This window comes from Pistacia vera, unplaced genomic scaffold (assembly GCF_008641045.1).
Source record: "Pistacia vera cultivar Batoury unplaced genomic scaffold, PisVer_v2 Contig364, whole genome shotgun sequence".
NCBI classification, from domain to species: domain Eukaryota; kingdom Viridiplantae; phylum Streptophyta; class Magnoliopsida; order Sapindales; family Anacardiaceae; genus Pistacia; species Pistacia vera.
Genome location: NW_022196184.1, coordinates 166,347 through 308,690, shown reverse-complemented (window position 1 = coordinate 308,690; position 142,344 = coordinate 166,347). Strand labels below are relative to the sequence as shown.

General features: G+C 35.3%; 12 protein-coding genes and 1 pseudogene across 26 annotated transcripts; 6 read left to right on the top strand and 7 right to left on the bottom strand.

Moving 5' to 3' along the window:
• LOC116140145 overlaps positions 1-27,887 on the top strand; it is a 32,763-nt pseudogene extending 4,876 nt beyond the window's left edge.
• LOC116140159 (amino acid permease 3-like) lies at positions 16,905-19,741 on the bottom strand. Of its 2 annotated transcripts, none has more exons than XM_031425782.1 (7): positions 19,653-19,741; positions 19,238-19,341; positions 18,909-19,154; positions 18,651-18,747; positions 18,268-18,488; positions 18,006-18,148; positions 16,905-17,631 (listed from the first exon to the last, which is right to left on the bottom strand). In XM_031425782.1, the coding sequence occupies exons 2-7, from the start codon at positions 19,332-19,334 to the stop codon at positions 17,008-17,010; spliced, it is 1,428 nt and encodes a 475-aa protein (XP_031281642.1). In that variant the 5' UTR covers positions 19,335-19,341; positions 19,653-19,741; the 3' UTR covers positions 16,905-17,007. The 2 variants fall into 2 exon arrangements, with proteins under 2 accessions (XP_031281642.1, XP_031281643.1); XM_031425783.1 differs by having other exon boundaries at positions 18,006-18,145.
• LOC116140155 (protein translocase subunit SECA2, chloroplastic) lies at positions 27,888-39,492 on the top strand. 3 transcript variants are annotated; one of them, XM_031425779.1, is made up of 32 exons: positions 27,888-28,655; positions 28,757-28,891; positions 28,977-29,046; positions 29,148-29,212; positions 29,417-29,537; positions 30,179-30,270; positions 30,467-30,532; positions 30,687-30,751; positions 30,829-30,916; positions 31,095-31,160; positions 31,304-31,419; positions 31,691-31,781; positions 32,332-32,415; positions 32,529-32,621; positions 32,726-32,821; positions 32,923-33,008; positions 33,860-33,938; positions 34,069-34,182; positions 34,384-34,479; positions 34,548-34,611; positions 34,713-35,002; positions 35,882-35,937; positions 36,248-36,365; positions 36,490-36,570; positions 36,960-37,039; positions 37,388-37,442; positions 37,563-37,632; positions 37,723-37,909; positions 37,983-38,091; positions 38,456-38,530; positions 38,610-38,799; positions 39,011-39,492. In XM_031425779.1, exons 1-31 carry the CDS (start codon positions 28,458-28,460, stop codon positions 38,772-38,774), a joined length of 3,171 nt encoding a protein of 1,056 aa, XP_031281639.1. In that variant the 5' UTR covers positions 27,888-28,457; the 3' UTR covers positions 38,775-38,799; positions 39,011-39,492. The 3 variants fall into 3 exon arrangements, with proteins under 3 accessions (XP_031281639.1, XP_031281637.1, XP_031281638.1); XM_031425777.1 differs by having other exon boundaries at positions 37,983-38,106; XM_031425778.1 differs by having other exon boundaries at positions 37,983-38,106; positions 38,925-39,492.
• A 541-nt stretch (positions 39,493-40,033) lies between these two features.
• LOC116140177 (amino-acid permease BAT1 homolog) lies at positions 40,034-42,428 on the bottom strand. The gene is made up of 7 exons (XM_031425812.1): positions 42,205-42,428; positions 41,919-42,098; positions 41,704-41,823; positions 41,407-41,598; positions 40,966-41,271; positions 40,682-40,864; positions 40,034-40,597 (listed from the first exon to the last, which is right to left on the bottom strand). The coding sequence occupies exons 1-7, from the start codon at positions 42,304-42,306 to the stop codon at positions 40,103-40,105; spliced, it is 1,578 nt and encodes a 525-aa protein (XP_031281672.1). The 5' UTR covers positions 42,307-42,428; the 3' UTR covers positions 40,034-40,102.
• Positions 42,429-56,232: 13,804 nt separating this feature from the next.
• Positions 56,233-57,979, top strand: LOC116140175 (1-aminocyclopropane-1-carboxylate oxidase 5). The gene is made up of 3 exons (XM_031425810.1): positions 56,233-56,415; positions 56,580-56,806; positions 57,040-57,979. The coding sequence occupies exons 1-3, from the start codon at positions 56,314-56,316 to the stop codon at positions 57,635-57,637; spliced, it is 927 nt and encodes a 308-aa protein (XP_031281670.1). The 5' UTR covers positions 56,233-56,313; the 3' UTR covers positions 57,638-57,979.
• Positions 57,980-59,201: 1,222 nt separating this feature from the next.
• LOC116140163 (NAD kinase 2, chloroplastic) lies at positions 59,202-66,372 on the bottom strand. Of its 2 annotated transcripts, none has more exons than XM_031425787.1 (8): positions 66,023-66,372; positions 63,251-65,170; positions 62,428-62,549; positions 62,195-62,336; positions 61,852-62,076; positions 61,564-61,638; positions 60,569-60,670; positions 59,202-59,674 (listed from the first exon to the last, which is right to left on the bottom strand). In XM_031425787.1, the coding sequence occupies exons 1-8, from the start codon at positions 66,221-66,223 to the stop codon at positions 59,471-59,473; spliced, it is 2,991 nt and encodes a 996-aa protein (XP_031281647.1). In that variant the 5' UTR covers positions 66,224-66,372; the 3' UTR covers positions 59,202-59,470. The 2 variants fall into 2 exon arrangements, with proteins under 2 accessions (XP_031281647.1, XP_031281648.1); XM_031425788.1 differs by having other exon boundaries at positions 63,251-65,167.
• A 2,771-nt stretch (positions 66,373-69,143) lies between these two features.
• LOC116140167 (NAD kinase 2, chloroplastic-like) lies at positions 69,144-74,457 on the bottom strand. Of its 2 annotated transcripts, none has more exons than XM_031425791.1 (6): positions 74,108-74,457; positions 71,336-73,255; positions 70,513-70,634; positions 70,280-70,421; positions 69,937-70,161; positions 69,144-69,723 (listed from the first exon to the last, which is right to left on the bottom strand). In XM_031425791.1, exons 1-6 carry the CDS (start codon positions 74,306-74,308, stop codon positions 69,610-69,612), a joined length of 2,724 nt encoding a protein of 907 aa, XP_031281651.1. In that variant the 5' UTR covers positions 74,309-74,457; the 3' UTR covers positions 69,144-69,609. The 2 variants fall into 2 exon arrangements, with proteins under 2 accessions (XP_031281651.1, XP_031281652.1); XM_031425792.1 differs by having other exon boundaries at positions 71,336-73,252.
• A 3,261-nt stretch (positions 74,458-77,718) lies between these two features.
• LOC116140170 (DNA topoisomerase 2-binding protein 1-A) lies at positions 77,719-87,550 on the bottom strand. 5 transcript variants are annotated; one of them, XM_031425801.1, is made up of 18 exons: positions 87,454-87,524; positions 85,070-85,309; positions 84,950-84,992; positions 84,501-84,622; positions 83,755-83,862; positions 83,412-83,556; positions 83,176-83,267; positions 82,527-82,620; positions 81,922-82,414; positions 81,561-81,703; positions 81,018-81,385; positions 80,249-80,416; positions 79,711-80,001; positions 79,161-79,592; positions 79,032-79,076; positions 78,852-78,937; positions 78,530-78,620; positions 77,719-78,131 (listed from the first exon to the last, which is right to left on the bottom strand). In XM_031425801.1, the coding sequence occupies exons 2-18, from the start codon at positions 85,247-85,249 to the stop codon at positions 78,054-78,056; spliced, it is 2,979 nt and encodes a 992-aa protein (XP_031281661.1). In that variant the 5' UTR covers positions 85,250-85,309; positions 87,454-87,524; the 3' UTR covers positions 77,719-78,053. The 5 variants fall into 5 exon arrangements, with proteins under 5 accessions (XP_031281661.1, XP_031281659.1, XP_031281662.1 ...); XM_031425799.1 differs by having other exon boundaries at positions 79,161-79,595; positions 87,454-87,523; XM_031425802.1 differs by having other exon boundaries at positions 79,161-79,595; positions 79,711-79,899; positions 87,454-87,523.
• A 514-nt stretch (positions 87,551-88,064) lies between these two features.
• On the bottom strand, positions 88,065-95,796 carry LOC116140173 (ubinuclein-1-like). 3 transcript variants are annotated; one of them, XM_031425805.1, is made up of 13 exons: positions 95,350-95,796; positions 94,761-94,847; positions 94,526-94,615; positions 94,326-94,402; positions 92,633-93,224; positions 91,916-92,015; positions 91,709-91,818; positions 91,465-91,551; positions 91,008-91,133; positions 90,526-90,660; positions 90,356-90,403; positions 89,506-89,607; positions 88,065-88,763 (listed from the first exon to the last, which is right to left on the bottom strand). In XM_031425805.1, exons 1-13 carry the CDS (start codon positions 95,602-95,604, stop codon positions 88,299-88,301), a joined length of 2,274 nt encoding a protein of 757 aa, XP_031281665.1. In that variant the 5' UTR covers positions 95,605-95,796; the 3' UTR covers positions 88,065-88,298. The 3 variants fall into 3 exon arrangements, with proteins under 3 accessions (XP_031281665.1, XP_031281666.1, XP_031281668.1); XM_031425806.1 differs by having other exon boundaries at positions 88,065-88,757; XM_031425808.1 differs by lacking the exon at positions 88,065-88,763 and adding an exon at positions 88,827-89,432.
• A 2,053-nt stretch (positions 95,797-97,849) lies between these two features.
• On the top strand, positions 97,850-112,401 carry LOC116140139. Of its 4 annotated transcripts, XR_004129565.1 has the most exons (8): positions 97,850-98,428; positions 98,622-98,690; positions 99,417-99,521; positions 99,994-100,113; positions 100,430-100,513; positions 100,600-100,776; positions 103,610-103,701; positions 112,367-112,401. XR_004129565.1 is itself a non-coding variant. In XM_031425761.1 (6 exons), the coding sequence occupies exons 1-6, from the start codon at positions 97,949-97,951 to the stop codon at positions 100,714-100,716; spliced, it is 975 nt and encodes a 324-aa protein (XP_031281621.1). In that variant the 5' UTR covers positions 97,850-97,948; the 3' UTR covers positions 100,717-100,985. The 4 variants fall into 4 exon arrangements, 1 of the variants encoding a protein (XP_031281621.1); XR_004129564.1 differs by lacking the exon at positions 112,367-112,401 and having other exon boundaries at positions 103,610-103,873; XR_004129566.1 differs by lacking the exon at positions 112,367-112,401 and having other exon boundaries at positions 100,600-100,783; positions 103,617-103,873.
• On the top strand, positions 102,077-103,589 carry LOC116140140. The gene is made up of 4 exons (XM_031425762.1): positions 102,077-102,375; positions 102,848-102,967; positions 103,284-103,367; positions 103,454-103,589. The coding sequence occupies exons 1-4, from the start codon at positions 102,346-102,348 to the stop codon at positions 103,568-103,570; spliced, it is 351 nt and encodes a 116-aa protein (XP_031281622.1). The 5' UTR covers positions 102,077-102,345; the 3' UTR covers positions 103,571-103,589.
• Positions 112,402-116,699: 4,298 nt separating the features above from the next.
• On the top strand, positions 116,700-122,524 carry LOC116140166 (agamous-like MADS-box protein MADS9). The gene is made up of 8 exons (XM_031425790.1): positions 116,700-117,077; positions 117,185-117,251; positions 118,646-118,707; positions 118,811-118,919; positions 119,058-119,078; positions 119,187-119,231; positions 119,485-119,739; positions 122,151-122,524. Exons 1-7 carry the CDS (start codon positions 116,890-116,892, stop codon positions 119,626-119,628), a joined length of 636 nt encoding a protein of 211 aa, XP_031281650.1. The 5' UTR covers positions 116,700-116,889; the 3' UTR covers positions 119,629-119,739; positions 122,151-122,524.
• LOC116140144 (B3 domain-containing protein At2g36080-like) lies at positions 121,253-122,314 on the bottom strand. Its single transcript, XM_031425767.1, is given in 3 exon segments — positions 121,253-121,449; positions 121,589-121,948; positions 121,951-122,314. Coding segments are annotated over 3 exon segments (921 nt in total).
• Positions 122,525-142,344: the final 19,820 nt, after the last annotated feature.

Here is a 142,344-nt window from a genome sequence, read left to right as displayed (position 1 = left end):
TGCATTGTAAGATGCAACTGCATGTGTGGGAAGTCAGCTAATTAAATTGTGTGGAATGAATTGGAAGGTTGTGGGTTAGTTATAAAATTGACTTGATTAGAAACATGAATATGGGAGGATACTAAATGAATTTTGAATTTTATATTTGAATGTTGTTAAGCTTTGTGATGAGTGGACGGCTGGAAAATTTGGGAAATAATGGGCATGAGACTGTTGGCCTATATTGTATAGAATGTGAACGTTTACTTTGCCTAGGTTAGAGATTGGCTGGATTTTTTTTTGGGTGGTAATGGGTATGAAATCATGACCTGGAGGTTTACTTAAAGTATATATATTATATATTTTTGCTGTATTGTTGTTGCATTGTTGGCTAGGTATTTTTGGAGTCATCAGTGTAGTAATTGCTGCATTTTCATAAACTGCGGACTTGATTAAACGTGATTGTTGAGTGGGAATGAGTGTTGGAAGTTGGTAAAAAGGTAGAATTGATATTAAGGTAGAATGGATATGAAGTTAATGAGATATTAAATACTATAAATGGTCCATTTTATTTTGGAAATTGCAGAAAGAGTGTTGAATAAAAATGTTGGATTTTTTTCTTATGGGCAGTAGGCTCTTGGCAGCAGGGGGTTAATTGTCATGTTTAGAAGTTTTGGGACCTTAAAAATTGATGATAAATATAGGGTGTAAATAGAATTTTACATGCTTTTGTATTTTGACGTGGTGAGCATTGCATTCATGATTACATGCCTTTTATTGGAATTTTATATCATATTATACTTTATATATGCATAAGGCATGCATGATGCATATTTGGAATGAAATTGTAGATGCATGATTATTGTTATGTTTGACTCCCGAATTGGAAACCATACCCATCCCCCCTTCAGACATCAGCTAGTATTTGACATTTATCCTCATGCGCGCATTGAGATGGTCCATCCTATCGAACCATTGGGATATCCTACTAGAACAAGACGGACGCCTGACGAGCTCTAGGCGGGATTACACTAGGCGGTTATTGGCCGGTGTGGGATTTTGGACTCCCTGAGGGTAGACTGTGGGTCGAGCATGGTTATCCAATGATGTTCGTACCATCCCGAGGGTAGACTGTGGGTGGTGTAGCTTCATGTCTGAGTTAGAGACTGGTTTAGATAGTTATGATCCAGGCCTCTAAGTGCTAGTAGGGTGGTGATAATTGATTTATTTTATATGATAGTGGTGTGTGATTTCATGGCATCCGAGAATAATATATATATACTGTTGTTGCCTTGTCATGTAAGTGCATTAGTGTTGTGTGGCATACAATTATTCTTGCATGTTTTCAAAGTTAAAGTTATTTTCGTATAAAATATATTATCCGCTCATTGGGCTTCCCAACTCACTGTTTTATGTTTTCTCCCCCAGAACCGTAGATCGGGTTCATGTGAAGCATACTCTACGCTCTAGGTTGGCCTTGACGCATGATGATTTGCATCTTTTACAAACTTTAGTGGACTCTGATACTACGTTTCTTTTGTAACTGGATTTCAGTTCCTGTTTTTAGAATAATTATTTGTGTATTTCTACCTTCTAAACCTCAAACATGCAAATGCACTACTTTTCACTTTCGTCTATAGATGGAATTGTTTTTATGAATGTTTTTTTTTTTAAAGAGTATTCACCTTCCTTTCGGGATCTTGAGTCTCTTGAAGTGCCCGGATCCAGTGGGATAGGGATACTCGGGAGGGGGCGTAACAAGTTTATTCGTGAGGTTAATGGTTTATGCTTTCTGGTTGGCAAGCTCATCTCATATAAGCCTATACTCAACTGTGCAAAAGAACGAAGTGGCATAAATAAATAATATCCAACTGATATAATAATAAGACATATTTCTCAAATTAATTATTTCTCACTCTTTTTCAAGATTTAAATCCAAGCGCCGCCTAGCAGTGACCTTGTCAATCTCATACCTGCCAAAAGAAAGGATTATTATTATTATTTTTTAGAATAATACTATGTGCACTAACTATTTTATACTAATTCAAGTACTAACATTGAAAATTTGAAATTCCCTCCAAAAAAAAAAAAATTCAAAGTTTCAATGTTAGTACTTGAATTAGTACAAATTGATTAGTGTACATAACATTACTCTAGTTTTTAACTTAATACTCTAGATCAATTGAAATATACCCAAAACCGGGGACGAGGGCGAGGGTGGGAGGTGGAAACCCGACTTGTCCCCGCCCTTGCTAAAACTATATAATATATTAATATATATTTAATTATAATTAATATTATATTTAAAAATCAAATAAGCTAAAAAAAGAATTCTGAGGATTTACGAGCACGAGGATATGGTGGGTATTTCATTCCCCCCTCGCGGATACCCATCCCTAGGGGTGTTCAAAAGAGTCGATTGGAACCGGAACCGGTGGGTACTCGGGGTTTGGTTTCGGTTCCTACCCCGAACCGATCATCAATGAGTAGGTTCCAGTTTTAAAACCAAAACCAAGAATTGGGACTAATGTGAAATAACATTAAAAAGTGGGGGGTTTTTAAATTTTGCTTTCATATATAAAAACTTTAAGATTTTAGGGCAAACGAATTTACCCCTACTTCAATAATTCTCATCGTCTCTGACTCTCTGTCACTCTCTTCAAGATTTTAGTCCCTATCCATCCCAAATCCCACAGTTTTCTCAAATGTTCTTTTCGTTGGGTTTGAAAGGTATATCACTTTGTGTTTCTCACTTTCCATTTTTCCTTGTGTAAAAGAATAAAGATTAAATATTGCAAGGAATAAATGAAATCATTAGACATAGCACTTCCTTATTCCATTTTTTGTGAAAGGAAGAAAAACTTGTTTATACTAATTGGTTCTTTAATATATTCTTAGTGTTTCATGAGGATAAAATTGTTTGTATTTACTGGATTTGTGAATGAATTCCTAGAAATTGAGTGCTCGATACTTACATGTAAAGTGTGAGATTTGTGCTTTGGCATTTGGGTTTATGCGTAATCAATTGGCCCCTTCTTTTACTGCATTTTTCTAGTTTCTTATGAGCATTGTCTTGGATTTTTTGTAGTACTAGTGTATTAAGGATGCTGGAACAAATTATGAATTTCTTTTGTTTACTTTAGTTTGCATTTCGATTTTTTGTTTACTTCAATTTTCCTGGGTACCCGAAACCAGAACCGTTGTTACAAGTTCCGGTTTTGGGTACCCAAGAACCAGAACTGTCGATCAATTCCGATTCTAGTTCCAGTTCCTTCAAAAAATATAGGGTACCCAAAATCAAACACGCCTACCCGTCCCCATCCCCACTTTCGAAAATCAGGGCTGGGGATGGGGCCAGGTAACCTTCAAATCGGAGGGAGCAATTTCTTAGCGGGGATGGGGTTAGATTTGAAGGTTACCTGGCCCCATCCCCAGAAATTGCCAACCCTATGCAGGCCAGCCTATGCTCCGCCCTTACTTGCAAGATTATTTGAATATTAATTTAATACATTCTTAATTAATAATTCGGTGAATTTTGTGATATTTATTTACTTCAATTATCTTAATTAAATAGATAATATAAAACTTAAGAATTTAAATTTACTTAGATATTTATTGATTTAAAACTATAATGGTAAAAATTAAAAAATTTCAAGACTTAATGAGCTCCCTTCCACTTTGTGTTTGTCTTTCACGCAATAAGTAACTTCATTTCCTTTAGCAAGCTAAAGCTGCATGTCGAGGGTTTTTAGTTGAAGAAGAACCATAGGGTCACTATAACTTTTGATCTTTAAGCCGCGCAAGAGCTTTCTCTGTGCCACCTTTGTAGGTAAGTTGCTTTGGCTTTTGGGTTTTCTTTACTTTTTTCTGGGTATTTGCTATTATGACTAATAGTTTTGTTAATCTTTGATTAATTTATCTTCATTCTTGCTTGTTTCTTCATGTTTTGCTGTCTCTTCTTGAACTTTGAGGTTACAACTAGTATTGTGATTAACTTGTACCTTGGAAATATGATTCTTTATTTTCTTCCATATAAATCAAGGTTGAGTAAAGACTCTAGGTTTCCAAATATTTTTAGCTTTTTCCCCGTTCCCAAAAGTAAAGTTATTCTCCATAGAGTTACTGCTCCATCCATTTAATTGAAAACTTATTTTTGTCTCTCTAAATGCTGGTGCAGAAGGACTTGCAGGGTTATGGTAGGAAAAAAATCTTTTAGGTGTTGTGAGATATCTTATGTCAGTATACACGCAACAGCTAGTTTTGAAAATTTGATAGACACTAGAGTTTCCTTAAATTGGGTTTTGCACTGTCCTGATATATTCTCTTGTTATGTAGACTTTTTGTTGGCTTTTGATGGACAATAATGATATTTATTTAGGTAGCTTAGTATAGTGTTTTTTGGGCTACATTCAATAACTATTCTGGGCTACTAAGTGCAGTTTTTTTGGGCTACAAAGTGTAATTTTTCGGATTGTGTAATGATAGAAATACATAATTTTTTTGGGCTTAATTGTGTAGTTTTAACTTTTATAGTGAAAAAATAGGCATTTATTTTTTTTTTTCTATTAGTATTTAGTAATACTAGATGTACAAACAAATCTTAAAAAATTTATATATAAATTGATGTGATAGTCTGACAGAAAATAAATAGAAGAGTGAATATACTCATGTTTGACGTGACAGGAATATATATAAACCCTAAGCACAGACCTAGAAAATTGGGCTCGGGTTCTGCCATTAAAGCCTAAGCTCGGATACATTATATAAGATTTGTAAAATTACATAATAACCCTTTATGTATAAATATTAAACCCCCCTCAGAAGTTACAAAGGCCTTCTAAAATTTAAAAAAAAAACCCCCCACTTCCTCCAGCTACCTTCTTCAATGTAAAAGATCCAATAACCCCTTATAAAATCACTCCAGGCCCCATTTATAAAGTCAAATTTAAAAAAAATACAGGTCTGTCCTTTTTTCCATGCCCGGGTTTGGAATTAAAAAAAATGGGGCCCAGGGTTTTAACAACCCTATGTAGTGCAAAACTTTTTATTCCTAGATATACATATTTTTTGGGGTGTCATATGCAGTTTTTAAAGACTACAAAATACATTTTTGCTTAGCAATGTAGACTATGCAGGACAGGATTTTTTACTTTTAGATGTGCAAATTTTTTTGGGCTATTTTATACAGTATTTAAAGACTGTAAAATGCATTTTTTAGCAGTGTAGTGTAAAATATTTTACTCATAGATGTGTAGGTTTTTTGGGATGGTTATTTGCAGTTTTTAATGACTACAAAATGCAGTTTTGAACACTATAGTGTAGAATTATTATTTTTTTTTTTTTTTGGTAAACTTGGTAAATTTATAAAGAATAAAGAATAAGATACACAATCCTAACTCTTGGAGAGGGACAAGAGATGAGCTGTACAAACGAAAAAGCAAAAGGAAAGAACACTAATCCTTATGCCCAAAAAGCAACCTGACATTTACCCAAAAACCCACCCAGGCTGCTGCAAAGTAAGGCAACCAGACCCTATATTAGAATAGTAAAAAACAAAAGAAGCAAAACGAGCTGCTAGCCACAACCACTTCAATATCAGCAGTTGCCGACTAAAAAACCTGCAACACCTCATGAGCAGATCACCAAAGAAAACACTTAACAGATCCCCACACCAAGAGTAAATGAACATCCAAAACATCATTTGCCTGAGTCACCAACTCCAGGGGAAAGCTTAAATAATGCACTAGTAGAGGGGAAGAAAACAAAGCACATGCTGGTGGGCAAACAACAAAGCCAAGACAGATCTGACCTATTAAAAAAACCAGCAAAGGACAATAGGCTGCCAACCATCATGACCATATATGTCATCAAAATCCTTATCCAGTCATCAACTAGATCCCCTTTTATCCTCAACAACCTAGCATTCCCACACCACCAATCTTTAAAATATCTGAAGAAGCACAACCAGCAAGGAAACATTATAAACCTGCAAGTAAAAAAAATCTGACATATACACAAAAGATATTCAAATTGGATAAGGAAAATTAAGAGCATCTTTAGCCCAAAAATAAACAAAAAGTCCAAAGGAGTCAGCTAGAGTGTCCTGAATCAGCCTACTATCTGAAGGCTCTCATCAAAATTATCCACTTCATAACACTAGTAATCTGCAATGTCATCACCAGCTAGCTTTAGCATGACACAAAAGTCACCTCCTGGTACCATCTGCCTTTTTTCTTCCAAATATGCATCAGCAAATCAGTGAGATCTATGAACTCTTTCATAAACACATTCCTTAGGTAGATTCCATTCCTCCACCACTCTTCGAGTTCTTCCTATATTTTTAAAATGCAGGCTGCACAATCAAAATCTAACAACCTTTATGACTTGTCACTTCACAAACTCAAGGCTCTTGGCTTTTCCTTGAAAAAGGCGTAGATTCCTCTCTTGCCATACTAGGCACACTATCACCGCAAGCAGGAGCCGACCTATAACAACTCTGATTTTTTTCCTTTTGAAATTGTTTGCAGACCAAGTAATAATATTATCCCAACAAGTCACCAGAGAGAAAAATTTACCTTTGGTCTAGGCATTCCTCCAAATGACCTGGGAAAATGGGCAATCGAAAAAAAGATGGTATTGGGAATCCATGACATAGCCACATAATACGCAAGCAAGATCCTCAGATCTACTCCAAGTTTGCATCAATAATTTCTTTCTAATGGCAAGCCATAAAATAAAAGAGTGACACGGGATACAAGTGCTATTCCATACAATAGAACATCAGGGCGTCGTAATATTCCCTATTGACAAATCCCTCCATGTCTGGCATGAGGAAAATCTAGTTTTTCTTCCATCCACGGTCTTTCAAAAGATTTCATCCGATCGTAAGGCCCCCAAAATAAAAGGGACTTGGTCCACAATAAGTGGAAATCTTTCCCAAAAAAAATCAGGCAATCTCCACTACCCATGCTCAAGCACGTCGTCGACAATGGCCCCGTGTCCCAGTCCCGACTCATAGAATATCCTTTGAGGGACAATGAGATTTAAAGGGCCTAAAGGGTGCCAAGAGTCAAACCATAGGGAAGTTGTCCACCCATCGGCTATATTAACCCCAATATGCCTTTGTAGTATATCCCTCATTTCATGAAGTTTGCGCCCGCTCCAGCTAGCATCCCAAGGAGTTTTAACACTCTAGAAGCTGCAACCACGAAACCTATAAGTGTGGATCCATTTGACCCATAGGATGTCCTTCTGAGACACCACATTCTAAACATGATACATCATTAGGGACACATTCCATGTAGCCAAAGGTCGAATGCCCAAACCTTCAGCTGATTTTAGAGAACATAATTCCTTCCAAACCACCTTAGCTTTACCTTTCCCCAAATTAGAACCTGATCACAGAAAATTTCTGAGGATCTTCTCTAGAGCCTTTGAAATAGAGGAAGGAAGAATGAAGACTGAAGCCTAATACACCTGCATGAAGGATAAAATAAAGATAACCAGCTGAAGTTTGCCAACATATGAAAGGTACTTTTTCTTCTAGGAGGACACCTTTTTCTCCACCTTTTCAATAAGAGGAATACAATCTTTATGGTACAGGGGAATAGTGACCAAAGGAACCCTTAAGTATCTCACAGCCAACGGGCCCATTTCAAAACCTATAATTTCTTTGTATATGAGAACTGTCTTGCTGACTAATGTTACGCATGAATGTGGAGCTTTTGGCATGGTTAGGGTAGAGCCCCGATATGGCCGAGAACTCTCTCAAAGCATCCTTAAGAGTCGCAATCGATAATGGGTCACATGACAAAAAAGGAATAAGTCATTGGCAAAACATAGATAAGTAATTTCCTGAGTTGCACATCTAAAATGATATTTAAAACCTGCTTCTTCATGCACTCGCCTACGAATAATCAAGGAGAGTACTTGCATCACCAACGGAAGAGATAAGGGGACAGTGGATCTCCTTGCCTCAATCCCCTTTTCCTTGAGAAGAACCCATAGAGATCACTATTAACAAAAACAGAGAAAGAAGTTGTTGTAATACACTCTCAAATCCACCTAATTATTTGTGGAGGTGGCAGCGTGCCGAATGCACCAAATTAATTAACCTTACTGACCTAACTATTGAATTGTATAAAGGGCAAGCAAGGGTCGATCCCACAGGGAATGACTCGATTAATTTCTATATTCTAAAACAATAAAAACAACAGAAACGCAAATTAAACTCTAAACAGTAAACCTGACAACAGTAATGAAAGGGGGTTTGTAATCAAGGCAAACTAAAGTAAAACAGAGAAATAAAATATCAGGTTAAACAATCAGTTCTCGGTTCAATATCCACCTAAACATGCATTGGACATAAAGTAACCGTAACATTGTTCTATCTCGTCATTATGGAACTACTGACCCTAGGAAACAACAAGCTCTGTTACCCGAATTCTCCCTTAGTTTGTCACTACTGAAACAAGCTCTTCGAGTAGATACTAACCCTTGAACAACCTAGAACAAGCTCTCTAAATTTAATTCAATGGCAGCCTTAAGAATTAGGAGAATAGATCAATCTAAGCAACAATCACGCAAGCTCAGATTATTTAACTTAGGTTATGTTATTCAAGACAATAGACCGAAAACTTGTCCATAATCAGCTATCATCATGCGTCACTCGTTGAATAGAAAAAGGACGATTACGTATCACAATTCCTAATTCTAACAGGTAAATTCTGATTAAACAATTTAGCAGGCCAAAACTAAATCACTCAAACAGGAATCACAAACAATTAAATCAGAATAACATAAACAATTCTAATAAAAACGAGATTGAGAACAACGTTACTGAAGTTAAGTTACACCAATGACATGAAATTAGGCTTCAAAATCCCCTTGAACTGAAGAAGGAAATTAGCCGCACATCTTGATCTAGAAAGCAAAAACTCTGAAAAATAAAACTCTACTGTCCTCCCCCCGTTTCACCTACCAACCTCTAATTAAATAACATGTGTTTTCCTTAATTCTTCCCCAAGAATCACAGAATTTCTTTCCTAGACATTTCCTAGAAGATAGACTTCCAGATTTGACAAAATCTGATCAGATATGGATTCCAGAATTCGTCTCCAGCTTGCACCAGGATTCTCGCAATGTAAAAGATCTTTTCTGGGCTCCATCACTTCATAAAAATAGTAGTCCAGGATGTGTAGATGAATCTGGGCTTTTGAATCACCCGTTTTCGATATCTGACGCTCCAGTTAGGCCCATTCGAAGATTCAATATTCAGCTAAGGAATCCTTCTGCGACTAGGATTCCAGATCCGGTTTTGCAACAACTACTGAGAACCCAAAAAAACTCGGATTCTCGCCCATAATACCTTCCTGAAAAGCTTGATTCGTCTACTGTAATTTCTCTGAAGAACACTTTTGCAATCGAGGAATCTAGCTCCCTGAAAAACATAGCACTGGTCAGAATAATGAAAAATCTGGAAAATCTGGAATTTCCTAATCTTTTCTCAATTATTTCCTAAAGTCTATCCAAATATGCCAAACTTACAAAATAAGCTCTAATCACCTCAACTAGGCATAAAACATAACAAAAAACATAATATGGAAGGAATAAAAATATCTAAATTACACTCTTATCGGGAGGAAAACCAAACATATGAAGAGTTTGAACTGTAAATCCCCAATCCACACAATCATATGCTTTTTAGATATCCACCTTGAAAGCACACTTTGGAACTCCATTATTTTTATGATAATTCCTAAAAAGCTCCTATGCCAATAACACATTATCACTAATCCATCTTCTCGGCATAAAAGCAGTCTGAGATTCATCCACCAGGTCAACCAAACAGCCTACTATTCTATTAGCAATGATTTTTGAAATGCACTTGTAAAGGACATTGCAACATGATATAGGCTTGAAATCACTTACTCTTAATGGCACCTCCACTTTCGAAACAAGAGCGATAACTGTCGCATTCACTTTTTTAAGCAGCCTGCCATTGTTAAAAAAATCAATAATAGCTTTAAAAGTCTCCTCCCCAATAATACCCTTGGATTCTTTGAAGAATTTGGCCAAGTAGCCATCAGGCCCTGGAGCTTTATCATCCCCAATATCAAATCTGGCCTTTCTAACCTCATCCATAGTCACTAGATGTGTCATATAAACGAATTGATGCTCTGGGACTTTCTTGGTAAACATATCTTCTAAACCTTGCATAGAAACCACTAGAGGGGCCAATCCAAGCAAACTCTGGTAAAAGGAAACGAAAGCACTCCTCAATTGGGGAATGTCATGCTTTGGTCTCCCACACTTAACCGTTGGATCTTAGATTTCTACTTTAGGAATCTCTCCTCATCTAATAGTGCTTCCCTGAAAGCTTCATAAAAAATAGCCTCATAGTCTTTTAGCTCTTGGTTATGAGGATCCATATCTAAAGCCCTCTGAATGACCTCCACTTCTTTACGTAAAATTGAGACTTTCTGACTGAGATTCCTTTGTTGTCGATTGAGAGCCCGAAAGTGCGGTTTGAGAGCCTTCAATTTTTTAACAATCGAGAACATGGGCACACCAACACTTTCCATGGACCAAATCCTTTGCACTAAAAGTAGAAATTCTTCTTTATAGGTTAGGTAATTAAAAAACTTGAAGGGTTTCGGTTTCAACTCACCATGCATGGGAAAGGCTATGACTGAAGGGCCGTGATCGCTAATTCCAAGAGGCCAAAAAAAAGAGTTGACTCTCAAGAACCAAGTGAGGAAATGAGCATTGCCCATAACTCTATCTAGTTTTATAAGGACTCTGTTAGTACCATGGGGCTTTCCATTCCAAGTATATATCATACCTGCTTTACTAATAATTTCTATTTCTAGAGTCTCCACACAGGCTCAAAAATCTTCCATTGCTGTAGTTATCGTTGAGAGAGCCCCCACACTTTCATTAGGATTTAAGGTAACATTCAAATCACCCTAAATCAACCATGGTCGATTTTATATAACAACATTATGATGGCAAAGATCCTACCACAACGCCCTTCTCCCCATATAATCATTAACAGCATAGATGAAAGAGTACTGAAATTTATCTCCACTACTTAACATTCTAACTGTGCAGTGAATGACTTGATCAGTCATCCCTTGAACAAACACATTAAAAACAATAGGGTTTTAGCCAATAACAATTCTAAATCATAGATTCCCTTGGTCGACATTAGAAACCCATTGCCAGTTTCTGAAAACACGATCAAAAAATTTATTTACATTGTGGCAAGCCACCCTGGTTTCCAAGAGAGCGCATAACGCAATCCGCTTTTCCCAAATAAACACTCATATTTCTTCCTATTTGAAGGCATGGTTGAGGCCCCTTATAGTCCAGCATGTTAAACTAGTCATGGGAGGGGTTGGTGGATGGGGAAATAACTAACCCTCCCCCATGGTCTCGCCCCAGCTCATTGATGCTATTACTAAGCCTTGATTTCATAAAACCTGCTACTGAAACAACATCTGATTCCACATCTGTTCCTTCTGTAGTTGGTTCGCAATCAACCTCCATGCCTAACCCTTCCTCCGTATCAATATGTTTGGGTTCTATCTCAATCCCCATTCTCCTATCTTCTGGATCTGCAGATGTTGAAGCTAAGCTTTGAAAAGTGTTACTTAACCTGAGGGCTTGTTGATGAGCCTTGGATTGACTTGGCTGATTCTTTACTGGAACATTTTTAATAACCTGTTTCCTTGGAACCTTTTCCATCGGGCTAATCTTCCTATGATTATCCAACTTCATCGAGGGGGGAGCTTTCGATTATGCTTTTTGCTTGTTCTCCATTTTTCCTTTACCCTTGCATTGCACAAATTGAAAACCATCATTTTCATTCTCCCTAACGTAGATCTGTTGCTCTTTAATTGCTTGGATCTCAACCCGAGCAATTTTAGACAAACTGCTTCTCCATGGCCAAACACACTACAATGAATACACTGGGAAGGTTTCCATTGGTACTCCACTCGGACAAGCATTTCCTTAGAAACTTTATTTTCCTTATAAGGCATCAAAATTGTTACAACTTCTGGTAATTTACAGCAAGCCTCTACCTCAAAAAGAATTTGAGCGTATCCTACACGACCAGCGCCAAGACGATAAGTGTCTTCAGTAATACGATCCATTCCTAAGGGCTTACCTACCCCAATTGCAATATAGCTCAACCCCTTATGAGTCCACAACTCCAAAGGAACATCATACAATTTAACCCACAAAGGGACTGTGCAGGGAGATTCTTTGTTTAACTCCATCTGAGGTTGCCATTTTTTAAGTAAGATGGGCCTATTTTGGAGCAACCAGCAGCCATCTTCAAGGCATTGCAACATGGTTGTCTCCTTTGCAAACTTGAAAAAGAAAAATCCTTTTTCATTCATCATAATTTCCTTAATTCCGTATTTCTTCCACAACCTCATTGCCAACGATTGAACGGAATGGAAAGAAGGTTTTTTCTAAACGAAGGATCCTACTACACAAATTTCCCACCTTTTTCTTCCCTCCAAGGCAATCTCAAGGGGCGGATGGAAAAATTTACCAACCTCAAAGTGTCCATGTAATTAGTGTACTTTTTTTCAAGAGAGGCAAGTTTCCCAGAAGGGTGACAAGCTGCATCGGCGAAAAGAGTAAAAGGGTAGCAAGTGACAAGAGAGAACAAGAGCATGACAATTGGTCTAAAAATCCATCCAAGCTGAGCTGTAGCGCACGCCAAACACAAAACTCCAGACCCTGAAAACAAAGCCATCGAAAATATATATATATATATATATGTGTGTGTGTGTGTGTCAAAAAGTTTCACTTCGCCAATGATGTAGATCATGAGTAGATCTCTGATTGCCACACCAACCTTGGGTTCTATCGATATTAAAAAGTCTCAAGGCTTTCGAGTACCACAAAGCACCATTATAGCCTTGTAAGCAGCCCTTTAGTTTCTAGTACTGTGTATTTTATCGATCAGCCGTTCGTAACTTAGCCCAAAGACGTTGTCCATTAATGAATTCGATTGCTCACTTTTAAATGCATGATAATAAACTCAATTCCTATATGTGCATTAATGGAAGTAGAAGCTTTATGTAATAAACCATTTAACCTTCAATTATTAAACTAATTCTTTCATGTGTGGATCGAAAAAGAAGTTATTTAATTTCATCCTGTACATGCAAATTCCCCGAATGTTCATAAACTTGTTAATTATAGTACGTTTCTTTCAATAATTTTCTCCATTTTTATTCCTACCGTACTCAATATGCCTCTGGTATATATTTTCTCATTTCCCGATTAAGGCAAAGTAGATGCTTCAAATATTCTGGCCAAATGTGAAATTCTCTCAAAGTTATAGAAAAGGCCATTTAATCCACTGCATGATTTTCTCAAAGATAAGATACCATATATAAGCCTTAATTAATCACAACTTGCTGGGGCATTCACTGATGCTTTTTCACACACGAAAACCTATCGCTGTAAAGGAAATCTAGAGTCAAATGCTTTGGGTTGGGTAAAAGCTTCTTCCTTTTCTCAGCTATTGGGTGCCAATTAAAGATAAGAATTAGATGATGTTTTGAGTATAAGAATTACATACTCAATTTATAGGGAACCAAATATAAGAATTACATACTGTTTCCACACACCTATGATCAATTAATGGTGCGCAATACAAATTTTTTCTGATATACGTATTGGTTGCCTTAATTTTTCAAGAGAAAATTAACCATTAACCAGTCAACTAGGAAAACTATTTAGACAAGAAACCAAACACATTTATATTATTATTCGATGTGCCTTCTTCGAAGAAAGAAGAAAGGAAAGTCAATCAGAGCTATCATTAATTAGGTCAAAGGCTTTTACAGGGGTGGCAACAAGAAAGAATTCATACCATGTACAATAAGAGAGATGCTATTCTACTCTTCTTATTTCTTGTTACCTTTCTGGAGATCCTCTCTCCGGAACTAGAAACTACACTTACATGGACGATCCAACGTTGGTAATTTTTTTATCAAATCGACACAACTGGGTTTTACTAAAATAACTAACTTAATTGCTAAATTTTTCTCAGCTAGTTAATCTCTATCTTAGACATAAGGGCTTATTCAGTACCTGAATTTATTTGGTGTTAATTAACTCATTGGATCACAATCACATCGATCTCCAGCAATCATTAATCAGCATCTAAAAGGGAACCAAAATGGATAGAGAAGCAAAAACATGCATAACCTAATTATTCACATCTATAATTACTGTGCGGATCTCTGTCATCTACAATTAGCATGGTCAGTACCATTAGAATCACCTTAAACGAGAAGATGAATCTAACAACCACTTCCTCTTTACTCTCACCGTTATTTTCCTCTCCCAAGAACTTCAACTGATACATAGAGTCAGATAACCTTTAGTACGTACTCCCATTCAACTCGGCCACAAACAACTCACTCTACAAATTATTTAAAAAAAAAATGAAAGATTTGATTTTGGTTGGGAAAACAAAAGGAAATATATTTAGGTAAAATTAATCATTGGGATTATATATTTCTTGTATTTCAGAGAGTATATACACAAGTAAAGTTTTTTGTTATGTGTGTGTGTGCGTGTATATATATATATATATATAAGTTTCTTTTTTTCTCATTTTCTCAGGCAGGACTGAATTCAAGATTTGTGGAATTTTTTTATTACATGAACCTTTTTGGAGGTACATCGGCTACAGTATAACATCATCCACAAGCATGAAGTGAGTTCCATTTCTCTCTCTCTCTCTCTTCTTAATTTGAAATGAATTTACAACTAAGAATTTGATAAACTTTAGTTTCAGCTTTAATTCTTTGGGCTAATGAGAGGTTTCTGGTTTTTTGCACGTCTATTAGTGCTACCCGAAGATCAAAGTGCTTTCGATACAAGAATCCATGCCAGAAGAATCGCATTTCAGAGATGATTGTTTTTGGAATCATACAAATTATTTTTTTTCTCAAATTTCTGACTTAAATCAGTTATGGTACAATGTCCTTTATTTATTCATCAATTGGTATTGGTCTCGGAGTAGCTAAAGTTGCAGGCATGAGGCAACTTATAGTTATATTTATATTATATGTTCCATTGAATGTTATACTAATGTTTGAATTATTTTTTATGGCAAGTTTTAGCTTTAGCTAGCAATGCCGATATAAGCCCTGTTGCTTTGGTTAATCACCAGAAACTAGGAAATTAATGAGAAGTTTAACTGGTACCGTTAGTACTGTGACCAAATCCCGGAAGATATGGAGGAGCTTCCAGGTACTTGGTGACATAGTGTTGGGCTATTCTTACTCCAACGTCCTTATTGAAATTCAGGTAAACTACCATGCAGAAATTCAGAAAGTTGCACATCTACAGCGTATAATTGCTAAAAATGTAACAGGACACAATCAAATCTCCACCATCTGAAGCCAAGATGATGAATAAGGCATCTCAGATAAGTGTTGGAGTAAAAACCCTATTCGACGTGCTCTTTGGCTGCTTTGGATATGCTACTTTTGGAGGCTTAGTACCTGAGAAGCTCCTCACTATTGGCTAATTGACATAGCCAATGCAGCCATTGTTATCAATCTTATTGGTGCATACCAAGTTTACTGCCAGCCCCTGTTTGCATTACTTGAAAAACAAACTGCGGAAAGATTCCCAAATAGCAAATTTATCTCCAAAGAGATCAAAATACCAATCCCAGGTTTTCAGACCAACGATCTGTATATATAGTATGATATTGTCCTAGCTTTTGAAGCAGTATTGTGTGTCTGTGCTGTAAAAATAATCAACTTATAAACAAATAATAATCTAGGGTTAAGTATGCTTGTAAAATGAACTATTTTGTTGTAGAATAAAAATAAAACGCGATAAATATTTGGTTTTGGCTTGAGATTTTGATCGTTCACTTTAATTAATTACCTTCACCTCTATATAATTCCCCCCATCATCATCATCATCATGGAGGTGGACATTCTTGTTTAATGAAATTTTCTTGGTAAAGTAGAAACCACCAAATCGTTTTCTTTTTGGGTAAGAAATTAATAAAAGTAGGAATGTAAAATTCTGACCATATACAGATTTTTGTAGTCTTGACATCTTCTACGTGGTCCCTACCTTCCGAGTTCCGATCAAAATCTAGATGTTTCCTTTGATCTCACACCCACAAGATTATTCTCTCATTCAAAATAACACACACTTTGTTAAAAGTTTCAAAAGTGATTATTTAGATAATCTCACCTATTCTGATAATAATTTAAACACGTGAGGGGTTACTTTAGAAACCGTTCATACTACATGCATGTAATGAATTCTTTAAATTATCTATTATATCCTTATTGAATTAAGGGAGATATGTTTATATCCTTTAGGAATTAATGAAGTTTTTAAGGTTATTTATTATATATATATTTAATAAAAATATTATTGTTGTAATTTTTTACATTTAATGAATAGTTGTAAAAATAGTTAATATTATGTTAGTTATATCTATTTTGGTAATAATAGAAAATTAAAATATTTGATAATAAAATTTATCAAATACATCTATATTGCTTTCAAGACATATAGCATTTTTAAAAGAAAGACCGTCTATGAAGCACAGCAATATAGGAGTGATTATTTTTGTTGGTTTTAAAAAACGTATGAACAAAAGATAAGTACTAAAACTGAAAGTGCTCTCAATGAGTAAGACCATCAAAACAATCGTATGATCTTCCATTAATTATTGAATTAAAAATACATGCTACATTTATAGGAATATTATATTCCTAACTTTATTTAGAGTAAACAAAACAACTACTTCCTATAAAATAGCAGAAAGAATTGGTCAAACAAACAACTACAACTTAACCAGTCATATTTGTTAAAGACCAAGCTATAGCCACTTCTTTGCGAAAGACCAGGTAGATAACAGTCCTGGTTTGTTATTCCAACAATTTTAAGAGTTCCACAAGTATTTTAACAGTCCTGGTTTGTTATTTCAACCTAACAGTCCGTGATGAATGGCCATCAGCTGGTACCGAACTTGAAAGGCTTAAAAGACTTGAGGTCAAGAACAAATCCTGCAATAGAGCCCGTAGCAGCAGCAATGCTTATAATGAAGCAAGCAAAACTTAGGATTTGGAGGCAAATCCATTCTGTTTTCCACTTCGTTATCTTCTTTTCCCTTATATACATCTCAACTGGAAAGTAGACTGTGAATGGCCAAAACCCCAGGGCTCCTAGGAGACCAACCCCGTCGTTAAAGAATGGAAGGAGCATTGACATCACACTGGTTAATGTCACGACAGTTGTCCTCCAAACCAAGCCAAACTTTAATTTGTAGCTCCTAAATCCCGGGATTGAGATTTCAATCTCTTTGTTGAATCTATCTTTTCCAATTTCGAAGAGGGGCCGGCAGTAAATTTGGTATGCTCCAACAAGGTGGATAAATATGGCTACTTTGGCGATCTCTAGTATCCAAAATGGTTTATCAAATCCTAAACCAGTGAGGAGGTTTTCAGGTGATAAGTCTCCAAAAGCAGCATACCCAAAGCAGCCACAGAGCATGTAGAATAGAGTTATTACTCCAACACTTATTACTGATGCGTTCTTCATCTTCTTGACTTCTAATGGTGGAGACTCCATCGAGTCCTGTAATCACACAAGTTTTTTAAGTTAGTCCATCGCATTAGTTGTTAAAGCCTTAAAGGAAGAAGTTTTCCAGTGAGATGCTTCTAACACAACTTTTTCTTAATTACAATATTTAAATTGAAAAACTAAATATCAAGAATACTTGAAAAAAAATTCCAATTGGATACATTCAGAAATTAGAATAAATTAAAATTTTTAAATGGGATTAATTAAGAAGTGGGGTTTAATTGATAAACCATTGAGTCTTGATAACATCATTTAATTATCATTTTCTTTTTCTTAAAGTGCGGAATATATATATATATATATACTTTTTTTTTTTTTTTTTGGGTAATAAATATTAAAAAAGAACAGATAAGAGACATAGTACGTACCTGAATTTCTATCAAGATGATAAAGTAAGAATACGCATACGCGATAACTCCAACAGCGTGGAAGGTCCTCCATATCTTTTGGGTTTCAGTAACAGTGCCAATGCTTATACCAGTCAAACTTCCCCGGAAATTCCCAGTTTCTGCTGATAATTGAAGCAATATTAAAATAAAAACATACGTCAGCTTTGCTTGAACAAAAATTGAATTTGAATTTAGTTGAAATCAATGACAACATATAAAGATGTATTGGTGTATGTATTACCTGCTACTTTAGCCACGCTAAGACAAAGACCAATCAATGAGTAAGTAAAGGATGTGACGCCGGTTACCAGAACGGAGACCCATCTTAACTTTCCAAAGTCATAAATTTGAGAGAAAAAAATTTGTATGACACAAAAAATAATCACACATAGGTTGCGATTCATATGGTATTGACCATTGTTGTCACCACCACTGTGAAACCACTTTGACCATTGGATTGCACTGATTCACAATACACTTACGAGATTCAGCCATTAATTACAAAAGAACTAAAATAATTACTAAGAAATATGTATCTATAATAAAAACCCATGTTCAAATTCGTATCCGATCGAAGTTCTTTCCGAAGAATATATATAGAAAAAATTAAATTATAAAACTCACTTTAAGCTTGCAGATGATTCTGTGGTGCAGCCACTGGCAACTCCGAAAAGGCTTATGTAATAAACACCTAGACTTATCAGCTTGAACATACTCTCATCTGAGAAAAGTAAGAACTCAAAAAATAAGATATCAATTAATAATTTTAAGAATGTCTGATTTAAAAAAAAAAAAATAAAAAAAAAATTGTCTAGAGTTTACTTAACATTAACAAAAAAAGACGTCAAATTGTTAATATATATACTGAAGTGAAAATTGTACCAAGCTCCTTTAGGAAAGTGTCCATGTAATTAGTGTACTTTTTTTCATCAGAGGCAAGTTTCCCGGAAGAGTGAAAAACTGCATCGGCAAAAAGAGTAAAAGTGTAGCAAGTGACAAGAGAGAACAAAAGCATGACAATTGGTCCAAAAATCCATCCAAGCTGAGCCGTAGCCCAAGCCAAAGACAAAACTCCAGACCCTATAAGAGCCGTTATTATGTGAGCACTGGCAGCCCACACAGTAGTTCCTGTTTAAGAAACATAGAATTATTAACAGAAAAAAAAAATTATATATATATTTCTTTTGAGAAAGTTTAAGAAAGAAAGTTACTTGTTGTCTTGAGGCGGCCATCATAAGAGGAATTGGAGCCGCCTTGAGGATGCGAGTCATTGGAAACTTGGTTCTGTTCAGCAGTCTGGTCACCCATCTTTGTTCTTAAAAAGAAAAACACAAATAAGCCTTTTTGAGCAACGACGCTAGCGCCAAATTATATTATCTCAAGGTCTGTTCACTAGAAAATGAAATCAAAGACAAGATTTAAGAAGAGTACTAATTAGAACAGATATAAGCATGCATGTGACTCTTTTCTGGTGATCTAAGTCTAGTTATGTCCGTGTTAAACTCTCACAGCTATTACTAGACACAGATTGACACACACCTTTCAAGAGTCACAAAAACCCAGGCCATATGAGTTATTAGCTTGATTTTAAAAATAAAAACTTTCTCAAGACTCTTAATTAATTACCTTTGGTGTTTGTGTAAAATTTCCTCTCCTCAGCTTTCGAAACTCGGCTTTGAAGGAAGCAAATTAAAACTTAGCTGAATAACAGCTCTATAAAGCAGGGGGGATTATGAGTTCATTTAGATGAGTGGATCAGGTTCTTATAGGCTGAAGAGTATTCGTCGTTCTACACGCTGAAGGGAAGCTTCAACTCAACTTCATTGAAACCTGTAAAAGCTTCCAATTTAATCCCTTCAGAGATTTTAAAGCAGTATGAAAGGCACTATCTTGTATGGCCATCCCGCGGAAAATTTAATATTAATTTGTAATCTTATTCATCAAGTAATTGAGATTCTTTTTCTTTTCTTTTTCGAAGGTGACCCTCTGGTGTTCGGAAGGGGATAAAATTAATATTTCGGTAGGTTTTTACATTTTTCCAGGCTATATAGACATTAAACTTCTCTTTCTGGTATTTTATTATGAAGTAATATAATAAAGATATCGTCTCCCAGTTTATATCAATTGGTATAAGATTTTTATAAAACAATGTGTAAACAATTCTATTCGGGCAGAAATAAAACAGAAAAATTCTGAAAAAACTCACAAATAATTAGAAAGTGGAGCATTTAGCTTTTGAATTAAAACAATTCTGAAAAAGTGACCAATAGTTAGAAATCGGAACATTTTAGGTTTTGAATTGTTTTAACGTACTAATAATCAAGTGCCGAGCACCATATTAATGAAAGAATGCACCCTTGTTGTCAAATGGGTTTTGGTAATTGCTTCATAATATTTTGCATCTTCTGACAACAGTTTTAAGTACTGATGTTAGCATCAGTTGAAGATAAAAGTTGTTCTGGGGCAGATCCTGAAAACAAAGCCATCGAAAATATATATATGTGTGTGTGTGTCAAAAAGATTCACTTCGCCAATGATGTAGATCATGAGTAGATCTCTGATTGACACTTTTCCAAAGAAACAAGAGATAATAAAATGAACTATCTACAACTTTGATCGATAATGTATGCAAAGTGATCATGCATGGCATGCAAATGAATAACGGTAGTTTCATTAGGATAAAAATCTTTATAACTAATTACATGGATAATTTCCATTAAATTATTTGACAGCATTAGGGACGGATGGTGTGAGGATTTAATTCGGATGTTGGCAAATCCTAAATCTCTATAAAAGTAAAAATAAAGTGAACAAGTGATAAATAATCAACTACACATAAACACAAGATTTATAATGGTTTATTTTCTATAAAAGAGCTATATCTATTTTATTATTGTGAAATTTCACTATAAAGAAAAAAAATTATAAAAGGCTCTCACAAATTGGCTCTCTTACTGAACCTCTCTTTAGTGGGTCTCATTATTCTTTAACTGTGGTCTTATAAATTATATAAAGTCAGAAATAGATAGTAGGATAATTATTGAAAAGAAAATGTTTTTAGTAGGGTCAGCAGGATCATAACTCTTTTTTATTGAACCACACCAACCTTGGGTTCTATCGATATTAAAAAGTCTCAAGGCTTACGAGTATCATAAAGCACCATTATAGCCTTGTAGGCAGCCCTTGAGTTTCTAGTGATGTGCATTTTATCAGTCAGCCGTTCGTAACTTAGCCCAATAACGTTGTCCATTAATGAATTCGATTGCTAACTTTCTTAAATGCATGCTAATAAGCTCAATTCTTGTATCTGCATTAATGGAAGTAGAAGCTTTATGTAATAAACCATTTAACCTTCAATTTTTTAAAATAATTCTTTCATGTGTGGATCGAAAAAGAAGTTATAATTAATTTCATCCTGTACATGCAAATTCCTTGAAAGTTCATAAACTTGTTAAGTATAGTATGTTTCTTTCAATAATTTTCTCCATTTTGATTCCCGCCATACTCAATACGCATCTGGTATTTTCTCATTTCCCGGTTAAGGCAAAGAAGGTGCTTCAAATATTCTGACCATGTAATCGATTGCATGCTTTTCTCAAAGATAAGATACCATATATATTTACGCCTTAATTAATCACAACTTGCTAGGGCATTCACTGATGCTTTCTCACACGCGAAAACTTATCGCTGTAAAGGAACAGTTCTAGAGTCAAATGCTCATACACGTTGCCTTAATTTTTCGAGAGGAAAGTAACCATTAACCAGTCAACTAGTAAAACTACTTAGACAAGAAACCAAACACAATTAATATTATTATTCGATGTGCCTTCTTCGAAGAAAGAAGAAAAGAAAGTCAACCAGAGCTATCATTAATTAGGTCAAAGGCTTTTACGGCGGTGGCAACAAGAAAGAATTCATACCATATACAATAGGAGAGATGCTATTCACTCTCACATTTTATTAAACCTCTTTTATCTTTTTTTTTTTTTTTCTTAATTCTAGTTTTATAATTAAATCGGACAAATTAGAAATAACAAATACAGTCGAGACATACAATTATTAAAAAAATCTCTAATTTCCAGCCAATGTCTTCCATGATGATAGTCAATAGAAAATTCAAATGCAAACCCACATTTTACGACGGATGAAAACTGAAAAACAAAAAATGAGTTCATAAATGAAGAGGGGCTAAAACTTCTTCATCTTCTGGAATATGTTCATAATAAGAACCTGTAGGTGAAATGTTGCCGGATGAGATGTATGCCCAAGAATACCTTATATATGCATTTGAATTACAAATCAAGAACTAAGAACACCATAAATTTGCGCTTGCCCATATCTTCCATCGGCATTTCATGCATATCCCAATCCCTTTATAAAATTAACTCAGTTAATTTAATGCTCTCTAAACATACATACATACATACATACATTCATATGTGATTGTCGCTTGGAATTGNCCAATGTCTTCCATGATGATAGTCAATAGAAAATTCAAATGCAAACCCACATTTTACGACGGATGAAAACTGAAAAACAAAAAATGAGTTCATAAATGAAGAGGGGCTAAAACTTCTTCATCTTCTGGAATATGTTCATAATAAGAACCTGTAGGTGAAATGTTGCCGGATGAGATGTATGCCCAAGAATACCTTATATATGCATTTGAATTACAAATCAAGAGCTAAGAACACCATAAATTTGCGCTCGCCCATATCTTCCATCAGCATTTCATGCATATCCCAATCCCTTTATAAAATTAACTCAGTTAATTTAATGCTCTCTATACATACATACATACATACATACATACATTCATATGTGATTGTCGCTTGGAATTGTTATTCTTTCAGTCCATGCCTTTGGTAATCTATTAATATATATTATTGTCTTCTTGATTTACAAGCAAAGTATAAAATCTTTAGAAGTGTTTGAAATTTTAGAGAGCGTCGTTCCTCCAACAAATTGATTATCATATATTCACAATCACAAATCTACTATATAGTTCACAATAAGAGATTGGAGACTAAGAAAATCTAACAACAAAGAAATTCTTTGGAGCACTATAGGAACAGGAGTCTTCTGGTTCATATAATTCATTAGTTTTCATTTCGTAGTTATTGATTGACTTTATTACAAAAATTAATTGTTTTTTATTTTCTTAACATATATAATTACATATTAATTATAAGTACAAACTGATGATCATAGGATGAAAAATTTTACTTCGTACACTTATAGATTTTATCAAGGTAAAAAATAAATATTAGTTGAAGTCATGATTTATGATTTTATAATCATAAACTCCTACTTCATTCAAGAGTAACCTCTTTAATTGTTGGGCAGTGCATGCTGTAAGTTTTCTTTTCCAGTTGACATGAACAGTTATTTAAAGTACATAATATATTAGTTGAGATGTGTGTAAACTAACTAGGATACCCTGATTACTAAAAAAAATGTACATAATTCATAATAATTAAAGGAAGGATCGTTTGTTTGTAAATGGCATGGTTTAAGGATGGAATATAACTGGGCAATGGGCATAATGTGGAAGTATAGATGCCACTACATTAATTCTTGATTCCTTCTATTTTCTTTAAAAATTTTATATATTCTGTAGTAGATGCCGTCTCTTTATTGGAGCCTCAAATTGTACCCACATGGTAGGATTGTTGGTTAGGCTGCGGAGGTGGTTTCCTGATCTCCTTCACTTACCCTTTTAAGTGAAGGAGACACAAATATATAATATGGAAAGAATCAATTGACTACAAATTTTCTATTTCGTTTTCACATTTTGTACCTTTTAAGATATATAAAATTACGTCTCTAGTGAAAGAAGACTAATATTGGTTTTAATTTTGGAAGGATCTGTCCACAAATTAAAAGAGTTATAATAACTCATAAATAAATTGTTATTTTACAAACTTAACTATTACTCCCCCCGCCCCTCTCTCTCTCTCTCTCTCTCTCTTAAAAAAAAAAAAAAAAAAATTTGCCTATTGTTATATTCACCATGGAACTTTTTGAGCATGTTCCAATTGGAAAGAATATTACCTCATTTTCGGTCTTCATTCATCAAGCTTGACTTACACCTGTCACTCACCGGTTATTAGTTCAGTCATGTTGGATTTTTCAACCTAATTATTATTGATTTACAAGCAAAGTTAAATCCTTGGAGATGCCAGGAACGCTTCAAAGAGACGGTCCTTCTTGCTAAAGCCCTCCAATCAGAACTACTATACATAGTGCACAAACAGATTCTTGTAGCACTATAGGAGTCTTCTCCTTCATATAATTAATTACTTTTCATTCTATATATATAATAACTCTATATTTAATTTGTCATATTAATTAGTAATACTTGCAAGTCAAAACTTGTTCTCCAAGAATGTATTTCAACCAAAGAACTAACATTTTTTTTTCTTTTTGTATTAAAGAAACTATTTTTGTAAATTCGCTATGATAAATTACGAGGGTACTTGTTGAACAAAGATGGTTGAGTTGTGTATTCAAAAGAAAACGATTATTATGCTACCAAATAACTGATCCTCTCTATAAATAGATGGAGTTTGATTTAACTGGACACATCTTAATTGAAATCACTTGTTTCTTCTTATACAGTTACGTTGTTGTTCTGCTTCTTACAGCCAGTTTCACAAATATCAGGGAGGATATACAAGGTAGAGTCTGATGACTTAATTATGTTTTTGTTTATTTTTAAAATAAATTTCATCAAGGTAGAGTGTAAGTTGCTTCAAAAGGCTTAATATATTTGTGTTTTTTTCCTTTTAAAGGCAAAGATGGGTGACAAGACTGCTAACCAGATTCAGTTTCCATTGACTTGCATCCTCAAGGCGGCTCCAACTCTAATTCCTCCAATGATATGGCCGCCGCAAGCCAACAGGTAACTTTCTTTTTACCTTTCTCAAAGGATGCATGTAATAACAATATTAATCGTTTAATTTTTCCGTTCAATTTCTTTTCCTGAAAGTATGTTAATTGTGTTTTCAATCATCAGGAACTACTGTGTGGGCTGCAGTGCTCATATATAACGGCACTTATGGGGTCTGGAGTTTTGTCCTTGGCTTGGGCCACCGCTCACTTGGATGGCTTTTTGGACCAATTGTCATGCTCTGTTCTCTCTTGTCACTTGCTACTTTCCCTCTTTTTGCTGCTGCTGTTTGCTGCCCTTCTGGGGACCTAGTCACTGGCAACACAAACGACACTTACATGGACATTATTCGATCCAAACTTGGTAAATTTCACTTTACGTTAGTGAAAGTATTGATCAAAGTTACAAATTTTTTATGGAACTTTTTGTTTTAAAACTTAAATATCTTACCCGTTAGGTTTTTACTTTTCTCAGGTGGGATTACGTTCGAGATATGCAGAGTTGTTTATTACATGAGCCTTTTCGGTGTTGCCAGTGGCTACACTGCGAATTCTGCAAGCTTAAAGTGAATTCTATTTTCTTTCTTCATTCTTCACTATTCTTCCGAGAAAGAACTTCAAATAAGATTTTTTTTTTTTTTTTTTTTGGTCAATCAGTGCTACCAATGGTCAAGGTGGTTTGACTATGGTGTGACAAGAATCCATTCCATATGAATCAGAAGCAATGGATGATTATTTTCGGTTGTATACAAATTTTTCTGTCTCAAATTTGTGGCTTTGGAAGTTACGGCGGCTCTCCATTTTTGTCACCGCCGTCACGTCCTTCACTTACTCAATGATTGGTTTTTGGTCTTAGCATAGCTATAGGTTCAGGTAACTCAATAGATATAACCAAGTTTGAATTATTCCATTTGATGGAAAGTTTGCTTCAAGAAATCTGACTTTTTGCATGATTTAATTAACAGAAACGGGAAAATTCAGGGGAAGTTTAACTGGTATAAGTTTTGGAGTGTTACTGAAACCCAGAAGATATGGAGGACATTCCAAGCACCTGGAGTTGTTGCGTTTGCCTATTCTTACTTTACCATCTCATTGAAATTCATGTATTTTTTCGTTTCTTTCTCTTTTTCTTTTTTTATTACCTTAAACAACAAAAAAAAAAAAAAAAAGAGAGAGAGAGAGAGAGAGAGACAAAGAGTATATACCTCTATAATCAAGAAAATAAAAATCTAGTTCCATTCTAAAGTACATTTTGGGCCCCAAAATATGCAAAAATTCTTAATTTGTTTACATATTTATTTGACCCATGTATTTTTTACTTTTCATATACCAACCCCGAATTGCCAAATTTTGGAACGGCCGCTGATCAAGTGCATTAGCCAACGTAAATTGAGCCAGAGTAATCTTGGTTCACATGATTATGATAATCTAAATTTGAAGATAGAGATAGTGATTTATTTAATTTCTAAATATACCCCAATTCACTCTATATATATATATATATATATATATAAACTCCCTCTGTTTTTAAAAAAATGATGTTTTAAGGGTTTAAATTTTTTTCAAATTAAGTGTCGTCGTCTTGTCTATGACATATCCTCTCCTCTCATCTCCTCTCTCTCTCTTTCAAACGTCATTTAACATCATTACTTTTTCTTCATTGCATTTCCCACCACATTTTTAAGAGAGAAGCAAATAAGAGATGGAGTAGGAGAGAGAAAAAAATTTTACATTAAAAAATTAATTTATTAAAAACTATGCAATTGGTTAAAACTACTTTTATTTCAGAACGGATGGAGTATTATTTATTTATTTATTCTTTTACAAAAGGGTTGGTGAACAACTTGTATACATGATGATTAAGAAAATGAATCTAGTGGCATTATGTATATAAAGTGAAGTGATCCACCTTTTTTATTATCACTTTATATCAATTGACATTTAGCGGGTTGATTTTGTATACAAATTCACCTATTTATTTTCTGTCACATCATATGTAAGAAAGAGTTTGTATAAAGAATTCATACATTTAATATTATTATTTTTTATCTTGGTTTTTCAGTATTTACCATTGAAGCAGGATTATCTCTTACTAGTAGAGGTTTCCGTGATTCATGACAAATAATCTTAACCAAAAAAATTTATGAACCAAAAGCTTGAGTGATTCATATATATATATATGTTTCAAATTATTAGAAGGAATATTAATTTGAAACTTGATATATATTAATTATGAAGAGGAGGTTTCTTTAACGAAATTAGTGAGGGTAAATTGCATCGTTAATTGCTTCTGAAACTAATACGAGCAATTTGTACATGATCACAGGACGCGATCAAGTCTTCCCCCACAGAAGCCAAAACAATGGAGAAGGCATCAGTAATAAGCGTTGGAATAACAACTCTTCTTTACATGCTCTGTGGCTGCTTCGGCTATGCTGCTTTCGGTGACTCATCGCCTGAAAACCTCCTCAGCGATTCAGGATTGCATCAACCTCTTTGGCTACTTCAGATAGCCAATGTCGCCATAGTTATCCACCTTCTTGGAGCCTACCAAGTACCCCTCTTCGCCTTCATCGAAAAACAAGCTTCTAAAAGATCCCCAAATTCTACGTTTATCGACAGAGAGATTAAAATCCCAATCCTGGGATTTGGGCCATGTAATCAGACCTTGTTCCGGTTGGTTTCGAGGACAGTTTTTGTGAGTATAACCACTGTGATATCAATGCTCCTTCCGTTCTTCAACGACGGGGTTGGTCTCCTGGGAGCCCTGGGATTTTGGCCATTCACAGTCTACTTTCCTGTTGAGATGTATATAGTGCAAAAGAAGATAAAAAAACGGAGTGCAAATTGGATTGGCCTCCAAATCCTAAGTTTTGGTTGCTTCATTATCAGCATCGCTGCTGCTACTGGCTCCATTGCAGGACTTGTCTCGATCTCAAGTCTTTTCAACCTTTCAATTCCGCAACCTGACTGATCCTCATTCATCAACATTTTCAAAGAGATTTAATTAATCTTAGGAACTCTATTTGTGGATTCATACACATATACAAAGAATAAAGTGGCCATATTAATAGCATCAAGATCATGCTGTTAGTGTTACTGGGCATGTAGCAATGTGCGCGTGTAATGAAGCACCAGCATGTCGCCGGCCTCTTATGTAATTTTGCAAAATATTTTACATAAGCAATGCTTGTTTTTTTATTTGTACTTGATGGGTTTTTATTCTTCATATACACATACTATCATCTAATAAAATTCTGAGCTTCGGGGGAGCTTTAATACAATGTTTCGGAGCCACTTGCCTTTCTTTTCAAGGTTGTTGGATTGCAATATATTCATTATCAATAATTAATCTAAATAAAAATTTTAAGAACATTTCTACAAGAAAAAAAGAAAAATAATTCGTGACCCCCAGAGTCTGACGACACTCTACGCGGGGAGTTTTGAAAAGCAAATCCTCACAAACAACTTCTCCCTTCGCTCCCGCATGCATAAACTGCCATTAACAACCAAACTACAAACATAGCATAAGCCCTCAACATGGGCACAACTCCAGCTCTTCTCTGTGTAAACCCCGCCTTCTTTTTAACCCTAAAACCACAACCTCCTTCTCAACGCACAGCTCTTCTCTCTACCAAACCACTTACCTCCGTGTTCCGCTTCTATTCATCTCCCTCTTTTTATTCACTCCAACGGTGCCGTTTCTGTCATATTACACCTGTTGCTGCATCTGTTAAGGTGCGCTGATTTGTCTTTTAGTTTCTTTTATTAATTGTTGTTTGCCCATCGCGTGTTTGATGATATGCTTGTGTGTTGTGTATTATCTATTATTGTTTTAGGAGAATTTGGGTGTTGTTCAAAAGACTTTGAGTGAGTTTACGAGTTTGAACAATTGGGTTGTGAGGGATTATTATCGTCTTGTTAGAGATGTTAATGCGTTCGAGCCACGGATTCAGAATCTCCCAGATGAGCAGGTTTTTATTTTGACATTCGTTTTCAGTTAGTTTTAGTACTTCTATTCCAGTTATTATAATAATGGGCTGTGTTTGTTCTTTATAGTTGACTGCAAAAACTGCCGAGTTTAAGAGAAGGTTGAGACGGGGAGAGACACTAGCAGATATTCAAGCGGGTCAGGACCTGTAAAGTTCAATTTAAAAGTTTTGGATTTTTATATGAAGGTTATTCTTCTGTTTTTATTTTATTAAATTACTTTTTCAATTTCTTTTATAGAGGCTTTTGCTGTTGTTCGAGAAGCTGCTAGAAGGAAGCTTGGTATGCGCCATTTTGATGTGCAGGTCTCTCTTTCTCTGTCTATGCATATGCGTATTTATGTGCATGTGAACATGCAATCCCCATATATTTTGTTTAGAATTTACATGTGCATACGTTTGATCACATACATACACATATTATAAATATGTCTTACTGTCGGACTGGGAGTTTGTTGTTATCTAAAAGTAGGTTTCAGTGTTCCTTATGCTTGTAAATTTTAATTTTAGATTATTGGTGGAGCTGTGCTTCATGATGGGTCCATTGCTGAGATGAAAACCGGTGAGGGAAAAACATTGGTGTCTACATTAGCTGCATATCTTAATGCCCTGACTGGTGAGGGTGTTCATGGTATGTTGTCTATCCTGGACTCTTAGAAGGTGGCTGCTTTCCTGCAAACAGCTAAGATTGGTTATTTTCTGCCAAAAAAAAAAAAAAAAATGTTAATGCTTTTGAAGTTATAAAACATTTTTGCAAAGTTATCTGTGTACAATTGAGATATTTTGGCTGATTAGATTGTTATGATCGGAAAACTGAAACTTATGTTGTAGTCGTAATGATTTTGAGGTATGCAAGTTTATAAGATATTTATACTCAAGTTTCATATCATGACCAAAAGTCAATCTTAAGTTTTTTTCCTCTTTAAACAAGCTGATTGAATGAGTTTGCTGGATCTTGAAGGCACATTTAATGTTAATATGAAATGACAAACTATTATAGGGTTGGCATGTGAGTTAGCAGATAAGCTTTTAATGGATATAAAGGGTATGGTGATTAAAAGAATACTAAGGGACAACATTTGTAGGTACTTTTAGGCTCTCTTAATACTGATAATCAAATTCTTGGTAGGTCACTTGAATGCCTTTGTTGTTGGAAGCCTAGTAGAGGTGATCTTGTTAGTTTACATTACAATTGCATGAGAATTGAAGTTCAGTATGCTGCTCTGTATCATTTTAAGTTAAGTCTGATGGCACTACATTCTCTTTTGACAGTGGTAACTGTTAATGATTACCTGGCGCAGCGTGATGCTGAATGGATGGGTCGAGTTCATCGCTTCCTAGGTCTTTCAGTTGGTCTTATTCAGGTATATAAATTCATTGGAAAGTGAGATATGCTAAAAATTGTTTTCCCATAACAATTAGCTAGGAATATAAGTGCCGGAGGCTGATTTCCCAGAATCTTCTTGTTTGTGCAGAAGTTGTAGGTTTTAACCACGTTATAAACACATAAGTACCCTGCAAATTATCATAACTTATAACTGTTACTGCTTGCATATGTAGCGAGGGATGACAGCTAAAGAGAGGAGATCCAACTACCAATGTGATATAACATACACGAATAATTCTGTAAGTCATTCCTAATCGTGTTGTGCTTCAGTGCATTTTACTGCTAGGTACTCAGGGGTTTCTTTTTGGGTTTAATGCTGGGCACTTGGTGCCTTGTTAACTTTAGCTTGCTGCACATATTGTTGATCCTAAATATTGTTCTGAATGTCCTCAGGAACTTGGCTTTGATTATTTACGAGATAATCTTGCTGCAAACAGTGAAGAACTTGTGATGCGATGGTATGTGTTAAGAAACTGTTCAGAATTTGTTCTTATTTTCTTTATTGGACTACTAGTGATGCACATTGAAAAAACAGGCCGAAGCCATTTCACTTTGCAATAGTTGATGAAGTTGACTCTGTACTTATTGATGAAGGAAGAAATCCACTGTTAATAAGTGGCGAGGTAAATTGTGGTTGCTCGTTGGGTGGCTATTCTTTATTTAATGATTTAAAATTTATATGGCCACTATTTCTAGAATCTACTAATAATCAGCAGCACTGAAATAGCTTGGAATCTTTTGGAGGAAAACTGAAGTTGGAATTAACTCGCTAGTAATCTCTCTTCTCTTTCTGTATACCAGGCTAGTGAAGATGCTGCACGATATCCTGTAGCTGCTAAAGTAGCTGAGCTGCTAGTCCGGGACATCGTAAGTCCAGTCAATTGTATTCATGTTCAGTTAAACTATAAGATTTGCTGCCCTTTAGCTGACTTATAGACTAACAGAGTTACTATATATAGAGCATTTATATGATTTTTGATAATATGTTCTATTAATCAATTGGGTGACAGCATTACAAGGTCGAGCTTAAGGATAATTCAGTGGAGTTGACTGAGGAAGGAATAGCACTTGCTGAGATGGCACTTGAAACAGATGATCTATGGGATGAAAATGATCCCTGGGCAAGGTGAATACGTTTCTCTTAGTTTTGCTGTCAATCTGTTAATTTGTTGTTATAGTGGTCTTAATGTAGGAAGAGCTTCTACATATCCTTTTTAAATTCTTTCAAATGTTTTTTCCTTGATATTGTAATTTTTGATGCATCATGTGTTAATGTTGGAAACATAACGTGGTTGACTTAATGTGGGAAGAGCTTCAACATGTGTCCAAAACCGACTTAAGTTGCACCCATAATTATTTCAATTCTCAGCTATATGGTTATCATTGATGCATTGCAGATTTGTAATGAATGCACTGAAAGCTAAAGAGTTTTATCGGCAGGATGTACAGTACATAGTTAGAAATGGGAAGGCTCTGATAATAAATGAGGTAATAAGAAACCTTGTACCATCTGTTATTCACAATGTTCATTATGTTCTCTTGTCATTTCTTTTCACCCTTTTTTATTTTATTTTATCTATACATTTTTTGTACTTCAATAAGCAATATTATTCCTATTTCAAAACATGTACGTGTTATGATTTACATGTTGTTTGTCTTCACTTTTGATTGTTGATATTCCATTGTAAATGATAATACGCTTTTGGCTTAGATTAACATTTGCTTGCTCAGGCATTAAAAAGAATGGTTATGTTTCATATCTATATTAGATTGAGAGGTTTTGGGACTGGAGAAAGAGGCATTCCCTCCCTGGCCTCATGAATAATATCCCATTATTTGGCTATTTGGCTTTTAATATGACAGTTTGTTCCAGAATCGGTCAAGGATTGAATTGTAAAACCCAACTTTCAATGATGAGAAATCATGAGACTGGGATAAAAATATAGCTATTTAGATATGAATCATTTATGTAAAAGCATGCACATTATGAGGTATTATATTATATTCTCATGATAGTATGGTTGTGATATTTCTGCAGCTGACAGGCAGAGTTGAAGAGAAAAGGAGGTGGTCAGACGGAATTCACCAGGCTGTAGAGGCTAAAGAAGGCTTGAAGATTCAGGTATATTTAGTTGTTTGGGAACTGGTTCATTTAGTTTATTCCCTACAATTGCACCGAATGTAAATCTTGCTTCTCTAGTTCAGATAAGTTCAAAAATGTTGTTCTCTGGTTAGGCCGATTCAATTGTTGTGGCGCAAATCACTTATCAATCATTGTTTAAGCTCTACCCAAAGCTGTCAGGGATGACTGGGACTGCAAAAACTGAAGTAAGGACAATGGAATAAAATCTCACATTCTCTAAATATTTCTGCTAAATGGTCGCTTAACAAATAATTATGCTGCTGTTCTTTTTTGCTTTATGTGATTCCAGGAGAAGGAGTTCTTGAAAATGTTTCAGATGCCAGTTATTGAAGTGCCCACAAATCTGCCAAATATTCGTATAGATTTACCCATACAAGCTTTTGCTGTAAGATACAATATTTGTTGTTCGTTTTTGGAAGAAATTATCTTCTGATAATTTGTCTCCTAATGAATGTGACTTCAGCTTTGCATTCTGCATTTTCTCAGACTGCCCGTGGAAAATGGGAATATGTTCGTCAAGAAGTTGAATACATGTTCAGATTGGGTCGCCCTGTTTTGGTTGGGACCACTAGGTAATCTGTAGGCCCTGATTTTAAAATCTTATGCTAGGTATGGGAAATACTTCATGTGGGCATATTATCACATCCTTACATCTAGGAGATAATAAATTTTCTAGGGTTTTGCACCGTCTAATACGTAAATCCAGAACATTTATATGTTGTTATTTTTTCTTTTTTCCCTTATGTCTATGTTTAAATGATCTAGAAGTCGTCGATTTGGCGGCTGATTTTGTATCTTTTTCCATCATATGAACACCCCAGCGGCTCTAAATTTTAGTAAGTCTATGCATTTAGGAGGTGCAAAATCAATGGCTATCCCATATTTTTGGGTCAGTTGTCTTGTCAGATTCATTGTGCTGAAAAATGTGAATTTGTGTTGATCCTTCGGCCGATGAAAAGGAGTATAAGTTTGATAGTATTTTATTAAGGAATTTATATTGTAATGGAAAAAACTACTCCATGGTGCTTCTCCCCAGTTCAAAATTTATAGAAATCATAGCATACAATGGAGAGAGCCAAAGTATGGTCGCATGTCTCTTTTCTGCATTTTAATAGTTCAGAATACAAACAGCATTGCCATGCTAAACAGTGCAACTTTTACTATTACCCTTAGAAGGGATGATATTTCAATATATGTGCAATCATTTTACAAGACCTTTTATCCTTGTCATTTGTCCCATTTAGGTAACACAGTTCATTGTTTCTTATCATTCAATGCTAAGTATTAAGGTTTTAAGTATGACTCATTCAATTTCTTTTTTCCATAAACCTGTTGAGAAAGTCACTCTAATAGCTAATTTGTATTGTTGAGTTTTCATAATTAAGCAGGTTAATTACTACAATGTCTACTCTTCTTGATGCAGTGTTGAGAATTCTGAATATTTGTCGCACCTGCTAAAGCAACGGAGAATCCCCCACAATGTCCTAAATGCGAGACCCAAGGTTTTTTAACTTTAAGTCTTGAAGCAAAATTTGCCTATTGGGCTGTTATATTTATTCAAAATCATATTTATTTTCGAAAGAATTCATTAATGTTATGTTTTTCAGTTTTTTTCCATTCTTGTTTCCTCAGTATGCTGCAAGGGAAGCTGAAATTGTTGCCCAAGCAGGGCGAAAATATGCTATTACAATTTCTACAAATATGGCTGGTAGAGGAACTGACATAATACTGGGAGGAAATCCAAAGGTAGGTGTTCATGTTAGATGATCTATTTCATTCTTTATCTCACTAAGGAAATATGTGTCCTACCATTGTTTCTGGAAAAGGACACCATGGTAATTTGTGTTTGTGCATAATTCTCATCCATTTTAAATTTGTACTATCTTTTGGAATATTCCTTTGATGTTCAGTAGGATTGACTCCGTACTCTGGTTGTTATATATCAAGATGCTCGCAAAAGAAATTATAGAGGATAGCTTGCTTTCGTTTCTCACACGAGAAGCTCCTGATTTCGAAGTTGATGACAAGGCAATCTCACAGAAGGTAGTTAGTTGGATTACTGTTAGCTGCCAAATAGTTAAATTGTGATTCTAATTTATCTATTTGTGTAGGTTTTGTCAAAGATAAAGGTTGGATCATCATCATTAGCTTTGCTAGCTAAGGCAGCATTGATGGGTTTGTAATCTTTAAAAGCGCTATTCTAGTTTAATAATTAGAGTGAATGATTTTATGGTAATCTAGATGTTCCTCTTATCTTTCTCACGTGAATCACTCAGCTAAATATGTTGGTAAAAGTGAGGGTAAGAACTGGACATATCAGAAGGCAAAATCAATGATCTCAGAGTCTGTGGAAATGAGTCAGTCAAAGGATTTGGAAGAGTTACAGAGGCTTATTGACGAACAGTCTGAAATGTACCCACTTGGCCCTACCATAGCACTGACTTATCTCTCAGTTCTAAAGGACTGTGAAGTTCACTGTTTCAATGAAGGGTCTGAAGTTAAAAAGCTTGGGGGGCTTCATGTGATTGGAACATCTTTGCATGAGTCTCGAAGAATAGATAACCAGGTGAGTCTTTGAATGCAGTAACAATTTAGTGAGATCAAATTTCAAATCTAATTATGCATTTAATTAGTTTATTGAAAGTATCTTTCTCAGTTTAATGATGAAAGTGTTATAAACTTAGTTATCAAAATGAAGAAAAATCCTTTTCTGACTTATCAATGTAGAACTGCCAAAGTTTCTGTGTTTTTAAGCATTGATTTCTCCATTTTTTTAGCTTTCAAGCATGAGTCAATTCTTATCTATCAAACATTATATCATATAAATTGTTATATATTATTATTTACATGATATACTGAAAATATAAATGTATTTTGATGAAATAATTTTCTGGAAAAAATATAATGTCTGTCAATCAATCAGGTAATTAGTTGCTTATTCAAGAGGCTTTGAATCCATTCATGGTCATACGGACTCATTTTGTTTAAGTTCAAATAGGCTAAATTTTTTTTCTCCATCACGGCTTTTCATGTTGGTTTGGCTAATAGTTAGTTTCAATTTTCTTTCAATTTACTCTCATATGACAAAACAACCAAATGCTTGTGTGAGAAAGTTAAAAAAGGAACAAGTGTTTATTGAAGTGTTATTAAATTAACTAGAATTTGATAATCGGAGAATGAAAGAAATGATATTTTGCTCTTTTATACTTCCTATTGATTGAGTTTTTTTTTTTTTTTTTCAATTTTTTTGGTAAGATCTTTTTTCTGTCAGTTTCACATCTTATTTGGTTTGAGATTAATGGAACTACTGGTTCCTTGCACCTTTGACAGCCAATTTGCACTCTCGAAGCTCCACTGTTAATTAAGTATTATATTTCTTCCTTTCATATTTTGCTTTAAAGCTCAGACATAGTTCTAATTATTTTGTGACAATGACCCTTCATAGCTTCGTGGTAGAGCTGGAAGGCAAGGTGATCCTGGATCAACACGGTTTATGGTGAGGTATTGTGCTTGATGATTTATTTCTCCTGATTAAAAATTGAGAATACTTGCTAGATCAGTGTAGCTAAGTTTTAAAGAGTAGGGAGACACGGCCTGTTAAAATTAAAATACATGTTGCACTTCCCATTATCTTAAGTTTTTGGTTGAGTTGTAATTTTGCATAGTAAACTAGTTCTACTACCAGTAGATAACCACTAAACTTCAAAACTTAGACTAATTGGTGACTGGAAAGGGTCCAACAATAGCACTTAAGCTCTAGCATACATCTCACTCTTTCATGGAAATAATTGCTGAAGTGTTTATGTGACAGCTTGCAAGATGAGATGTTTCAAAAGTTTAATTTTGATACTGAATGGGCTGTGAAACTTATATCAAAGATTACCGATGATGAGGATACACCAATTGAGGGTGATGTGATTTTAAAGCAGGTAATGATGTAGCTCATGTTCATGATGTTTCAAGTTTTTCTCTCTCTCTCTTTTTTTTTTTTTTTTGGGTAATTCTAAACCATTGTTGGTAAAAATTACTAATTTGAAGCATCATGGATTTTAGCTTTTGGCCCTGCAAATCAATGCAGAGAAGTACTTCTTTGGCATAAGAAAGAGCTTGGTTGAGTTTGATGAAGTCTTAGAGGTATGTGTTTAAATATGATAATGCTTCATTTGAACAACCTACCAGAATTATTTAGAAGAAATGGGTCATAAATGAACTTATTAGTAGTTGCTTGCTACCTTTGTTAACTTCTGATCTGAAGTTTCTACAGTGAAGAACCGGGAAGTAGATTGCACCACATATTTTAGATGAGAGAAAATGATGACATTATAAATTCCCCAACTTATGCTTCAACTTTCTTTTTTCATATATGAAACTAGAATGAGTTGAACTCTCCATTTTGTTCATTGTTTTTATCTATTATTTCATTGAGCAACTAAGAAAAGGCATACGTTTTAATCTGAAATTGAATCCTTTGATTACAAATCATTGATCATCAGCACAATCATTTTTTTAATTTCTCGTGTTAGGTTCAAAGGAAGCATGTCTATGACCTTAGGCAATTGATTTTGACGGGTGATAATGAGAGTTGTTCCCAACACATCCTCCAGTGAGTTCCTAAGTTCTGTTTCCTGAATTTGGTTGCTACTGCCTTGGTGAATGCATGAATTTTTCCTCAGTGTTTCTTCGTACATGAAAGTCTGTAACTTCCTCAGCAATATAACAGCAAATTTATTGCAGCGTTGTGCTTACACACACACACACACACACACAAAAGGTATATAGTTGAAAACATTGTGTTATAAGACTTTGTGCTGTTTTCTTTCTTATTGCTTCCTTTTCTTCTTTTTTTGTGCCAGGTGAATGAACAATTTTACATTTATTTGTGAATGTTTCTTTTTTAATAAGAGACATAGTTACAAATTTTTATTTCTATTAAAAGAAAGCTGCTTGATAGGTACATGCAAGCAGTGGTAGACGAAATTGTCTTCGGAAATGTTGATCCACTGAAGGTCAAATTTATTTCACTTTCCATTTACCCAAAAAAAAAAAAAAAAAAAATTATTTCACTTTAGAATGATGTAGATTATTCACCAATTCGTACTAATTGCCCCGAATAATTCTCCTTATAGCATCCGAGACACTGGAGTTTGGATAAGCTTCTGAAGGAGTTTATCACAATTGGAGGGAAGCTATTGCATGGTGAGCTGATTTTATATTTTTAATTAACCATTGAATATGTTTGATGGCATATATGACTGATGCAATTCCTCATTGATTGAATTTTCCCAGGCTCATTTTCAGGGATCAGCGAGGAAGCCTTACTGAAATCTCTTGCACAGCCACATGAATTGACCATAGATATAAACAACTTTTACTTTCCAAATTTGCCAAAGCCTCCAAATTCCTTTAGAGGAATACGTAAGAAGAGCTCTTCATTGAAACGCTGGCTTGCTATTTGCTCTGATGATTTGACCAAGTGAGTGCAATCTTGATGATGCATATATATTTGGGCATTGCGTTTTTTTACTGAATTCCTGACATTGCTACAGGGAGGGAAGGTACAAGGCAAACATTAATCTTCTGCGCAAATACCTTGGAGATTTTTTGATAGCTTCATATTTGGATGTTGTACAAGAATCTGGTTATGATGATGTATATGTAAGAGAAATTGAGGTGATATTTTAGTTTGACTGCTCTCAGTTTTATACACCACAAACTTCATTGCTGACTCAATTTATGGATAGAAGAATATCTTCTTAGCCTCTATATACCAAAAACATTGTAACTGCTCAAAATCACTATAAAAATTTGAGGCAAACAAAATCATCCCAAGGTCTGTTCCTAACAAAACTGATGAACAGAAAAGTGCCTCGAAAATTTAGAAAAAGAGAATAATGAGGTTTTTTTTTTTTTTTTTCTTTTTTAGTATTGATTAGTCCTTGGAATAATTGTCGATTGTTGTTTAGCTTGCTTTTCAGAAGTTTTGCTTTCTTGCTTTATAAATTTCCTTTTGCAAATACAGAGGGCAGTTCTTGTCAAGACTCTAGATTGTTTCTGGCGAGATCATCTTGTAAATATGAACAGACTTAGCTCAGCGGTATGTTTTGTCATATTATCTTGTGTATGTGACATGATTTGGCTTTATTAGGCATGTAATTATGAGGAATGTCTATCAGGTAAATGTAAGAAGTTTTGGGCACAGAAATCCTCTTGAAGAATACAAGATTGACGGGTGTCGATTTTTCATCTCGATGCTCAGTGCAACCAGGAGGCTTACTGTAGAAACACTCTTGCTGTATTGGTCATCCCCGATGGAGTCCCAAGAACTATTCACATCATAATAGCTGATTGTTTGTCACACTAAAGGTTAGTAATTTTTCAGCCCAAGTGTCTAGTCCATATCAGATATGGATTCTTTTGAGCTTGTTTCGGTGTTTGTTCTCATAGCATCCAAACTAGCGAGTTTGACATTTCTTGATTTTTATTGTCAGAAATTGGAAAAGAAAATTTCTTCCCTTTATCAGTTTGGTTATGGTTTCATGTCATATCCATGATAAGAGCCGTTTTTGGTAAGCAGGATTTTATTGGAATTCATTGAGTCTTCATCCACTGGATATGTAACTTTGCATTCAGATTGAATGAAGTCATCACCCAAAGAAACTTGGTTTCAGTCTTCGTAGCACTCTGTGCAGTAAACTATAAAAGTTCAAGCCAAGTTTCCTCCGATAAGTACATGACTTCAAGCATTCAATCATATGATAATTTTTGTAAGGCTACTTGTTCTTTGGCTGACATGGGTGATTAAGGGAGTTCAGAATATATATACCAACACTGTATATATCAACTTCGAATTGGATAACTTCATTACTTCAAGGAAACATAATCTGCATACTGGTGGTACTGTATAGAGGTAGAGCAACAACTATGCAAGTGACCTAAATTGACTCATCCCATTTTAATATCATATAGATTTCTTGACATTTATATATGCCCATCTTGTATTTTCACACAATTGAAAGTCATTTTACTGCAATTGATTATATTATGCAGTCAATTTTATCTGAGTTACTCTTATTCAAACTTCTTGTCTAATTTTCAGAGTTTTGATGTTGATGTTATGAGATTTCAATATTCTAAAGGATACGAGATACTGAAATATGGAATAATTCTAATCATTCAGAACGACCAAAGCTCAGCTATTGCTTTATGTAGCCGTGTCTATTATTATTTTATCCTCACAAAATTTTAATTTTGGCCGGCCAATTTCAGACTAGGCAATGTGCGTTCGCTTCAGAGTTTTTCGGTTTTCACACCAAATTGTTCATGATAAAGACTATTCAATAAATTTATAACAGGACTCAATTTTTCTCACATTCGTAACTCTCTTAAAAGAAATTTAATAAATGAAATCTATGCATATATAAGAGAACGAAAACACTGAATAATCAGGCCAAGAGGGGACCAGAGTATGCCATTTTTAGTTATAACTAGAATTAATAATTCTCCTTCCGAAGGATTCAAAACCCAGATTTCCATCTCATTATTGTAGAAAGGTTGGAGATTTGAGCTGTTTCTCCATATATTCAGAAGAATTTATAGATAAGAAACAACGTTAGTACAGTTCCATTATTCTTTTCATGTATGAAGGCATGTTAATTAAAGAGAAAATCTATGAACTATTTCCATTTTGCAAATCAATATTCCTGACAGGTCCCTTGAACCATTTCCTCGCATCCAAGAACCACCATAGCATCACCAGCGTCAAAAGAAGGCCAAGGGCAACTGGTGCATAGTTAAAAGTACTCCAAGTGATGGGATAAAGCGTTGGCAACAGGAAGGCGGAACAAGTATAGCATATCCACAAGAAAGCCACCAAAGATATTGGCCTTCTTGCTCTGCCCAAGTAGAAGGGCCCTGGTTTGAAGTTCTTCTCAGCCATCACCAGCCTCGCAAATATTGGCACGGCGTAGCCACCCACCCACCCTATGGTACTGATGGATATTATGGCTGTAAAGATCACGTCAAGTTTCAAGATGGGCAGGCCGAGAATCATGCTTATTGCTGCACACAGCCACACTGCGTTTCTTGGAACCTTGTGCTTGGGGTGAAGTCTTCTCCAAATTGGCGAAAATGGAATCCCGTTGTCCCTTGATAACGCATAGACCTATAAGCAATGGAAGGAATCATTTTACGCCATGCATGTTCCTTCTCAAAGAAAGATGGAGAGAAGAGAAAGTTTTCTCCTAACCACTCTAGCTGCACTTGCAGTGACTGAAAGTCCACAAAAGAAAAAAGAACCCCAGATGATGCAAAGAAAAATCACAGCACCAGTAGAATTTTGAAACCTGCCATAGAAGGCATCATAGATTATCTGAGCAGGTACAAGTGCGCCACCTGTCTCATTGTTCTCATCATATAGATAAGCCGGATCCTGTATATTGCATCAACACACTCCATTTAAACAAAACTATCAGATACGGTTAAAGAATTGCAAGGCAAATTTCCCTATTTAAGTAACTCTTTGGAGCGTACCCGGATGCTGAAAGTAAGAGCCAAGTTATAAGCCCATCCGAACACTGAAATGATCCCAATGCTAGAAAGAATGGCAATAGGACCAGTTCTGTCAGCAGCTTTAGTTTCTTCAGTGAGATGAGCTGCAGCATCATAGCCGTAGAGACAGTAATTGCTTAGAAGAACTGACAGGATTACTGCATAAGGTCTGCTACTTATTCCAGTCGATTCAGGAGATGTTTCGAAATGAGTGAACACGTATGAAGTCGGTTGTGTTGTTTGCGCCACCAGGGGCAGCATTATAATCACCACCAAACCGCCAATAATCTACAGTTTGTGCTAGTCAAATACTTTAAACATGCTAAAATGCTTTTATGGTGTGAAGCATATTAACTGTGAAATTCATGCAATTAGCGTATAATTACAGTACAAAATTTGTGTACATGGGAGCAAGAATCTAACCTGCCACCAAATGGAAATTATATCGAGAAAAGCAACGACTTGTAAAGAGAAGGTGTTGAGAAATGCCCAGATGAGAGTTAAGCCCATGTACATAGCTAGAAACACACTTCTTGGAGCAAAGTATCCTCCACCTTTGTTTGTTCCAGTTGATAATAGAATGATCATTTGCAATGCCTGTGATCCTGAATACGCCTGACGAACCCCAGAACAACACAAATTAGTTAATGAATGAATCACAGTTTTGATTATGTTTACAACAGAATATGCAAGTAATTCATGTAGATATAGTGCAAGTACCTGTGCGCCAATACCAGAAATTAAACCGATGGTCTCAAGCCAAGCGCAGCACCATGAAGCAAAAGGCCCCCACCTGGGTCCGGCCAAATGTGCAGCCCAAAAGTAAAGGGATCCAGTGGTCTGTTATTACATTTCCAGTATTTACATACATCAAGATGGTGACAATAAGTTACATGGAATCAAAAGAAGTAAAAAATTGAAAGAAATATATATACTGGGAAAGAGGCGCAAATCTCAGCCATGGCAATTCCAACAAACCACGTGAAAAATGTAACCACAACCCATCCCCATATCATACTTGCAGGGCCTGCATACCGCAAACTTGGCCCATACAGAGGTGTTCCGGTAAAAACTGCCATGCTTGAAAATGTAATTGCTAGCGTTTTAAATATACTCTGCAAAACAAATTAATTATAATAAGTTCTTTAGCTCTTGAGCCTGGAAAAGAAAGTACGAACCTATATTAATTTCCTTAAAAAGGAAAGGGAAAGAAAGTTTAACCATTTCTCTTCTCAACTCTTGCTTGTATCCAAGCTCATTGAGACGTTTTTCTCCAGAATCTATTTCCAGAACTTCATGGGCTGCTCCAACTCTTGAACCCATGTTGAAAGCTAGCTCAACACTTACCAAAGTTCGTTAAGTTCACAGAAAAATGAAGTATTAACATGTACTATATGTAATGTAATTTATATATAACGAGTAGCCGGGAAGTGGTAAGACTAAACAATCAGAGGCTGGTTGGTTTGAATAAGTCCCTATATATATATATATATATATATATATACATATACACACACATCTCAAGTCAAGGAGCGACCAAATCGGTCCAATTAAAGCGAGAAGAAAGATAGTGGATGAATGATGATGAGTTGAACTTGACTTGCTCCTGGGAATTCTAAGATGAGATTGAAGTCTTTAATTTTTACAAGTTAATGAATATTATAGTCGTAGAGGTTGCAATAAGATACTAGTAAAGAGTAAACTTTTCTGGGCATTTGCTTTCGTCTCGGCCGGTTGTTGAAGTCCAAGTAGTGAGCGCGAAAACAGCAAAAGCAGTTGACATCTTGGACTTTAGTTACTTAAAAAAAAAAAAAAAAAAAAAATGAGAAACAACTTCAGTTTGAATTTCAACTCCTTGTGATACCCGCAGTCTATTATTATACTCATAAAAACGATCCTATAAATCTTCTATCTAATTAAATAATTTATTCGTCCTATCGATGTTAATTTGTTCTTTTAGTTAAGGAGAGACTATAATCATTTTGGAGGATCTTTCTTTCGTCTTATTATCTCTTTTAACAGTTGATGTTCTTAAAAAGTTTCGACCAGGGAGAGACAAAACAGGTTGAAATATCGAGATAACAAGGTGTTGCTTTCTTTAAGAGTAGTGTTATAAATCTCCTGTCTGTGTTCCAAGTTTTATATAGAAAAAATATTGGAATATCACAAGGCCAAATCATTCATATTACTTTATAGTGAATTTAGCACATTTCAATTTTATACCATTTTTCCATCATCCATGTGATTTATCGAATAATAATTATTTGAGATGTATACATTAATTTGTGGTATCATATCGACAATATAATTGCGGTCTACTAAATATATATAAAAAATGAAAAACTTAAGTTACGTAGCATTACTCTTAACTTAATTATACTTTGTTTTTCGCTTAACACCCTTGGAGTTGGACGGTGGTCAACTATTAGACATCTATTCAAGCGTTTAAATTGGCTAGTAACATTACTTAGTTATAGTAAAAGATAAAGATGTAATAATATATAATGAGAAAAGAAATTATGAAGTGAATCTTGTTTTAAGTTTTATTTATAAGTGTTATGCCATAAAATTCCTGATGTCTGGATTCATGTCACATGTCCTTGCCATAATAGATAAACTTGAATGTTGCGCTGTCACTCAGCTGACTCTCATAAAAATCAAGCTGTCATCAACAAAGGGCCAATTGTCACAACCCCAAGAGGTAATCAGAATTTGACGAAGAACCAATTGCTACACGTTGCAATTTCTTTAAGCCAGCAAGCAGATGATCATTTCATTAAAAAAATAGCAGTATATAAATTGACGGAAAATAGTACAGCAATTGATGACAGTACATCGAATTTGTGTATCGAATACCATAATAAAATTTTGATTGTTGATTAATATTAAATTAAAATTAATCAACAATTAAGATTTTACTACGTCATTCAGTATACAAATACGATACACTACTATAAATGACTGTAACATTACTCATAAATTAACTATTAATACACATAAAAGTAGGGTTAAATAGATAAGAGTGGGATATACAGTCAATCTTGAGTCATTATTTTTCTCCATAAACAAGCATTAACTCTATCTTTATTTACCTTATAATAATATTAGAAAAATAATCAAAGAATAATAAAATAACAGTAAACATAAAACGTACTTATAACATTCTAACAATTCTAAAAATCTCTCATATTAATCTTTTATTTATATTTCTTCAAACACAGGTTATCATCGCATCACAAAGACTACATAATCAACTCACTTATAGATTCGTATAGTTTACATCTGCTTATTCCTTCGTGTCAAAATCACGCGAGAAAAAAAAAAAGTCAGACAAATTTGTAAAAGTCGAAGAACTCATGATTTAAGTTTTAGGCATGTCAGAGTTTATAGCCTTATAGAGTTTGGGATAGCATAACCGGGTTCCTATGGGCCAAGTCCTGCCCAAATATGATGGGCCTACAGATCCACAGTCAAGAGAGAGGCATGATTCATGTAAATTTAGAGGACTATGACACTAATATAAGGACTATTCCTTATCGAAATTCTATTGAGGACAAATTTTTGTTTCACAATTATAAGAATCATATTGAGTACTGTTTTTGAGAAACAGAAATTTCAAAAACATGAAACTCATTGATCAAAAGATAGCATAAAGAATACTTTTCATGAATAACACTCAAAACAATTGTTTTCCTTCTTAAAATTTCTTTAAAACAATTTTTTTTTTTTTTTCGGTGACCGAAGGTATCCAGACTAGCTTATGCGCACCTCAACAAATCTCCTGAGACCCTGAAGTTGACAACCAGATAAACCCCTCAATGACTACCCCTATTAGGGCTTGTAGAGACTCGAACTTAAGAGGTTATAGAACCTCTTTTTGCTCTTTTTTATTATATAATCCATTCTCAACTTAGAAAGTCAAATGTGGAATTTATTGTTTATGTTTCACAAAACCATTTATTGAACAGCCCTAAGTTTGGTCAAAAACAAGAAAAGTAGTTGTACAAAGTTGGGTACTAAATCACCTATGATGCAAGTTTGCATAACTATAAATTTATTGTTAGATTTTGATTATTTAAACTAATGGTCATTAATTAATTTATGAATGGGATTGAAATCAGATAAGTTGTAAACAATCATATACTAATTGTAATTAGCAAATCAAATTGGGGACGACATTCATTCAACAACTATATTTTATAAATAATGTAGTAATAATAAGAAGGTCCATATCCAAATATTTGTCATGACATAACCGAAAATATTATAATCTTTAAACAATTAAAGGGATTGAAATTAATGTTCACAACTTGCAAGAAAGCAGTTGAGCTACTGCTGATGGGATTACTTGTAATTATATATTAGATTAAAATTAATGAGACAAATAGAATTATTGTCACTATCTTTGATGCAATTGAGAAGCAAATCAATGTTTTAATTGTGAAAAGAACTTGCTGACTTTATCAATTAATTTGTTTCTTTCAATTATTAAGTTTAGAGTAAACTACATGTTAACACCAACGTTTGATGAAATAGCAAGTTTCCACCCTTAGTTTTATAAATTTTAGATTCTTACTCTTAAACCAACACCATTAGCGATTTACAAGTTTTGACATAGGTGTAAAGGGTGTTATTACTATACTGCCCTTGACAAATAAATTAATAAATTACTTTTTAACCTCCAAATTAATAGAATTAGAAAAATAATCATCTTATTTTCAAATTTATTTCAATAACACCCTCTCCTTCAACTTTCACATCATCCTCGTCTCCAACCACCCAACCACTGTCACTGCCATCACCACCTAGTCATTGTCGCCAGAAACTTTATCAACTATCACCCAAGCCGCCATGATCAACATCTAACCCATATCCGAACTTTATACCCCAAAATCAAAACACCCTAAATCCAAAAACTAAAACAATTCAAGAATCGAACTGCTCCTACGCATGTTTTCCTATCTCTTTGGCCTAATTCTAGTCAATTTTGACACCAAAAACTACTCCTGTCACCAACACTTGAACCCTCATCCTCTCCTCATCAAAACCTATACCCCTACCAGCTATCCCTAGTCATCGTTTACCGTTTGCGACCTACACCTGCCGCCACGCAATAGTCGCGTTTTGCGACCCCAATCCACTTGAAAACCCCTTATCCTCCTCCACCTTTGGCTATGTTGTTGTGTTTGTTGTGTGAAACGTCGCTAAAAAACCCCCATCAACACAACCTCTCCTCTCTAGAGCACACCCACCACCTGTTTGAAGAAACGCCTCACCAAGCCCTCTCTAGCTAGAACATAACACATTGCATGCAAGCCTAACGTCCAACACATCACATGCATACCCAGTGCCCAGTAGATTCGCCCGCGTGCACAAGCAGGCACACTCGTGCGCATGTTTGTGTGCCTCGCGTTGTCACAGCTTACCACAAGATTGAGTTACGAGAGTCGACAAAGCTGAGGAGGTCAAAGACTGTGAGAGGGTTGGCAACTGTGGGTTATGGAGGGAGATAGGAGTTTGGCTACTGGTTAGGGAGAGAAATGGGAGGTTATGGTTGAGGCAAGGAGAGAGAAGCGGCAAAAGAGAGGTGATTTTAAAGAGAGTGTGCTTATGAGAGAAATTTGATCGAGATATGGAGGGTTATTTTGAAATTTTTATTTCTATTTCAGATGTAACGTCATGCAAATGACCACTTTACCGTTTGATCATTAAATTAAACAATTTTTGTTAACTTAGAAGTGGAAATTTAGAATTTATAAAACCAATGGTGGAAACCTGTCATTTCGTGAAACCTTGGGTGGGAACACGTCGTTTACTCTCAAGTTTATTACAAAAGGTAGCTTATCGGTAAAAGATATGAATGATGAAGGATAAGTTTGTTTAAATTAATTACATTTCGATATCACATACATTGAATCCTATTTTTTTTATTTTGATCATTTGAATCAACTAATATTTATTTATACCAAGAATTGTTAAAATTAAAATTTACATTTATGTTCGTTGAACTTACCAACATTTTGTCTTTTAACATTGCTTTACAAAAAGAATATTTGTTATCAATTGATGGGAATAATATTTTCTTATATAAAGTATTTTTGGGTCCATTTGTTTATCATATAGAGATTAAAGCAAACAAATCTTTATATTATACATAATCTTAACCCATTTTCGGAATATATAGTTATTTATTAGTTGATTAAATAAGAGCAAGTTTCTAGAAATATCGTTCTTCCATAACCTCTAATTAAATAACACCATTAATGTAGCATTCCAATTACGGAATGGTTACGAAACCCTAATACGGTTACATAAGGTAGTTAATTATGCAACTAATTAAGCATTAAATATTCAATTAGCCAACAGTATTGACTACACATAAACACTTCCGTTAATACATTTAAAATTATGATAGTTTTATATATACATAGAACCTCTCTATAATAATACTTTATATAGGAATAATCTTCATATAGTCATAAAAAATTATTGTTCTAATTTGGGTCAGCTATAAATAAAAATAAATTTCACATTGTAATAAGTTACAATTTTTCTAGATCCGTCTTAAAGAACTTGTCTCTACATAGTAATAATTATATGTACATTGCAAAACATATATGCTATGTTACATTAAAGGTTTAAGATAAAATAAATTATTTATCTAAAGTTGTTTAGGATAATTATTTATGCTTTAAAGCTGTTACCACAATTTTTATCGTGCCGGTACGTAATAAGTCACTAGCATAGACACCTTCTTGTTAAAGTCAAAATATTTCTAGATCTCAAGCATGTTTAAAGCTTCTTAGCACGAAATTTTTGGTATTTTCGCACTATCATCCTCAGGATTATCTCTTTCCTCTTCTTGTCTAAGTCCAGTAATGATTTCTTCTTCAGTAATTAAAACATACACGACTTGTTACTCTTTTATATAATTGAGAAAGACATTAATATCTATTTTATTAGTGTAGTAAAGTTATCGAATCTAATCATACAATTTTGTACTGACTCTTTGATATCCATTTTAGTACTATCATAACGTTATTAAAACAATGAATTGAAATCTTAATACTACTAAAACATGAAATATAAAATAATAAATCAAAACAATAATTCTTATAGCAAAACCTCTATTAAATTATAACATCCTCACAGTAATAAATTTAGTTGGTCTTAATATATGACTATAGAGGGGTTTTATTATAATTATCTAGCCATCTTGCATTGTTAATTGTTTAATTAATTAGAAAAAGTGATTAATCAATAATTAATCCAGCCAGAAGTCAGTCACATTCTTTGATTTCCCAACGGAAATTGGTCCAACAAAATTTGGACCGACCATGTCAATGACTTTGCTGGCATAAATATTATTTAATATATAGTTGATTAAATTAAAAATTCCATATTGGGATTGATTAAATTAATTAATGAAAGACAGTGACCATAAACCAAATCTATGTACAGAGAGCCTAGACAAAATTTTCCTGTGTCAGCTCCATGAATGGCTTGGGAGAGACATCATTAGTCAGCAGCATGTGAGAGTGAGAGGGTTATAATCAATTAGAATTCTTGGATTGTAAGAAACAGAAGTATTGATTTTTAATGTAATTTCTAAGTATTGAATTCAATTCTAATGCATGAATATTACTCAATTTGACTCTTATTCCAAGGCAAAAAAAATCTTATTCAAACACTGTCTCGGGGGAATGAATTTGATGAACTTCTCTCATTGCTGGCTTATGATAATTATTATTAAGAATAATGCCAATCATGTAGCATATGATCTTTAATTTTGGTTGCATGATAGATTTATAATGTTATCCAGGATGATTATTATAAAGATTATACGTGGATGAACCAGGTTGAATTCAGTCTCTTGTAGTTCCATGTACACTTAAATAAAAAATTACAATAATGTTTAAGATTCGATTAAACTCAACCTCTGATTAAGTTAAGCTTAAGCTTAATTAATGAAGGTCGATTTCTCAGCTTCTTCGATAATCAAACTCTAGTAATGAAATAAATAATTAAAGAATGGATTTTCCACAAGTAGAAAAAGAATTATAACCCATAAATAAAATAGATTAATGCAAACATGACAATAATTATATCAACTTATTGACCAACAGGCTGCTATAACATTACACAATTTAATTATTATTCAGTCATGAAGTCTTGGCTTAGACTGATAGCCAGTTCAAACTCTAAATAAAAGATTAATCCAACACCTTATTATATAAAATTAAAACAAAGTTCCAAGTCAAATGAAGCAACGTGGCACTAGGTTTATTCATCATTTGTAAAAATTTATAATATTTACACATTGTTGATGGGATCTTGAACATGCCAGTGATACAAATATTAATCCAATTCCAACCCCTCTCATCAGTCATCACAACAAAATTTCCCAAGTACTACTAAGTACAGCAATTAATGAATTAATTAAAATTTCTAACTCTTGATCCCACGGCCAAAATCGTCTGTCCCTTGTCAATTGTACCCTAACAATTGGGACAAGTGGAATCCGTGATCAGAAGGCCAACCATATATTCATACAACAACACAGCTGGTCCATTTACAGATCATTTATTCTCTTGTATTATGCTTTGCCTCCTTCATAACGTTTCTATACACTGACAAAACCATTTATTGAACAGCCGTAATTAAGTTTGGTATAAAACAAGAAAAGTAGTTGTACAAAGTTGGGTACTAAATCACCTATGATGCAAGTTTGCATAACTATAAATTTATTGTTAGATTTTGGTTACTTAAACTAAAGGTCATTAATTAATTTATGAATAGGATTGAAATCAGATAAGTTGTAAACAATCATATACTAATTGTGATTAGCAAATCAAATTGAGGACGACATTCATTCAACAACTATATTTTATAAATAATGTAGCAATAATAAGAAGGTCCATATCCAAATATTTGTCATGACATAACCGAAAATATTATAATCTTTAAACAATTAAAGGGATTTTAAATTAATGTTCACAACTTGCAAGAAAGCAGTTGAGCTACTGCTGATGAGATTACTTGTAATTATATATTAGATTAAAATTAATGAGACAAATAGAATTATTGTCACCATCTTTGATGCAATTGACAAGCAAATCAATGTTTTAGTGTGAAAAGATCTTGCTGACTTTATCAATTAATTTGTTTCTTTCAATTATTAAGTTTAGAGTAAACGATATGTTCCACCTTTGGTGAAATAGTAAGTTTCCATTAGTTTCATAAATTTTAGATTCTCACTCTTAAACCAACACTATTAACGATTTACAAGTTTTACTAGGTGTAAAGGGTATTATTACTATACTGTCCTTGACAAATAAATTAATAAATTATTTTTTAATCTCCAAATTAATAGAATTAGAAAAATAATCATCTTATTTTCAAATTTATTTCAATAACACCCTCTTCTTCAACCTTCCCATCATCCTCGTCTCCAACCACCCAAACATTGCCACTGCCATCACCACCTAGCCACTGTCGCCATAAACTCTATCAACTATCAACCAAGCCGCCATGACCAACATCAAACCCATATCCAAACTTTATACCCCAAAATCAGAACACCCTAAACCCAAAAACTAAAACAATTCGAGAATCCAACTGCTCCTACGCACGTTTTCCTATCTCTTTAGCCTAATTCTAGTCAATTTTGACACCAAAAACAACTCCTGTCACCAACACTTGAACCCCCATCCTCTCCTCATCAAAACCTATACCCCTACCAGCTATCCCTAGTCATCGTTTACCGATTGTGAACTACACCTGCTGCCACGCAATAGTCGCGTTTTGTGACCCTAATCCACTTGAAAACCCCTTTTCCTCCTCCACCTTTGGCTATGTTGTTGTGTTTGTTGTGTGAAACGTCGCTAAAAAACCCCCATCAACACAACCTCTCCTCTCTAGAACACACCGACCATCTGTTTGAAGAAACGCCTCACCAAGCCCTCTCTAGCTAGAACATAACACATTGCATGCACGCCTAACGCCCAACACATCACATGCATACCCAGTGCCCAATAGATTCGCCCGCACGCACAGGTAGGCACACTCGTGCGCACGTTTGTGTGCCTCGCATTGTCACAGCTTACCACAAGATTGAGTTACAGGAGTCGACAAAGCTGAGGAGGTCAAAGACTGTGAGAGGGTTGGCAACTGTGGGTTATGGAGGGAGAGAGGATTTTGGCTACTGGTTAGGGAGAGAAATGGGAGGTTATGGTTGAGGCAAGGAGAGAGAAGCGGCAAAAGAGAGGTGATTTTAAAGAGAGTGTGCTTATGAGAGAAATTTGATCGAGATATGGAGGGTTATTTTGAAATTTTTATTTCTATTTCAGATGTAACGTCATGCAAATGACCACTTTACCGTTTGATCATTAAATTAAACAATTTTTGTTAACTTAGAAGTGGAAATTTAGAATTTATAAAACCAATGGTGGAAACCTGTCATTTCGTGAAACCTTGGGTGGGAACACGTCGTTTACTCTCAAGTTTATTACAAAAGGTAGCTTATCGGTAAAAGATATGAATGATGAAGGATAAGTTTGTTTAAATTAATTACATTTCGATATCACATACATTGAATCCTATTTTTTTTATTTTGATCATTTGAATCAAATAATATTTATTTATACCAAGAATTGTTAAAATTAAAATTTACATTTATGTTCGTTGAACTTACCAACATTTTGTCTTTTAACATTGCTTTACAAAAAGAATATTTGTTATCAATTGATGGGAATAATATTTTCTTATATAAAGTATTTTTGGGTCCATTTGTTTATCATATAGAGATTAAAGCAAACAAATCTTTATATTATACATAATCTTAACCCATTTTCGGAATATATAGTTATTTATTAGTTGATTAAATAAGAGCAAGTTTCTAGAAATATCGTTCTTCCATAACCTCTAATTAAATAACACCATTAATGTAGCATTCCAATTACGGAATGGTTACGAAACCCTGATACAGTTACATAAGGTAGTTAATTATGCAACTAATTAAGCATTAAATATCCAATTAGCCAACGGTATTGACTGACACACAAACACTTCCGTTAAGACATTTAAAATTCTGGGTAGTTTTATATATACATACCTCTCTATAATAATACTCTCTATAAGAATAATCTCCATATAATTATAAAAAATTATTGTCTTAATTTAAACCAGTTATAAATAAAAATAAATTTCACATTGTAGTAAGTTATAATTTTTTTAGGTCCCGTCTTAAGGAACTTGTCTGTACATTGTAAAACATATATGTTATGTTACATTAAAGGTTTAAGATGAAATAAATTATTTATCTAAAGTTGTTTGGGACAATGATTTATGTTTTAAAACTGTTACCATAACTTTTATCATACGGGTACGTAATAAGTCGCCAGTATTGACACCTTCTTGTTAAAGCCAAAATATTTCTAGATCTCAAGCTAGTTAGAGCTTCTTGGCACGAAATTTTTGGTATTTTCGTACTATCATCCTCAGGATTATCTCTTTCCTCTTCTTGTCTAATTCCAGTAATGATTTCTTCTTCAGTAATTAAAAGGTATATGACTTGTTGCTCATTTGTATAATTAAGAAATACATTAATATCTATTTGATTAATATAATAAAGTTGTCGAATCTATCACAAAATTTTGTAATTACTTTTTGATATCCATTTTCGTACTATCATAATATTACTAAAATAATGAATTGAAATCCTAATATTATTAAAACATGAATTATAAAATAATAAATCAAAACAATAATTTTTATAACTAAACCTCTATTAAATTATAACCTCCTCATAATAATAAATTTAGTTGGTCTCAATATTATGACTATAAAGAGAATCTAATATAATTATCCAGCCATCTTGCATTGTTAATTGTTTAATTAATTAGAAAAAGTGATTAATCAATAATTAATCCAGCCAGAAGTCACTCGCATTCTTTGATTTCCCAATGGAAATTGGTCCAACAAAATTTGGACCGACCATGTCAATGACTTTGCTGGCATAAATATTATTTAATATATAGTTGATTAAATTAAAAATTCCATATTGGGATTGATTAAATTAATTAATGAAAGACAGTGACCATAAACCAAATCTATGTACAGAGAGCCTAGACAAAATTTTCCTGTGTCAGCTCCATGAATGGCTTGGGAGAGACATCATTAGTCAGCAGCATGTGAGAGTGAGAGGGTTATAATCAATTAGAATTCTTGGACTGTAAGAAACAGAATTATTGATTTTTAATGTAATTTCTAAGTATTGAATTCAATTCTAATGCATGAATATTACTCAATTTGACTCTTATTCCAAGGCAAAAAAAATCTTATTCAAACACTGTCTCGGGGGAATGAACTTGATGAACTTCTCTCATTGCTGGCTTATGATAATTATTATTAAGAATAATGCCAATCATGTAGCATATGATCTTTAATTTTGGTTGCATGATAGATTTATAATGTTATCCAGGATGATTATTATAAAGATTATACGTGGATGAACCAGGTTGAATTCAGTCTCTTGTAGTTCCATGTACACTTAAATAAAAAATTACAATAATGTTTAAGATTCGATTAAACTCAGCCTCTGATTAAGTTAAGCTTAAGCTTAATTAATGAAGGTCGATTTCTCAGCTTCTTCGATAATCAAACTCTAGTAATGAAATAAATAATTAAAGAATGGATTTTCCACAAGTAGAAAAAGAATTATAACCCATAAATAAAATAGATTAATGCAAACATGACAATAATTATATCAACTTATTGACCAACAGGCTGCTATAACATTACACAATTTAATTATTATTCAGTCATGAAGTCTTGGCTTAGACTGATAGCCAGTTCAAACTCTAAATAAAAGATTAATCCAACACCTTATTATATAAAATTAAAACAAAGTTCCAAGTCAAATGAAGCAACGTGGCACTAGGTTTATTCATCATTTGTAAAAATTTATAATATTTACACATTGTTGATGGGATCTTGAACATGCCAGTGATACAAATATTAATCCAATTCCAACCCCACTCATCAGTCATCACCACAAAATTTCCCAAGTACTACTAGGTACAGCAATTAATGAATTAATTAAACTCGGCTGTCCCTTGTCAATTGTATCCTAACAATTCGGCCAAGTGGAATCCGTGATCAGAAGGCCAACCATATATTCACACAACAACACAGCTGGTCCATTCACAGATCATTTATTCTCTTGTATTATGCTTTGCCTCCTTCATAACGTTTCTATACACTGTAATTTAAGGAATTATTAAGGGTCGGTTTAGTTTATTATTTCATATCATATTATCAATCTTACTCCCAAAATAAATGTTTGTTTAATTATTTAGGAAGTACTATTATATTTTTTAATTATTTTTAGACTCCTTAAATTTATTAATTTATTTAAACACCCCCAGAAAAAGTTTAAAAATTAACAAAAACACTCTCACCCATCCATAGTTGCCAGATTTCGGAAACTACCATTGGTGGTAGCCAAAATCTGTCACAACGGCCTACAAACAACTGGAACTGGCCAGTAATTCGCAGATCTAGCTGTCAACGACAGCCAACTTCTTGCCGTCATTGACCGACAACGATGCCTATATCTTTGGCCGTCGCTGACGGCCTAATCTAGCTGAAAAATGTCATATTGACGCACTTTCGGTCAAATCCGATCGGTCTGCGTCGTAACGCCAGACTCTGACCAGATTCCGGCAGTGGTGGCCAGAATCTGGTATTGTGGGTGAGTGGGGGTGTTTTTGTCATTTTACAAAAATTTTATATATTGGGGTGTTTAGTTAAATTAGCAATCTAGGGGTTTTTTTTTTTTTTTTTTTTTTTTAATTTTTAAAATTTACCTCGTAATAATCACCCTATTCAACTATCCAATATTATTTCTAAAATCATATCTAAAATAACAAATCAAACAGACCCTAAGATTTTGAATCGATAATGGTTTATTAGTTCGGTAGATATCATCCAATGCAGAATATTGAGTTGGCCAAGTCAATCAAATATCCTTATCGTTCACATCAGATTTTAGATATAATAACGTTAATCTTTTATATGATTATAAATGTTTAATTATAATGTATTGTTTTAGATCGTTAAACTCAAGTATTATGTTTTGCCTCATAAATAAGGAATCATTAGTAGATTTGTCCAATGAAAAATATTGTATTGGTCAAATGAATCGATAACTTATCGTTACCATTAAGGTTAAAATATCAAATAATGTCGAATTTTAGATACAATATTGACAATTTTAATATAATGATAAGCGTTTAATTATAATGTATTGTGTTAGATCATTAAACTCTTGTATTTATAACATTTCTGTATATTGTGCAATATAAGAATTATTAAGATACTGAATGGATAAAATGTTGATGAGAAGAGTTTAATTATAATGTTATGTATAAGGATGAATGAAATGAAATGAAATGAAATGGGGTGAGGAGGGGAGGGGAGAGGTTTGTTTAAGGGTGAAAAAGTATTGACCTGGAGTTACTTAACCCTCAAACAGTGGCTAGAAATGAGTTAATTAATTAGTTTAATAATTAACAAATTAATCACATGATGACTTGACAAAGAAGAGCATGTTATATGTATAAATGTCAAAAGGGTACAAGATCATCGGAGTCGTCAACAGGATCAACGGTGGTCGATTAGTCGGCAGAGATTTCAGTTACAAGTAAGATGATGTGTTGAAAAGATCGATGAACAAAATTATAATTAAGGTAGTTAATTTTATTATTTAATTAATTTGTAGTTATTTATGAGCAAGCGGAGTGGGGGACTCAAAGCTAGCACATGAGAGCCATGCCATCTTGCCACTTGTCTTCAATCTCAACTCCAATTATCCGGCAGATTAAGTTAATCTCAACCGTTAGATCATTAGGATGAAACTCATAGACAGTTGAGAACTAACTAGCCCGCCATGACTTCCACGTGGCAGAAGAATTAAGACTAATTAGTTGGTTAATTATAGGTAATTAATGAGGTAATCACCTGAAAAAGTATGCTTGTGTTGTGAATTACTGGTATTGACTTCAATTTATAAATAAAATAATAAAATGTCACCGTCCCATACCATACCCTAACGGCTACTTTATTAAAAAGAAAAGAAAAAATAATTAAATTAATAAAGAGTTGACAATCCGGTAATATATGGCGGGAACCTCTCTTATAAATAACCCTACTCCTGCATGTTCCTCTTCACAATTACTTACACGAAAAACCAAACGAAACCTACCCAGTTCTCACTCTCTCTCTTTCTCTTTGTGCTAGTTGGTTGATTCGATATTCTTGACTGAAGTAATGGCGATTCCGGTTATCGATTTCTCGAAGCTCAACGGTGAGGAGAGGGCCAAGACGATGGCTGAGATAGCCACTGTTTGCGAGGAATGGGGATTCTTTCAGGTATATTTTTTATGTTTTTAGTTGATAACATGCAAAAATGTTTATCTATTCGGTGGGGAAATTTCCTTTCAACAAAATTCATTCAATCTTTTGCGGAGGCCTTTTTCTTTTTTTTTTTTAAAAAAAATATGAAAGTATTAACTCTAGATTATTGGCTGGTGTAGCTGGAGAACCATGGGATTTCGGAGGAGCTTATGGAGAAGGTGAAGATGGTGGCCGCTGAGTGCTTTAAGCTGGAGAGGGAAGAGGGATTCAAGAACTCGGCTGAAGTGAAGAAGTTGAATGAGTTGGCGGAGAAGAAGAGTGGTGAAAAGTTGGAGAATTTTGATTGGGAAGATGTCTTCCTTCTCACTGATGATAACGAATGGCCATCAGCAACCCCTGGATTCAAGTAAGCTTAAAGTTTCAACCTTTTCTTTAGTGTTCATTCTTTGACCAGTACCATAAATATACATAATTTGTGTTTTACACTTTAAAATTTCACGAAAAAGCACTCTCGTTTTCATATTTAAAGACTTTAATTTCTTGTAGTTCAATTGAAGTAGATATTGTACAGAATTTAGCTTTGCTTCATTTTGACATCTCATTATAATTAAGTAATCTAACTTGTGATATTGTTGACAGGGAAACCATGGCGGAGTACCGATCTGAGTTGAAGAAACTTGCCGAGAGAGTGATGGAAGTAATGGATGAGAATTTGGGGTTGCCAAAGGGCTACATCAAGAGGGCATTCAACAATGGCGATGGAGATAATGCCTTCTTCGGAACCAAGGTGAGCCACTACCCGCCATGCCCTCATCCTGAGCTCGTTAATGGTCTTCGAGCTCACACCGATGCCGGGGGAGTCATATTACTCTTCCAAGATGACAAGGTGGGCGGCCTTCAAGTCCTGAAAGATGGCGAATGGATCGATGTCCAGCCAATGAGAAACACTATTGTGATTAACACAGGTGATCAGATTGAAGTCCTGAGCAATGGTAAGTACAAGAGTGTGTGGCACCGAGTCAATGCTAAACCTGATGGGAATAGGAGATCCATTGCTTCGTTTTACAATCCATCACTCAAGGCCACCATAGCTCCTGCACCAGAACTCATGGAAAAAGCTAACCAAGAAGTGGAACAAATTTATCCCAAGTTTGTGTTTGGGGACTACATGTCAGTTTATGCTGAGCAGAAGTTCCTCCCTAAAGAACCAAGGTTCCAAGCAGTGAAAGCCACGTAATTTTATAATTACAAAAACTTCATATCGAAAAGATTATTACACCTTAATATCTCTTTTATTTTTTTGGGTTTTCCCAAGGTCTATGGGCAAAAGGCTTCTTCCTTTTAACTACATGTGTAAGAGAGGAAAGAAAGCTGCTCAAGTGAAGTGAGTAAATTATTTAGTGTGATTTTAATTTTATTTTCTTCGATTTCTAAGATGATCTCTTTCTTGCTTGTTATGTAAACATGCACGGGGTCGAAGTTTTTAAGTGTTGTTAAGGTTTGGTTTGTAAAATAGAAATGTACTAAAAATTGTACCATTCAGTAGTACTGAAACTATATTTTTTCTTTCCAAGAAGACTCCACAGCTGGATATTACGTGCAGTCATGTTCTTGCATGCATGCCTCAAAGTCAACAGTAATATACAAATATTTACCCATTTTGCCTCACAGTTCAATGCATATTCTTCTATAAATGTTTGATATGAAGCATTATGTATAGCTGGGTCAAATTATGCCTGAGAGATAATGGTCTATATTTAAACATGTGGGTTAAGGAATTTCTCCTTGCATTGACATTTCCATATAATTAACGAAAGAGGGTGCACCTAAATTCAAAACGTGAAAAGATGCTTAGTTTTGCTTTAATTCATTCTATTTAGACATGGTTCATTTATTTAAACGAACTATGAGATAACAGTTTTAGAAGCAAACTGTACTATATAAAAGAAAGAAACCATAAGTTTTAATGGCATAGATCATCAAGATCTTAATCCTGCTTAATTTTAAGGCCTGGTTTGCTTGTCTCCGACGGATTAAGGACTTGCAAAACACATATTTGGTTGATATATAAAAAAAAACAATAACTTTTGACTGTAAACCCTTTAGCTACTAAAGTTAGTTATACTCAAGGTCTTATATTCTACTAGCAAGAGAAATATCTATCACATTTGTATAATTATCATGATTTATTGGATTTGTAGGATGTTACGTGACCCTGAGAATTAGACAGGCTCTAATGGATCTGGATACCTTAGTTACCTAAAAAAAAAACTAATAACTTTTGGTAGTATAGACCAAAAGATTCCAATGCAATATTGCATCAACAGAGATACTGTCTACTGATGCCCTATCAAACCTTCAATTTAGTTCACGAACTAAAGTGCCTCTCATTATTTAAGGAATTGAATTCCAGCCCAGTGAAGAATCATATTACACTGAAAGAAGTATGATCAGATACTTTCTAGCCCAGATAGGGATATAACATTAGCACATGAAATGTATATATATATATATATATATTCAAAGACATTGATCTGGCAGTAATCTTGTTATCTGAATGTTAATTCATAGTATTCCCCCTTGTCATTGGACAAATCCAGTGACAGATAGTTCAACAGAGATTTTTATAGCTTTAGCCGACTCCTAGCATTTTTTTTTTTTTTTTTTTTTAATTTGATTAAGAACCTTCCTCTCTCCTATACATTCCCACATAAAACTGAAACAACATGTCTCAAAGAAATAAAATAAATAAGAAACGGTACACCTAATCAAGCAAGCATCTATGAATCATATTTTCAGATCCAGAAAGGGGCTGTAAGACTAGATTTCTATTATCATAACGTAAATGACAGTATACAATTATTGTTTTTAGTACTGAAAGGAAGAAAAGAATTTTAAATGTATGTGGCCAACCCAATCTTCATGTGGGAGCCAATGCTGGTAATTATAGTATTTACTCTTTGTAATTTCAATTTTTCTCTAGTCTATCACATTTACAGTCTGTACAATGATTTACACAAACCCCGTTCCTGATCAAGGAAGGAGTTGCTTCTCATCCGTTTCGAAGGCTTCAAAGGGCCTTCTGATCAAGCCTCTCATTCCAATTCAAACAGCGAATCAAGCTGTGAAACCAGTCACAAGTTTGATCAGATTTGTTAACTGTTGGGAGCGGGTGTTGGCTCATAAATATCCTGACAGAATCTCCTCTCGAGAGTTGCTGCCTTCTCTTTCCATCAAAAGAAACCCATGCACTGCTCCGTGCATCATCAGGAATCTGTTCATTTACAACACTGGTTAGATCCTCCAAATTGAAGAATGTCATTTACATGAAATGTAAACTGATTAGATCTAAGATATATGTCTCCAAGTTAAAAATTTAATCAGATCTACTGGAACGCAACCAGGAAGGTATGCAATTAAGAGTAACTTGGAAGATGTACTGAACATTCATCCATAATGACGTGATTAAGTGGCCAATTAGTTATCTTATAACAGTCTAAAGAAATTTTCTTTTTCCTCCAATCTTTCATATATACATGCTTGTGTGCCTGCACAAATGTCAGAACTCTGATCAACTCTGGATTCAAGCATAACAATCCCCGATTCTTGTGACTTAGTTGCATACCATCTTTGCCCATGATAAATTTTCAAGTAACTAAATGATAAGAATTATAAGCTTCTTTAAACTAATAAGGGGACGATGAGGTTGAAAAACATGAACCTAGATTCTGATTCCTAAGCCCAAAATTCATACAACACAGCATAGTGATGAAGATGCTGACATGTAATAAGCAAACTGACAGCCAGCAAGCAATGTAAATAAAACCAATTAGCTCCACCCTGATTTCTTCTAACAACTAACAAGTGTCTGAGGCACAAATTAGTCCAACACCACTATATTCTTCTTTTGTGGTATGCTGTCTATGAACTCCACAACTCAAAACTAATGTTTCAACCTAGGACAACTAATAAGCTATAACTAGAGTGAACTAGATTCCAAAACTTATAGATTTTTTTTTTTCTTTGGAGATACTTAGCCACAATTTGTATAGATCTTTTTGCTTTCCGAGGCTACTGCTTGTTCAGTTTAGGGAGTCCCTTTTTATTAATACAATTCTTGTCAACAAATTTAAAAATAATAAGTGCTGAGATACATTTATAAATTTACCTTCAATTCAAGCCTTGCAGAGTCTGGAAGTATTACAGGTCTAAATGAGAGGGAGTGTGGACAGATTGGTGTAAAAAGCATACATGAGACGTTTGGGTGTACCTGCATTCAAAAATTATATAACGTGACATACATATGAGGCGTGCAGAAAAAGAAATGGCAACAACCAGTCACAACGCTTGGATTTGAACATAAACATATATGTAATGTAGTGATAACAGTAAGTATATATGACAAATAACTACAGATTATTGGGAAATTATAAATTCCCTCCTAAAATAGGTTCTCTTACTCAACAAAAATGTCCCCAACTTGTCTGAAATATCCTTACTTTATTATCATCATGACACTGAATAATTATCATATGTTCAGAACATTTTGTCAATTCATATAGAGAAGATCCATGGGGAGAGAATTTATCACTTCCCTTGAAAATATTCATTGGAATATCTAAGTAAACGGGATTCAGTCATACAATGAATTTGTTGCCAAAGCAAGGCTCATAAAATGTATGTAGTGCCAAAGCAAGATTTTTCTCCATGAAATCTACTTTATAGAGAATTCAAGATAATCTTAAGTAAAGAACTAGGTAATACTTTTTCAGAGGCATCCAATTCCTGCTTCCATACCGAAAAAAGTCATCATAAAAATGTTTCACTGGAAATATGACCTTAATTTAAATTTGTGTAGTGTCATCTTTTCAAATTAAATTTTTTCTTTTTTCAACTGTAAACAACAGAAAATTTAGATCTTGATAAGCCAAGCCAATCATTCCATAATCAAACACTCCATCAATCTCATAGCAACTGCAAGTAAATAAAATCAAGGGTCCTTACATTAGAAACCAGGAACATTAACAGTTTCTCTCAAGTGAATTTACAATTTTCTTTTGAAGCAACGAAATTGGGGAAGAATTCCCTACCATAAAAATCATCTTAACAGATGGATTCTGCATATCATAAATTTGTAACTCCACAACTCAAAAGAAAGCTTACCATGGAACCTCCTGCAGCTGTAGAGTAAGCAGTACTTCCTGTAGGTGTGGCTACTATGACTCCATCACCTTGCACCTAAATTGAGACATTGACAATAAGAGCATACCATTATAATTAAAGAACCAAAGGTTTAGATCCATGGAATATACATAGATGATGATTGTCAAGATGGACTAAATAGAACTTGAATTTTGCATGTGTTAGTTAAGCAAGCAGACTCTGCTCAAATGAAAGTTGAGGCATGATTGAACAATTTTTCTTATTTAGAGAGTTAGATTGATACCTCACCTTGGTTATCAGTCGGTCATGTTCATAACATTCAATCTTAGAAAGGTATGGATTAGAACCACGGTCAACAACTATCTCATTTAGGACATCAAAAACTTTCCCAGGCATTGCTTTACCATTGCGAAAAATTTCACAGCGTAGCCGCATTCTAAGAGTTATATAAACACCATCCAGTGAGTTATTCCCATGAATGACCTGCCTTAAGTCCTGCCTGTAGTCTTCAAACTATGTCATAAACAAAAATCAAAATTAAAAATTCAAACACATAAGCTGTCAAATAAATGACCAAATTTATAAAACAAAGTAGTAACAGTAAAAAGAAAGAGTTGAGCTGCAAACTTACAGTATGGGAAGTGAGAAATCCTAGAGATCCGAGATTAAACGATACAACAGGTGGTACAGCATCTCTGAATAAATTTGATGCATGGAGTATGACACCATCACCCCCCAAGCATGCCACAAAATCAACCCTCTCATGAAGATCACTGTATTAATGGCATGCAACAGGGCAATGAGGCAAGAAGAGCATTACATTATACAATAGAATCGCTGTGCATTAGATGACGTTATCTTTACCTGGTATCTTGAGTATAAAAGGTCTGAACAAATCCAAACCCTGGAATTCTAGCAAATATGTCATGGACATCTGGTTCAACAAGAACATTCATCTTCTCTTGGTAACATAGGAAAGAGGCAACCTGCACATCAGATACAAAAAATTAAATAAGAATGGCTACATAATTTTAAAATTTAATGCAGAAATAAAGACTGTTGTCATAGAAAGAATTTTTCTGATATTCTCTAGTATGGAAGCAGGTAAAGAGGAATACATGTCATGTTAAATACCAAATTTCTTGACAAGATACCTTTCTCTAGATATACAGTGTAAGAAAAAACATGTTACAAATTCTTAAGTTCACTAACAAAACACCAGAAGCAAATTAAAAGCTAATAAAGAATTAAAACTCCATTGCTTGATTTTAAAACTGATTTTTACATGGGACTGGTTGCATGTTGACATCAGTTCACAAATTTACGAATACATAAATTTGTAGCAAGCATCAGCAGGCATGGCAACCATTTCTTACTCCAATGGATAAAGAACCCCTATGTAGGGTCAAGGAAGTGTGATTAGCTTAAACTCATAGGTAAAAGATCAACAAAATTATTTATATTCTAACATGATTAATATGTTTCCAGCCAGCAATACTCTTTGCCATAATTATAAAAGGTTAATGGAGGTATGCATGCACATATATATCATGCTAACAAAAAAAAAAAAAAAAAAAAAAATTAGAAACTTTCACAATCAACATAGCTACTGTTTTAGATAGTCATAATTTCAAAGTACATTTAGGGAAACATTGTAATATTAACTAGTAAGATTTTATATGGGTACCTCTTTTGCTTCTTCCATGAGCACTGGCCCTGGCTTCTTCAACAATAATACTGTCTTTGGTGTAGATTTCCACATAAGCATCTGCTGCTGTGTACTAGGATGAGTGAAAGCCAAGGAAGATTCAGTCACCTTCTCTCGCGTACATGAGAATCCATCTGTTCGCACTAAAAACATCTCAGCTTTCTTTCTTGACTGCACCCTCACAACACCAGTTGCAGAAGCACACATATTCCCTTCAATTTGTTCCGAGTCTTCATCACCAGAAGTTGAGGCTTTTCTGTTGCTCCTCCGATCCTCCTTAACAGGTTTAGATATGACATGCCCATTTAAGTTGTTACTCACAGAGGTAGAGGCAACAGTTTCAGTCATGCAATCCCTGTCCCCTTTACCAAACCCATTCACACTTGAATCAACCGAAGCATAACTATCACCATCCAAATACTTCAGTCTTTCAGCAGGTGAGCTCTGATGCTCTGCAGATAGATTTTGATCGCTAACTGAACCATTGGGATTTCTTGTCTCTGCAGGTCCTGAAACGGGACTAGAATAAACAAGCTCACCTGGCAACATTTCCAACCTCTTCACTGGATAATTAAAATATCTCGGAGGTGATATCTTTTTACTCCTGAAAAACCTGGACATCTCTTTTTTGGAGAAAAAATTACAAGGAGGGACCTGAGCCTTTAGAGGATCAGTTTCCCTGCAGAATTGCCCAACAGATTCCACCCCATTTCCAACTGTTTTCAACGATTCTACACCTTTAATAGAATTAAGGCTTTCATATGCCCCATTACTCTGATTTTCTTCATCCTTGGCTGATGTAACTTCTTTGTGAAATGATCCATTTGTAGTGTGCACCTCAACCAACTTCTCTTGTGTCACTTTGTATTCCTTCTCCAGGACAGACCTATTTTCTTCAATGGTAGATGCAGTTAGTCCTACCCTTCCGTCTGTATCTAATAATGAGACATCATTTGAAGTTACTGTCTGATTAGTTATGATTTGTGATGCACAGCGAGTCATGTACTGACGCCATCTGGAGACCATGGCAGAGGTTCTCCACACCCCTTCCTTACTGTGAAGATACAGAGGCTTTTTGCTGCAATCTGAAACCAGAGATGCAAATTTCTCAACCTGCTCCATTGACGGAGCAGTCCCAACTTCAACTGGAATTTTAACCAAGTCAACTTTCCCTGACAAAACAGCATCATCTATAGCTGCTTCATAAATGTTATCTTTTACCATCTCCGCCCTCATATCTACAATTGTTTTAAATCCTCTCTCCATTAACCACTTCAAACCTTCTTCTGTTACCTGACCACCTCGCCAAAAAGCAATCTCAGAATCTTTGGATCCTGTATCTTCTTTAGAGGTGGATAAATAAACAGGAATCCAATTTGCAAATAAAGTATGGCAGGGATAATCATCTCCACGGGGAAATCCAGAATCGTAGCAGACATTCTTCAGCCTCTGCAATTTTCTCCACACATCCAAGCTTCGAACATCTTCAGATGTCAAATAATTTTCAAGAGCAATGTGCAAGCTCTCGCAACACCTTTTCATCTCACCCCGGAAGATGGCGAGTGGTGGAAGCTTGTCCTCCATCATGCTTACATCTGCTATACGAAAGGCATTTGAAGATCTTCCTGAAAGAACATCCTCTCTTCCTTTACTTAAAAGAGATAGCATGCAGCCAAGCACAGAAACTATTTTGTCTTCCAACAATGGTTTTTCCTCTGGTGTGAAATCATATGAAACACTACATTCGCCAGTCAACGGATTGCATAATGTATCCATCAGAGCAGCATGAAGCCGTTCAGCTGCCCTGAAAATTCTACAATATGCCTCAACTTCTGCAATCTCCCCAGGAACAGGACCAATCCAAGGCAACTGTGTTGGATCATTAGACTGGACAGCCTTCTATTTAAACCAAAAAAGTGTCAGTCAGCAGTACAAAACTTTTATATGAAAACTGCTTACTCAATTTCACAAAAGGAATGAACTGAAACCATAAACTAAACCCAGTGAGGGGAAAAATATAGCATTACAACTCGGATACAAATGCCAGCACCAGCATATTAAGGCAGTGAGGTCACATAAGTATGTAAGGCCACAAAAGTGTAGAAACTGAAAGCATTTAAAGAAGTTTTGCTATTTTTGTTGCAATACAGTGAGAGGGGAAAGTACCCAGATGATCAAAGGATGAACTTTAATAATTCTTGTGAATGGCTATTTCAGGTTTTATTTTGGACTGTAAATAAAGAAAAATATTATAAAAGCTACTAATCAACCAAGCAGATACCTTTCTTTTCCCTCACACAAGAACCAAATGAAGAATAGGCAATGTGAGAAGTCTTCCATAGAACACCACATCCTCAAGTGCATGGAGCTACTGAAACCATGTCCAGAGCTCCAACTATTACACAGTGCTCAATCAGAAAGAATTTTAAACAAACGGAAAGTGACCCATCAGCTTATTTACTCGTATCTAAAGTATCAACAAGTTTCACAGTGTGAACAGAACCAACTTTCTAGATCAAAAAAGACACCCCATATTTTATTCAGTTGCCACCAAAATGAACCCCATCATCTAAACGTCATAACCCAATTGCAATTCACAAAACAGCATTCAGAAAACAACCCTATCAGTCATTTCATCAAACACCATTACATTAAACCGAGAAAAAAAAAATTCACAAAAAAGCCAGAAAACAAAAAATAAATAAATAAATAAAAACCAACCAATTCAAGAAACAGCAAAACCAAACTGACCTGAGAGTCCAAACCCAAATTCTGAGAAAACGAATTGGATAACTCCGCACTCACTACAAACTTAATCTTCTTTTTGAACCCATCTTTCCTATGTAACTTAAACCCGAAACCAAAGAACTTGGTCTCGTTAGGGAGCTTAGAGGGGCATAAAATTCCGGTGAGCGGAGGGGAGAGGCGTTGCATGTCTACTAAGAGCCACATGGCGCAAGAAGAGACATGCCAACACAAGTTGTTGTGGATAATATCGAATTGGATCGATTTGAGATTAAGCAGAGTAGTATTATTGGTGGTTGAAGAGTTTTTTCAGTTCCTTTGGTGTCATTTGAGTTTTGTGTTGTGCTGGTGTTTGATTTGATTTTGGTGTTGTGTGCTTTTGATGTGATGCTTTGTGCTTCTAGTCCTGGATCAATCAGCTTTGGGTCCTACCCCTACGCCCGTTTATATATTTATGATTTATCCGCTTTTTAACATGTAAATTCTGCGGCCACTACATTTATGTGATTTAACATAATTCAAGCCAATGGAATCTTTCTCAATGCATGTGAGGAATTTTATCGAAGAAAAAAATGATAAAAATTAGAATCGCTTAAAACCTCCGTCCTGTAAGAGAAGTAAGCAGATTTTTTAAATAAAAATCGACAAAATCAAATTGATAATCAAAATTTTGAAACTCCTTGATGGTTGACAAGTGGCAGTGGCAGAATCATATTTGTATTGAAAATTGAAATATATAGCGGTGCTAAATGCTAATTATGCAACGCCAACTAGAAAGCTAGCTACAGCTACAACAGTTAGGTTTCTTCTTAATATAGTATTTTTCGATTAATTAAAAAAGATTAACTAAATTCACTTTTTCTTATTACAAGACTATGTTAATATTTAAATTTTTGTTGAAAATCGTTTCTTTTGCATTAACCAACTCAAAAGATGTGATTACGAAATCTTTTACTAAAATATAAGATTAAAAAAATAATTTATTATTTTTAATATATATAAGGGTTAATGACTTTTTTCCACCCAAATAATAGCTAATGACATTTTTCTACTCACAGGCTTTTAAAATATCATTCTATTATCCAAATTTATATTCCAACAACAAACAGAAAAAAACTTGATCCAAACTATTAGGATTTTTTTAAGAGAGGAGGCCGATAAGTCTTTTGGTGGTAAAAGATTAGATTTTAATGGTTATGATTAAATAAAATTTTGGCTTAAGATAGACGGTTGCACAAACTCTAATCGCTCGATTATTAACAATTGACGAGATCGACAAGAGTAGGGTTTGAGAAGTTTTAGTAAGTGATGATTTGGGAAGAGAATGATGATAGTATGAAATTGCAATAATGTCGAAATCGAAAATAGAATATAAATTTGATTAGTAAAATGGTATTTTAAAAAAATTTGGAGGGAAAAGTGTCATTCAATCATTATTTGATGGAGAAACTATCATTAAGTTATTATTTGATAAAAAAAAGTGTCATTAAACCATAATTTGAGTAGAAAAAAATCATTTACTTTATATATATAATTAAAGAAATTACGAGGTCCTTGAGGATAATTCGCTGCAACAGAAGTTGAGGCTTTTCTGTGCTCCCGATCCTCCTTAACAGGTTTAGATATGACATGCCCATTTAAGTTGTTACTCACAGAGGTAGAGGCAACAGTTTCAGTCCTGCAATCCCTGTCCCTTTACAAAACCATTCACACTTGAATCAACCGAAGCATAACTATCACCATCCAAATACTTCAGTCTTTCAGCAGGTGGCTCTGATGCTCTGCAGATAGATTTGATCGCTAACTGAACCATTGGGATTTCTTGTCTGCAGGTCCTGAAACGGGACTAGATAAACAAGCTCACCTGGCAACATTTCCAACCTCTTCACTGGATAATTAAAATATTCTAGGTGATATCTTTTTACTCCTGAAAAACCTGGACATCTCTTTTTTGGAGAAAAAATTACAAGGGGGACCTGAGCCTTAGAGGATCAGTTTCCCTGCAGAATTGCCCAACAGATTCCACCCATTTCCAACTGTTTCAACGATTCTACACCTTTAATAGAATAAGGCTTCATATGCCCCATTACTCTGATTTTCTTCATCCTTGGCTGATGTAACTTCTTTGTGAAATGATCCATTTGTAGTGTGGCACCTCAACCAACTTCTCTTGTGTCACTTTGTATTCCTTCTCCAGGACAGACCTATTTTTCTAATGGTAGATGCAGTTAGTCCTACCCTTCCGTCTGTATCTAATAATGAGACATCATTTGAAGTTACTGTCTGATTAGTTATGTTGTGATGCACAGCGAGTCATATACTGACGCATCTGGAGACCATGGCAGAGGTTCCACACCCCTTCCTTACTGTGAAGAACAGAGGCTTTTTGCTGCAATCTGAAACCAGAGATGCAAATTTCTAACCTGCTCCATTGACGGAGCAGTCCCAACTTAACTGGAATTTTAACCAATTCAACTTTCCCAGACAAAACAGCATCATCTATAGCTGCTTTATAAATGTATCTTTTACCATCTCCGCCCTCATATCTACAATTGTTTTAAATCCACTCTCCATTAACCACTTCAAAACTTCTTCTGTTACTGACCACCTCGCCAAAAAGCAATTTCAGAATCTTTGGATCCTGTATCTTCTTTAAGGTGGATAAATAAACAGGAATCCAATTTGCAAATAAGGTATGGCAGGGATAATCCATCCACGGGGAAATCCAGAATCATAGCAGACATTTCAGCCTCTGCAATTTTCTCCACACATCAAGCTTCGAGCATCTTCAGATGTCAATAATTTTCAAGAGCAATGTGCAAGCTCTCGCAAACACTTTTATCTCACCCGGAAGATGGCGGTGGGGGGAAGCTTGTCCTCCATCATGCTTACATCTGTATACGAAAGGCATTTGAAGATCTTCTGAAGAACATCCTCTCTTCCTTTACTTAAAAGAGATAGCATGCAGCCAAGCACGGAAACTATTTTGTCTTCCAACAATGGTTTTCCTCTGGGGTGAAATCATATGAAACATACATTCGCCAGTCAACGGATTGCATAATGTATCCATCAGAGCAGCATGAAGCGTTCAGCTGCCTGAAAATTCTACTACAATGAATTTGTTGCCAAAGCAAGGCTCATAAAATGTATGTAGTGCCAAAGCAAGATTTTTCTCCATGAAATCTACTTTGTAGAGAATTCAAGATAATCTTAAGTAAAGAACTAGGTAATACTTTTTCAGAGGCATCCAATTCCTGCTTCCATACCGAAAAAAGTCATCATAAAAGTGTTTCACTGGAAATATGACCTTAATTTAAATTTGTGTAGTGTCATCTTTTCAAATTAAATTTTTTCTTTTTTCAACTGTAAACAACAGAAAATTTAGATCTTGATAAGCCAAGCCAATCATTCCATAATCAAACACTCCATCAATCTCATAGCAACTGCAAGTAAATAAAATCAAGGGTCCTTACATTAGAAACCAGGAACATTAACAGTTTCTCTCAAGTGAATTTACAATTTTCTTTTGAAGCAACGAAATTGGGGAAGAATTCCCTACCATAAAAATCATCTTAACAGATGGATTCTGCATATCATAAATTTGTAACTCCACAACTCAAAAGAAAGCTTACCATGGAACCTCCTGCAGCTGTAGAGTAAGCAGTACTTCCTGTAGGTGTGGCTACTATGACTCCATCACCTTGCACCTAAATTGAGACATTGACAATAAGAGCATACCATTATAATTAAAGAACCAAAGGTTTAGATCCATGGAATATACATAGATGATGATTGTCAAGATGGACTAAATAGAACTTGAATTTTGCATGTGTTAGTTAAGCAAGCAGACTCTGCTCAAATGAAAGTTGAGGCATGATTGAACAATTTTTCTTATTTAGAGAGTTAGATTGATACCTCACCTTGGTTATCAGTCGGTCATGTTCATAACATTCAATCTTAGAAAGGTATGGATTAGAACCACGGTCAACAACTATCTCATTTAGGACATCAAAAACTTTCCCAGGCATTGCTTTACCATTGCGAAAAATTTCACAGCGTAGCCGCATTCTAAGAGTTATATAAACACCATCCAGTGAGTTATTCCCATGAATGACCTGCCTTAAGTCCTGCCTGTAGTCTTCAAACTATGTCATAAACAAAAATCAAAATTAAAAATTCAAACACATAAGCTGTCAAATAAATGACCAAATTTATAAAACAAAGTAGTAACAGTAAAAAGAAAGAGTTGAGCTGCAAACTTACAGTATGGGAAGTGAGAAATCCTAGAGATCCGAGATTAAACGATACAACAGGTGGTACAGCATCTCTGAATAAATTTGATGCATGGAGTATGACACCATCACCCCCCAAGCATGCCACAAAATCAACCCTCTCATGAAGATCACTGTATTAATGGCATGCAACAGGGCAATGAGGCAAGAAGAGCATTACATTATACAATAGAATCGCTGTGCATTAGATGACGTTATCTTTACCTGGTATCTTGAGTATAAAAGGTCTGAACAAATCCAAACCCTGGAATTCTAGCAAATATGTCATGGACATCTGGTTCAACAAGAACATTCATCTTCTCTTGGTAACATAGGAAAGAGGCAACCTGCACATCAGATACAAAAAATTAAATAAGAATGGCTACATAATTTTAAAATTTAATGCAGAAATAAAGACTGTTGTCATAGAAAGAATTTTTCTGATATTCTCTAGTATGGAAGCAGGTAAAGAGGAATACATGTCATGTTAAATACCAAATTTCTTGACAAGATACCTTTCTCTAGATATACAGTGTAAGAAAAAACATGTTACAAATTCTTAAGTTCACTAACAAAACACCAGAAGCAAATTAAAAGCTAATAAAGAATTAAAACTCCATTGCTTGATTTTAAAACTGATTTTTACATGGGACTGGTTGCATGTTGACATCAGTTCACAAATTTACGAATACATAAATTTGTAGCAAGCATCAGCAGGCATGGCAACCATTTCTTACTCCAATGGATAAAGAACCCCTATGTAGGGTCAAGGAAGTGTGATTAGCTTAAACTCATAGGTAAAAGATCAACAAAATTATTTATATTCTAACATGATTAATATGTTTCCAGCCAGCAATACTCTTTGCCATAATTATAAAAGGTTAATGGAGGTATGCATGCACATATATATCATGCTAACAAAAAAAAAAAAAAAAAAAAAAATTAGAAACTTTCACAATCAACATAGCTACTGTTTTAGATAGTCATAATTTCAAAGTACATTTAGGGAAACATTGTAATATTAACTAGTAAGATTTTATATGGGTACCTCTTTTGCTTCTTCCATGAGCACTGGCCCTGGCTTCTTCAACAATAATACTGTCTTTGGTGTAGATTTCCACATAAGCATCTGCTGCTGTGTACTAGGATGAGTGAAAGCCAAGGAAGATTCAGTCACCTTCTCTCGCGTACATGAGAATCCATCTGTTCGCACTAAAAACATCTCAGCTTTCTTTCTTGACTGCACCCTCACAACACCAGTTGCAGAAGCACACATATTCCCTTCAATTTGTTCCGAGTCTTCATCACCAGAAGTTGAGGCTTTTCTGTTGCTCCTCCGATCCTCCTTAACAGGTTTAGATATGACATGCCCATTTAAGTTGTTACTCACAGAGGTAGAGGCAACAGTTTCAGTCATGCAATCCCTGTCCCCTTTACCAAACCCATTCACACTTGAATCAACCGAAGCATAACTATCACCATCCAAATACTTCAGTCTTTCAGCAGGTGAGCTCTGATGCTCTGCAGATAGATTTTGATCGCTAACTGAACCATTGGGATTTCTTGTCTCTGCAGGTCCTGAAACGGGACTAGAATAAACAAGCTCACCTGGCAACATTTCCAACCTCTTCACTGGATAATTAAAATATCTCGGAGGTGATATCTTTTTACTCCTGAAAAACCTGGACATCTCTTTTTTGGAGAAAAAATTACAAGGAGGGACCTGAGCCTTTAGAGGATCAGTTTCCCTGCAGAATTGCCCAACAGATTCCACCCCATTTCCAACTGTTTTCAACGATTCTACACCTTTAATAGAATTAAGGCTTTCATATGCCCCATTACTCTGATTTTCTTCATCCTTGGCTGATGTAACTTCTTTGTGAAATGATCCATTTGTAGTGTGCACCTCAACCAACTTCTCTTGTGTCACTTTGTATTCCTTCTCCAGGACAGACCTATTTTCTTCAATGGTAGATGCAGTTAGTCCTACCCTTCCGTCTGTATCTAATAATGAGACATCATTTGAAGTTACTGTCTGATTAGTTATGATTTGTGATGCACAGCGAGTCATGTACTGACGCCATCTGGAGACCATGGCAGAGGTTCTCCACACCCCTTCCTTACTGTGAAGATACAGAGGCTTTTTGCTGCAATCTGAAACCAGAGATGCAAATTTCTCAACCTGCTCCATTGACGGAGCAGTCCCAACTTCAACTGGAATTTTAACCAAGTCAACTTTCCCTGACAAAACAGCATCATCTATAGCTGCTTCATAAATGTTATCTTTTACCATCTCCGCCCTCATATCTACAATTGTTTTAAATCCTCTCTCCATTAACCACTTCAAACCTTCTTCTGTTACCTGACCACCTCGCCAAAAAGCAATTTCAGAATCTTTGGATCCTGTATCTTCTTTAGAGGTGGATAAATAAACAGGAATCCAATTTGCAAATAAGGTATGGCAGGGATAATCATCTCCACGGGGAAATCCAGAATCATAGCAGACATTCTTCAGCCTCTGCAATTTTCTCCACACATCCAAGCTTCGAGCATCTTCAGATGTCAAATAATTTTCAAGAGCAATGTGCAAGCTCTCGCAACACCTTTTCATCTCACCCCGGAAGATGGCGAGTGGTGGAAGCTTGTCCTCCATCATGCTTACATCTGCTATACGAAAGGCATTTGAAGATCTTCCTGAAAGAACATCCTCTCTTCCTTTACTTAAAAGAGATAGCATGCAGCCAAGCACGGAAACTATTTTGTCTTCCAACAATGGTTTTTCCTCTGGTGTGAAATCATATGAAACACTACATTCGCCAGTCAACGGATTGCATAATGTATCCATCAGAGCAGCATGAAGCCGTTCAGCTGCCCTGAAAATTCTACAATATGCCTCAACTTCTGCAATCTCCCCAGGAACAGGACCAATCCAAGGCAACTGTGTTGGATCATTAGACTGGACAGCCTTCTATTTAAACCAAAAAAGTGTCAGTCAGCAGTACAAAACTTTTATATGAAAACTGCTTACTCAATTTCACAAAAGGAATGAACTGAAACCATAAACTAAACCCAGTGAGGGGAAAAATATAGCATTACAACTCGGATACAAATGCCAGCACCAGCATATTAAGGCAGTGAGGTCACATAAGTATGTAAGGCCACAAAAGTGTAGAAACTGAAAGCATTTAAAGAAGTTTTGCTATTTTTGTTGCAATACAGTGAGAGGGGAAAGTACCCAGATGATCAAAGGATGAACTTTAATAATTCTTGTGAATGGCTATTTCAGGTTTTATTTTGGACTGTAAATAAAGAAAAATATTATAAAAGCTACTAATCAACCAAGCAGATACCTTTCTTTTCCCTCACACAAGAACCAAATGAAGAATAGGCAATGTGAGAAGTCTTCCATAGAACACCACATCCTCAAGTGCATGGAGCTACTGAAACCATGTCCAGAGCTCCAACTATTACACAGTGCTCAATCAGAAAGAATTTTAAACAAACGGAAAGTGACCCATCAGCTTATTTACTCGTATCTAAAGTATCAACAAGTTTCACAGTGTGAACAGAACCAACTTTCTAGATCAAAAAAGACACCCCATATTTTATTCAGTTGCCACCAAAATGAACCCCATCATCTAAACGTCATAACCCAATTGCAATTCACAAAACAGCATTCAGAAAACAACCCTATCAGTCATTTCATCAAACACCATTACATTAAACCGAGAAAAAAAAAATTCACAAAAAAGCCAGAAAACAAAAAATAAATAAATAAATAAAAACCAACCAATTCAAGAAACAGCAAAACCAAACTGACCTGAGAGTCCAAACCCAAATTCTGAGAAAACGAATTGGATAACTCCGCACTCACTACAAACTTAATCTTCTTTTTGAACCCATCTTTCCTATGTAACTTAAACCCGAAACCAAAGAACTTGGTCTCGTTAGGGAGCTTAGAGGGGCATAAAATTCCGGTGAGCGGAGGGGAGAGGCGTTGCATGTCTACTAAGAGCCACATGGCGCAAGAAGAGACATGCCAACACAAGTTGTTGTGGATAATATCGAATTGGATCGATTTGAGATTAAGCAGAGTAGTATTATTGGTGGTTGAAGAGTTTTTTCAGTTCCTTTGGTGTCATTTGAGTTTTGTGTTGTGCTGGTGTTTGATTTGATTTTGGTGTTGTGTGCTTTTGATGTGATGCTTTGTGCTTCTAGTCCTGGATCAATCAGCTTTGGGTCCTACCCCTACGCCCGTTTATATATTTATGATTTATCCGCTTTTTAACATGTAAATTCTGCGGCCACTACATTTATGTGATTTAACATAATTCAAGCCAATGGAATCTTTCTCAATGCATGTGAGGAATTTTATCGAAGAAAAAAATGATAAAAATTAGAATCGCTTAAAACCTCCGTCCTGTAAGAGAAGTAAGCAGATTTTTTAAATAAAAATCGACAAAATCAAATTGATAATCAAAATTTTGAAACTCCTTGATGGTTGACAAGTGGCAGTGGCAGAATCATATTTGTATTGAAAATTGAAATATATAGCGGTGCTAAATGCTAATTATGCAACGCCAACTAGAAAGCTAGCTACAGCTACAACAGTTAGGTTTCTTCTTAATATAGTATTTTTCGATTAATTAAAAAAGATTAACTAAATTCACTTTTTCTTATTACAAGACTATGTTAATATTTAAATTTTTGTTGAAAATCGTTTCTTTTGCATTAACCAACTCAAAAGATGTGATTACGAAATCTTTTACTAAAATATAAGATTAAAAAAATAATTTATTATTTTTAATATATATAAGGGTTAATGACTTTTTTCCACCCAAATAATAGCTAATGACATTTTTCTACTCACAGGCTTTTAAAATATCATTCTATTATCCAAATTTATATTCCAACAACAAACAGAAAAAAACTTGATCCAAACTATTAGGATTTTTTTAAGAGAGGAGGCCGATAAGTCTTTTGGTGGTAAAAGATTAGATTTTAATGGTTATGATTAAATAAAATTTTGGCTTAAGATAGACGGTTGCACAAACTCTAATCGCTCGATTATTAACAATTGACGAGATCGACAAGAGTAGGGTTTGAGAAGTTTTAGTAAGTGATGATTTGGGAAGAGAATGATGATAGTATGAAATTGCAATAATGTCGAAATCGAAAATAGAATATAAATTTGATTAGTAAAATGGTATTTTAAAAAAATTTGGAGGGAAAAGTGTCATTCAATCATTATTTGATGGAGAAACTATCATTAAGTTATTATTTGATAAAAAAAAGTGTCATTAAACCATAATTTGAGTAGAAAAAAATCATTTACTTTATATATATAATTAAAGAAATTACGAGGTCCTTGAGGATAATTCGCTTGTTTGGTCAACAACAAATCAAGAACCTAGAATTTATCTTCCGCCTAGGTCTGCAATCGAATCGAATATGAACGAATAGCCTAGTTCGAAACTTGTTCGATAAGCATGAAGGAGTGTTCAATTTCATGTTCGAACTCGAAAGAACACATGATGATTGTTCGTGTTCGTTCGATTAACAAAACGATCAGTTCGTGATCGTTCAACTAACTCGTAAATACCTATTCGAATAACTCGTTCGATAACTCGTAAATACATGTTCGAATAACTCGTTCGATAACTTGTAAATACATGTTCGAATAACTCGTTCGAATACCTGTTCGAATAAAAGATATACACCAACTTTCCAATTCATGCTCTAAAAGACAAATATACAATAATTTATAATTCACACCCATTTAATTCAACATTTGAAAATAAACCAACTCTCTATCTATATTTATATCTTAAATGAATTAATAAAAACTCAGTAAATTAAAATAACTAACCATCATAGATAATAAAACTTCAAAATAAATTTAACAGAATAATAAATCATTCAAAACAAATTTGATTCCATATCAAACATGACACAAATAAAAGGAATTTGCATTTTGCATAGACATTACAGCACAACCAAAAGGATTCCAACAGGAGTGAACATACCACTATATAGTATATAATGTGAACCTACAAAAGAAAAAAAAAAGTGAAAATCATTAGTAGTAATAGACTGATTTTAAATATGGCTATGCTTAAAAAAGTAATCATATATCAATATACTTGATTCAATTGATGGGAATATCAATCTCCAATTTCTCCTATATCTAAAATACACAAAGGAAAAAAATTGTGTATACAAAATTATTATTGTACATATATTAATCATAGGTTAAATATGTTATTAAATTATCAAAATTATAGGCTTTTATATATATATATATTATCATTATTGTTTACATATATATTTTGTATTAACATCTATAAATTCATAGTAGAATGAGCGTTTATTGTAATATATGATCAATACAAATGTGTGATTAATTTAGGTTTAATTAAATTATTATGTTATTAAATTTGTCATGTTATATATCACTTGATTATACAATATGTTATATTCATAAATTTGTTATATTATATTTAATTAAATTATTATATTATTAAATTTATCATGTTATATATTACTTAATTATACAATATATTATGTTTATCAATTTACTATACTATATTTAACTAAGCTATTATATTATTAAATTTGTTATGTTATATACCACTTGATATTCAATATGTTATGTTCATCAATTTATCATACTATATTTATTATTTATTAATTAAAATGTTATCTTATAATATTTAATTATTGATTACATTTGAAAAAATACGAAGCTATTATGTTATTGGATTTATTATATTATATATCACTTGATTATACAATTTATTATGTTATTAAATTTATCATGTTATGTATCATAATAATTTATTACTTTTTAATTAAAATGTTATATACTTATATATTTAATTATTAATGACATTTGGAAAAGAAAAAAAATCCAAACATATTATATATATAAGAAAAACAAAAACATCATAATATTTTATTATTGATTACCATTAAAAAAAAATTAATCTAAACTAAACCAAACATAATATAAAAAATATATATATATATACAAATTATAATAATACATATCATGTTTTTCAAAGATAAACGAATGAACAATCGAACAGATTATTCGCGAACGGATAGATCAGTCGAACATATAATGTTCACGAACATAATAGAAACAAACAGCCCGTGTTCGAATTTGATCGAACATATTATTGAACGAACATCAAACTGTTCATAAACAGTATCGAACAGTTATTAAACGAATATCAAATTGTTCACAAACTGTTCCATTCATTTATAGGTCTAAGAATAAAACCCGCCACAATGAAACGGCATCGAATTATCCCCGTAGCCACATTTCTATTTATAACGGGCCTCACGCTCACTATATGTTTAAGTTTTATTCATCTTCCTTTTAATAAAGTTTATGATGGTACAGAATAATCCTATCCACTAGGAATTAAAAAAAAACAAAAATTTAATGAAATTCACAGAAATTGTTAATTACAGCGCAAAACCAGATAATTTCTATTAGACATATACAGGAAACGGATTTTGCAGCTCATGGCATCACAAGCTGTGTAGATCACATAAATGATTTACACAACACACAGGTTGGTATTTGCACAATGCGAGTATTCTTCTCTTAACCCACAAGACATGTATTTGCACGAGTAAGAGCTTCAATTGATACACAAGTTTATAAGCTTCGACTGTTGAGCAACTAATTTATCATCCAGCCTTTAACGTACATGTTAGTTAGCAGCAATCTGAAAATTTTCCTCTAACCTAGCGGTTCAAGTCATGCTACTTCGGGTTCGAACTTTGTCTATGAGCATCTGCATCCCTGACAAATCTTCTTCATAACCAACAACCTGCATTTGCAACAGTGATGAACAGCATTTTCGCATCAAAACATTGATGTAAATGAAATCGGTTTTAGCTTGAGAAGTTTTCAATGCACCAAAAAGCACCAAATTCGTATGTTTCATCTAATATAGTAATGAAAAATGCTTTCCTTACAAAGACTTATACAAAGAAGGTTACAAAATGAAAGAAAAAACAAAGAAAAAACGGAAAAAGAGAAAGAGAGAGAGAGAGAGAAATCATGAAGATCAAGGGTAGGGATTGTCTTTGTATGCCCCTATTGTATTTGTCTTTGTAAGACTAGCACTTCTCTATAGTAATTATTGAAATGTTGAAGGGCCATCAAAAGCCACTTGACATATCATAATGCAAGTAAACAATTAAGTTTCAGAGTTAGAGCTGAAACCTGAGAATCTGTTTGTGTTTCACTAAAGCCATCATATGTGCCCACATGTACATCTCCAGAAGGATTGCAAGCATCCTCTTTCTTCGCAGTCCTGAAATGATCATAAATAATACATATGTAACCAAAGAAGATTAGATAAACTGCACAAGCCTGCGATACTCGGCATGTGAAGTCTCTCTGTTTCTTAAATAATGGAGAATGTTACGTTTGCAGAACCATCTACAAATATGAATATATATAAAGATAGCACATGAAGATGAAAAGAACTGCAAAAAATTATAAAGATGATGAGGAGGAGTTAATTAAACATATAAACTATTACCTGTTTAACCACTGTCTAGATAACCCAATGACAGAGTGTGAATCTGTATGGTTTTGACCAAGGACTGAACAATCAGATGAAAAAAGCTGTTCGTATGTAAAGGATGAAAACTGGTGCAAAAATCAACAGTATATGAATAACAAAAAAAAAAAAAAGAAGAGCAATCAGAATGTAGGATACACTTTTATTGTGTCCAGTCGTCTCTGGTGAATTTAGATCTTGAATCTTGACACCAAAGCAGATATAAAATGAGTCAACCAATAACCTAAATTCAGACAGAAATTAACAAAAGGAAACATCAGTGTTTACCTTACTAGTCTGCTCCAAGATGTCCTCAATCACAGCAGCTACATCAGGAACAACATGAGAAACTTCCCTGTCATCTTTCAATAAGTTGTCTAGACTAGAACTCTTAGTAGAGACAGGGTCACTGAAATGTGCTAGAAGACCTTCATGGCCCTCATCTTCTGAAATTCTAGCCCTTTTACTGTAAACGTTCGATTGTTTAGACAAATCCCTAAGGCCGTCATTTCTATTACCAACATTACTGTCATTTTTACTACCAATTATTTCTGATGACATGGCTCTCGGGTCCTGGGATGAACTTGTAAGCTGCGATAGTTCATCAGTAGAGAACATTCGAACAGCTTGTGTAGGAAACTGGCTCACAGTGCACAATCCTGCCTCTCGGTCATGAGCAGTAACTTCTCTTGGATAAAATGGATCCAGAGAAACAACTCCCTTCTGCCAAACAGTGTACATTGTTGAGTTCAACATAATAGCCAAAAAAACATGTCCATAGACAATAAGGATGTTCATGGAAACATACATATCAGAAGAAAGAAAATCAGAAATATACCTGCCTGACACATTCATAAATCCAATCACAAGTAACTGACGGTATCCCCCATTTACAAGCAGCTTCATACTTAGGTCCACTGATAAACTTGCATAATAAATGGGTGACCTTTTTAGTTAATTTTTCGACGAACTTAGCTCCAAGAACGAAGCACAAATTTCTTAATAGCATTCTATCTTTATCCTCGTACTGTGAAACACAAAAGCGAAATTTTTCAAACCCGGGCAAAGGAATCTGACAGGAAAGTGGGGAATAAAGAATGTGACTACCAACATCCAGCAAGCATCCATCCTTCAATAACAATGTTCCCATCAACATAAGTCCATAAGATAGTCATACATCTAAAAAACACGATAATTCAACTCAAACCAACAATTTCAGTCTGCTAATTTAAGGGGTAATCAAGATGAAGACTAAAAAAATTAAGAAGAAAAAAAAGCAATAGTGTAGTAGTATAACAATTGACAAGGATACTTTAACAGAGATGGTGGTGGTCAAAATTATATTATAAGAGGAAGGGAAGTTGAAGTATACACACCTCTAAACAAGAATGGATCCAGTGACTGGATACATAAGTAGTGTGGGGAGCATCTACGCATGCGGTTACCCCACCATGACACTCAATCGTAAAATGCACATTCTGTTTTATGAGATCATTCACCACCTCACCTCCCCCTTGATTCACCCATTGAACAATTTCAGCCCTCTGTCAGGAAAAAATGGACATATTATATTTGGAATTATCTAAAAAGAGTTATTTTAAACACTGAGAAAACTGGATTCTAAGACAAAAGCAAAAACGGAAGGTGATGATATAGAACTTTCCAAAATCAATAATATACTGACAAAAGCAATACTATTGATATAGTTAAGCAATTACAACTTGGAAACACATGTTATATACAATTCGTTTGTATATATGAGTGTGCATGTGCTTATGTGTACGCATTTCGTTCTAGTCATATTGATTTCTAGTTTGAAGTTCAACATCACAATTCAAACCTAATTAGCTGACAAACAGTATTTGAAAAAGAAAATTCCACTTAATATGGGTTCTCAGCTCAGCATGCACCCAGTCCTGTTGTTTCCAGAAGTCTCAACATTTCAGCTTAGAGATTTTCTCCAACTCACCATTCATGAATTTTCTGTTGAAATTGTTAAGTATGTTATTGTCTATAGATGTTCATTTGACATTGTTCTCTAGGATTAGAGGCATATCTCTGATTTCTAAATCAAGAAATTGTGCTAAGGCTATGATTGCAGGGAAAAATCATACCAATCTCAAAATATGCACTTCGACATCTTACCCTATCTTCAGGAAAGGAATTTGAAAAGCAGAATATTTTCCCTCTAAATACTGTTGACGACTTCCTATTTTGAAGATTTTGAACAGTGAAATCCTCTTGCATCTTCTGCCGACTCTTATTTCTATTTTTCACAGCAGGAAGTTGGCTTTGTCTTGATGATACTGCCAGTACATCCAGAGAGCTCTGGCTCTTCAAGTTGATTTTTGGTCTCTCAGCCCTAGTTTCCTCCAATGACAATGGCATTCCAATTCCAGGATTCACACTTTGCAGCATCTCAACAGGCGGTGTGCTTTGAAGAACACTGGATTCTTGACCTTGATTTAAATTGTTCGTGCATATTTGTGCTCCTTTGGTGGACCAGACAGAATCTATATAAGCAGAATGACCACTCAGAGAACAGGATATGCACGTAATACTCATAAGCTTATTAGTCAAATATGTCAATCCAATGAAATTTAATAAAATCAATAGAAGCAATTGAACACACCCTGCAGGAGAATTTCAAGATCATCACAAAACAATTAACAAACATATTTAGCAAACCTTTAGGTAGCAGCAAGTGATAGGCAACATGCTTCTGAAGTACAGGAATTTCTTTCCTTTCACGGTCACAATCTTCAAGCCAGGAGGTCTTAACCACCTGAATGACACCCAAAGCTGCAAGGCTCCTTACTTCCCTTTTTTCCCTGGGAAATCATACAACAAAGATATGAGACAAAGTGCAATGCCGTAATGGAAGATACCATTCCCAGTAGAGAAACAAAATTAATTAAAGGATCATCAAACTGACATCATAAGCATGAAAAAGCCTTACTCCCAAAGCATTATAATAAAATGAAAAAAAAAAAAAAAAAAAAAGAGAAATAGGCTTGTAAATTATTTTTGCATAAGCCAAAAGACTTACACCTCTGACAGAGATCCAACTATTACGTGTGTCAACCTGTTATTGCCTGACACAAAACGAGAGCCCCCACCTCTACGCACCATATTGACTAGTTTGCGCATTTCACAAGCTTCAAAACCAACAAGTAATATTCTACACTCCGACAAGTATAAGTCATTGTCTTCAGACTGAGAGTCATTGGCAACACAGTTATCAGGGTTTGATTCAGTTTTGGTCTGTGCTGTTGGGGCCTTACTCTCTACCTCTTTAGAAATAGAAGCATCACCAAAAATAGAAGATGTATGCTGTGAGAGAGTGGCTTCTAGATCTTGATCTTCAAACCGAGTGCAGGGAACAGAAAAAAAATTTGAATCTGTAGCCACAGATGATAGTGAAGGTAGTGAATTCCCAATAACCTTATCCTCTTTACACTGCCCAGTGAAGCAACTCTTTACACTTTTCTTGGAAGATACAGAACCACCCTGAACAGTATAGGACTCCTCATTAAGACATGCTATTCACCAAAAGAGATAAATTCAAGGTTAGATAAAATGTAGGACACGGTAAATATGCTACAACATCAAAGAGTGCCAGAATTTAGAGCATATGAGAACATAAAGCCTTACCTCTTCTTGCAACAGATTGATCAAACCATTTCCTGTTTACAATATGAATATGGCCCCATCTTTGGGCAACTTTATATTTGTCACCTTCTGGAGCGTATGGAACGTCAAGAAAAAAATAGCTTTTGGATGAACAACAAAATGGTGCTTATTAAAGTTGCAATGAATAAAAAGTCACATGAAGGCATAAAAAGCAAGGCATATAATGAGCCTAGTGACTCTACACATCACAAAATGTTAATGAAGTTAATAATACTAAATTTCTGAATTCAACCAGTGGCAGAAGTACTTGAATCAACCTTGTAAAGAGACTCACTCCTATAGCAATGAAACACTTACCCTAAACTGATATGGAGAGAATCCAAGAAATATTCATATTCCCTATAAAATAATTTCACAGAACTTTAAGAAAAGGGAAATGGGAAATGGGAAATGGGAAATGGGAAATTTTCTTGATATTTTCCTCGGTTCAGAAAATTAACACACTTGGATGCATAGAAACTTTCTGATTGAAAGGCAGATTCTAGTCCACAAAGTAGATGCAGTAAAGCTTCCATGCTTGGCACATTTGCAAATGAAAAAGCAAGACAAGAATGAAAATGTGCAAGTTTCCAGACAATATTTTCCTCCAAAAGAATAACAAAAAGGATATATCACAAATTAAGTGTGTGCATTTCTTGGTCAGCTCAGGAGAATATTTCCCCCCATTTTGTATGATAAGCTTCTCAATCTCCTTTCGCTTATCTGAAATAATATGCAGTTAGCATTCAACACACACTTAAAAAAAGAAGAAGAAGAAGAAGAAGCTTATCATATTGGCTAAAAACAAAACAAAACAAAAAAATGGTTTATAATAAGCAAGAGCAACAAAAAACCTAATGCAATAACCTGCAGGAATTCTGGTGACACATATCATCAAACCAGAAAAAGGAAGAACCCTGTACGACTCCTGAGGAACAACACGGTGCTCATTCCAGCATTGAGATAACCAATTGATGGTAACAATTGGTTTCTTCAGAGTATTTAAAGCCCACTGCACACAGGGAAGATTATTAAAAAGAAGAGAGATTGTATCTTATCAAACAATATAACATCCCTGAATACTCTTAGTAATAGCTTCAATCTAAAGTATTAGTTACAGTTAAACAGGAGATAGATAGAGTCATGGCTCATTTACAAGAATACAGTTTATAAAGTTTGAACTGAATAGACCAGTCTTTAGGTACCAGACCTTGTACTTTGCAGCCAAAACATTCTTTACAATAACAAAGTTAACATCCAATGATGCTTTAGTCTGCAGTACTCCCCCCATTGCTGTGACCAACTTTTCTACCTTAACCTGCAACAATTGACAAGCACTTGAAAAATCATATATATTTACAGAATGCAGCTTAGAAAGCTACAGCAGTAAAAGAGAAGAAGTGATGCAGACAACAGAGTTCAAAAAATGCAAAGCACAAAATATAGAAATAGTGTTGTAAAATGCTTAGCAACCAGGATAGACAATAAAACTCCTATGTGAACCATTCAAGCTAATTATCATTTTAAGAAGAATAATGTGTATAGCAGGTAATTATTTTTCTCTTTTTTTGGCCAAGCAAGTGCAAGTAGACAGGCAATCTGGAGGAGACCAGAAGGAAAGGCAAAAGAAAAACACTAAGCAATCTTCAACAATCACAACAAAAAATGTAATAATTTATAGCACCCAAACAAGACAGCACACATCTTCAAAAACTGTCTACCTCTTCAAACCATAATTTACCATGTGACCTTACAAGAACTGCAATCCAATTTCTGACAGTAGACACTGTACCCTTTCCAAAATCAGCACATCAAAAATCACTATTCAAATGTATAAATTCTCATCAAAGCAATCATAATGAAGCTAAAATACTTGTTACAGTAAACAAAGAGGAGTAAAAATGACTATACCATCAGACCAAAATTATCGCAGGTAGATGTAGCAAAAAAGCATACCTTTTCATCCATATCAAAACCAGAGGCAAGTACTTTGACACCATCCATAGCAAGACAACAAGTGAAACCTTGTTTTGGAAACGATCTATTTTCTTTCGCACAAGAAAGCACACATTGAGGACCTGCCATGCCAACAATGCACATGTGTATCAGATTCAACAACCACCTTCAACAGCCAAAAGATAAATAGTAAAATGCCCAATAAATTTCATGCAAATGAGCACACAAGAATGCTCCTCAAAAACAACCTGTAATCAAATTATTTTTAAGAAGAGGCTAACTCTTCAGTATAAAAATATGGAACAAAATTTTGAATTCCTCTTTTAATCAAGAGCCTTCTATTCCCCTCTCAATACATTGCAAACAACTTATCAAGAAATCAACTTCTAATACAAAATTACAAAACTACAAAACTATTAAACACTAATAACTAAACTCATTGCGCGTACCTAACAAATTACATCCCTTGGCTCTAAGATCTTCAAATTTCTCCTGCCAAGACCAATTAAAAGTTAATATTAAACTTCAATAAAAGGGACAGTGAAGTGGAAATGGTGGAAGTTGGTTACGTGATCGGAAGAGGAGATGACGTGGAAATCGTTGGGGCCGGTACGAGACGGGTCGCTGCACAGAAAGACCTCAGCTCCGTTGAGCTTGAGAGCGTCGAGAAGCGCGTCGAAGATCTCCGGCGCCACCAGGTTGCGTGACATGAACACACTCGCTCCCTTGAATGGCTTTGGTTTCAGCATCTTCACAATCAATTGTACTAGTATTAATTAATTATTTGCTATAATACTAAGGGATTACACATTGATGGATTCGAANACAAATTAAGTGTGTGCATTTCTTGGTCAGCTCAGGAGAATATTTCCCCCCATTTTGTATGATAAGCTTCTCAATCTCCTTTCGCTTATCTGAAATAATATGCAGTTAGCATTCAACACACACTTAAAAAAAGAAGAAGAAGAAGAAGAAGCTTATCATATTGGCTAAAAACAAAACAAAACAAAAAAATGGTTTATAATAAGCAAGAGCAACAAAAAACCTAATGCAGTAACCTGCAGGAATTCTGGTGACACATATCATCAAACCAGAAAAAGGAAGAACCCTGTACGACTCCTGAGGAACAACACGGTGCTCATTCCAGCATTGAGATAACCAATTGATGGTAACAATTGGTTTCTTCAGAGTATTTAAAGCCCACTGCACACAGGGAAGATTATTAAAAAGAAGAGAGATTGTATCTTATCAAACAATATAACATCCCTGAATACTCTTAGTAATAGCTTCAATCTAAAGTATTAGTTACAGTTAAACAGGAGATAGATAGAGTCATGGCTCATTTACAAGAATACAGTTTTTAAAGTTTGAACTGAATAGACCAGTCTTTAGGTACCAGACCTTGTACTTTGCAGCCAAAACATTCTTTACAATAACAAAGTTAACATCCAATGATGCTTTAGTCTGCAGTACTCCCCCCATTGCTGTGACCAACTTTTCTATCTTAACCTGCAACAATTGACAAGCACTTGAAAAATCATATATATTTACAGAATGCAGCTTAGAAAGCTACAGCAGTAAAAGAGAAGAAGTGATGCAGACAACAGAGTTCAAAAAATACAAAGCACAAAATATAGAAATAGTGTTGTAAAATGCTTAGCAACCAGGATAGACAATAAAACTCCTATGTGAACCATTCAAGCTAATTATCATTTTAAGAAGAATAATGTGTATAGCAGGTAATTATTTTTCTCTTTTTTTGGCCAAGCAAGTGCAAGTAGACAGGCAATCTGGAGGAGACCAGAAGGAAAGGCAAAAGAAAAACACTAAGCAATCTTCAACAATCACAACAAAAAATGTAATAATTTATAGCACCCAAACAAGACAGCACACATCTTCAAAAACTGTCTACCTCTTCAAACCATAATTTACCATGTGACCTTACAAGAACTGCAATCCAATTTCTGACAGTAGACACTGTACCCTTTCCAAAATCAGCACATCAAAAATCACTATTCAAATGTATAAATTCTCATCAAAGCAATCATAATGAAGCTAAAATACTTGTTACAGTAAACAAAGAGGAGTAAAAATGACTATACCATCAGACCAAAATTATCGCAGGTAGATGTAGCAAAAAAGCATACCTTTTCATCCATATCAAAACCAGAGGCAAGTACTTTGACACCATCCATAGCAAGACAACAAGTGAAACCTTGTTTTGGAAGCGATCTATTTTCTTTCGCACAAGAAAGCACACATTGAGGACCTGCCATGCCAACAATGCACATGTGTATCAGATTCAACAACCACCTTCAACAGCCAAAAGATAAATAGTAAAATGCCCAATAAATTTCATGCAAATGAGCACACAAGAATGCTCCTCAAAAACAACCTGTAATCAAATTATTTTTAAGAAGAGGCTAACTCTTCAGTATAAAAATATGGAACAAAATTTTGAATTCCTCTTTTAATCAAGAGCCTTCTATTCCCCTCTCAATACATTGCAAACAACTTATCAAGAAATCAACTTCTAATACAAAATTACAAAACTACAAAACTATTAAACACTAATAACTAAACTCATTGCGCGTACCTAACAAATTACATCCCTTGGCTCTAAGATCTTCAAATTTCTCCTGCCAAGACCAATTAAAAGTTAATATTAAACTTCAATAAAAGGGACAGTGAAGTGGAAATGGTGGAAGTTGGTTACGTGATCGGAAGAGGAGATGACGTGGAAATCGTTGGGGCCGGTACGAGACGGGTCGCTGCACAGAAAGACCTCAGCTCCGTTGAGCTTGAGAGCGTCGAGAAGCGCGTCGAAGATCTCCGGCGCCACCAGGTTGCGTGACATGAACACACTCGCTCCCTTGAATGGCTTTGGTTTCAGCATCTTCACAATCAATTGTACTAGTATTAAATTATTTGCTATAATAGTAAGGGATTACACATTGATGGATTCGAATATCTGTTTTGAGTGCATAATTTGAAAGAAGAATAAGAATAAGAATGTCTGAGACTGAGTTAGGTTTTTGAAAGGGGGAAATTGAGTGGGTAAATAAAAGGCGGGAAGGGTAGTAATTGTATGTAGCTGAGGTACATCACCTTGCGATGGAGTTTATCAATACTGCCGTTCGATGTTAGGACATTGATGTCAAATTCAAATAGCTATCTCACGAACGACATATCGTTTGCTTTACTTTCAAGGTTAAGTTCAGAAACATTATTCTCAGTGTCAGGAGCTTGGTCTGGAGGCACGGAAGCTATATTACGAGGCCTTACTGAAAGGAAAAGAGCCTGCTCATAACCTCTGTTCTTTTTCACCCTTTTTACAATGTACCGAGAAACGAATTTGAACAATTATTTAGGATTTTTTATTCTTAATATCAAAATAGTCTTAAAAAATAATGTATTTGTAATTATAGTTTTACCGTCTATGATTCTAATGAATTTTTTGGATGAAGTTATTTCAGAAACAACTCAGGCAACCCTTTTGCTTGAGCAAAGTTTGAGGATTCAGGATTAAGCGCCACATTAGTTGACCTTAAAAGGCTGGAAAAATAATAAAACTACGGTTTTGATTTCAAGCCATAGTGATGGTACACAAAACTAAAGCTTTCTAATTTCTCCTATTACGCTTTAACTCTAATGAAGATGGTGGCATGCGACATCATTTAATTACAAAATGGTAACTGATATGGTAACAATGGTTGGTCAGAATGAATGATAAGGATCGAGAAAGAAAGAAAAGACTGTTACACAAACACTTTTGTGGTGTGAATTTCCTAAACTATGTCAGCTTGACTGTTCGAAATTTGGAGCAGTAGACTGAAGGTTTGATTTCTGGGGAAGACCTGCACACAGCTTTTGCGACTTGTGTCTTTCATCGCTCAGTTGGGCAGGTAATTTCTCTGGGTGCAATGGAGCCCCATCCAAATCCTGTTCTGGCTTCCTCTTCACTTTTTTCTTCGTCATCACACCGTCCACAGCCATCTTTGCTTCATCCATTGAATTGCTTGAACTTCCCTTCAATTTATCTTGTTTTAACCTGTCCCCATTGGCTGAGGGACTGGATGTCCTCATGGAAGCTGCTGTTGTATTAGAAACTGGTTTGCTAGCTGTTGCTAGACTATGACTACCTGAATCAGAGCCCAATCTCTCTCGTGTATATTGTGGCTGCGCATTTGCATCGGTCTCAATTTGAACGCTATCCTCTGTTTTAGGTGTCAACATTTTTTTCCTCTTAATTTTCTCCTGATCCTTGAAAGAAATTAGCAGATTAAGACAAGAATCAGACATCAATATATAGAAAGCAACCCCAAGGAAAAGAAATTATGCATGGCACCTAAAAGCAACCACGTGTACAAGAGCTTTAAGAAAGGAAGCAAAAATCTCTGCCCCTATAAAGAACTGGTATACCATGCTATTAACGCTGGTACACACAACTTAATAGAGAGAAATCCATAAATATCATATCTCCATAACATTGAGGTCAACTTAACAACAGAACCTATCATCCCAATTCCATTTGACTAAATTCTAAACCCAACTATTGATCTTTGTCCAAGGGAGAACACCATTCCCTTTCACCTTTACATATATGACAGAACCTTTTATTACATATATGACAACCTTTTATAATTTGATACACAGAAAAAATGCCACATCACTTGCATCATATGAAGAAAAGAAATTATTGTGCGTGCATCTTTCCCATCAATTCCTTCTCCCAACACGCATAGAACCACAACCCTGAGCTTAAGTCTTAGATTTATATCAAAGAAGCCAGGTTTGCAAGTCAAGTCATATTGCAACTAGTCAAACTCAAGCATGTCTATTTGTTTCAGGCTATTATCAAGCCAAAAGCCCAAATTAGATGCAACTGATGCAAGAAAAATTACATTCTGCTGGCAATAGAAGCACCTCCAACTTTAAAAAAAAGGTAGTTTGTATTACTGAATGCATATTAAGGATGGAAAGCGGGTAAGGGGAATTTACATACCTTATGTCTGTTGTATTGTTCCCTTCTTCTCTCCTTTGCTCTACAAATTGCACGCTTAATCCCATGGTTGTCCATAAAACCATTTGGCCACAAATGTGAAAGCTGCGTCACAGAAAGGTATAAATATTGTCAAAATACATGAACAAATTGAAGACCAATTGACCAGTAACAACAATTATTGAACTGTAAATAAATCAACTCAAGACAAAAATGAAGCAAAAAATAAATAATAATCATAAATAAATAAACTTGGTACAACACTGCACGCTTTCAAGGACAGAAAAATTCAAGCAAATGATTATAAAAGCAAAGAAAGAAACTCTCAAGAATAAGAACTACAACCACTCTGGATAACTGTAACAAAAAACTTCCAGAAGTTTAAGCTTATAGAAAGGAGATTGCTGGTGGGTAGTTGGGGTTCAGAAACCCAAAGAGAGAAAATGAACAATGACTTGCACAATACTAAAATCAAAAGATATACTATAATAAGAAATTAGCACATTTTAAAACACGTTGAACAATGATGTGAATAAAAGAGCCAGTACAAAAATCGTAGTTGGGGTTCAGAAACCCAAAGAGAGAAAATGAACAATGACTTGCACAGTCCTAAAATCAAAAGATATACTATAATAAGTAATTAGCATATTTTAAAACACGTTGAACAATGATGTGAATAAGAGAGACATTAGAAAAAACGTAGAAAAAGGAACTAAAGATGATGATGTAGGTAGTTTCACTGATATGTATGCAAGATTTTTTTATTTTTTATTTCAACTGAATATACAAGAAGCAGCAAATTGGTTACCAAAATAATATATTAGAACAGAAACAATAAGGAGAAGTGAACAACCTCAACATAGAGCTTTCTAATTTGTGGACCTGCATCTTCATCCAGTCCCTATACATTTAAAAAATAAATACCACGTTTATTCTAAAAAAGAAAAACAAAATTCTCAACCAGAAGGAATAATTTTTCAAGAAAATCAAGATATAATAATTTTCAAGAAAAGCATGCTGTACATCAACATAAAGGTCATAGAGATCACAAATCTTGTCCTCCATGTCTGTATCCATGCTATATTTTCTTTTAATAACTCCTTTCTCTTCGCCAATTTCTTGAAAATCATCTGAAGCTCCAGCTTGATGCTCAAATGCCTGAAAAACAATTATGCATTTCATGTTAATGCAGGAAGGATTTGAACTTATCAAACTGCACAGTCGGCAAAACAGAACAACAATTAAGTACTGCAATAAATATTGAAAAAAATTCAAATAAAAAATAAAAAAATAAAACTAAATTTAGTGAGCAACGAGTGGCCTTGAGTTTAACAGAAGAAAGAGCCCAAAATAATGAGAAAGCAAGGTCAAGCAAGAAAAGAGAGAAGCAATATGGTTCTATTTATCATAAATTCCAAGTTCAACTTTAACCAGCAAATAAAACATAACACCAAAAAACCACAGACCAGAAAGCCCAACGACAGAACAATTAGACCAAAACCCACCTTGGACTCCAAAGAGGGGATTCGCACTTTTATCATCTCAACAACTTCCTTCTTTATCTGTTGAAACCTATCATCTTTCTCCTGCTTTGCTGACAAACCCATATTAATCATGATTTTTAAGTTTCTCTGAAGAAAAAAAAAACAAAGTGCCGTATCAGGAATAGTGGTTAAGTATATAATACATTAAGAAACAAATCCAATTTGACTCAATAGTGAAATCAGACAGAAGCAAAGAAAGCACCTATTTGAAACAATTATTAAAACCAAGTATTATGCAATTGGCAATAAATTATTGAATTGCAAGAACCTTTAGTTGTAAATTTGTAATCAGAAGAAACAATGGTGAAAGGCAACTAGTGGCATATCTTTGATATATCAACAAGGGCTGAGACTGAAATTATAAAAGGGTGCAACAGTTACAAGAGTCATTTCATTGTTTGTCACTATATTGAGATACCTTAAGTGTTCTGAGCTGTATTAAGTGTCCAAGGATACTCATTAGGCGATTAATTAATTCTTTTGATACCTTCCCCTGGCTTGCCTGCTGCAAATTTTTAAAACAACATACTTATATTACGTTAGAGACACCAAGTTTGAAAAAACAAAAGAAAATAAGAATTGAAGCAGGACAAATACTATTTTTTGTGGAACACAGAATCAAGGAAAAAAATAACTAAATTTTATAATAATTTCTCCATTACCGCTAGTCTAGCAACTTTGGCAAGCTTTAGCTTTATTTCTCTAGGCAATCTTCTTTTAATTGCTTGGGATGAAGTATCAGCTTCTTGGTTTTCCATAGTAGGCGGCCTTGCTGTAACATTTACACAAGGAACAATTTCCAATTTTTATTTGAGGAACTTCCCTGAATAATCATCTATGACATAGTTAACAAGAATAACACAACTTACATTCTGCAACCATCTTCTCTAAGTCCCTGATGGCCCTTTCAAGCATTGAACTTTTGGGCCTTGCAATAGAACCATCCTTTTTGTGAATGTGAGAAATTTTCTGCATGATATTAGATAAAATAAATAAATAAATAAGAAACCAAAAAAACAAAAAATAAAATAAAAAATCAACGTGTGAATAATGAATTATGTGGTAAGAAAAATAAAATTCTGTTACATTTAGTAGCACAGAAAAAAAAAAAATAGCAAGAAATTTTATAATTTGACAGGTGCCATCTTTTATTTTGCATAAAGCTAGATGCACAGTCTTCCAGAAAATTATCAAATAAAAGCATTGTTTTAGAATTTATGGATTCAAGGATGACTTTCTTAACCGTAAGTGACAGCTTTATATGATTAGATCAACCGCACACTTTCAACTAGAAATGCCTAAATTATTTCAAATATCTGTAACTAACAAGAAAGTACCAATGTTCATTCAGGGAGAAAGCTTTCATTAATATTTATGTGAGTGCTTTTGTCGTGTTGGTTGAATATAAAAGTGACTAAAATAGCAAAGTCATACTATCCAAATTCCAAATAGTTGTATGTCTGGCACTGACCATTGAAACAGCACCGTTTTTTTTATCCAGAAACCATGGCTAGTGCATTATGAATCTATAAAAGTGAAAGACAAAAGAGAAGAAAGAAATAGAAAATAGCAAAAAAGGTACTTACTGTTGTTTGATTCTTGCCCTCTGAAACGTTAAATGTTGACAATTCATGAATGCCATTTTTTTCTCTTTGCCGAACAGATGGTTCCAGCTCATCAACATTACGAAATAATTTTCCAGATAGGGATTTTGATTGTGAATGAGCACTATGATCATGGTATTTCAGATGTGAAGCATCAGAAGGTCCAGTGACATCTTTTAATTTGCTACTAACATTCTTTGCCGGAATAACTCCTGTCTTCAGCTTTTCAGTATCTTTTGCTTCTGCCAGGGAAACTGAAGCACCGCCATTAGAAATTTTCAGAGATGAAGGATCCAAGGTCATTTTAGTATCAGCACTTTTCTTTTTGGAAGGAACTACAGAAACATTCAATTGATTCTGGCCTTTGACATCCCCAAAGTTTTCACTTGCCACAGCCAAATTTTGATTAGGAAAATTTTTCCCAACCAATGGTGCCGACTTCCCAGTGGCTGCTTTATTCACTTTTGCATGTTTATTTGACACACGACTATCATCACTCTCACCCAGACCCTTTGCCAAATCTTTTCGTCGCCTTTTCTTCGGTTGCTGGTTGGGTATTACAGCAGGTTCAGTGCTGGAGAAAGGAAATAAAACAAATCAATCAAGTAAAATATTAACTTTTCAATTAGATTCACATATGTTTGTGTAACTTGTCTTCAATATAAAATAGATACAAAACACTCAACTTTGAGGCTCAGGGTGAAAGACTACAAAAGCAAAGTAATCACACCATTGACACTATTAACCCTTAAAACAGGTAACCTCAAAACCCTAACAGTTGCCTCCACTGAAAATTCCCCAAAAGTCATAAGTCACTTATCTCGAGTAACGTTACAGCTGATAAACTTGATTTTTAAGAAGAAACCTAGGGCATACACGTTTCCTCCTTATACCCTACTCCAAACCCCAAACCAAATATTTTTCTTGCTGATCACAAATTAACCCATAAAGCAAGCCTCAAACTCCTTTTATAGTTGTTATCCTCAAAGGTGAAATATCTACAATTAGTTGCCCAGTATTTCTTCACCATATTCATCAAATCATTGTTTTTTAGGTATAGAAGCTTTTAAACTGTTCTATGATTTTCAAGCCTTAAGGATGCTTTAGAAGTATAAATTCTCAACATCCCAGTAAATAAATAAAAATAGTTTCGAATGTACAAATTGTAATGTTGAACTTTATAGTAACCAAGCTTTTAAGGTAAGGATGCTATAGGGCTTTTCTAAGTCCTCAAGATTCCTTTGCCTTGTCACAAAATATTGTGCACGTTATAGAATACACCTCTACTGAACATGGCCTATTCCCTCTCTATTTTATCAAGTAGTATTACTCCACTAGTATTTGACTACTTTTTCACATTTGCAATATCGGAAAGAAAGTGAGCTAATTCTGACAATGGAAGAGATTTCACTTTTAACCTCTTAAAGAACTTCTGCTCACACTAAAAAGGAAAGAACATGAAATTGGCCAAGCTTGTACTGTTAAAAAATATAACCTGAATTTACGGTAAACCAAAGGCCACATACTTTTTCTATCTAGGAATATTTTTCAAGCCTTATTAAAAAATAATAATAATAATAAAAGACAGAAAGAAACAGAGAAAAATTATTATACAGTCAACTAAAGTGACTTGAATCCACAGATGTACTAGAATCAGGGTCAACGAGAAACTCACACACGCTCCAACTTTCCCCTGTTAACAAAGAACCCATCATGTTTTATTGCTGACTTATCAACCTCAAAATATTCATCCTGTATAACAAGTAGAGGGAACATCATACAGACTGAAAAAGCTTCACATAAAAGAATACTATCAATCTCAGCAGAAAAAATATAAACATGAACTTCAAAAACACAACAGATAAAGATACCAACCAGCTCAGCATCATCAATGAAAGAGTCTTCTGTATCATATTGATCATCATCAGGAGTATCATTTAGTTCTTCGTCACTACTATCGTTACCCTGAGAAGTATTCTAGTTAAATTAGCATATGTAATTCCCCATGAAAAGTTTGTATGTTAAGCTCAATAATCCATAAACACAATGTTGCTAATAGAGAGTCAAACCAATAATGCAATTGTAAATTGTCAACTGCAATGTAACATACCATGTAAAGACGTTCAATCTTCTCAATAACAGCACTGAAACGATTTGGAGCAGGCTCATCTTTCCCTTTGTCCTCCTCTGCTTGTCCCTATATGCATTCATCCAGAACTAATAATTTCATTCATACCACAACAACACAAAGAAACTCTATATAAAAACATTACACATGAACAATCAAATTCTCATCTCATCTATCTTTAGCATACACCACAAAATCACAAGCAGAAAAATACATGCTTTACCCAGAATCCCCAACCCCAACTATTCGCCCGACCAATATAACTGTCCAATAAACAAATTATCAATCCTGCTTCTGTTTTCCTTTTGATAACTTTGCAATAACACCAAATTGAATTCAGTGTATTCGTAAATAGTCAATGCCACACTGCTAATGTAAAATTCACCCAAACTCAAAAGAATAACACTCGATTCCATGCCCAGTGCTATAACAACCTAAAAAATCATAGTACATTCTCTGGGGATGAACACATCATAGAATCTTCAAACACCACATTTGTTAAATTCACGTAAACTGTAATAAATTAACCATACGCATAAACAATATAATTAATTATACCTAAAGGACTTACAGGGGCTATGCGAGACTCGAGGTTGGGGCGAGGTACAGGTTGCGGGTCGGGTACTGATTTAGAAGATCCAATATTATTGGCTTTGTTAGCGTCTTTCACGAGCTTCTTCCAAGAAACATACGTGGTCTCTCCGGGTCGGAGCTCCACCGCGAACACTTGCCGGTCACCTGATTTAAGGAATGAAGATGTCGGCTTCGACGACGATTCGCCACCGGCAACTCCGTCGCCGCCGCCGCCAGGCTTATCTTCCTCCATCGACAGTTGGGTTCCGTTGAGAGGATCGTAATTCTAGGGTAATTTCTAATCTTCAGGATTCGAGAAGTGATGATTTGAGATTCCTAAGACAGTGAGGGTTTCAATTGCAGAGCAATATTGCGCGGGATGGCGAAAGTTTCTTTTTTTTTCAAGGGTTTTCGGTGTTGTTTTTTTATTTTATTTTATTTATTTGATTTTGACTACGATTTGATTTTCTCTTTGAATTTTTTCTTGCGTTTTCTTTCCCGAGAAAACTTTTAAGAGGGAAGAAAATGGGCCGGAGCTGAGTTTCCAAACCCGACGCCGTCACTAGACCAGTCCACTGGACTCAGTAACCCAAGTCAGTTGTCATATTTCATGTGGCCTAATTTTTCAAATTTATTTTCGTAAAATAAAAAAGAGATGTTGAGTTTTACGGTTGTCAATATTTTAATTCAAATGTGCCTTTTCTGAAATATTATAAAATTAACTCTGACATTAATACCCTAAATAGCATAAACAAATAATATGTATCTAATAGCACCATTTTTAGAAAATAAATTGGATTCAAAACCCATGTAACCCTCACATTTTTTTAATGACTTTTGTGGATTCATTTTCTTTTTTTTTTAAATAATTATAAAATACAGAAAAACGAAGATGTGTTGGGAATATTTGTTTAAAAACAAATTTTTTAACATAAATTTACGATTATAATTAATTAATTAATTATATTTTTATAAATAAAAAAACTATACAAAAATTGAGCTTATATCAAATAGCTGGAAGAATATATAATATTAATAAAATAAGTAAATAATATTTAAGAGATAAATTTTAGTTCAAAGTTTCAAAGAGTAAGATTATCTCCAAATGACTAGTGAGAGCATCTATAATAATGTTCTTTATTTTAAAGAAAGTCTTTCATATAAATAAATAACATCTTTATTAATTTTTAAATATAAAGAATAAAATATTTATTCAAATCCAATTAACTCTTTAAATTTAATAAAGACACTCTTTATTTTCAATAAAGAGACTTAATAAGAGAGATAATTAATAAATAAAAAACATAGGGTGCGTTTGGTTTATTATTTTTGGTAGGATTTTGGGGATAATATTGGATAGTTGCATAGGGAATATTACGAGATAAAATTTAAAAATGTATGAAAAAGCCCCCAAGGTTTGCTAATTTAATAAACACCCCAATATATTAAAATATTGTAAAATGACAAAAACACCTCTACCACCCGCAGTGCCAGATTCCGGCCACCACCACCGGAATCTGGCCGGAAAATTGGACAATCACACATATCGGTCGAATCTGGCGGGTATTCGATCGATATGGCTTTTTTCGGTCATATCCACCACGGATCTGGCCGAAAAAGGCCGGACGGTCGGAAAAGGTCATCTGATGGCCAAAGATATGGTCATCGTTGTCTGTCAACGATGGCCAAGATTTGGTCGTCGTTGACAGTCAACGACGACCATTTCTTTGGCAGTCGCTGACGATCAGATCTGGCCATTACCAGCCATTTCTGGTGGTCATGTGACTGTTATGACAGATTCTGGCAACCACCGGTGGTGGTTGTCGAAATCTGACAAGTATTGGTGGATAAGGGTGTTTTTGTTAGTTTTTAAACTTTTTTTCTGAGGGGTATTTAATGAAATTAATAAGTTTATGTGGTCTAAAAGTAATTAAAAAAATAGACTAATATTTTGGGAATAACATGCCAAACAACATTTGAAGAATAGAATTGAGAATATAGATAAAAACAATAAGCCAAACGCACCCATAGAAACTTGTAGTTTATTAATTAAAATTAAAATAGAAAGTGAAATTCGATTCTTTAGACGTGGAGAGTCAAACTTACTCTTTAATTTATATTTAGAGAATAAAAAGTCTATTAGACTCTTGTTTTTTATAGATAAATTTTTTATAATAAAAAATTTGAGTCATATAAAGAGTTATTTATAATAAAGAAGTGAAAGAAAATTTGTAAATTTGTTTTCCATTTACTATTTTAAGAGTTACCTGTCACAAAAATTTGTAAATAATAATAATAATAGTATCAAATGTATTTTAATCATTTCTACACAAAAAGAAGATTTACAATCATGAAATTGTATTTTAAAATCATTTATGATTATTTATTATTCAATTACTATTTTTTTTAAATATAAAGGCTCAATTAACGATTTAATGGGTTCAGGCATACATTTGAAAATTGAAACAACTACAATCAGGCCTCTACAGAAAAGGCCCGACCCGTTTCGAGGTTTATCCACAATCAATTTACACGTTTCCCTCTCACATTTTCTCACATTTTCCCATCCCAGACAGCCTGACTAGTCACTCCCACTCATGACCACCACCACTCTCCTCCTTTCTCCACCATTCTTCGCTCCCAAACCCCTCTCTTTCACCACCACCACAACAAAAACCACAGCATTCTTTCCTTCTGCCGCTCATTTGCCCTCCATCTCTTTTCCTTCCCCTAAACCCTACAAAAGCCCCTTCGTCGTACGCGCCGACGAGGGCGATGCGGACGGCGGCGGTCCCGACGACTACGACATGGACGAGGAAGAGGTGGAGGAGCTGGACAACAAGAAGGACTACGACGTGGAGTACGACCCGCTAGCTGCTTCTGCTAGTGGCACCGGTGACGACGACATTACGATGGTTGATAGCAAGAGCTTTGTGTATACGCAAGGCTGGGACTCCGAGATGGTGGTGGATTATAGAATTGACGAGGAGGAGTTTCATAAAATCAGTTTGATGGAATGTGATTTCTTTATTAGGAAACCTCCGGATCCTGATAATGATGTCTACGATTTCAGAGAGGTTAGTTTTTTTAATAAATATTCTGATAAATTAATTGTATTAAATAATGAAAGTTTGTTATCTACTTGCTTAAGTTTTATTAGAGTTTCCGCTTTGTGCATTTGAATGTTCAGTGTTTAATTAGCAGTTAATGGGATTTTTGAGCTGAGATTTGGTGTTTAAAAGTATTCAATGTTGGTTCATTGATATGTAGATGTATGTTACTCCCCCGGATACTGATATTTATGCGATACCAAAGGTTCTTGCTCCAATGCCGCAAAAGGTACCTTGAGTTCTAGCTATTCTTGCTTTTTGTTATCTGTACTGTGATATTTATCAAACATCATATTTGCAATATATTAAAAGTATTATGTACTCATAATACACAATTTAGTTCTGTGTTTAGCATCATGTTGTTGCAAACTTTAAAGTTCAATATTACAATGTCTCCATTTCACATATCAATTGGAAAAGTACCTCCTAAGTAATCACTTACGAGTCAATACATACAATTTCATAGTACTTCATCTTTATAGAAGTGATTAGTGTTGAAGAAGAAATTTAATTTGAAGATTTCCCTTACTTAGCATATCGTACAGGCATTCTGAGCTCATATTGCTGGTGTTGCAAAAGTCAGCAGATTTTTTTTAGAAAGAATGAAACTTTTTTGTTAGCAAGTGTCAATGGAGGTAAAAAGTTTGTCACTCAACTGCGTTTGCTATAGCATGCTTTGAAGTAAAACTATTATGTTTTACTCTTAGAACAAGGAGTGGAAAGGACAAGTGCTTTCAACTTGTCACCACCTTCTGCAGAGGAAGGCCTCATTTTTCTATGGTTTAGACATTTGAGCATGATTTTACAGTTGAATTATAGACCAGTAACTTGGAACTATTCTTTTCCCTCCTTAATCATGTGAAGCCATTAATTAAGCTGTTGCTCTTTATTCATATGAGGAGTATCCTAAGTTTTCTTGTTAATGGTACCTGTTTCCTGAATGTCGAAATTATAGTACATTCGCTGTGCAAAGAGTGATTATGGGTGCTACAATGTCACAGAACCACCCATTGACGCACCTCGAGATCCAATGTACAAATCTGAGAGGGAGATTCATAAGGTATGACTGATGTTTTGTTGTATGATATTTCAGCTATTTCTTATAAACCGCTGTAAATTCTTTAGTTTCTGGTTTGTACCTGTCACACAAAACACACACAAGGACTCCAACATGTAAAATATGCAAAACTGTTTCAATTTTATTGCTCTAAAGTTATTATTTTTATATGAATAAAAAATCCTTAGCAACTCATTAATTGCATCTTAACTTCTGGCTTTTTGTTTGGCTTGTTTACTCTGTACTAATCATCTGTTGGAGGTGACTTGTTTACTACTAAAAAATTTGATAATTTCTGTTAGATAAGAATGCAATAGAGGAGAATAAGTGGTCATTGGCACACTTTCTTTTTGCGATTGGCTGTTTGCTTTACAGCATTTAGAAGATGAAAGGAACCTTGCCTTAAAAAAAATGACTTTTCTGTAATGATGTAATGTTTTTGGAAACATATTCACCATGCTGATATATGTTGCAGGTATTCCTGACAAAGCATTTCAGAAACAGGAGGTTGGGTGACCCAGAGTTTGTGCTAGATTTTGAGGAAATTTATGTTATCGATTCTAAAACAAAGTCGATTACCAGAGCTAAAGTTTTGGTATGCATTTTTAGTGTTTAAATTGATTTAGTATCCTGTGTTAATGTTGCTTCTTGAATTCAAGTTTTTCTACATCATTTTGGCATGCCTATATGATGTATTTTTTAACTACAGAAGATGTGTTGATCATGAGTTGGAGTTCTGGTGTTTGCACTTTGTAGGATTCTTTTGTTCCTGTGTCTATTAACCAACAAGTTTATCTATTCAATCCTTAAAAGGACAATTGCTTGTTTTTATTTATTTTTTCTTTTATTTATGATCTACTGGTTACTTATGGCCCGGATTTATGTTTTAATAGTCAATGTGCTTCTTATAGGTCACAGTTCCAAGAAGCAGAGATAGAAAGAGTGATTTACTTGTAATTCGTGATAATGGGAACTCCTTCAAAATTATTCATGCAGTGAGTATCTCTTTACCAAACCCACATTACCTTTCATCAATAAGTAATAAATTGTCTGATTCACTGTTCTCTTTCTATGCTTTTAGAGCGAAAAAGATGATCCTACCACTGTGATAGAGAGAGAAGAGTGGGTCAAGACCAGGCAAGACATGGAGAGACATCTAAGAAAGCTGCGGGATTTCAGCACTTCAAATTGGTTCTGATCAACCTGCAGAACTATGTTATCTTTTCATGGAGATAAATATGCAACAGAATGCAGAGTGGTTGAAGGTGGGCAGTCGCTCAAACACTTAAGATTTGACTGGAGACCATAGCAATCGTGGGCTATAAAATTCTGTTGATTCCGAAAAATTTTGTAAGTTTCTTAAGAGGAGTGTAGGCATATTCTGTCTTCCATTTTGTTTGTGGAAGTTGCTTTACCTTGTAAATTATCGTGTTGTATGATATGGCTTGTAGATTCTTACATTGTTAATGGCATACAACAAAGTCGGCTGCTTACAAAGTTGCATGCTCCTGTAGATGTTCTTAATGAAAGACAACAATTTCATCATTGGAATAGATTATTTAAAATTAACATATATTAATTAGCTGATTGAATCAAAATGTATGATTTACATTCTTTTGTCACTAGAATTGTTATTGGGGGTTCATTAAACTTCTGTAAAAATGACAAATCATGCAATTCACCAAGTAAGGACGATTAGTAGGTTTACTGATACGACAAGTCATTTACTAATTATTCAAAGTGAAGACAAAATTGAGCGGCAGTGTGATTGGACCACATAAAACATATTTGAGACATGGACCCTTCGAGGAAATTAAATGTAAAATTCATTATCATCATTCTGCCGCTGGTTTACTTTTGAAGATCTTGATTTTGAAAATATACCGAAAATAAGGTCGGCTTATGGCGTTGAATATTTGTTGCATATCTCAATGAACTAATGAATTAAACTCATGAATCATGATATTAATATACGAGCTCGCGTATTTTTGCAACAAATTTGTGTTGTCATTAGCAGCAAAGCACTAAAACTTCGGTCCAATTTATAGTAGTTGTTGTAGTTTAAGATATTATTGACTATTTTTTAATGACAACTGTTTAATAAATCCATTTAAAATTAATCAACTTTCAATTTTAAAATTCTAACTAACTTTGAGTAGTTGAGTGGCTGGATAAGGACTTTTGAATGTATTACTCAAGAGATCCTGAGTTCAAGTATCTCATCGATTGTTAAGAGTAGTGGCTAATGAGAGTAGTCACTAAAGCGTTTCAAGGTATCAAGAAGTTAGTTGAAATACGCATAAACTGATCGAAATACCCTTAGACATAAAAAAAAAAAAAAAAGATAAAAAAATCATGAATCATGATATTAATGTACAAACTCGCATATTTGCAACAAATTTCAGTTGTCATGAGCAGTTAAACACTAAAACTTTTTTATAATGGTTGTAGTTTAAGAAAGTATCAATTATTTTTTTATGTTATTCTAACAACTATTTGATAAATCCATCTAAAACTAATTATAGAAAAGTAATACTTGTCACCACCTTCTGCAGAGGAAGGCCTCATTTTTCTATGGTTTAGACATTTGAGCATGATTTTACAGTTGAATTATAGACCAGGAACTTGGAACTATTCTTTTCCCTCCTTAATCATGTGAAGCCATTAATTAAGCTGTTGCTCTTTATTCATATGAGGAGTATCCTAAGTTTTCTTGTTAATGGTACCTGTTTCCTGAATGTCGAAATTGTAGTACATTCGCTGTGCAAAGAGTGATTATGGGTGCTACAATGTCACAGAACCACCCATTGATGCACCTCGAGATCCAATGTACAAATCTGAGAGGGAGATTCATAAGGTATGACTGATGTTTTGTTGTATGATATTTCAGCTATTTCTTATAAACCGCTGTAAATTCTTTAGTTTCTGGTTTGTACCTGTCACACAAAACACACACAAGGACTCCAACATGTAAAATATGTAAAACTGTTTCAATTTTATTGCTCTAAAGTTATTATTTTTATATGAATAAAAAATCCTTAGCAACTCATTAATTGCATCTTAACTTCTGGCTTTTTGTTTGGCTTGTTTACTCTGTACTAATCATCTGTTGGAGGTGACTTGTTTACTACTAAAAAATTTGATAATTTCTGTTAGATAAGAATGCAATAGAGGAGAATAAGTGGTCATTGGCACACTTTCTTTTTGCGATTGGCTGTTTGCTTTACAGCATTTAGAAGATGAAAGGAACCTTGCCTTAAAAAAAATGACTTTTCTGTAATGATGTAATGTTTTTGGAAACATATTCACCATGCTGATATATGTTGCAGGTATTCCTGACAAAGCATTTCAGAAACAGGAGGTTGGGTGACCCAGAGTTTGTGCTAGATTTTGAGGAAATTTATGTTATCGATTCTAAAACAAAGTCGATTACCAGAGCTAAAGTTTTGGTATGCATTTTTAGTGTTTAAATTGATTTAGTATCCTGTGTTAATGTTGCTTCTTGAATTCAAGTTTTTCTACATCATTTTGGCATGCCTATATGATGTATTTTTTAACTACAGAAGATGTGTTGATCATGAGTTGGAGTTCTGGTGTTTGCACTTTGTAGGATTCTTTTGTTCCTGTGTCTATTAACCAACAAGTTTATCTATTCAATCCTTAAAAGGACAATTGCTTGTTTTTATTTATTTTTTCTTTTATTTATGATCTACTGGTTACTTATGGCCCGGATTTATGTTTTAATAGTCAATGTGCTTCTTATAGGTCACAGTTCCAAGAAGCAGAGATAGAAAGAGTGATTTACTTGTAATTCGTGATAATGGGAACTCCTTCAGAATTATTCATGCAGTGAGTGTCTCTTTACTAAACCCACATTACCTTTCATCAATAAGTAATATATTGTCTGATTCACCGTTTTCTTTCTATGCTTTTAGAGCGAAAAAGATGATCCCACCACTGTGATAGAGAGAGAAGAGTGGGTCAAGACCAGGCAAGACATGGAGAGACATCTAAGAAAGCTTCGGGATTTCAGCACTTCAAATTGGTTCTGATCAACCTGCAGAACTATGTATGCAACAGAATGCAGAGTGGTTGAAGGTGGGCAGTCGCTCAAACACTTAAGATTTGACTGGAGACCTTAGCAATCGTGGGCTATAAAATTCTGTTGATTCCGAAAATTTTTGTAAGTTTCTTAAGAGGAGTGTAGGCATATTCTGTCTTCCATTTTGTTTGTGGAAGGTGCTTTACCTTGTAAATTATTGTGTTGTATGCTATGGCTTGTAGATTCTTACATTGTTAATGGCGTACAACAAAGTCGGCTGCTCACAAAGTTGCATGCTCCTCTAGATGTTCTTAATGAAAGACAATAATTTCATCATTGGAATAGATTATTTAAAATTAACATATATTAATTAGCTGATTGAATCAAAATGTATGGTTTGCATTCCTTTGTCACTAGAGTTGTTATTGGGGGTCCATTAAACTTCTGTAAAAATGACAAATCATGCAATTCACCAAGTAAGGACGACTAGTCGGCTTTCTAATATGAGTATACGGCAAGTCATTTACTAATTATTCAAGGTGATGACAAAATTGAGCGGGACCGGCAGTAGGCACTAGGCAGTGTGATTGGACCACATAAAATATATTTGAGACATGGACCCTTGAAGAAATGAAAGGTAAAATTGATTATCATCATTCTGTGACGGGTTTACTTTTGAAGATCTTGATTTTGAAAATATACCGGAAATAAGATCGGCTTATGGGGTTGAGTATTTGTTGCATATCTCAATAAACTAATGAATTAAACTCATGAATCATGATATTAATATAGCATATTTTTGCAACAAATTTGTGTTGTCATTAGCAGCAAAACACTAAAACTTCGGTCCAATTTATAGTAGTTGTTGTAGTTTAAGAAATTATTAACCATTTTTTTAAATTATTCTGACAACTATTTAATAAATCCATTTAAAATTAATCAGCTTTCAATTCTAAAATTCTAACTAACTTTGGGTGGATGAGCGGTTCGATAGAGATTTTTGAATGTATTACTCAAGAGATCCTAAGTTCAAGTGCTTCATCAGTTGCTAATGGCTAATGAGAATAGTCACTAAAGCGTTTCAAGGTATCAAAAAATTAGTTGAAATACGCGTAAACTGATCCAAATACCTTTGGTTATAAAAAAAAAAAATAATAAAAAAATCATGAATCATGATATTAATGTACAAACTCGCATATTTGCAACAAATTTCAGTTGTCATGAGCAGTTAAACACTAAAACTTTTTTATAATGGTTGTAGTTTAAGAAAGTATCAATTATTTTTTTATGTTATTCTAACAACTATTTGATAAATCCATCTAAAACTAATTATAGAAAAGTAAGTTGTGATTGCTTTTGGCAGCCTGTAAAATGTTTTCAATCAGTAAAGGCATTTTATACTTATTTTGAATTTGAGATCTTCACGAATTTATATTTCGTCAATTTTGGAGCACCTGCACTTTGTAAAAACGTTTTCAAACAATTAAAAGCATATTTATGTAAGTTAGATTATCGAAATACTAGCAATATAATATCTTTATAATTTTTCCCCAAAATCAAAGAGAAATTTTTAAAATTAAAAAAAAAGAAAAAAAGGTGTGCTTGAGGTTGTATTATGTACAAACAAATGCAGCCCTAAGTTGCATGTTTTGTTCAGAAAGTCCTCCATGGAGTTGTTTAAGTGTTTGAGCCGTAGCTCCAACTTCCAACTCTAGCTAGGGTTTTTCCCCCGTTCGATGAAGAGTTAGGTCGACAGTTTTTGACTCTGGAAATCATATTCGTCCCATGTAGATGTACTAGTACTGAAGAATTAATGAAAAAAAAAGGTGTGCTTGAGGTTGTATTATGTACAAAGTACAAATAAATGCAGCCCTAAGTTGCATGTTTTGTTCAGAGAGTCCCCCATGGAGTTGTTTAAGTGTTTGAGCCATAGCTCCAACTTCCAACCCTAGCTAGGGTTTTTCCCTGTTTGATGAAGAGTTAGGTTGACAGTTTTTGATAATGGGGCACAACCAAACCCTAGTGTTCCCCTTTTCCTTTTGATTTTTTTATCATCTATTTTTATGTTTACTATCCATGAATTCGATTTGATGGTTAAGATTTTATTTTAATTATACCATATTTATATCTGCTACTTTGCATCACTCAAACCTCTAGACAACAACCCTCTCACACACTTCTCTCTTGACACGTGTCTAGTACGTACGACCGATGTTAATTTGATGTTACGTATCAAACTCAAACCCTAGAGATGGTTTATTACTATTTCCTCCTAAAGCTTTGGGAAAGCTTTAAGTATACCCGAAACTTTCAGAAGATAACAACTGAACCAAAACAGTTGGTCACTTAATACTCTTTGTCTAGTTATATATTCTTTTCAATCTTCATTTAACTATATAAAAATTGAAGGAAAACAAAACAAAATCTAGAACTTTGTTTGGAAAAAGTTTAGTATCCTTTATCTTATTATATTTCTCTCCCATTTTATTTTATTCATATTTTTTTAATTAAATTTAGCTTTTTTTTATGTTTAGTTTATTGCGTTTCAATTGTAATATAGTATATAAAATTGGTGAATAAATATTATTGTTTATATAGTTAAAATAAAAATTGAAGAAATTAAAACTGAAAAGAATATATAATTAGAAAGAATAAAAAAAAAGGTATTATGGTAAAGTAACCAATCTCTTGGATGTGTTTGTTCCTTTGATCAAATATTAAGAAGGACATTGTTATAAACCCCTAGAGACAATAAATGATTAAGACAGTCTCTTGTCTTGTCCAAGATCCCATAATTTGAAGTTTTGAACCCTCGTAAACCTAAACTCTTTTGATTAAAAAAATCAGTCTCACAAAAGTAGATGCAGAGAGAGCCATTAAGACTAATGGTTAAGAAGGTGAATCAAACGTCAGATATCAATACCCCTTAAACAAACAAACAAACGCTTCTTTTATCTGTCACTCAGAAAGTTTATTAAACTCAAACCAATTATAGTATGTTCCTCTATTACCTTTAACCCTTTCTCACTTCCAACATATTTAATAGTCTATCTCCCATCTTGTAGATTCTTACATTGTTAATGGCCTACAACAAAGTCGGCTGCTTTCAAAGTTACATGCTCCTGTAGATCATGTTCTTAATGAAAGACAATAATTTCATCATTGGAATATATTATTTAAAATTAACATATATTAATTAGCTGATTGAATCAAAATGTATGATTTATATTCCTTTGTCACTATAATTGTTATTGGGAGTTTCACCAAGCAAGGAAGACTAGTAGGTTTTCTGATACGAGTATACGACAAGTCATTTACTAATTATTCAAAGTGACGACAAAATTGAGCGGGACCAGCAGTAGGCAGTGTGATTGGAGTGGACCACATAAAATATATTTTGAGATATGGACCCCTTGAGGAAATAAAAGGTAAAATTCATTATCATCATTCTGTCACTGGTTTACTTTTGAAGACCTTGATTTTGAAAATATACGCAAACAAGATCGGCTTATGGGGTTGAATATTTGTTGCATATCTCAATAAACTCATGAATCATGATATTAATATACGACCTCGCATATTTTTGCAACAAATTTGTGTTGTCATTAGCACCAAAACACTAAAACTTCGGTCCAATTTATAGTAGTTTAAGATATTATTAACTATTTTTTAAATTATTCTGACAACTATTTAATAATTCCATNACAGTTGGGTTCCGTTGAGAGGATCGTAATTCTAGGGTAATTTCTAATCTTCAGGATTCGAGAAGTGATGATTTGAGATTCCTAAGACAGTGAGGGTTTCAATTGGAGAGCAATATTGCGCGGGATGGCGAAAGTTTCTTTTTTTTTCAAGGGTTTTCGGTGTTGTTTTTTTATTTTATTTTATTTATTTGATTTTGACTACGATTTGATTTTCTCTTTGAATTTTTTCTTGCGTTTTCTTTCCCGAGAAAACTTTTAAGAAGGAAGACAATGGGCCGGAGCTGAGTTTCCAAACCCGACGCCGTCACTAGACCAGTCCACTGGACTCAGTAACCCAAGTCAGTTGTCATATTTCATATGGCCTAATTTTTCAAATTTAAAAATGGCCGAACGATTATGCCTACCCAAGGTTTGACGAAACAATAATTGATATCCAAAAAGTTTTAAAACAACAAACAGATACCTTCCATTAGTGAAAATACTAGAATACCTTTTGAGAAATATCAGTCTATTTTTTAACTGCTTTTAGACCCCTTAATTTTATTAATTCCATCAAATACCCCCCGAAAAAAGTTTATAAATTAACAAAAATACCCCTACCCACCCATACTTATCAGATTCTAGAGGCCACCACCGTAAATGGCCAGTAATTCACCAATCTGGCCTTTTCTGGCCAGATCTACAGTGGATCTGGCCGAAAAAAGCCAGACTGACTTGAAAATGCCAGATCGGTGAACTACCAGCCATTTCCGGTGGTGGCGTAGACCGTTGTGACATATTTCGGCTACCACCGGCGGTAGTCACCGGAATCTGACAAGTATGAGTGGGTGGGGGTATTTTTGTTAATTTTTAAACTTTTTTTTGGGGTATTTGTTGGAATTAATAAACTTAAGAGGTCTAAAAGTAATTAAAAAAATAGACTAATATTTCTTAAAGGGCATTCTAGTCTTTTCACTAATGAAAGGTACCTGTTTGTCTTTTTTAAACCTTTTGGGTACCAATCTGTATTTTCACCCAACCTTGGATAGGTGTAAGTCGTTTCCCTTTAAAAAATTATTTTCGTCAAATAAAAAAGAGATGTTGAATTTTACAGTTGTCAATATTTCAATTCAAATGTGCCTTTTTCTGAAATATTATAAAATTAAGTCTGGCATTAATACCCTAAATAGCATAAACAAATAATATGTATCTAATAGCACCATTTTTAGAAAATAAATTGGATTCAAAGCCCATGTAACCCTCACATATTTTTTATGACTTTTGTGGATTCATTTTCTGTTTTTTAAAAATAATTATAAATTACAAAAAACGAAGACGTGTTGGGTGTATTTGTTTAAAAACAAATTTTTTAACATCAATTTGCAATTAAAATTAATTAATTAATTATATTTTTATAAATAAAAAAACTATACAAAAATTGAGCTTATATCAAATAGCTGGAAGAATATATAATATTAATAAAATAAGTAAATAATATTTAAGAGATAAATTTTAGTTCAAAGTTCAACGAGTAAGTTATCTCCAACTGATAGTGAGAGCATCTATAATAATGTTTTTATTGAAAGAAAGTTCTTCATATAAATAATAACATCTTATTATATAAAATTTTTAAATATAAAGTAACATATTTATTCCAATCCAATTAACCCTCTTAATATTTTTTTTAACATACAAAAAAAGATCACTCTTTATTTTCAATAAGAGAGCTTATCAGAGAAGAAATACTGACAATCAAAACATGGGTGCGTTTGGTTATCTTATTTGTGGTAGTATTTTGGGTAATATTGCGGATAGTTTCGCATAGGAATATTACGAGATAAATTTAAAAATGTATGAAAAAGCCCCAAGGTTGCTATTTATATAACCACCCCAAATATTTAAAATAATTGTAAAATACAAAAAACCCTCTACACCCGCATGCCAGATCCGGGCCACACCACCTGGAAATCTCCGGAAATTGAACAATCACACAATCGGTCGAATCTGCTGCGTGTATTCGATCGATATGGCTTTTGGTCATCTTCCACCACGGAATGACCAAAAAGGCCGAACGGTCGAAAAGGTCGATCTGATGGCAAAGATATGGTCATCGTTGTCGGTACCCGCTGGCCAAGATTTGGGTCGTCGTTGAGCATCACGACGACTTCTTCTTGCAGTTCCCTGACTGGGAACCCAGATATCTGGCAATTACCAGCCATTTCTGGTGTAAATGTGACTGTTATGAAAGATTCTGGCAACCACGGTGGGGTGTCGAAATTCGACAAGTATGGTGGATAAGGGGTGTTTGTTGTGTAGTTTTTTAAACTTTTGTTTCTGAGGGGTTATTTAAGGGAAATTTATAAGTTTATGGTGGTCTAAGAATTAATAAAAAATAGAACCTAAATTTTGGGAGACTACATGCAACAACTTTGAAGAATAGAATTGGAATATATATAAAAACAAATAGCCAACGCACCACCATAGAACTGTAGTTTATTAATAAAATTCAAAATGAAAGTGAATTCGATTCTTAGGGGGGGGACGTGGAGAGTAAACTTTACTCTTTCATTTATATTAGAGAATAAAACGGCTATTCAGACTACTGTTTTTATAGAACATTTTTTATAATAAACAATTTGAGTCATATAAAAGAGTATATAATAACAAGAAGTGAAGAAAATTGTAAATTTGTGTTCCTTTACTATTTTATAGATTTACGTCACAAAAATTTGAAATAATAATATATCAAATGTATTTTAATCATTTCTCACAAAAAGAAGATCTACAATCATGAAATTGTATTTTAAAATCATTTATGATATTATTATTCACATAAATTTTTTAAATATAAGGCTCAATTAACGATTTAATGGGTTAGGCATACATTGATGAAACAAATAAATCAGGCCTCTACAGAAAAGGCACCGCCCGTCGAGTTATCACATCAATCTTACACGTTCCTCTCACATTCTCACATTTTCCCCATCCCGACAGCAATACGACTTGGGGGGGTGGCTGGGACTTTTTGTTTTTTGGGGGGGCGGTTGGGGGGGGGGGGGGGGGTGTGGGGGGGTATCCACATCATTTTACACGTTTCCCTCTCACCATTTCTCTCACATTTTCCCATCAAGACAGCCTGACTAGTCACTCCCAATCAGACCACCACCACTCTCCTCTTTCTCCCATTCTTCGCTTACCAGAACCCCTCTCTTTCACCACCACCACAAGACAAAACCACAGCATTTTTCCTTCTTCCGCATTCCCCTCATCTCTTTTCCTTCCCTAAACCTAACAAGAGCCCCTTCGTCGTACGCGCGACGAGGCGATGCGGCGGCGCGGTCCCCCGACGATACGACTGGACGATGAAAAAAAAAAAGAGGTGGAGGAGCTGGACCAGAAGACCTACGACGTGAGTACGACCCGCAGCTGCGTTCTGATAGTGGCACCGGTGACGACGACATACGATGGTGTTGATAGCAACAGCTGGTATACCGCAATGGCTGGGACTCCGAGTATGTGGTGGATTATAGAATTGACGAGGAGGAGTTTCATAAAATCGTTTTGATGGAAGTTGTGATTTCTTTATTAGGAACCTCCGGATAATTGATAATGATGTCTACGATTTAGAGAGGTTAGTTTTTTTTAATAAATATTGATAAATAATTTATAAAAATGAAAGTTTGTATCTACTTGCTTAGTTTTATTAGAGGTTTCCGCTTTGTTGCATTGAGTGTTCAGTGTGTAATTAGCAGTTAAGGGTACATTTTGAGCTGGATTTGGTGTTTAAAAGTATTCAATGTGTGTTACTTGATATGTAGCGGTAATTGTATCTTCCCCGATACTGAGTTTATGCGCTAACCACAGGTTCTTGCCCACTCCGCAAAAGGTACCTTGAGTTCTCAGCTATTCTTGCTTTTTGTTATCTGTACTGGATATTATCAAACATCATATTTGCAATATAGTAAAGTACCTGTACTCAAATACACAATTTAGTCTGTGTTTAGCATCATGTTTGCAAACTTAAAGTTCAATATTCAATGTCTCCTTACATATCAATTGGACAAGTACCTCCTAAGTGAATCCATTACGAGTCATACATACAATTCATAGTACTTCATCTTTAGAAGTGATATGTTGAAGAGAAATTTAATTTGAAGATTCCTATTAGCATATCGTACAGGCATTCTGAGCTCATATTGCTGGTGTGCAAAAGTCAGCCAGATGTTTTTTAGAAGAATGAAACTTTTTTGTTAGCAAGTGTCAATGGAGGTAAAAGTTTGTCACTCAACTGCGTTTGCTATAGCATGCTTTGAAGTAAAACTATTAGTTTTAATCTTAGAACAAGGAGGGAAAGGACAAGTGCTTTCAACTTGTCACACTTGCAGAGAAGGCCTCATTTTTCTAGGTTTAGACATTTGAGCATGATTTTACAGTTGAATTATAGACCAGGAACTTGGAACTATTCTTTTCCTCCTTAATCATGTGAGCCATATTAAGCTGTTGCTCTATTCATAGAGGAGTAGCCTAAGTTTTCTTGTTAATGGTACTGTTCCTGAATGTCGAAATGTAGTACATTCGCTGTGCAAAGAGGTGATTATGGGTGCTACAATGTCACAGAACCACCATGATGCACCTCGAGATCCAATGTACAAATCTGAGAGGGAGATTCATAGGTATGACTGATGTTTTGTTGTATGATATTTCCAGCTATTTCTTATAAACCGCTGTAAATTCTTTAGTTTCTGGTTGTACCTGTCACAAAACAAAACACAAGGACTCCAACATGTAAATATGTAAAACTGTTTCAATTTATTGCTCTAAAGTTTATTTTTATGAATAAAAATCCTTAGCAACTCATTAATTGCATCTTAACTTCTGGCTTTTTGTTGGCTTGTACTCTGACTAATCATCTGTTGGAGGTGACTTGTTTACTACTAAAAAATTTGATAATTTCTGTTAGATAAGACTGCAATAGAGGAGAATAAGTGTCATTGGACACTTCTTTTTGCGATTGGTGTTTGCTTTACAGATTTAGAAGATGAAAGGACCTTGCCTTAAAAAAAGATTTTCTGTAAAGAAGTAATGTTTTGGAAACATATTCACCATGCTGATATATGTTGCAGGTATTCCTGACAAAGCATTTCAGAAACAGGAGTTGGGTGACCCAAGTTGTGCTCGATTTGAGGAAATTGTTATCGATTCTAAAACAAAGTCGATTACCAGAGCTAAAGTTTTGGTATGCATTTTTTAGTGTTAAATTGATGTAGTCCTGTGTAATGTTGCTTCTTGAATTCAAGTTTTCTACATCATTTTGGCATGCCTATGATGTATTTTTTAACTACAGAAGATGTGTTGATCATGAGTTGGAGTTCTGCTGTTTTGCACTTTGTAGGATTGCCTGCGTCTATTAACACAGAAGTTACTATTCAATCCTTAAAAGGACAATTGCTTGTTTTTATTTATTTTTTCTTTTATTTATGATCTACTGGTACTTATGGCCGGATTTATGTTTTAATAGTCAATGTGCTTCTTATAGGTCACAGTTCCAAGAAGCAGAGAAGAAAGAGTGATTTACTGTAATTCGTGATAAGGGAACTCCTTCAAAATATTCATGCAGTGAGTATCTCTTTACCAAACCCCATTACCTTTCATCAATAAGTAATAATGTCTGATTCACTGCTCTTTCTATGCTTTTAGAGCGAAAAAGATGATCCTACCACTGTGATAGAGAGAGAAGAGTGGGTCAAGACCAGGCAAGACATGGAGAGACATCTAGAAAGCTGCGGGATTTCAGCACTTCAAATTGGTTCTGATCAACCTGCAGAACTATGTTATCTTTTCATGGAGATAAATATGCAACAGAATGCAGAGTGGTTGAAGGTGGGCAGTCGCTCAAACACTTAAGATTTGACTGGAGACCATAGCAATCGTGGGCTAAAAATTCTGTTGATTCCGAAAATTGTGTAAGTTTCTTAAGAGGAGTGTAGGCATATTCTGTCTTCCATTTTGTTTGTGGAAGTTGCTTTACCTTGTAAATTCGTGTTGTATGATATGGCTTGTAGATTTTACATTGTTAATGGCTACAACAAGTCGGCTGCTTACAAAGTTGCATGCTCCTGTAGATGTTCTTAATGAAAGACAACAATTCATCATTGGAATAGTTATTTAAAATAACATATATTAATTAGCTGATTGAATCAAAATGTATGATTTACATTCTTTTGTCACTAGAATTGTTATTGGGGGTCATTAAACTTCTGTAAAAATGACAAATCATGCAATTCCCAAGTAAGGACGATAGTAGTTACTGATACGACAAGTCATTACTAATTCAATGAAGCAAAAATTGAGCGGCAGGTGATTGGCCAACAAAAACATATTGAGACATGGACCCTTCGAGGAAATTAAATGTAAAATTCATTATCATCATTCTGCCGCTGGTTTACTTTTGAAGATCTTGATTTTGAAAATATACCGAAATAAGTCGGCTTATGGCGTGAATATTTGTTGCATATCTCAATGAACTATGAATTAAACTCATGAACAGATATTAAATACGAGCTCGCGTATTTTTGCAACAAATTGTGTTGTCATTAGCAGCAAAGCACTAAAACTTCGGTCCAATATAGTAGTTGTTGTAGTTAAGATATATTGACTATTTTTTATGACAACTGTTTAATAAATCCATTTAAAATTAATCAACTTTCAATTTTAAAATTCTAACTAACTTTGAGTAGTTGAGTGGCTGGATAAGGACTTTTGAATGTATTACTCAGAGATCCTGAGTTCAGATCTCATCGATTGTTAGAGTAGTGGTAATGATGAGTAGTCACTAAAGCGTTCAAGGTATCAGAAGTTAGTTGAATACGCATAAACTGATCGAAATACCCTTAGACATAAAAAAAAAAAAAAAGAAAAAAAATCATGAATCATGATTAATGTACAAACTCGCATATTTGCAACAAATTTCAGTGTCATGAGCAGTTAAACACTAAACTTTTTATAATGGTTGTAGTTTAAGAAAGTATCAATATTTTTTTATGTTATTCAACAACTATTTGATAAATCCATCTAAAACTATATTAGAAAAAGTAAGTTGTGTTGCTTTTGGCAGCCTGTAAAATGTTTTCAATCAGTAAAGGCATTTTATACTTATTTTGAATTTGAGATCTTCATGAATTTATAATTCGTTAATTTGGAGCACCTGCACTTTGTAAAAACGTTTTCAAACAATAAAGCATATTTATGTAAGTTAGATATCATCTATAGCAATATAATATCTTTAAATTTTTCCCCAAAATCAAAGAGAAATTTTAAAATTAAAAAAAAAAAAAAGGTGTGCTTGAGGTGTATTATGTACAAAAACAAAGCAGCCCTAAGTTGCATTTTTTGTTCAGAGAGTCCTCCATGGAGTTGTTTAAGTGTTTGAGCCATAGCGCCAACTCCACTCTAGCTAGGGTTTTTCCGTTCGATTCGTCCCATGTAGATGTACTAGTACTGAAGAATTAATGAAAAAAAAAAAAAAAAAGGTGTGCTGGAGGTTGTATTATGTACAAACAAATGCAACCCTAAGTTGCATGGTTTGTTCAGAGAGTCCTCCATGGAGTTGTTTTAAGTGTTGAGCCGTAGCTCCAACTTCCAACTCTAGCTAGGGTTTTTCCCGTTCGATGGAGAGTTAGGTGACAGTTTTTGACTCTGGAATCATATTCGTCCCAGTAGATGTACTAGTACTGAAGAATTAATGAAAAAAAAAAAAAAAGGTGTGCTTGAGGTTGTATTATGTACAAAGTACAAACAAATGCATCCCTAAGTGCATGTTTTGTTCAGAGAGTCCCCCGTGAGTTGTTTAAGTTGAGCCATAGCTCCAAATTAACCCTAGCTAGGGTTTTTCCTGTTGATGAAGAGTTAGGTTGACAGTTTTTTACTCTGAAAATCATTATTCTTTCCTTAGATAATGGGGCACACACTTCTATCTTGACACGTGTCTAGTACGTACGACCGATGTTGATTTGATGTTACGTATCAAGCTCAAACCTAGAGATGGTTTATTTCCTTTCCTCCTAAAGCTTTGGGAAACCTTTGAGTTACCGAAACTTTCAGAAGATAACAACTGAAACAAAACAATTGGTCAGTTAACACTCTTTGTTTAATTATATATTCTTTTCAATTTTATTTAACTATAAAAAATTGAAGGAAAAAAAAAAAATCTAAAACTTGTTCAAAAAGTTTAGTATCCTTTATTCTTATATTCTCTCCCATTTTATTTTCATATTTTTTAATTAAATTTAGTTTTTTTATGTTTAGTTTATTGCGTTCAATTGTAATATAGTATATAAAATTGGTGAATAAATATTATTGTTATATAGGAAAATAAAAATGAAGAAATTAAAACTGAAAAGAATATATAATTAAAAAGAAAAAAAAAAAGGTATTATGGTAAAGTAACCCATCCATGGGTGTGTTGTGTACTTTGATCAAATATGAGAAGGAAATTGTATAAACCCCTAGAGACAATAAATGAGGCATGTTAGTTTTGTAACAAGTTAAGACAATCTGTTGTCTTGTCCAAGTTCCATATTCCCTCGTACACTAAACTCTTTTGATTAAAAAAATCAGTCTCACAAAACTAGATGCAGAGAGAGTCATAGAGACCAATGGTTAAGAAGGAACTAACAAAGCCAAACAAAAAGATTATCCTAAAATAATTAAATTTGCTGACAAGTGAGACCCTTTTGTCTATTTCTTTATAATTGAGAATATGATTAAAGGTTGCTTCAATTTCATTTTTAATTTACCAAAACACAGCAAAATCTGACACATTGAAATAAGAATATTGTTCCTGCAAAGACAAAGAATTTTAATTTCATGGACACCGGATCCCATAATTGGCCTACTCCAATCTCCTCCTACAATAAATTTGGCATTGTCATAAGTTTTATTAAAAAAAAACCATAAAAATTCAATTAAATATTAAAAAAAAACAAAAAAAAAATAACAATTCCCCGAGGCATGTGTATGAGTATCAGAATGAATCCAGTTTCCAACTGAGGAAGCAACATCTGAATTTGTTTGAGCCACAAAATTGTTTAAGATAAAAAATTTAAAACCAAAACCGATAGAAGAGGCCCGTCCACTGTTTTTCTGGCAGTTAGGCCAGACTGTAAAAGGCTCATGAAATCAATCAGAGGGCCAGGCATGCGTAGGCAAAATCAAATATTAGCAGAATGGGATGGGAAGGAGGAGGGGTGGCTTTCTCTGCCACTGAGAAAGTTTATTAAACTCAAACTACATTTGTCCACTACATTTATTCAAATTATAGTTTTGAATAATGAAAATACGGAGAAGGTGCATGTTTTGTAGTCAACTACATTTGTCCACTCAATCACAATCCACAAACACACTTTCCAATAGTTTTGAATAATAGACCGACCTGTCTCATTCATGGCCTAACTCTGCCACTGAGAAAGTTTCTTAAACTCAAACCAATTATAGATTATTCCTTTATTACCACTTCCAACATCTTTAATTGTCTATCTCTCATCTTCTTCATCGTCTGAAGCAACCAACTCTCATCTTCTTTATCGTAAAGCAACTATCTCTCATCAACAAATCAAAACAGGAAGAAGAAGGTGAAAAAATTACTGAGATGGGGAGAGGAAAGATTGAGATCAAGCGGATTGAGAACTCAAGCAACAGACAAGTGACTTTCTCAAAGAGAAGAAATGGGATCCTAAAAAAAGCCAAAGAGATAAGTGTACTCTGTGATACTGAGGTTTCTCTCATCATCTGTTCGAGTTCTGGAAAGATGCATCAGTATTGTAGTCCTTCGACTACGTAGGTTTAATTTTTGCTTTTTTCTTTGATTTTTGATAGACTTTCTTTGAGTTTAACCTCTTTTTTATTAATGGGTTTTGAAAAATTGTGGTTTTTTAATGGTGAAGTTTGGTCGATATTTTGGACAAATATCACAAGCAATCTGGAAAGAAGCTCTGGGATGCTAAGCATGAGGTATATAAAATATAAAATATTATTAATATATTTTTCGTCAACCCTTTTTCTCTGAAAGAATCTCAAGTTTCATGCATGTCCGTAAAGGTTAAATGGCTTGTTTCTTTTGCTAAAAATATGATAAGAAACCTCAAGTATGGATTATATGAACAGATTTGTATTGTAGCATTTTCTTCTCTTTCTCTCTCTGGGTATTTTATTGTTATTTATAGAAAAAAGAATCATCAAATATAAAAACAATGAACAGATCTGGACCCTCTGGTAATAAAAAGTCATTTCTTTCCCTTCCTTTTCCTTGCAAAGATTGTAATAACCGTGTGGTAGTTAGTTTTTCAAGTCAAATAATTAAACAATGATAAATATGTTTTTAATCTCCTCTTTTACCTGATTCATAGAGATATCTCTAGGGTTTTTTAAGTCAAGAGAGAGGGTTAGTGTAGATTACACGTAGATCTGTTCATGAACTCTCTCTCTCTCTCTCTTCTTGTGTTGGGGTTTGGGGAGGATTAAGGAGAGTCTTTCTTTNGAAGATTTATGAGTACTGTAGCCCTTCGACAACGTATATTTAATTTCTGCTTTTTTTCTTTGATTTTTGATGGATTTTCTTTGCGTTTAACCTCTTTTTTATTAATGGGTTTTGAAAAATTGTGGTTTTTTAATGATGAAGTTTGGTCGATATTCTGGACAAATATCACAAACAATCTGGAAAGAAGCTCTGGGATGCTAAGCATGAGGTATATAAAATATAAAATATTATTAATATATTTTTCGTCAACCCTTTTTGTCCATCATTTTCTCTGAAAGAATCTCATGTTTCATGCATGTCCGTAAAAGGTTAAATGGCTTGTTTCTTTTGCTAAAAATATGATAAGAAACCTCAAGTATGGATTATATGAACAGATCTGTATTGTAGCATTTTCTTCTCTTTCTCTCTCTGAGTATTTTATTGTTATTTATAGAAAAAAGAATCATAAAATTAAACTATATATGAAGTATATAACAACGATGAACAGATCTGGACCCTCTGGTAATAAAAAGTCATTTATTTCCCTTCCTTTTCCTTGCAAAGATTGTAATAACCGTGTGGTAGTTAGTTTTTCAAGTCACATAATTAAACAATGATAAATCTGTTTTTAATCTCCTCTTTTACCTGATTCAGAGAGATATCTCTAGGGTTTTTTAAGTCAAGAGAGAGGGTTAGTGTTGATTACACATAGATCTGTTCATGATCTCTCTCTCTCTCTCTTCTTGTATTGGGGTTTGGGGAGGATTAAGGAGAGTCTTTCCCTTTATGATGAAGTTTTGTTTTGTATTGTTCTGTCTGATGATTATAGTTAAATTATCTATTAAGGTTTTTCTTTTGATGAAAAATATGAAAATAACTCATGATACAGAACCTCAACAATGAAATTGACAGAATCAAGAAAGAGAATGATAGCATGCAAATCAAGCTCAGGTAATAATAATTAAAAACTTTAAACTTAATTAATTTTATCTCTCTCTCTCTCTCTTTTCTCTCTCTTTCAATATTATTTCAACTCTATAACATGGTTCTGCAGACACCTCAAAGGAGAGGACATCACATCCTTGAACCACAAAGAGCTAATGGCCATGGAGGATGCACTGGAAAATGGTCTCTCCGGTATTCGTGAGAAAAAGGCTAGTAGTGTCTAATACTTGATTATAATATGATTAAATATGTTTATGCACTTACTGAAGCTCTTAATATATCCAGCAACTTAAACGAGTTCTCAAATCTGTTGTTTATGATGTTTTCTCTTTTTTTCTTGGTGACAGAACGAGAAGATAGAGGGGATGAGGAAAAATGTATGTACAAATAAAACAATAACTTATAAGTAAATTTGTTATGTTCTTAAATATGGATGAAAATTTTCATATCAGATTAACTTGGACAGTTTTTTGCTGAACTTTCAGGGAAAGGTGTTGGAGGAAGAGCACAGATATCTCCATTTCGTTCTGGTATATCATATATTCATCTTCTGTTTTTGTCAAATATGAAGTAAATCTGCATCTTAAGAAGAAAAAAATTATTATATAAATAGAAACTCAACATTGGTTTAAAATAAGATTTTCAATAGAGGTCCACACTTTCTTGAAGTATGAATGTTCATCGTATTAATATATTTTAAGATATATAAAGAATGCATAGCTTATTTATAAAGCATTTTGATAACTTTCTCTTGTCTATGTTTTTGATGATGATTATGTGCAGGGGCAACAGGAGCTTGCTAAAGAACAGCGGGAGATGACAATAGAGAGCAATGTGAGAGAGATTGATACTGATCACTACACTTCACAGATGCCCTTCACCTTTCGCGTTCAGCCTATTCAGCCAAATCTCCAAAAAAGGATCTAATTAATTAAATTATAACCTCCATAATTAAGCCTCTAGTAGTACAATTTATTGTAATAAGGTTTATGAACTCTATCGGCTTCTACACTTGTGGTATGTATGGTATCATCACTTTGTGTTGTGTAGGTTTAATGGGAACTTCACTTAGGTTTAACTTCAATTATGCTGTGAAAAACACTCTAATTAATCTCTGTATCTTCTTTATATGTTCTCAGTTTTGTTTTTTTTTTTCTCTTTTGCTTTATTACGTGGACTGAATTTGAGATTAAATAATATAAATTTAATTAAAGAAATTGCATATAATTTGAACATACAAATATTAATAGATTAAAATAAACTTGTAATTTGTGTAAAATCCCCCATAATTAGCAGCCACCGCCATGTGCAACTTAAATTAATTTATGGTTTAAAGCTTAATCCAAGGGTTATTAATGATAAATAATTAGGTATTGAAAGCCTACCTTAAATCTCTGATTATAAATTCGTATGAAGATGAATTGGTCTGGTCAATGAGTTTATTAGTTAATAATTAATTAGATCAAATGGAACAATTATCATGTTTAATGAAATTATTAATTCAACTACAATGTGATTAATACTTAATTAATCAGTTGTCCACTTATTAATTAAAATGACTAATCTTATAATTAGGGTATAATTGGGCATAATCAAATGGATTCTTTATATTCGGATTATTTAGGTACCACATGGTAGAGGTGTCATTCATTGATAACAATATGTACCAACCATATAATTATATCCAATCATTTTGTCACTAGCATATAAGGTTATAAATTTTGTATTTATTAGTGGATCAATTTCAATTTTTTTTTTTTTTTTTTTTTAAGCATAATGTGATTAAATATTCTGTTCATTTTTTAATACAAAAATAATGTTTATATACAAACGAAAAAACAAAAAATGGAAAATGAAAAGGTTACCCACATACATGGCCTACTGGGCTGTCACCCATCTATTCAAAGTCCACCTCCACCCACCCCCACCCCCACCACATTCACCTTCACCACCACCACCACCACCTTAATCAAATTTCTTCATGAAAAATCTTCAGACAGAATCTCAACAGGTCCCAAATGGATTCCTCTCTTTCTCATCTCATCATCTTCTGGGGCATAGGCCCCCCACTGCCCCTACCCCTCGTCATAATCAGGTTTTTTTTTTTTTTTTGGAACATTTTTATAATCTTTTTTTTCTATAAAATATTTATAAAAATTTCTTGACCTTCCAAGTGGGGTTTCAATTGAAGTCAAATCCTGAACGTCACATCCCCATTCTTATCCTTGGCGATTTCTCATCATCTGGTTGACATCTTGGGAGAAAGTGATATCCTATTTCAATTGACAGATAGAGATTAGCGTTAATGACAAACTATAATTTTACACTTGAATCAGCTACCTAATCTTATTTAAATTTAATTTAATTAAAAATTACACAATTTAGCCATGTGTTAAACTCAGCCTTAATTCTTGGCCTCACTAATTAATTATAAACCATATTATTAAATTAATCTGTCTCCTTAGAAGAAACAAGGATATCACTCGCAGCTTATCTAACATTTAAACTTTGTCTTAAAAAAAAAAAAAAAAAAAAATTAAAATGGAGCTGCCTACCATCTGATTGTGACGGTTTGAAGAATATGCCTGAGAGTAATTAAACTGCTGCTGCTGGCTGTAACCGCAGGCTTGACCATGGCTAGACATCGACGAATCATCGAGGGTCGATACACACCGAGCTGGCACTCCATGTTCACCCCAAATAGCCTTAAAGTCTTCGAATTTCCAACTGGGTTCTCCACCACAAACCCTGAAATGGCACAATGCGTGAATGTAAAATCCAATTAAGTAAAAAATTTATTTACCCTAGAGGTATTTTTTCTGTTTTTACGAATAGGGCTAAAATGGGAATAAAGAATAATAATAATAAGAATTAAAGAAACACAAACCTGCATGAAGAAAGTCAGGTTGGTGTGGCACAGTAATTCCATGGGGTTGAGCAGGAGGATAAGGATGTGGTGAGCCTGAATACAACCCTATGCTCCACCCACCGCCACCGCCGCTACCACCACCACCACCACTACCACTGCCGCTAGTAGAATCCGGGGCCACCGTAGCGCCGCGTCGTCTCCACCCTATAAACAACCTTTGGCCATCGGTCCTGTTGCGCTGGAAAAGAATTATATCGCCGGCATCTAATCTCTTCTCCTTGACGTATCGGCTCCACCCTTTCGTCAACACATAGCTCTGGCTACTGTTCCAATACGAGTATCGAAAACTCCAGCACTTCCCGGACTCATCCTTAAACTCAGTAACAACCCTTTGTCCCCTGCGTCGCCACCGCCGCCGAGTGGAAAGTATTTCTCCGCGTTGTGTTTGGGTATCACCAGACGGTTGAGCTTCCCCACGTCTCGCGAAGTTAAGGGCTTCTCAAACATGGGTTCTTTCTCAACCTCGGCTTCCCGTTCTTGGCTGGTGCCAGGAGGGGCATCTGCCTCATCTTGCCCCTCCTGTTCTTGTCCACAGTAGTTATCTTGGTTAAGATTAAAGTTGAAACCTTGATGATGACGGTGAGGATGGTGATGGTGGAAGAATTGTTGATGGGAAGGCCAAGAATTGAATTGCTGTTGTTGCTGCTTTGAAGAAGAGTTGTGATGTTGATGAGTGGATTCCATATTTAAGGATTGTTGTTGGTGGGGAGGCCAGCAGGGGGTTTCTTGTAAGTCAGTGGAGAAATGGTTGATGGACATGATTGGAAGGCGAGAAAGTGAGAAGGAAAATAAATTGGGAGAAATTGGGAGAGGAGTGGAGGGGGCAAAGGATGACTTATTATGGTGTTGATGAAGAAGAAAGTGTGGGGATATTTGATGGAGCAAAGAGAAGAGATATGACAAAACGAGAGAGAGAAGAAGGAGAATTGTGAGTTAGTACGAGAGTACTTTAATGTTTTGCGTGATGAAAAATTCAATCATTAGTTTCAGTGTAATTTCATGTACTTGTTTTTTCACTTTAAGATTTTGAGGATATTAAAATAAATTATTGCGTTTAAATAATTTTACCGAACTGGGGAGTCAGGGCCGGCATAAGGGTGGGCAAGTGAGGCGCCTGCCTAGGGCCCAAAAAAAAAAGGGGGCCCAAATTTTTTATAAATTTTTTTTTTTTTTTTAATATCTTACAAAAATGAAAATGGTTTATAATTTCTTATCTAAGTCAAGGGACCCCCCAAAAAAAGCCAAAAAAGCTCAAATTTATTATAAACTTTTTACATATATTCCCACCCAAAGTTTAACAAAATAGCAAGTTTGTACCTCTAGTTTTATATATTCTAGTTTATACCCTTAAATTAACACATTGAATCTCTTTTAATAATGGAAGACTAAAATAGTCATTTACATATCTCAAATTACTCACCTCCAATTCAATCCCAAAATTTGACATTCACATAAATCATCTCCAACCCTCTTCTGTCGCCAGTGGTTTGGAGTTGATTTCGGTCAATTTTGGTTCCGGTCGATTTTCTCACCAAAATCATCATTTTATCATTTCCCAACCTTGATAGCCCTCGATTTGACTAATTTTTGATGAATCTCGCAACCCAACTCCACCACATGACAACCATTTCCAGCCTTTTTGACATGCACCCGACATTGTTGGCCTTCCCCGACACCACCATCTTCCTCCCCTCAGCTCTCTCACCAAAACCCCTATCATACCTTATCCGTTTACTTTGCCAATCGCAGGCCATCGATACCTTTTAGGCTGTGACTTCTCAATTCTTTTCTTATCAATCTTGACATTGGAAATCACTCATTTCACCACCTATCACTTCTCTAACATCTACTCTTCAAAACCCCCCACCGACCTAACCTTGTTAGCTTGCCGATTGCTGTCCATTTCTCCTAGTGATTTTTCATCTCAAAAGGCAAAAAAAAAAAAAATAATAATAATAATAATTTTTTTAATATATGCTTATATTATTAGAGGGTCTCAAAGTAATTCCTGCCTAGAGTCACAAATGTTCTAGAGACAGCCCTGCTGGGGAGAACATGTATATATCTATATCTCTAGTCTACATGAATCTTGAGAAAGAAAGAGAGCTAAATATTTAATTAATTGATTAATTTTTTTATTTTTATTGGCAAATTTAAGAAACACCCCAGGTTACTATACATTGACAAACAAGTCAATTGGGGGAGGGTCCAACCTGAAACTTCCATCCAACGGCTGTGCTATCTTTTGGGCTGTCCAGATCTTCATTTAACCCAACAATTGGGAAAATAACTTGTTAATCATTAACTAAATTCCATATCTAATTAACAACTTACATTTGGGTTTCTCTTGCTCATCATCTTTTATTCACCAATTGGGTAACTTCTATTTCTGGTTTTTTTTTTTTTTTTTTAATTTAAAAAACGCTTTTTTATTAGTAAAAAACAAATTTTCATAATCTATAATGCAAGAATTGAGTGGTTTATAAATCAACAACATTGTTCCTTTCCGCAAAACTAGGTTTTTATGTTCTAAGTTGATTTCCAATTGACTTCGATGGTGAATATTCAATTGATCACCACCATTCGACCCATTGGCTTGGGTATTAATGAAATACAAACTTTGGGTGGGAAAGTGGTAGTTTGAAACTTTGTGGGTGAGAAATTGTCATTAAGACAAACCTTGGGTGGGAAAAAGTTGTTTACTCATTATCTTATATTCAAACTAGTAATTTAAGTTACACAAATGCAAACATTAGTTTCACTAGTAAATTTCAAACATTTTCCACTACTTTTGAGATTGATGGTAGGGTAAACATTTACAAGCATGTGATAGAGATAACAAATATCCTTGAAATAATAGTAAAAAAAAAAAAAAAAAAGAACAAATGGGTGTGTTAGGAATATTACCAAGGAGTGGTTCTTAAATGAATTGGGTCTTGTATTTGATCATATTTTTAATATATAAAATGAATTTGAGGAAATGTATATATGAAAATGAATAAAGAGAAGAGACAATAGTCACGTGCATGACAGCATTATTGATGTTTGGCCATTCCTAGTTTTATAAAGAGAGAAGAATGAAACGATTGGGAGGTCTGAAATAAAATCCCATAGATCCCTCTCCTTTTCCTTTTCCAATGAGCAGAAAGATGAGATAAGATTTGTCCAATTGGAAACCCCTTTAGGCCATTTTTATTAAGTCGTGTTTCAATCCTCTCCTCACACTTACATTTCTCTCTGGCTATTTGTTTCTCTTTTATATTATATATAGTTCTTCTTCTTCATCAATCTTCATGTCATGTTTTATTTATTTAGTCATTGAGATATGTCTGTTTCAGACAAAATCCACCTTAGTTTCCAGGTAGATTCAGACACCCTTTTCAGCCCTTCAAAAGGTTGGACAAGTTGTTAATCTCTTACAATTATAGAGCTTTACATAATTCCTCTAATACAAACAACTTTTCATTCACTCTTATCTATTTCCATATCTAAAACTAACTCTTAATCAACAACGGTGACCCCTGGCCCTAATAATTAATCACTTTCATTTTAATATTATCTTTTCTTGTATAATTTATTACAACTTTAGAAGAAGGGTTTATTATATTAGGATTAGCTTTTAAGAAAATCCCTCTAGTATTAATTTACTAGAAAAAGCTTTAATAAACAACAATAAATTAAATCAAATTTATAAAACAAAGTTATTTTTCTGCTTGTCTCATAAGCCGTAAAATAGATTATTTAAAAATTTATAAACAGGCTAATGACAATAAATTCATTCGACCAATAGATAAATCCAATCAAATAGGCTTTGACCGTATTTTAGTTTGGTGTTTGTGTGATTGTGATGATGTGGCTTCTCATTTGCCACGGTGGAAGTCAGTTTTTTCCCTGTTTAGTCAAACACTCATGCGACGTCGTTTTTGGCCAACCTAATGACTTATCTAATTAGGTCTTCACACTTTTGCGCAGACTCCTTCCCTCTCTCATTTTTGTTTGGTTCGACAGCTCTTAACCTTGAAGAATGTTCTAGAATTGATCTTGCGATCTTTCGGTTATGGAGAATCAAAGACAGATGGCTGATGATCAAGGAGTGGAGCATGCGTATTTAACACATGCTGGTCCAGAAGGAAGAGGCAGATTTCATGTAGCGGGAGTTAGGGTTTTACGGATTTGGTGTGTTCCTTCCTTGTTTGTTTTTTCTTATGTTCTGAGTCAATCATTCTCACTGTACTTTATTGATTGATAATGAAATCCCCAATTGTGAGCCTTGAAGAGTGGATGTAGGCTGTAAAGCCGAACCACTATAACTTGCTGTATCCTGTTTTTATGCTTGCTCTTCATATTTTTCATTTGTCTTGTGTTTAATCATTGATAGAAGACCTGTTTGCAACTGATTGAGGTTTAATCATAAACCCTAGAATCTTAACAATGATGAACTGTGAACTTTTCCCCCTCCTGGGTGGATGCATATATGAATAAAAACAAGACCCATTAATACAAATTCGTCAGCAATTCTATATATGTTTTATTGGTGCAAGAGTTTTATCTCATTTTCTTTCCTACTTTTTTCTCAATTAAAAAACCCATATGTTATGCTTAAAAAGTATAAGGGCTGACACCAGGTCCATTCAGCCCACAAGAGTCAGATCATTGGAACAACCATCGTCTGCTTCCGTCAGGATAATGGGTGCACGTCAGGCCAGTTAGGAGCTATGGTGCTCCCACGTGTCCAATCCCTCCTTTAAATCGCGCAAATCACTTTGGAAGGTGGGTAATGTGACATAAAGAGGGATTTGCACGGATAATTCCACAAACTTTCAGATTTAGTGATCATTGCCTCAATGCCTCCCACTATAAATTGGGAGCTCCTCTCTCGTTAAAGGGGGATATTTATTTTTTGGGCTTGGCATTCTACTGGTGATTAATTATTCTCTCTTTCCCTAGAATTCTTAGCATTCAATACCTTGTAATATCATTATAGTCAGTCAGTGAAAAGCGACCTGACCCTTAATATCAATATAAGCATCAGTAGACGTAGGATTTGCTACCTTAGCATCCGAACCACTTTAAAAATTGTCTCTATTGTATTTATTATCTCGTTATCCATCACTTTCACGTGTGTTTTCTGGGTCCGTCAGCATTTTTCACGTGCGTGTCGTTGGTGTAAAAATCACACATCAACAGTTTGGCGCTAGAAGGAGGGCCTGAATTTAGCATTCATCCTTTATCAGGAGAATCTCCAACTTACCGGTCCCACAACAATAAATGGCCCGCCAACCAGAACATGAATAAACCAAACAGGGTGCTGAGGGGCTCCCCCAAGTTCAGGGGGATACTTCTTCCAGAAAACCTTCAGCCTCGCAAAACGCTGCGGGAGATATCCCGTCAAGTTCACAGCTGGACCTCGCTTTAAGAAGCTACCTGGAGAGGTTTGACAATACTCTCCAGACGGTCAACCAAAGGTTAGACCGTTTGGACCAAGGCGCGCCATCTAAGTCAGCTGCAGTGATGCAATCGCCAAAAACGCTTGCAGGTCGCAGGAAAGCGCAACAAAAGGAAATAGCTGGTGTCGGGAGCACTGCAGCACGTAGACGAAAGGGTAAGCAAGTGGCAAAAAGCAAGCCCACGGGGTCCAAAGGGCCAGCAAACACCAACCGTATCCCAAACAGAATACCAGTCTCGTTGAGACTCGGTGAAAAGACGTAGCCCGACCTATCCCATGCCACGTTGCAGGTGCATGCCCATAAAAGTGCTGGACAGGGTGATTCTTATCACTGCCAGCAAAGCAATCCTGATCGTCATTATGCGAGAGGGTCCCACACTTCGCATGGCGGTTCTTACCACCACGAAGGTCGTGAAAATACCCCGCACCTTTCATCGCCATCACACGCCTCTAGTCAGCGTGTGTCGAGAGTGGCTGGAACCACCGGCCGAGGCGAAGAGGAACCCGACTCCTGGACATTCCTCAATCGTAACCGCGAGAATCGAACTCGCATGGGTGAAAGTAACCCCCAAGCGGCTCCATTGCCGCAAATTAAGGAGCTGCAGCGAGCTCTTGACAGACTAAGAGCTCAGCAAAATAAGCAGGGGCAGGTCGCATCTGCGTCCCACTTCTCTCCCGAAGTGTTAGCCGCTCCAATCCCACCAGGATTCAGGATGCCCAACATGCGGGCGTTTGATGAAAATTCCAATCCGCAGGATCACCTATATGAATTTAACAACCTGATAGAGCTTCACTAGGTCTCAGATTTGACAAAATGCCACTGTTTGGCAGTGAAGCTGACCTCCCATGCCAAAAGATGGTTCAGGTCGCTCCCAACAGAATCGATCAGTTTGTGGCCTCAGATGAGCACGACGTTCCTAAGGCATTTTCAAGCGAATCGAAAGTTTTCAATGCCTCTGAGCTACCTCAACAATATAAGGCAAGAAAAAGATGAATCCCTCCAGTCCTACATTGACCGTTTCCACAGAGAGCTCAACAAGGTGGCTCATACTCCCGAGGAGTTTGTTCGGACTCTCATCATAGCTAGGGTTCACCCACAAACCGACCTGTGGAAAGAATTACAAGCTGAGGACGATGTTTCCCTCACAGGATTCTATAACCTTGAAGAGAAGTACCTCTGAATAGAAAATTCATTGGCGGCACTCCGCCGTCACGACCCCGACGGTTCGAGCAGTATGCCTGGTCAGGGGGAAGGTAGAAGAGCTGATCGCAGAGGAGATGCTGACGATCAGCGGAAAGGAAAGAAACCCTGCTACGAGCACAAAAAGTCCTATGCTCCTGTTCCTCATCGCGATTGCAACGAAATTCAATATACTCCGCTAAATGTGTCTGTATCGGCCATTCTTGATAAATCTGAGGAGGCCAGTCTACTCGGCCAGCCCGAACCCATGAAAACTCCTATGATAGTCGAAAATAATAAAAAATACTATCGCTTCCATCGGGACAATGGGCATCATACCGATGAGTGCCGAGCTCTAAAACAAGCAATCGAAGAGCTTATCAAGAAAAGGCACTTCAAAGAGTATATTGATGACTCCGCTCCCACAAAAGAGAAAAACCAAGGGGAGCAAGGGAAAAAGCGTTGTGATCGCAAAGGGTATAGTAGTGTTAACATAATCTTTGGAGGACCGCACCTCGCGGGAAACACGCAAGGTGCGCAGGAAAGGTACACTTGCGAAGCTCACCACGACCCAATCAGGGTGATGAGCACACCACAGCGACCACAAAAGGCTCAAAAGGAGGAGCCGATCACCTTCTACGGGAAGGAGGCAGCTCGTTTGCATCATCCTCACGACGACGCCCTTGTAATCATGCCCCTTATAGGGCACCATAACGTCCGCAGGATGCTAGTAGACAACGGAAGCGCTGTGAACATCTGGTTCCAAACCGCTTTCGAAATAATGAACTTGGACGAGGCCGACCTGAAGCCCGCCTCAATCCCTCTTTACGGCTTTATAAGAGACCACCTGATCCCCAGAGGAACGATCCAACTTCCAGTCACACTGGGTGACTATGACGAGGTGACTAAGGTTACTGAATTCTTGGTCGTGGATTGCCCATCTGCCTTCAATGGAATCTTGGGGCGACCTCTACTGAGAAGCTTCAGGGCAGTCACTTCCATATACCATCTCCACCCCAACAGGGATAGGGGAAGTGAACGGATCGCAAAGTGCATCTCGCGACTGCTACATAAAAGCGATGCAGATGGCGTGTAAAGGAAATGACATTTCGCGAAGTATGCCCCGACAGGCTATGGCGATCAACCGGATCGAGCCACAACCTGGTCCAGCAGAGGATAATATGGATCCTCGAATTCAGGAAAGCCCTTCTAGTGGGCCAGTTAAGGATTTGTCTAAAATATAGGTCTATCCAGAGGAGTCAAGCCGGATATTAAGGATTGGGAGCAATCTCAACCCCCAACTCGCCTCCGAGCTGATTAGCTTCCTAAAAGAAAATATCGATGTGTTCGCCTGGTCGCATGCATATATGGTCGGGATCAGCCCGGATATCATTTGCCATGTGTTGAACATCGACAGCGAAGCCAAGCCAGTTCACCAGAAAAGAAGAGCAATGGATCCGGAACGGTATGCCGCTTTGAAATTAGAAGTGGACAACCTCCTCCGAAATGGGTCCATCCGAGAGGCACTCTACTCGACCTGGGTTGCCAACCCGATTCTAGTAAAGAAGCCAAATGGCAATTGGCGAACCTGCGTCGATTTCAGCGACCTTAATAAAGCCTGTCCTAAAGACAACTTCCCTCTGCCAAGAGTCGACCAGCTCGTGGATATCACCCCGGGGTACGAGTTATCAGGTTTTATGGACGCATACTCGGGGTATAATCAAATTTTGATGTACCGGCCAGACGAAAAGCATACATCATTCATTACAAATCGGGGACTGTACTGATACAAAGTTATGCCCTTCGGCCTCAAGAATGCTGGTGCGACCTACCAGCGATTGGTTAATCGGATGTTCTCCGACCAGATCGGCAAGACAATGGAGGTTTATGTGGATGACATGCTGGTTAAATCACATGTCGCTTGAGATCACATAGCGCATCTCGCTGAGATGTTTGATATCCTCCGACTGTACAGAATGAAACTGTATCCCCTCAAGTGTTCATTCGGAGTATTGTCAGGTAAATTCCTAAGATACATGGTTAACCAATGGGGAATAGAAATCAACCCCGAGAAAATTCAAGCTCTGCTCGATATGGAAAGTCCGACCAGCAAAAAACAGGTCTTGAGTCTTAATGGGCAAATAGCGGCACTAAGTCGCTTCATGTCGAGGCTAACAGATTATTGCTTGCCATTCTTCAATGTCCTGAAGGCCAACAAGAAGTTCGAGTGGACTCCCAAGTGCGAACAGGCATTCCAAAGTATAAAAGAACACCTCGGAAAACCACCTCTGTTGTCCAAGCCTCTCCCACAAGAGATCATGCTCCTGTATCTGTCCGCGGTCAGTGCAGCCCTAATTCGGGAAGAGAAAAAGATCCAATGGCCGGTGTACTATGCGAGCAAGCGTCTGACAGATGCCGAGATGCGGTATCCGAAAATGGAGTGATTAGCCTATACCCTGCTAATTGCTTCCCGAAAGCTGCGACCTTACTTCTATGCCCATACAGTTCACGTATTGACTAATTACCCGCTCAGAAAGGTCCTTCAAAAACCAGAGGCATCGGGTAAATTGCTCAAATGGGCCATGAAACTCAGCCAGTTCGATCTCCATTCCAAACTAAGAGCAACTATTAAAGGGCAGGATGTTGCCGACTTCATATCAAAGTTCTCACATCATATAGCGAACGAGTCGAAACAGCCCAGCGAAGTCATCCAGGAAACTATTCAAAATCTCTCGACCTAGACCCTCTACGTCTATGGATCATCGAACAGAAAGAGGGCCAGGCGGGTCTTCTCTTTTTAAGTCCCGAAGGGGCCCGCATTCACGATATTCTCCGGTTCAGTTTCAGAGCAACTAATAATGAGGTCGAGTACGAAGCTTTGCTCTCTGGACTCAGGTTGGCCAGAGAAATGGGCGCAACCGCGATCAGCGTCCACAGTGACTCCATGCTGGTCGTGAATCAAATTTTGGGAGAATACTAAGCCAAAGAGGATAACATGATCAATTATCTGAAGAAAGCTAAAGCCACACTCGAGCCGTTTAAGCACTTCACGATCACTCAGATCCCCAGAGATAACAACTTTGTGGCAGACGCCCTGGCAAGAATAGCCTCATCATTGGATTTAGAAGCACCAGACAGCATTCCTGTTCGATTCGTCGAGGCCCCTAGTATCAGCCCGATCGAACAGGCCGTGAATGTGATAAAATCAGATTCTTGGATGACTCTCACTTTCCAATACCTCAAGGATGGGATCTTGCCTGACGACAAGGTCGAGTCAAGGGTTCTGCGAACAAGATCTGCTCGTTACACCCTCATCGGGGACCAGCTATACAGGAGAGGATTTAGTGCCCCTCTCCTTCGATGTGTAACCAGTGAAGAAGCAGAATACATCATGAGGAAAATCCATGAAGGGATCTGCGGTAATCATACCGCCGCACGATCTCTTGCAAACAAAGTTGTTCGTTAGGGGTACTATTGGCCCTGAATTCAGGATGACGCCTACAACTTTATCAAGAGGTGTGATAAATGTCAGCGGTTCGTGAGCATACCACGAGCTCCTTCCCACGAACTGATAACAATGACTAGCCCCTGACATTTTTCCATGTGGGGGATCGATTTCATCGGTCCCATGCCAGTCGGGAAAGGGAGAGTCAAATATGCTATGGTCGCAGTAGATTACTTCACCAAATGGGTAGAAGCCAAACCGCTAGCCGCGATCACGACCAGAAAGCTCAAAGACTTCGTTTTTAAGAACATTGTGTGCCACTTCGGAATTCCTCATACCCTCATCTCGGATAATGGCAAGCAGTTCGACAACGAGGAATTCAAACAGTTTTGCGACGAGCTGGGCATCCATAAAAAATTTGCCTCAGTCGCAAGACCGCAAGCAAATGGCCAAGTTGAAGCTATCAATAAAACCATCAAGCACACTTTGAAGGCCAAACTTGGCGCAGCCAAAGGAAATTGGGCCAACGACCTCCCCGAAGTCCTATAGGCGTACAGAACAACTCTAAGAATCTCCACCTCAGAAACCCCTTTTTCGCTAATTTACAGGTGCAAAGCAATAATCCCTGCAGAGGTGGGGACGGGTTCACTTCGGAGGGACTTGTAAAATGAGGTCGACAACGAAGCACTCATGAGAGCAAGCCTAGACCTTGTTGAAGAACATCGCAACAAGGCTTCGCTAAAGATAGCAACCTACCAGCAACGCGCAAAAAAAATCTTCGATTCAAAGGTCAGACGAAGAGACTTCCAGGTCGGCGACTTTGTGTTAAAGGAAGTTCTCCTCGAAACCAGGGAACCAAGTGCGGGAGTTTTAAGACCAAACTGGGAAGGTCCATATCGCATCGACAAAGTAATTAGACCGGGGACTTATCATCTGAAAAGGCTAAATAGTTCCAAAGTACCTCGAGCCTGGAATGCTGAGCATCTTCGGCCATACTATCAGTAATTCCGAACTCAGCTTTCCTTGTGCATCCGAGGCATGTCCCAAACCTCCTACTCGGGAGGTCGCCGCTTCATCATCCTCCCTCGCCATAGACATAAGTGTGTCCCGCCAGTCCTCTGGGAGGTCAGACATATCGAGTCGCGGATTCCTCGGCCGCAGGGCATAGATAGACTTGATCGCCCATTCGGCAGCCTTCTCCTCGACCTTCGCTGCCTGTTTCTGCAACTCTTCTGTCAAGGAAGTAACTTTTCATTGACTCGTCTGAAGTTCAACTTCAAGAGCTTGCCTTAGCTTCTCGGAAGCTTTTCTCTCCTATTTAGCTCGTAAGACCTGCAGAGAGGTCGCTTTCAGTTCTTGGTCCTTCTCCCTGGACTGCTTGGAGAGTCTAGCCATGGTCCTTTGCAGCTCTTTTATCTCTTCTCCTTGCTTCTCGAGCTGTGTCTTCTAGAAGTCAACTGTGCGAAGAGTCGCTTCCCTTTCGTTCTGGTACTTGTTCGCCAATTCGAAAGATAAGTTTCTCTCCGTTTTGACGGCTTCCAGGCTTCGCTTAAGCGTTGCGTTCTCTTCCTTCAGCGCAACCTCCCCCTTCGCGGCTCCCAGTTGAGCCTTCTCCAGAGACATTCGCATGGAAAGAAGAGCCTGCGAACAAAGAAAGATAGAGTTAGCCAATCAAAAAAAGCTGAGGGCAGTCTTCACCGGGGACAGTTCGCTCACCTTACTTAAGTGCAGAACCAACGTGGACATCAAGTCGACTTCGCTGAAATTTACGAACTGCTCGAATGATTCCGAGAGTCCGCATTCCAATAAAGTATGGACCAACGGCTGCAGGTACTCTGGCAGGTTCCCCAGCGAGTCCAACACCGGGGTATCCTTCTTCGTGCCTTCAGTAGTGGTTACGTCTTCCATCGGTTCCTTACCCGGCCTTCTTTCGTCATCCTTTCGCGACCTCTTAGGCTGCTCGTCCTCAGATTCGGTCTCTGACTCTTCGACCTGAATCTGCCTCCTCTTCTTTCGCTGAGCCATTATTTTCATCCTCAGGCGCGCAGGCGACGACTGGGAGGCCTTCGTGGTTCGTATTGGCGCGTCTTCTGTCGGCTATGGTTGAGGAGTTCCGAAAGGTCATGCCAATTGGCCCGAGGTCGCACCCTCAGCCGAGGGGATGGTTTGAGCGGCTTCGGCCGCCTTAGCTTTCTTCGACCGAGGAAAATTGAGTGGCCTTCGCCGCAGCTGCTCTGGCTCCTTCGGAGGCGTGGTCGCTGCATGCAAGACATCGTTAGCAAATGTATTCTATTTCACAAAAAAAAAAAAAAATAATAATAAATAAAAAAAGAGAATCAGTTAGCATGACTTACTCGGTGGAGGCTCTAACGACGCGTTTGCATTGAAGAACCCGTATTTCTGCAAATTCGCGATCGTCAAGAGTTTTTTCGCGTTGCGCTAGTCCTCGGGTAGAGAGCCAAAGTGTACGATTCTTCTTCTGTCAAGAAGCAGCCCTAAGTCGGTCGTTTTATTAACTGTCAGAAAGAAATCAGGTCGTTAGAAAGTGCACACTTCGAATGTAATGAGTTTGTAAAAAAAAAACAAAAAAAAACAAAGAAGGACAAAGAGGATGAGGCTTACTCTGTTCCTAGAAGCGATAATGGCCATCGTAGCGAAAGAAGAAAAACTTCGTTTTGTAAGCCCCAGCATTGCTGGGATAACTGTGTATCCCATCTGTGATAAAAGGTCGCCTGGACAAGTAATAAGAATCCTTGTCCTTGCTCTTTTTCAAATAATACGAGCATTTGAGCTCTATAGTGGTTAGCTCACCCAGCCCGCTCTTCTGACATGCGATGTACATTGCGACAGCAATGACGTACACATTCGGAGTCAGCTGCATTGGCGCGACCCCGAAGTGGTCCAAAAACGACCTGATGAAAGGGTGGAAGGGGATTAGTCCCCCACCCTTGATAATCTCCTCGGAGATCGCAGCTAAACCCCTTGACGGATATCGAAATGAGTTCATCAAGTCGTGGAACACGTCCACCTCGATACCATACCGATCTAATACCCTCTCAAGCTTGTCCCCGATAAGTACCGAGAAGACCTCGAGAGAGATACTCGAAGCACCTTGTGGGGACGAGCCGGTTCCTTGCTCGGATGTGGTTACTGAGGGGTCCATTTTGCCAGTCTACAAAGGCGATAAGCAGAAAGGGCAGTTAGTCTCCGTACACTATTTCGTGCGATGACGTGAGAGGAAACAAACTCCCTAAATCCTAAAGAAAACCCTAGCAGCCTGATTCGAGCCACCAGTCATGGCTCGAACCCGATGCAAACGTCTCGTCTCTGATGGGTTACCGAAAGACCAACGCCGTTAACCCATGAAAATAGTGAGGCAATGGCAGAGAAGTTATTACCTCTCGGAGTGTGACAAAAGCCTCTGCTTCAAACGCCGGAAAAATGCAGGTTTGGAAGACAAAGGTTCCAAGTTTACGAAAATCTTTTGCTCTCTGTGAAAAAGGCTTTGGTGACATTGCCTGAGAACGATTTGAGGTTTTTATAGCGTGTGAATCGGCGTTTGGATTTCCCGGAATCGAAATGACGTTTGGGCGGCAAAGGTCTCTTACCGTTGATCTCGGCCACGTGTCGCTCATCAGCATGGAGGGGTGAACGAAACGGCTGGATAAAGTGAGACTTTCACCTTTCCAATTGAAAAACTCAAACAACAGCCATACCTCTCTCAGAGCATTAATTGCGTCTCAAATCTTCATTTAATGCTCTGGTAAGGGGCGTCGGTCCAACGTATAACGCATTTAATGTTCTGATAAAGTGCGCTGTTTCAGCATAAAACGCATTTAATGCGATTGGCTGGCATTTATCACGCAAAGGAAACACTTGTCAGCGTAGGGATTACTTCATTAAATGCATCCCTATCACCAGAACAACGTGTGACTCAGACGAAATAAGGTCGCTTGTCCTCTGCAAACAATGAACATGCGAGTTCGCGCCCATAAAAATGCAATCCCGACCTACTTTCAAACAGGCCAGAATTTCCAAAGATCATCCCGCTGTGGCATGACTTATAGTTTCCAAGGTTCAATCCTCAAACCTTGAAAACTAGGGGACTTCTGTTATGCCTAAAAAGTATAAGAGCTGACACCAGGTCCATTCAGCCCACAAGAGTCAGATCATTGGAAGAACCACCGTCTGCTTCCGTTAGGATAGTGGGTGCGCGTCTGGCCAGTCAAGAGCTGTGGTTCTCCCACGTGTCCAATCCCTGCTTTAAATCGCGCAAATCACTCTGGAAGGTGGGCAATGTGACATAAAGAGGGATTTGCACGGATAATCCCACCAACTTTCAGATTTAGTGATCATTGTCTCAGTGCCTCCCACTATAAATTGGGAGCTCCTCTCTCATTAAAGGGGGATATTTATTATTTGGGCTTGGGCATTCTACGGGTGACTAATTATTCTCTCTTTCCCTAGAATTCTTAGCATTCAATACCTTGTAATATCATTGTAAAGTCAGTCAACGAAAAGCGACCTGACCCTTATCATCAATATAAGCATCAGTGGACGTAGGATTTGCTACCTTAGCATCCGAACCACTTTAAAAATTGTCTCCATTGTATTTACTATCTCGTTATCCATCACTTTCACGTGTGTTTTCTAGGTCCGCCCAGCATTTCTCACGTGCGTGTCGTTGGTGTAAAAATCACGCATCAACACCATATGTCTAAGTTCAACAAATGTCCATATTCCACCTAAGTTTCTCTTATTAATTTGCATAAACATCAAGGGCCCAAAGCAAAAAGTGTCTAAATTCAACACGTAAATGTGTATATTCCACCACCTAGGTCTTGTTATTAATTTGCACATTTTCAGGGATACAAATTTGCTTCCATCATACAAAAAGTTTAATTATGGACATCATGTGCACCACCCTGCAATCCATCTCAACCATAGACTACTTATTGGACTAATCTAATCTAAACCCTTCAGTCCAAAACCTAAACCTTTCTTTCATACATGTGTTGGGATTCGCAATCAAAACCTGAAATTTTCTTAAACTTTCTGAAATATATCTGTTTGGCCAAGTAAAGGAGTCCTTGACCGTAAAGAAAACTATACTAAACCAGGTGGGAATAGGAATCTTCATCCATCTGCCATCCAATTCGTGGAGGTCTTTTCTGTGTTTCGGGAAATTTATATTTAAAGAGGACAACGTCATGGGATTATTATGGAAAGTTGGTGAGATAATATTGTTATAAAATAAAAAATAATTTATTTCTATAAAAGGTTTAAATTTAAGCTTCAAATTTGAATATAAAAGGTTTACAAGACTGAATGTCACGAGATATTTTATTATCAAATTTGAATATAAAAGGTTTCTTAAGAGTAAAACGATATTTAAATAAAACAATTACCGATAACAATCAATTCTTAAACTTCAAAAACTTTATCCAAAGAGGAAAATATAAAAAAGAAAAGAAAGGAAAAGGTCTTTACCGAAAGAGAGAAAAGTCTTTTATATTTAATTCTTCAAATATTTTATTATATTATTATTTACATTAACCTTTCCAACTATTGTTTACATTTTATGACGTGACATGACAACCCAATACTATAACGTAATTTTCAAAAACATTTAAATACGAGCTAAAAAAAGAGTGCTCCTAATATATTTTAATTCTATCATTTGTTTCGAGGTTGTATTATGTACAAACAAATGCAGCCCTAAGTTGCATGTTCAATAACACTAGGGACACAGAAAAATTTACACCAAAATTTTGTATCGGTCTACGTGTAACGTGCGTCTGAATTTTTTTATAATTTTTTTCTAGTGAACGGTCGTCCATCAAATTTGGACGGCCGTTCACTCACATGGACGCCCGTCTATATTATATGGATGGGCGTCCATATACAAGGGACGGGCGTCCCCATTTAAAGGATGCCCGTCCATAAATAAAATACAATAAAAAAATTTGTAAAACATTATGGACGGCCGTTCATAGGTTATGGACGGTCGTCCCTTAATTTTGGACGGGTGTCCGCAAATACGAAACGCCCGTCCAAACTTAATTTATTTTAAAAAATAAAATAAAAAATTTAGACGCTTTATGGACGGACGTCCCTCAAATTTGGACGGGCGTCCTCCATACTTTAAAAAAAAATAAAAAACATTCTAAATACCTTTTCTTCTTCTTCGTCTTTATTCACCGTGTTTTTTTCATATTTGTGTGATTTCTTGAAGACGAAATCACACAACTGTGATTTGTGTTTGGAAGCTTCTGCTGCAAAACTGTGACTGTTAATTGCCATGGTGCGGTATGTTTCCAGTTTTTTGTTTATCACCATAGACAAAACTTGTGTGAGAGAGAATACCCTTCTTAAAGATCATCATAACTGGATTTGAGAACACACAAGTATGTTGGTCCATGTTCTTGTTTGGAACCTTATGTCATGCAACTGAAACTAAAAGTAGGAGGAAGAATTTTTATCTGTATTCCTTCAAACGTTTAGAAAAACAATAAGAGCAATGAAACATATAGTTTGACATGGATTTGAGAGAGAGGATGGTACTGGATGCAATAATCATAACCCAATTTTGTATCATTCTTATCTTTTTTTACCATCTGCATTTAGAATTTAGAAATTTCATTGATGATTTCTTGGATCTTAGACTACTTTCAGCATTTCGCTCTGATTCTGATGGTGTTTCTCCAGTTTGAAGGGGAAAATGTAGATGGTATGTCGTTTTTGTTTGGATGATGCGGATGACATGCATCTGCTCTTAGACAATGCGTACTACATGTCATTCATGTCACTCACATATACAGTTCAGAAACCATACAAACAATCTCTGGGGTCGGAACTTAAGTTCTGCCTATTACTTGTCATGATCTGTGAACTTGATGGAGCTTATCCTTCCAGTTATGATGATCTTTAAGAAGGGTATTCTCTCTCACACAAATTTTGTCTATGGTGAGAAACAAAAAACTGGAAACATACCGCACCATGGCAATTAACAGTCACAGTTTTGCAGCAGAAGCTTCCAAACACAAATCACAGTTGTGTGATTTTGTCTTCAAGAAATCACACAAATATGAAAAAAAACACGGTGAATGAAGACCAAGAAGAAGAAAAGGTATTTAGAATGTTTTTTTATTTTTTTTTAAAGTATGGACGGGCGTCCATTAGTTATGGACGCCCATCCATAATTTAGGGATGGGCGTCCAAATTTTTTATTTTATTTTTTAAAATAAATTAAGTTTGGACGGGCGTCCCGTATTTGCGGACGCCCGTCCAAAATTAAGGGACGACCGTCCACAACCTATGAACGATCGTCCATAATGTTTTGCAAATTTTTTTATTGTATTTTATTTATGGACGGGCGTCTTTTAAATGGGGACGCCCGTCCATATAATATGGACGGGCGTCCATGTGAGTAAACGGTCGTCTAAATTTGATGGACGACCGTTCACTAGAAAAAAATTGTAAAAAAATTCAAACGCGCGTTACACATAGGCCGGTACAAAATTTCGGTGTAAATTTTTCGGTGTCCCTAGTGTTATTGGTTGCCTATTTTGTTCAGAGAGTCCTCCATGGAGTTGTTTAAGTGTTTGAGCCATAGCTCCAACTTCTAACTCTAGCTAGGGTTTTTCCCCGTTCGATTCGTCCTATGTAGATGTACTAGTACTGAAGAATTAATGAAAAAAAAACTGTTGTGCTTGAGGTTGTATTATGTACAAAGTACAAACAAATGCAGCCCTAAGTTGCATGTTTTGTTCAGAGAGTCCCCATGGAGTTGTTTAAGTGTCTGAGCCATAGCTCCAACTTCCAACCCTAGCTAGGGTTTTTCCCCGTTTGATGAAGAGTTAGGTTGACAGTTTTTTACTCTGAAAATCATATTCTTTCCTTAGATAATGGCGCACACACTTCTATCTTGACACGTGTCTAGTACGTACGACCGATGTTGATTTGATGTTACGTATCAAACTCAAACCCTAGAGATGGTTCATTTTCATTTCCTCCTAAAGCTTTGGGAAAGCTTTAAGTATACCCGAAACTTTCGGAAGATAACAACTGAAACAAAACAATTGGTCAGTTAACACTCTTTGTCTAATTATATATTCTTTTCAATTTTTATTTAACTATATAAAAATTGAAGGAAAAAAAAAAATCTAGAACTTTGTTTTAAAAAAGTTTAGTATCCTTTATCTTATTATATTTCTCTCCCATTTTATTTTATTCATATTTTTTTAATTAAATTTAGTTTTTTTTTTTATGTTTAGTTTATTGCGTTTCAATTGTAATATAGTATATAAAATTGGTGAATAAATATTATTGTTTATATAGTTAAAATAAAAATTGAAGAAATTAAAACTGAAAAGAATATATAATTAAAAAGAAAAAAAAAAGGTATTATGGTAAAGTAACCAATCCCTTGGGTGTGTTTGTTACTTTGATCAAATATTGAGAAGGACATTGTTATACACCCCTAGAGACAATAAATGATCTTCTTAAGCATAGTTTTGTTCCAAGTTAAGACAGTCTCTTGTCTTGTCCAAGATCCCATAATTTGAAGTTTTGAACCCTCGTAAACCTAAACTCTTTTGATTAAAAAAATCAGTCTCACAAAACTAGATGCAGAGAGAGCCATTAAGACTAATGGTTAAGAAGGTGAATCAAACGTCAATTATCAATACCCCTTAAACAAACGCTTCTTTTCTCTGTCACTCAGAAAGTTTATTAAACTCAAGCCAATTATAATATCAATATGTTCCTCTATTACCTTTAACCCTTTCTCACTTCCAGCATATTTAACAGTCTATCTCCCATCTTGTAGATTCTTACATTGTTAATGGCCTACAACAAAGTCGGCAGCCTACAAAGTTGCACCTGTAGATCATGTTCTTAATAAAAGACAATAATTTTATCATTGGAATAGATTATTTAAAATTAACATATATTAATTAGCTGATTTATATTCCTTTGTCACTATAATTGTTATTGGGAGTCCATTAAACTTCTGTAAAAACGACAAACCATGCAATTCACCAAGTAAGGAAGACTAGTAGGTTTTTTGATACGAGTATACGACAAATCATTTACTAATTATTCAAAGTGACGACAAAATTGAGCGGGACCAGCAGTAGGCAGTGTGATTGGACCACATAAAATATATTTTGAGATATGGACCCTTGAGGAAATAAAAGGTAAAATTCATTATCATCATTCTGTCACTGGTTTACTTTTGAAGACCTTGATTTTGAAAATATACCGGAAACAAGATCGGCTTATGGGGTTGAATATTTGTTGCATATCTCAATAAACTAATGAATTAAACCCATCAATCATGATATTAATATACGAGCTCGCATATTTTTGCAACAAATTTGTGTTGTCATTAGCAGCAAAACACTAAAACTTCGGTCCAATTTATAGTAGTTTAAGATATTATTAACTATTTTTTAAATTATTCTGACAACTATTTAATAATTCTATTTAAAATTAATCAATTTTCAATTCCAAAATTCTAACTAACTTTGGGTGGTTGAGTAGGCCAATAAGAACTTTTAAATGTATTACTCAAAAGATCCTAAGTTTAAGTACCTTCTCAGTTGCTAATAGCTAACCGATAGTTTTAAAGTCTCAAAGAATTAGTAAAAAACTTAAAATACGCATAAACTGACCCAAATACCCTTAGTCATTAAAAAAAAAAAAATCATGAATCATGATATTAACATACGAGACTCTCATATTTGCAACATTTTAGTTGTCATGAGCAGTTAAACGCTAAAACTTCTTTATAATGGTTGTAGTTTAAGAAATTATCAATTATTTTTTATGTTATTTAACAACTATTTGATAAATCCATTTAAAACTAATTATAGAAAAGTAAGTTGTGAGTGCTTTTGGCAGCCTGTAAAATGTTAATATTGAGTTCAACTGGAACACCTGCACTTTGTAAAAACGTTTTCAAACAATTAAAAGCATATTTATATATGTTAGATTATCGAAATGTTATCTATATAATATCTTTTATAATTTTTCCCCAAAATCACAGAGAAATTTTTTAAATTAAAAAAAAAAAAAAAAAAAAAAGGGGTGTTTTGTTCAGAGAGTCCCCCATGGAGTTGTTTAAGTGTCTGAGCCATAACTCCAACTTCCAACCCTAGCTAGGGTTTTTCCCTGTTTGATGAAGAGTTAGGTTGACAGTTTTTGACTCTGAAAATCATATTCTTTCCTTAGATAATGGGGCACACACTTCTATCTTGACACGTGTCTAGTACGTACGACCGATGTTGGTTTGATGATGTTACGTATCAAACTCAAACCCTAGAGATGGTTTATTTCCATTTCCTCCTAAAGCTTTGGGAAAGCTTTAAGTATACCCGAAACTTTCAGAAGATAACAACTGAACCAAAACAATTGGTCAGTTAATACTCTTTGTCTAATTATATATTCTTTTCAATTTTTATTTAACTATATAAAAATTGAAGGAAAAAAAAAAATCTAGAACTTTGTTTGAAAAAAGTTTAGTATCCTTTATCTTATTATATTTCTCTCCCATTTTATTTTATTCATATTTTTTTAATTAAATTTAGCTTTTTTTTATGTTTAGTTTATTGCGTTTCAATTGTGATATAGTATATAAA

Bases quoted from the DNA above. Each gene is read 5' to 3' on its own strand.
- LOC116140166 (XM_031425790.1), top strand. From the start codon at position 116,890: ATGGGGAGAGGAAAGATTGAGATCAAGCGGATTGAGAACTCAAGCAAC. The intron at 118,920-119,057 runs GTCTAATACTTG...CAGAACGAGAAG, and splicing joins GTGAGAAAAAGGCTAGTAGT to ATAGAGGGGATGAGGAAAAA. The intron at 119,079-119,186 runs GTATGTACAAAT...CTGAACTTTCAG, and splicing joins TAGAGGGGATGAGGAAAAAT to GGAAAGGTGTTGGAGGAAGA.
- LOC116140170 (XM_031425803.1), bottom strand. From the start codon at position 87,396: ATGCTGAAACCAAAGCCATTCAAGGGAGCGAGTGTGTTCATGTCACGC. The intron at 87,140-87,216 runs GTAACCAACTTC...TGGTCTTGGCAG, and splicing joins TCATCTCCTCTTCCGATCAC to GAGAAATTTGAAGATCTTAG. The intron at 78,621-78,851 runs GTAATAGTTTAT...TGATCATTTCAG, and splicing joins TCTAGACAGTGGTTAAACAG to GACTGCGAAGAAAGAGGATG.
- LOC116140155 (XM_031425777.1), top strand. From the start codon at position 28,458: ATGGGCACAACTCCAGCTCTTCTCTGTGTAAACCCCGCCTTCTTTTTA. The intron at 32,622-32,725 runs GTAAGGACAATG...ATGTGATTCCAG, and splicing joins CTGGGACTGCAAAAACTGAA to GAGAAGGAGTTCTTGAAAAT. The intron at 33,009-33,859 runs GTAATCTGTAGG...TTCTTGATGCAG, and splicing joins GTTTTGGTTGGGACCACTAG to TGTTGAGAATTCTGAATATT.
- LOC116140173 (XM_031425805.1), bottom strand. From the start codon at position 95,604: ATGGAGGAAGATAAGCCTGGCGGCGGCGGCGACGGAGTTGCCGGTGGC. The intron at 91,134-91,464 runs GTATCTCAATAT...TTTTTTCTTCAG, and splicing joins TACAGCTCAGAACACTTAAG to AGAAACTTAAAAATCATGAT. The intron at 88,764-89,505 runs GTATGTAAATTC...ATTTCTTTCAAG, and splicing joins AACAATACAACAGACATAAG to GATCAGGAGAAAATTAAGAG.
- LOC116140177 (XM_031425812.1), bottom strand. From the start codon at position 42,306: ATGGGTTCAAGAGTTGGAGCAGCCCATGAAGTTCTGGAAATAGATTCT. The intron at 40,865-40,965 runs GTACGCTCCAAA...TGCAATATACAG, and splicing joins CTCTTACTTTCAGCATCCGG to GATCCGGCTTATCTATATGA. The intron at 40,598-40,681 runs GTTAGGAGAAAA...CATTGCTTATAG, and splicing joins CTGCAAGTGCAGCTAGAGTG to GTCTATGCGTTATCAAGGGA.
- LOC116140139 (XM_031425761.1), top strand. From the start codon at position 97,949: ATGACCACCACCACTCTCCTCCTTTCTCCACCATTCTTCGCTCCCAAA. The intron at 98,429-98,621 runs GTTAGTTTTTTT...ATTGATATGTAG, and splicing joins ATGTCTACGATTTCAGAGAG to ATGTATGTTACTCCCCCGGA. The intron at 98,691-99,416 runs GTACCTTGAGTT...TCGAAATTATAG, and splicing joins TTGCTCCAATGCCGCAAAAG to TACATTCGCTGTGCAAAGAG.
- LOC116140175 (XM_031425810.1), top strand. From the start codon at position 56,314: ATGGCGATTCCGGTTATCGATTTCTCGAAGCTCAACGGTGAGGAGAGG. The intron at 56,416-56,579 runs GTATATTTTTTA...TGGCTGGTGTAG, and splicing joins AGGAATGGGGATTCTTTCAG to CTGGAGAACCATGGGATTTC. The intron at 56,807-57,039 runs GTAAGCTTAAAG...TATTGTTGACAG, and splicing joins TCAGCAACCCCTGGATTCAA to GGAAACCATGGCGGAGTACC.
- LOC116140163 (XM_031425787.1), bottom strand. From the start codon at position 66,223: ATGTGGCTCTTAGTAGACATGCAACGCCTCTCCCCTCCGCTCACCGGA. The intron at 62,337-62,427 runs GTAAAGATAACG...CCATTAATACAG, and splicing joins TTTTATACTCAAGATACCAG to TGATCTTCATGAGAGGGTTG. The intron at 59,675-60,568 runs GTAAATTTATAA...GTAAATGAACAG, and splicing joins CTGCAAGGCTTGAATTGAAG to ATTCCTGATGATGCACGGAG.
- LOC116140140 (XM_031425762.1), top strand. From the start codon at position 102,346: ATGTACAAATCTGAGAGGGAGATTCATAAG. The intron at 102,968-103,283 runs GTATGCATTTTT...TGCTTCTTATAG, and splicing joins TTACCAGAGCTAAAGTTTTG to GTCACAGTTCCAAGAAGCAG. The intron at 103,368-103,453 runs GTGAGTGTCTCT...CTATGCTTTTAG, and splicing joins CCTTCAGAATTATTCATGCA to AGCGAAAAAGATGATCCCAC.
- LOC116140167 (XM_031425791.1), bottom strand. From the start codon at position 74,308: ATGTGGCTCTTAGTAGACATGCAACGCCTCTCCCCTCCGCTCACCGGA. The intron at 70,422-70,512 runs GTAAAGATAACG...CCATTAATACAG, and splicing joins TTTTATACTCAAGATACCAG to TGATCTTCATGAGAGGGTTG. The intron at 70,162-70,279 runs GTAAGTTTGCAG...TTTATGACATAG, and splicing joins GATTTCTCACTTCCCATACT to TTTGAAGACTACAGGCAGGA.
- LOC116140159 (XM_031425782.1), bottom strand. From the start codon at position 19,334: ATGGGTGACCAGACTGCTGAACAGAACCAAGTTTCCAATGACTCGCAT. The intron at 18,489-18,650 runs GTGAGTTTTATA...ATTGTGAATCAG, and splicing joins GAATCATCTGCAAGCTTAAA to TGCAATCCAATGGTCAAAGT. The intron at 17,632-18,005 runs GTACGTACTATG...GTGTGATTACAG, and splicing joins TCATCTTGATAGAAATTCAG to GACTCGATGGAGTCTCCACC.